The sequence below is a fragment of the Lissotriton helveticus genome, chromosome 6 (assembly GCF_964261635.1).
Source record: "Lissotriton helveticus chromosome 6, aLisHel1.1, whole genome shotgun sequence".
NCBI classification, from domain to species: Eukaryota; Metazoa; Chordata; class Amphibia; order Caudata; family Salamandridae; genus Lissotriton; species Lissotriton helveticus.
In genome coordinates, this window is record NC_136067.1 from 523600590 (window position 1) to 523744768 (window position 144179).

Genomic DNA, 144179 nt, shown 5'->3' on the forward strand with positions numbered 1-144179 from the left:
TAAAAAACAGAGGTGATGATACGGGGGATTGAGAAGGTCGAATGAAGCCGTTGGCTAAATTTTGTTCAATGTAGTCCTTAAGATGGATGTTCTCTGGTTCCGATAAAGCATAAATTCGACTGCACGGTAAAGAGGCTCCCGGCTCCAATTCGATCCTGCAATCGTATTCTCGATGAGGTGGCAATTTTCGAGCTTCTTTCTCATTGAAAACTTCCTTCAGATTTTGATATTCCTCTGGAATTACGGGAACTTCCAAGGCACAAATCATCTGAATTTGGTTGGCCAAATTTAATGACATGGTAGAACTTGTGGTCTCAGGAATTGATTGAAAACAGTGTTCACAGCAAAAATCTGAGTTCATCTCCACAGTGCGTCTAGACCAATCAATCTGTGGATTGTGCTCAGTGAGCCAGGGCAAACCAAGTATGAGCTGGAACTGGGGGGCATCAATGAGATTAAATCGGATGTAACTTCGATGTTCTCCCGGACCCAATACCATTATCAATTCTGTATCATAGGCTATAGGCCCAGAAGACAAATTTGTGCCATCCACAGCTCGAACGGGTTCTGGTCTTACCTTCTTTTCAAATTGAATTCCTAAAGATTTAGCAAATTGGATGTCACAAAAGTTCCCAGTTGCTCCCGAATCCACCATCACCGAAACTTCTTCCCCATGAGATTTTCCCAAAAATATCTTACTAGACAAAATCAAATGCGGGGCTGCAGACTGCAAAGTATTCGCCAAAAACTGTGACTTTGGAGTTGTCTCATCACTCGCTCCCACCAGTGCAACTCCGTCTACTGGTGGAGCCGGTCTTTTACCCACGAACTGGTCTTGGGTCTCTTTGAACATTCCTTGACAAAATGGCCCGACTGGCCACAATACATGCACAGCTTGCCTTGACGCCTCTTTTCTCTCTCCTCCTTGGTAAGAGGACCTCGTATCGCACCCACCTGCATGGGTTCTTCAGAGAAGTGACTTTGACTCTCTTGGCTCTTGACCAACTCCGACCTGACTCGATCAAATCGTGGCGGAAGAGTACGAACATCTCTCCGCCGCTCATTTCGTCTTTCTGCCTGCCGCTGGTCAATCTGCAAAACCAGATCTATAAGTTCAGATACATCGGTTGGTCTCTTGGGGATCTGAGCCAGTCCATCCTTCAATTCATCCTTCAAACCTCTGTAAAAAATTGCCGCCCTCTTGGATTCTGGCCAACTAGTTTCTACGATCAATTTGTTAAATTGTGCCAAATACGCCACCAGATCTCGATTTCCTTGCTTTAACTCCAGCAATTCATTGTCGGTAGTTTGTGAAATGGTTCTTCGATCAAAGATACGCAAAAATTCAGCCTCGAAATCTTCAAATTTGTACAACACCGGGTCATTACAGGCCACCAAAGGCAATGAGCACGCCGCTGCATCGCCACTCAGGTAGGACACCACAAACGCCACTTTAGACTGGTCCTCCTTAAATAAAATGGGCTTGCACAGGAAATGCAAAGAGCACTGTGTAAGAAAAATCTGTGCCTTATGGGGATCTCCCTGAAATCTCTCGGGGGGGGGCCAATGGAATGGTAGGGGACATAGCATGCACAACCTGCGTAGTTAACTCTGAAGAAGAAGAGGAAGAGGGCGCAAAAGCAGATGACTTAATACTCCCAAAATTAGGACATGGACTTTCAGATAGCTCATCTATTCTCTGACGTAAATAACTGGCCTCCTGATTAGATTTCCTCACCTCCTCCCTGGTTTCACTCAGCTGCTTCTGTAGCCCCTCTAATACCGAAGCCAAGGCCTTGACATCTAGCCCTTCAGCCATCTCGCCCGGACGGAAGGTAATTTTGGCACTTCAATCTGTCAGAAGCAGTACCTGAATTATCTTGATTCCGTGGGAGCGAATGACCAATGCTTCACTGCTGATATTTTCCAAATTCCCAATCACCCCTACACCCGGATTTCTCCAAGTCTAGGAATGGAGGGGAAAGGGGAAGTGGATAACGAACAACAAAGAGAGACTTCCACACTGGTGTCTTCTTAACTACCTCTTGAAATTGGAGATGCGAAGGAACACCTGATACTAAGTGGAAATTGCTTCTCTCTTGAGAGTATTCTACAATTCAGTCTTGCTAGTAGGATTGTAGGACTCTAGTTGTCGTTAGTGTCTTTAGAAGGTTGCATCAAGTAAAGGTGGTAAATAACAGTATAACCATATGCATATAATTTATACTCCCATTTACTTGTAGTATCTGGTAGATTTCTCGACTTGTAGAATGACTCACACTGTTTACTGTACCAAAGGAACAGCTATTGTCTCAAGAAAGTCTCTTGCCTTCAATTCCTATAGAACTGCCTGATATCATTTACAGGTATGAAAGAACAAGTTGGCTGAGGCTATTCAGGACAAGCTGAACTTCTTAAGGAAACGAATAACTGCCACACGGTAAATATTGTTCTAGAATTGCTCTGGGTGAACAACGCTGTAATAAAGTCTTTATGAAGTATTGGAAACTTCTTACCGCTTAAGCCTGGAATCGAAGCGGAAGAATTACTTGCCCAAAGGAATTGTCTGCATACGAATTCTGCCTCAGAAATTCCCCCTCCGACTCCACTGGACACACGAAAATGAGGAGCTGCGGCGGGAATGGAACTGTGAGTCTATGACTGGAATATACGGGCTTCACATCAACGAATTCTGAAGAATGTGACAGGAGCCCACAACGGAACGTCTTACTGCCGGTAAATGACAGTTGAAGTGCGCCACATAGAACGCGCAGGGAAAAGAAATGGCGGACTGAGCGGCAAAGACTAGAACGCTAACCTAACACTCTGGTGGCGCAATCAGGAAGTGTTAACCAACCCTTCCCCAGACTGCGAACATGAACCTGCTTCTGAATGGAACCCCATATTGGAAACGGCGGCAAAGAGTTTCTTTGGACCTTGAAAGTGGGAACAGAAAGGAGCCTAGTGATAGAACCTGGCATGATCCTGACAGTCCCAGAGTGTTCTAAAGAACAACTAGAGCGCTAACAGTCTTACTTATGACAAAAGTATGGCACACCTGAAGTCATCTTGATTGGAATAAAGTGTTAACACTTAAAACATTTAATTTGCAAAGGAACAACATGAGGGGGTTCATTTTGCCATAGAAATTATGATTAGTGCTGAAGAAAGAAAAATTAGGGCACATTTTGAGTGACTTCTCAAATCCTCTTATATTTCATTAAAAAAATTCTGATATGCAGTCTCCCAAGATGGCCACCAGAGACAAAAGAGCCCAAATGTAGCCCAAATATCAGCCAGATGTAGCCCAACTATAGCCCAATGACAGTAGTTAGGACCTAGTTTCCATAGGAAATCCGCAACATTCTATTGAGAATAACTTTGGCGCCGGTGGACGAATCTTTGCGAATTTCTCAAAGAAGATGGCCTGCTCCGCTCCGCTCCTTCCCTGAAAGTTTGGGGGGGATTTGTCAAGTGGGGGATGAGATAAAAGGGGGGTCCCAAAACGTGTTTTCCCCATGTTATTTTCCATAGGACGTTTAGACACGGCTACAGCTCGAACGGCTGAATGGATTTATAAGAAATTTGGTAGAAAGGTAGAGTCCGGCTTGCAGATTACGCTTTTCTTTGAATGGTGTAAATCTGTTCAGTAGTTGCTGAGAAAATTAACTTTGAAAAAATATATATTGGGCTACATTGGGCTATATATATGTTAGAGCCCAAATGTAGCCAATGTAGCCCAAAGATGGCCACCAGAGACAAAAAAAAACAAATGTAGCCCAAATATCAGCCAGATGTAGCCCATCTATAGCCCAATGACAGAATGTCCCAGAGTGTTCTAAAGAACAACTAGAGCGCTAACAGTCTTACTTATGACAAAAGTATGGCACACCTGAAGTCATCTTGATTGGATTAAAGTGTTAACACTTAAAACATTTAATTTGCAAATGAACAAAATGAGGGGGTGCATTTTGCCATAGAAATTATGATTAGTGCTGAAGAAAGAAAAATTAGGGCACATTTTGAGTGACTTCTCAAATCCTCTTATATTTCATTAAAAAAATTCTGATATGCAGTCTCCCAAGATGGCCACCAGAGACAAAAGAGCCCAAATGTAGCCCAAATATCAGCCAGATGTAGCCCAACTATAGCCCAATGACAGAATGTCCCAGAGTGTTCTAAAGAACAACTAGAACGCTAACAGTCTTACTTATGACAAAAGTATGGCACACCTGAAGTCATCTTGATTGGAATAAAGTGGTAACACTTAATACATTTAATTTGAAAAGGAACAAAATGAGGGGTTTCATTTTGCCATAGAAATGTTATATATATATATATATATATATATATATATATATATATATATTACCTACTGGCGGTCGCCAGTAGGTATATATAGTTAGGATTTTTTCTCTATGGGATTTTTGAAAATTCTATGTCTAATAACTTTGCCGTTTGTGGACGGAATTGGCTGAAATTTTCAGGAAAATGGCACATTTTGTTTCTGAGCAGCCTTTGAAAATTTGGGGGGGGTTCGTGAAGGGGGGGCCGAGAAAAAAGGGGGGTCCCAAAACGCGTTTTTCCCATGTTAATTTCCATAGGGCGGTTGGCCTCACTTTTAGCCCGAACGGCTGAATGGATTTGCACGAAACTTGGCAAAATTGTAGGGACTGGTAGCCCGATGTGCCTTTTGTAGGTCTCAATATATGTGCTCCAGTGGATTTTGAGAAATTAACGTTTAAAAAAAGATATATATCTGTAACAGCGGACCGGGCAGCGGCCCAGGACGCGTACTTTTCGCGCAACGGAGCTTTGTGAAGCGAAGCTGATTGGTTCTCCGGCGTCTGTCAACATTCCAAACAGTCCGTAGCGGCCGCCATCTTGTCTCTCGGTAGGATCGAGAGACAAGAGGAGGCGAAAGCGAAGGGGCAAATGACCATAAGGGGGAATAGTAGATCCTCGCTGACCCCCTAGGTTTGATGTGGAGGTTTTAAAAGGGCCCCGCGGGGCAAAAAAAAAAATAATAATAATAATCGAACGGCTGAATGGATTTGCACGAAACTTGGCAAAATTGTAGGGACTGGTAGCCCGATGTGCCTTTGCTAGGTCTCAATATATGTGCTCCAGTGGATTTTGAGAAATTAACGTTCAAAAAAAGATATATATCTGTAACAGCGCTCCGCTTCGCGTACTTTTCGCGTTACGGAGGTTTGCGAAGCTGATTGGTTTTTCGGCGTCTGTAAACATTCCAAACAGTCCGTAGCGGCCGCCATCTTGTCTCTCGGTAGGATCGAGAGACAAGAGGAGGCCAAAGCGAAGGGGCAAATGACCATAAGGGGGCCTAGTAGATCGTCCCTGACCCCCTAGGTTTGATGTGGAGGCTTTGAAAGGTTCTCGCAGGGCAAAAAAATATATACCGTTTTTTTAGTTTTTTTGCGTGGAGTGCGCTCGGTTCGCGAACCGGGAAGCGTTCTGGGGAGCGTACTTTCTTGAAAATTAGTGAAAAAAGTTAGAGTACAATAATAATTGTGAGTGATCAGATGTAGGGTAGCTCTGAGAAGAGCTTTTGGGTTTATGGTACATTTAGGTACTTATAAGTAGGTACCAATGCACATTCTTAAATTCAGAGTGAAAACTCTGTTGCCCTCATCTGAGAAGTGAACTCCATCTCCTCTGTAGATATCTTGCATGTAGTAACGCAAGTTATTGTTGTAGAGGGAGCCCATTCCATGGTCTCTCAAGTAAGCTGAAACAGATTTGTTTACATGCTTCCTCGACTTCTCAATTTGTGGACAAAATTGGTTTGACCACCTCCATTTCTGTCTTTGGCATATATTTGAATATACCAAGGCAGTCTGAGGAAAAAGTGCCATCAATTGCTCAAAGGTGTCCTTTAAAAGCATTTCCAGACCTACCCCAGTCAAAGTGCCCAAATCATTACCTCCACAGTGCACAATTAACAGGTCAGGTTTGGGCAAATGCATAAAGGTTTTCACCAATGGTATCAATTGGTGACATTTTAATCCTCTGTGGCCAAACCACTTAATTTCCACATCTTGTAAATTGAGGTTAGGTAAATTCCTGTTTTCAGCGTACCTTTGAGCCCAATATATGTAACTATGTCCAACAATCCAGACGGAAAACATGGCGAGAGAAGGTTCTGCTGCAGTCAGATGAAGTGTGGCAATGAAATGGCAGTTGAAAAAATGAGAGTGTAAAATGAAAAAAACTGAGGAGTTTCTGTGTTAATGAAGCAGTAAGAGTGATTGGTGGATTTTGATTGCTGAAAACAGAAAGTTAGTGTGAATGGATGAGTTCGTTGAAAGATGTATTTTGAGTGGCGAAGAAAAAATCATTAAATGAAAGAATGCTCTGGATATGCAGGTGCACTGAGAGTTCAGAGTTCAATTGCAACATTGTTGTGTGAGAGGTCTTGCAAGAGGTGGTTGCTATGCAGAAAAAGCAGAGAGGGGGCAGAGGGGGGAAGGGTTTTGCTTTGAAAAAAAGTGAGGGAAGAGTTTTGATTGGGTGACATGAGAGATATGTGTGAGGAATTACAGCATTTCTGTGCTTTTGATAGCTGCAGACTCTGGAGTGAATACCTTTTGCTCTGCTGAAGACAAATTGGTGTGTTTCTGAGACTGTTTTGAAACTCAAAGTATTTGCTAAGGTGAGAAAAGATTTCTTTAATTTAGATAGAAAATAGTGTGCTTTAAGGAGAAAATTATGAAGAAAGTTGTGTTTTTCAAATGTTGCTTTGTCTCAAGTGTTTCACAAATAGATTTTGTTTCTTTGAGAAATTGTAATTGGAGAAAATGTGAAGTATTAGTACTGACAGGGCTTTTATGTGCATAGGAGCTGTGGAGTGTTTTCAAATTATGACTTGTAAATCGTTTTTGAGAAAAAGCAATGGTTTTAATATTGATGAGAAGGACATAATGGTGTCTGCTTCTTTATAAGGTAATTGAGAGTCTGTGATGTTATTTTTCCCATTTCAATGTAAGAAGTTTGTCTGTGGAGCAAATTGCTTGTAAATATGCTCCCACCTGTGCATGGCAAATTTAGATTTTGAATGTTTCCGTTACATAGGCATGTTAAAGGTGACGGAAAATGCTGCAAAGGCAATCAAAAAATGCTTTTATGTGTCTTAAGGACATTTTAAGTCATTTCCCCATGTGCAGTGTTTTCAAATTATGAGTTGAAAATCGTTTTTGAGGTAAAGGAATGTTTTCAAAATTTATGTGCGCCATATGACCCCAAATTTCTTTTTCAGGGGTGCAGCAGGGTGTTCTTAAGACACCCCTGCACCGTCGGAAAAATTCGTAATTTGCGATGAGGTAATTGCTAATCGCAAATTGTACCTTCATTCCTATGGGCCTCCTGCTGCATGGAAATGAATGGGTAATCTTGCTGAAATGCAAAGTCGAATCTGTATTTAAAAGGGTCTGCACCTCTGTACGGGTGTTCGCTGTGTGAAGGACGAAAGTTTCACGGGCCGAACTCAAGGCCACCTCTCTCTGAGACAAAATAGCTCTTATTCTTGCCATGCCGTTGAAATGTGCTGCCAAGGTTGGTATTTGTGGCCAGATTGAAAACTCCCTATGTTCATGTGTGGGAGGAAATAGAACATTTCTGCAGCAAATAACCAGTTCATTTACTGTTACGATAAAATGAATACTTTTAATTAACCCAGAACAATCTTCATTATTGAGCATCAAATAACTACCATTTTCCAAGAACTTGAACGTGGGGATGATAGCAGGAACTGGTGTGCCTTGCAACACGCAAGCCATATTTGGTCGGTGTTTGTTGCATGAACCGTGTAACTGTATGTGCCTACACATTAGTGAATGATCTGGCGTCTCAATGCATTCCTCTCCATTCAGATAAAGTTCTTGATCATCTTTGAAAATCTGTATGTGTATGGAAGCGACCAGACTTGATGAAGAAAACCACTACCTAAAGGTTCATAACGACCTATTGGTATATATTTCATACAATTTGAAAACTTATATAAAGCAAAAGGCAGCGTTATTAAACCGTGGATAAGGCACGTTGCCAAAGCAGTCAACCTTTTGGATTTATACTGGAAATGTTAAAGGAAGAATTACGGAGTAGGGCCTGTAAATCTTTAATAGACAACGAGTAAAATTACTCCAACCATCGTATTCCTCTAACTCCGGGATAGTAGGGGTGTATAATTTTTTAGAAGTAGCCAATCCAAAGCATTTGGTCTGGGAAATTGTTTCATTCACAAACAACATATGTTTTGGGATGAGACATGCACGGTGGAAAGCCTCAGTGCCTTGTACCTGCCAGGTTCGTGAACCCCAAACTGATGTAGATCCTGGATATTTTTACTCTGTATTACGTTAGCATGGTCTCATTACTGGTTTAAACGCCATTTTTCCTTTTTTGTAACTTCTGCACACGACACTTAGTTGTTGCTTTAGCTTTCAGCCTACCTGCGTCAAGATCTATGCCTGCTTCAAGCAGGCGCAGGGTTTTGATGTAGCTTTGTCCTATCTGATTGTAAATGCGGCACACCGTGGGTGGCAGAGCAGCGGTGCACGTTAACTGGTGCATCCCTGGGGATGTGCTAGTTAATATAAATCTGCCCCTTTACATTTAATTATGTGCAGGGGACACAGAGTAGGTGAGGTTTATCCAAGGTTAAGAAGAGATGAGTCCTGTTCAGTGAAAAATTGGAGATAGGCTTCAGTATATTATATACTTAAGTAGTGTGTTAAGTTTTTGATGACTGTTATTAATTTACTGTTGGGTAATAGTGGTTAATAACATTTTTTATTATATTTTACCACAGATTCAACTGCAGATTATTTCAAGATTTTAGGATGCCTAGCAAAGAAAGAGTAAGAAAGGCTGGAAAACGTCAAAGACAGCAGGAGCATGGAATATTGCAGCAGTCCTCTAACAAAAAGATTTGTCAAGTCACCAAGAAAGCACCGGGTAAGAGTCGAAAAACAGTCATAAGAAATATGTGTAGTAAAAAAAATATTACTACAGAAAATGTTTCACTCCAGAAAAGGAGAATGAATTCAAATGGTAAGGAAAGGCCAATGAGAAATGTTACTGCTAGAGTAAGAGATAACTCTATGCATGAAAGTAGAAGGAAACAACAGTTTAGGGATATTCGTAAACGAATGTTCCGCAACAGGATAATTGGGAATTTGTTAAAAAATATTAAGAAAGGTCAGCAGAAAGTGGTTTTTTATAAGAGAAAAAAAATAGTTGAGAAAGTTATTGATCAGGCATTTGAAATTAAACGTAAGTTATTTATTTTGACAATCAATAGAATTAGGAAGCTAAACAAGGTAATTTATGATTTCAAAAGAAATAGTAGATGGAAGAGAATAGTTAATCGTAGTAATTTTTGTGAAGTTTTTTCTGGAGAATGGATGCATAGTTCAAGCTCTGAGGCATTTTTTAATGAGGAGAGTTATTTCCAGGATAATGATTTGGTGCATGCAGTTGACACCAGTGGTCGAGCTTATGAAGTGAAAGATGGTTGTCCAGTTGAAAAAGAAAAACTTGTGAGAACAGAGATAGAAGAGGTGTTAGGTAATGAGGTTTTAGGGAGACGTCCTAAGGGTCCTGTGTACACCTGGAAGTGTAGTAGTATTTGCAGTGTACGACAGGATTCCATCAATTTGCTTTGTGATTTTATACGGTCATTTAGTAAGAAAAGTTTGAAGCAGAAAATGAAGTTGTTGCAAGAATTAGATCCTTGCAGAGTGAGAGAAGTGATAGGTTTGCATGGTCATTCACTGGCTTGTCTTTCCAGGAGAGTATGCCAGAGTGTTTTTCATCATTTCAGGATGCTAGCAGTGCATCATAATAAAGTGAGGAAATTAGTTAGAATGTTGTATTATGCTAAGAGTCCAGCAATTATGCTTAAACAATTATGCGCTGCTCTTTTGCATGGTTCTGAAATAGATGTGAAGAATATATGTGAAGAAATTGAGTTTTGTTACTTTGGAAGTAAAGAGGAGAATGTTGAAATTGACCAAGAAGAAGAGAGTAATGTGGAAGATAGTGTACAGGTTTCCAGTACAGATAATTTCCAGAGGGAAATTGCGACGTTTGAGGTGAAATCAAGTGAGAGGCCAAATTTCACTTGTGTGTGTTGTCGACGCACTTATTATAAGAATCAGACTAAGTTAGTGGATTTATATGGAAAAAGTGAAAGGGAAAATAATAGTGAATGGAAGGATTTTACAACATACTTGATGGTAGAAAATTGTTTTGATTTGGGATTGGATCAACGTGTGTGTACTTATTGTTGTAACAAATTAAATCAAAACCAGATGCCTGCTAGAGCAGTTCATAATAATCTGGAATTGGTTGAAATTCCTTCTGAATTGAAGGATTTAAATACTTATGAATCTATTTTGATTCAAAGTATCCATCCCTTTCAGGCTATTGTAAGAATGGAGCCAAAGACAGGGAAATTGCCTCCATCAGATTTACAGAGAGGATTAAAGGGAAGAGTTGTTTATTTGCCTCTAGATTTGAAGAAAAACATTAACACAATTGGAGTAGAAAAAGTGGAAGAGGAACCTCTGGTTATCTTAGTTAATGGGGTTCCGACAAAGAATAAGAAAATATGGCAAGATTTAGTAGATGTTAGGAAAGTCAAAAGGGCAACATTGTATTTGAAAAAATATAATAAATACTATAAAAATGTATATGTTGCAGAAGAGGAAGTAAGTGAGGAAGAGGATAGCGATTTGTGTGCTGGTCAAATTGAGAAAGTAGAACCCTCTACTAGTGAAGAAATATATGAACATTATAGTGTTCATCCTTTGCATTCCAAGGAAGTCATGGGGAATGCTATTGAGTTGTTTCAAATGAAACAAGCGAAAGGGAGTCCCATTAGTGTTTGGGAGGAAAGTTTGGAAGCTCGGTGTTTCCCACAGCTTTTTCCAACAGGTCAGGGAGGAAGATATGATGAGCGACCTCATCAAATTCCTGCTTCTGAATACCGGACTTTGCGATTGTATGCAGGAGATCCTAGGTTTCGACAATGCATTCCTTATTTGTTTCATCTCCTGTTTGAAAGCGATCTGTCTGGACTGTCATATGCAGTGAACCACATCTTGAAAAGTGGTATACACATGCAAAACATCTCGGCAAGTGACTTTATGGATAAAGTCAATGTCCAAGACAGTATTTTGGATTCTCACCTGATTAATCTCATGGCGTGTCAGCGTGGTACTAATGAGTACTGGTACCGTCGTCATGGTGATTTAAAATGTATGCTGAGGAACTTAGGAACTCCCACATGGTTCCTCACTTTGAGCTGTGCTGAGTATGGCTGGGAAGACTTACTTGAATTTCTACGAGAGGCAAATGCTAACGTAGAAAACATCGAATTCAAGACACCCGGAGAACTGTGCTCTTTGGATCCAGTCAATGTATGTAGGTACTTCAATCATAGATTTGAAGGTATGATGTCTTTCATCATGAATAAGAAGAATCCACCTCTTGGAGAGGTGTTGGATTTCTTCTGGAGGAAGGAGTACCAAGCAAGAGGTGCTCCTCATATACATATGTTGCTGTGGATCAAGGATGCACCTAAATTTGGAACGGATGCAGACGACTCAGTGATGAGTTTCATAGAACAGTATTCTACGTGTGCTGTTCCAAACGCAAAGGAGAAAAAAAGCCTAAGAGAAAAAGTTCTACGTTTCCAAAGCCATCGATGTGGAAAGTACTGACGTCGTAAATTCCGGAACAAAGACAAGTTCTACACCAAATGTCGTTTCGGCTTTCCACGATCGGTGATTTCTAAAGGAAGAGTGAACAGTTTGATGTCTTCGCTGCGACATAATGTGATGAAGAAATCACCTAAAAACACATACAATTTGAAGAGGAACGAAGAGTCTAAGTACATCAACGACTACAACCCGGTGATTTTGTCCATGTGGAATGCTAACATGGATATACAGTTTGTGGCTGATAACTGTATGGCTGTGGCTAGGTATGTGACATCTTACATCACCAAAAAAGAGAAGTCAGAATTGAAGGATATGTGGGAGGACATTTCCCATGAAAAGAGCCTCAGCAAGAAGTTGTACAGTTTCAGTCTGAAGATGTTGTCGCATCGAGAAATCGGAGCTTACGAATGTTCTGACCGGTTGTCTTCAGCAAGTCTCTATGCCAAGTCCAGGAGTATCGTTTGGGCGAGTGTTGGTCTTGCTGCAACGCGTAATCGAGTTCTGAAACCTGTGCGGGAAATTGAGTATTTGGCGGAAAAGGAGCCAAACAGTACCGACATTTTGAAGAGCAACATGTTGGATACATATTATCCAAATCGAAGCAGTCACCTCGAGAATGTTTGTCTGTATGAGGTTCTGCAAAATTACATATTCAAGAGGAACATCAAAGAAGATACTGAGAAAGGAGTGTATGCTGTAATAGGAAGTGAGGGATGTCTGGTCAAGCAAAGAAAATGCCACTTGATAAACCATCGAAAATTGAGTGGCGAATCTCCTGAAAAAAAGGAGTTTTTCTATTTAGCACTTTTGCAACTTTTTAAGCCTTGGCGTGCAGAAGAGGAACTGCTTGGAGATTTCCTCTGTTACGAAGACTCTTTCAATGCTGCCAAGGAGACCATAGAATGTCCTGCTTTTCCCAAATATGTAGAAATGTTGAATGTGGAAATTGAGCAGGAAGCAACGATTGCAGCCGAGATTGCCAGAGACAGTTCTCAGGACAGTCAGAGTTCTGCTTCATTGAGTCAGGATCCACTAGGAGGACCTCTTATCGAAAATGAAGCTGCCACTGCTATGAATGAAGTGGAAAGAGCCATGGCACATGCTCAGGAGGATGCGGTTAACTTAGAAGAGTTGGAAAGACAACTCAACGTTGAGCAGAGGAAAATATATGACGAACTTACCATGCAAATTGATCATGGATTAAGTCATGACAAGAAAGAGTGCTCATGTACGTCGTTGAAGCCTGTCCGACTGTACGTGAGTGGAGAAGCGGGAACTGGAAAAAGTTTCCTTATTAAAGCAATTTCATGTTATTTGCAGGAAAGGACAGAGTCATCGCTGTCTTGTGTTGTCACCGCTCCAACTGGACTGGCAGCACATAACATTAAAGGGATTACTTTACATCGTTTACTGATGCTGCCAGTGGAGCATGACAACAAATTAGAATATCACAAGCTATCTGGAGATGCTTGTTTTGAAGTTTCAAGAGTCTTGAGGAAAATGAAACTTCTTATCATTGACGAAGTAAGCATGGTTTCCAATGTCATGCTTGCCTTTGTGCATTTGAGAATGCAAGAAGTTCTCAAAACAGAGTATGATGTGTTATTTGGTGGCAAACACATCATTGTTTTTGGAGATCTTCTGCAGCTGACACCAGTGAAAGGGCAACCTGTGTTCAAAATGCTCACGCATGAAGATACCAGGAAGTGCTTAGGGAGTATTGGCAACGTCAATATATGGTTAAACTTCAATTATGCTGAACTGCATGAAAATATGCGTCAGGCAAAGGATGAAGTTTACAAGACTATTCTACAAGATGTTAGAATTGGAAAAGTGACCGAGCATGGGAAAGAAGCTTTACATGCACGATTACTGACAAATTTATATCCAGACGAAGATGTTGTGCCTGAGAATATTTTTCAGAAAGTTACTGAGAAAAAATCTGGAATATGTTTGATGCCAACTCTTGCAGAATGTGCCAAATTCAACTACAAAATGTTGCATTTAGAAAAGCAAGAGATTGTGAAATTGGAAGCTATTGACAGAGTAGAGCATATGGGATCAACAATTATTTTGTCTGAGAATCTGAAAACAAAATTGGATTCATTAGAGAAGAGTATATCTAAAACTGCGGGTTTTGAAAAGACTCTGAATGTGTGCTTGAACTGCCGTATAATTTTAAGAAGGAATTTACATGTTGAAAGAGGTCTGGTAAATGGATCAATGGGTAATGTTGTTGATTTTGTGAAATACAGAAATAGAGATGGAATTGAATTTTTAAAAATTAAATTTGATGGCATTGAGGAAGTACAGCTAATTGCTCGTTGTTCTGCTAGATTTTTGCTTGTAAAAGACTTATATGTTCGTCGTAAGCAGTTTCCTGTTTGCTTGGCATATGCGGTGACAATCCATAAATCGCAAGGTTTAAGTGTAGACTGTGCATTGGTGAATATTGGCAGTTCTGTGTTCAAGGAGGGTATGGCATATGTGGCATTGTCACGAGTTAGGACTTTATCGGGATTGTACTTGATTGAGTGTGATGTCACAAACATTTGTGCGGATCTAGATTGTGTTAAGGAATACAATAGGTTGAGAAGAGAGTATGCGCCACATTTGCCTCAGTATCCTTTGTTTGAGAAACGTGTGGTAGGCCGGAAACGAAGAAATGTGACCAATACTGGGGAGGTTGTAGCAAAAAGACGAAAAGTTGATGAACCTGAAATTATAAGCAGAAACAAAAAGGATTCTGTTGAAGATGTTGTTGGTTTTCAATTTGAAAACAGTTCTGGTGTCAACTGCTATGCTAATGTAGTGGTTAATGTTGTCTTTTCTCTAGAAACTTTAAAAGAACAGATTGTGGTCAATTCGGATCAAAGATTTTGCAGTTTGTTAAATTCTGTGTTAGAGAAATGTAGCACTGATAGAACAAACATAGAAAGTGTGTCTGAAATTCGAAATCTGTTAGACAGATGTTCAGGCCAAACACAATTCTCTCAAAATAGTCAGCAAGATTGTCAGGAGTTTTTAATGTATATGCTTGATGTATTGCATGATGAAGGTGTAGATGTAGATCACCTGTTTGGGCTTTCTTATCAATGGCAGCATGACTGCGAGAACTGTAGGGTATCAGCTACTACTAGTGTAGACTCAGAAAGATTTATATATTTAACTTTGCCAGACAGTAAATCAGTCTCTTTTAATAAGCTAGTAAAAGCAGCTGATCACAACATGGAGTGTAGCCAATGTAAATCTGAAATGATGTCCACATTATTTATACGAACATATGGCCAGTATGTCATTTTAATGTTCCAACGATGTAGGCCTGATGGAACAAAATTGACAACTTTAATTAAAAATTTTGTAGCTTCGCAGTTGTCAATATCAGGAAGGACTTTTGTAACTGTAGCAATTATATATCATGATGGTCCTTCAATAACATCAGGACATTATACAGCTTATTTAAAGTGTAGAAATGGCTGGTCATTCTGCAATGATTCTGTTTTAATTTTCAAAAAAAAATTGCCATATGACCTTAAAAACTCTTACCTGGTGTTTTTAAAACCAAAATTTTAGGGAAAGAATCTCGGGATGTGCTCTGAGGAATTTCAAGAAGTTCTCATGGCTCCTACACTATTTGGCCTTGACGATAAGTGTAGTACAGAGACATAACTTTTTACCATAACACTGGACGTTATTGAGAAATACGTGCACTTTGAATGAGTTCAGAAAAACTATTTCTTTTTATAAGCTAATTGAAGCAGCGAATCAAAACATGGAGTAGAGGGAATGTAAGTCTGCAATGCTGTCTACTGTTTTACATTGCTTTGTGATTAAAAGTGATGTAGAGAATTAAATAATTGTACTAGTCATAAAGGTAGTGTAAGTCTGCTTCATAGTAAGCAGTATCAGTGTGATAGGAAATGTAGAACATGATTGAGCAAGAAGGGGAAGATATTACTAGTCCAGGATTGTGTAAATGATCTTCAACATTTTAATTCTGAAAGTTGCGGAAATGCGAAAAGACGGGATTGGCTTACAAGAAATCCAAGAGTTATAAATGGCTTTGACAAGATTTGGCCTTGTGGAAACTTGTGGTAGAGAGCAAGAAGTCATTTATTGTATGTAACATGTTTTTGAAAACGATGGAGGTTTTCTTTCAGAAAGTGGCGGGTTGAAAGTAATAACAGCACAACAGAGTGTAAGCTGTTCATAGGACATCCTTGGCCGTCATGGAAAGTAAGTTAACTTTAAGGAGTTCTGAATTCTGATTTGTAATGTATGGGTTTTTTAAACACAATCATTTTGATTGTGTTTTTTTTTCCCCGCTGTTATATGATGAATACCTTCAAGTCACTGTTTTAGTGAAATTTGATACATTCTGAGAACAGCAAAAATAAACCATTTAACATGTATAATTAATTCTGTTCTGTTTGCATTTATGATGTACATGTAGAACTGTGTAGGAGGCATGGAGAAGGTGAGGCTTCTGTCAGTGTCAAAGTTGTTGCATACAGTGCTCATATTCTACGTAGTCTTTTATATTTCATTACTTTCACTGTTTCTGACAGATCTAAAAAATTTTTTTTTAAAAGAACAGTAAGTATAAGGGAAGGAAACAGACAGTTATGTTAAAAGAAACACAGCTATAGGGAATAAACTAGGGATACTGTTACCCGCAATCCTCTGCTGATGATGTCACTGAGCATGTCATGAATGATGTAATATGTGACATCATCAGCAGTGGATTACGGGTAATAGTATCTCTAGTTTACTCCCCTATAGCTGTCTCTTTTAACATAACTGTCTGTTTCCTTCCCTTATACTTACTGTTCTTTTTAAAAAAAAAAAATTTTTGGTTCGCTTCCGGTTCGCGTACCGGGGAGCGAACTGGGAAGCGAACTAAGAGAAATAGAGGTTGGCACAGTTGCAAATATTGTACCAATTTTTTTATAACGGGGAGGTAGTTCTGAAAAGAACTTTTTTTTAAATTGTTTTTGTTGTTTTATATTTTTTTTATTATTTTTCTGAACATTTTTTTACTTTTTTTGAATTTTTCTGAACAGTTTTATATTTTTTTTGGTTTTTTTTCGGAGGGGGCAACGAAAACGATTCATTGTAAAGGGCTCAACAGGAGGAAGAAAACAAAAAAAAGAATTTATTGTTTGGGGAGTTTCGGACAAACATGAGCATGATTGTTAATAGCTCTGTTGATCAGAGTGATGCTACTTTCTGCGTAGCAAATGATTCCACTGCAATGTACGCAGACTTGTTTTACTTCACGAAATCTCGTTTGTATATTTGGCACCATCTCCCTGCCCTCTGGTCCCGTTACTTCCGGTACAACAGATCTTCTGGCCATAATAGGGAGATTATCTAGGTCGTCCTGTTCCTCTTCTTCCTCTTCTTGCTGAATTATAACTTTAGCAGGTGGTCCACTCTTCCTTGGATGTGGTGGAGGTGGTGGGGAAGCACCAGCTGAAGCTAGTAAAGAAGCCATTGCTCACTGGTAACAAAGGGTCTTTCTCTCACAATGATGAAAGTCAGAGTGAGGAAAGAAGGAGGGATTTTCACCATTTGGGAAAAAAAATAGTTCTCAACCAATGAAAAGTGTTCATTTTAGATCATATGACCTAGTCTTACATCATTAGGAAACCGAAAGTGAAATGAACCAATGAAAAGTGTTATTACCAAGTCACATGACCTGCTGTGTTTACGTTACGCGCTTTGCAGGGCCTCCCGGTTTGCTTCCAGAAACCTGTGCTTTGCGACTCGGTAAGCGTACGAGTTCGCTAACGTAGCACGTCATATGACGTATCACGCGACAACGCGAAACGTCATGCGGACGGGAGGCGTCACGATGTTGTTTTCTAACGCGGCAGTTGCGGTAAAGAAACGTTTACCGGCTCGCGGTCTATTTCGCGGCATCAAGGTCAGCTAACGGGAAGCTTCCCGATTCGCGAAGCGGGAACGAAGAAAAAAAAATATTTTAAAAAAAAATTATTCATAAACATATAAAATATATTTTTGGATTTAAAGAAGAATACATTTTACAGCTACAGATATTAGCTGTTAAAAAAACAATGAAATTCACTGAAAAAACCATAGGTTATAGACCATATATAGTTAGGAATTAGCATTTACAAAACCTTGAAAATTCACTGAAAAAACCATAGGTTATAGACCATATATAGTTAGGAACTAGCATTTAAAAAACCTTATTTTACTCACACAAAACCATTGAAATTCCATATATAGTTAGTTGCACTAACTATATATCGCGCACCCGCAATCCACTGCTGATCATGTCACATATTACATCATTCATGACATGGTCAGTGACATCACTGATGACATCACTGATGACATCTCAAATGACATCACTGATGACATCACTGATGACATCTCATTTGACATCAATGACCACATCACTGATGATATCATTCATGTGACAATACAATGCATCTCCTCACACTTTAATATAACCTCTGTTACACCCAGTGTTAAATACAGAGTATAATTTTTGAAACCATTGACACACCAATACTAGTTACTACATACGCACTCAGTGATTCCTATGTTTACACACACATTCACTCATTTACCCATACAATCATTCATACATACAATCACTCATCTTTACAACACTATCATATGCACTCATACACCTATACAGACTCTCACACTCTGTCACTCATCCATGGAGTTACTCACACACCTAGTCAGTCCTGTAAAGAATCAATCACACTTCCATTTTCTAATCTATACAGTTAAACATAGAGCACCTTACATTTTGAAACATATACTAACACATAATTACTCTGTTATACAATCATTGATACAAGTACACATTGATCTGCACAGAGTCACACACCTCCCAGCCAGCCACACACACACTCAGTCTCCCATACAAATACTTGGGCAATCAATCAATAACCCATATAGTTACTCATATAGCTACTGATCAACACATGCAGCAGTTTACAGAACAACAGACATAATGATGCACAAATTAAGACAGTTTAGTCACTAACCCATGCACTCAGTGAGACACATTTAATCACTCACTCATACAGTCAGTCACGCACCTACTAAATCCTTCATCCAGACACTTCTACATCTACTCATTCTTCAATATGTAAAACATATTTAAACTTTACAGAAACACACAGTCACTGGATGATGTCATCAGTGATGTCATCAGTGATGTCATTTGAGATGTCATCAGTGATGTCATCAGTGATGTCACTGACCATGTCATGAATGATGTAATATGTGACATGATCAGCAGTGGATTGCGGGTGCGCGATATATAGTTAGTGCAACTAACTATATATGGAATTTCAATGGTTTTGTGTGAGTAAAATAAGGTTTTTTAAATGCTAGTTCCTAACTATATATGGTCTATAACCTATGGTTTTTTCAGTGAATTTTCAAGGTTTTGTAAATGCTAATTCCTAACTATATATGGTCTATAACCTATTGTTTTTTCAGTGAATATATATATATATATATTCACTGAAAAAAACCATAGGTTTTAAACACGTTATAGTTAGGAAGTAGCATTTAAAAAACCTATGAAATTCACTGAAAAAACCATAGGTTTTACACACGTTATAGTTAGGAAATAGCATTTACAAAACCTATGAAATTCACTGAAAAAAACCATAGGTTTGACACCAGTTATAGTTAGCTGGAAATTTTACTCGCATAAAACCAATGAAATTCCCACGTTATAGTTAGTTGGACTCACTATAACTTGCGCGTGCAATGCACTGCTGATGACGTCACATATTACATCACTCATGACATGGTCAGTGACATCAGTCATGACATCACTGATGACACCATCCTTGTGACAGAGTGACAGACCTCTTTTCACTGTAATGTAACCCTTGAAACACATATTCAAAAATAGAAACTAAAATTTTCAAAAAATGGAGATCCCCATACCAGTTACAACAACCAATTCAATAATTCCACCATCTATATACACATCCACTCATTGATCAACAGATCTATATAGTCACTCGTACATATACTCACTCATGATATGTAGTGATACACCTATACATCCTGTTACACACCGACAGTCATCCAAAAGATACTCTCACACATTCACACATGCAAATAAACTATTGAACATCCATTTATTTTCATATACAGCTATACACACACAACCACCTTACTTCTATGGAAACTTACACATACTTACTCTCTTAAACAATCACTTATAGAAACACATACTTATCTAAACAGGAACTCTTACAATCTCTTTCTCTCACATATACTCACTTATATACATCAATATTCACATATATTAGATTAAAACATATGTAGTTACTGATAAAGACACTAGTGAGACAGTCATTCACTCACTAAGACACACATATACACACTCTTCCACCCATACAGTCCTGCACATATGCTGTCTTCAAAACACATACAAAGAGAGAGTCAGTCATTCATGCATCTATGTGTTAAGTAATACCCCCACCAAACCATACAAACACTCATACTGATACTAACAAAAACATCGAATAACCCATATACATACACATGTAGCTACTCACCAACCCATGCAACCACTTATACACAAAGTGAAACACTAATACATATATTTAAATATTTAAACATTACTCTCTAATATATGTATTCACTAAGATACACTTAATAAACCAGTTAACCAACCAATTAAAAAAAAAAACCCATCCAAGTAATCACTTATTTAAACATTTATTCTTCCATCAACTTTTACATATACATATATAACACATATTTATTTTTTAAAAAGACACACATTCACTGGATAGTGTCATCAGTGATGTCATGACTGATGTCACTGACCATGTCATGAGTGATGTAATATGTGACGTCATCAGCAGTGCATTGCACGCGCAAGTTATAGTGAGTCCAACTAACTATAACGTGGGAATTTCATTGGTTTTATGCGAGTAAAATTTCCAGCTAACTATAACTGGTGTCAAACCTATGGTTTTTTCAGTGAATATTTATATTACCTACTGGCGGTCGCCAGTAGGTATATATAGTTAGGATTTTTTCTCTATGGGATTTTTGAAAATTCTATGTCTAATAACTTTGGCGTTTGTGGACGGAATTGGCTGAAATTTTCAGGAAAATGGAACATTTTGTTTCTGAGCAGCCCCTGACAATTTGGGGGGGTTTCATCAAGGGGGGGCCGAGAAAAAAGGGGGGTCCCAAAACGCATTTTTCCCATGTTAATTTCCATAGGGCGGTTGGCCTCACTTTTAGCTCGAACGGCTGAATGGATTTGCACGAAACTTGGCAGAATTGTAGGGACTGTTAGCCCGATGTGCCTTTGCTAGGTCTCAATATATGTGCTCCAGTGGATTTTGAGTAATTTAGGTTCAAAAAAAGATATATATCTGGGCGGAGCCTAACCACACATCTGATCTGATTGGCTGTCAGCACTTCATCCAAGAAGTGTTGGGAGCCATCTTGGGACCAATATACATGATAGCACCTCATTAAAAAGCATTGTAGTTAATAGAGGGTTTTAGGACTTTAGTTACATTATAAATCATTTGTTGATGGTACCATACTCGTTTTAGGAATTGTGGTGGGTTCTAAGGTGATTTTACCATGTGAAAAAACCTTCTGCTGTGATATCATGAATATTGTTTGAAAGAAAACTAATATCTCATGATTTTCCCACAGTGGTTTGGAAGGGGATCTATAAGCTAAACTGAAAGCATATTTTCTGTAAATTCACATTATCTTTCTCAGTCATGTGAAAATGAAGTCTGACATTCTCAGTAAAACATGTACATCCAACAAGGACAGAGACTGTCAGTTGATTCCTTTGTGTTCTACTGCAGCCTCCTAGAGTGTTCTGAAGAACAACTAGAGCGCTAACAGTCCTACTTATTACAAAGGTATGGCACACCTGAAGCCATCTTGATTGGAATAAAGTGGTAACTCTTAAAACATTTAATTTAAAAAGAAACAACATGAGGGGGTATATTTTGCCATAGAAAGTATGATTAGTGCTGCAGAATGAAAAATTAGGGCACATTTTGAGTGACTTCTCAAATCCTTTTCTATTTCATTAAAACATTCTGACATGCAGTCTCCCAAAATGGCCACCAGAGACAAAAGAGCCCAAATGTAGCCCAAATATCACCCAGATGTAGCCCAAGTATAGCCCAATGACAGAATGTCCCAGAGTGTTCTAAAGAACAACTAGAGCGCTAACAGTCCTACTTATTACAAAGGTATGGCACACCTGAAGCCATCTTGATTGGAATAAAGTGGTAACTCTTAAAACATTTAATTTAAAAAGAAACATGAGGGGGTACATTTTGCCATAGAAAGTATGATTAGTGCTGCAGAATGAAAAATTAGGGCACATTTTGAGTGACTTTTCAAATCCTCTTCTATTTCATTAAAAAATTCTGACATGCAGTCTCCCAAAATGGCCACCAGAGACAAAAGAGCCCAAATGTAGCCCAAATATCACCCAGATGTAGCCCAAGTGTAGCCCAATGACAGAATGTCCCAGAGTGTTCTAAAGAACAACTAGAGCGCTAACAGTCCTACTTATTACAAAGGTATGGCACACCTGAAGCCATCTTGATTGGAATAAAGTGGTAACTCTTAAAACATTTAATTTAAAAAGAAACAACATGAGGGGGTATATTTTGCCATAGAAAGTATGATTAGTGCTGCAGAATGAAAAATTAGGGCACATTTTGGGTGACTTCTCAAATCCTTTTCTATTTCATTAAAACATTCTGACATGCAGTCTCCCAAAATGGCCACCAGAGACAAAAGAGCCCAAATGTAGCCCAAATATCACCCAGATGTAGCCCAAGTATAGCCCAATGACAGAATGTCCCAGAGTGTTCTAAAGAACAACTAGAGCGCTAACAGTCCTACTTATTACAAAGGTATGGCATACCTGAAGCCATCTTGATTGGAATAAAGTGGTAACTCTTAAAACATTTAATTTAAAAAGAAACATGAGGGGGTATATTTTGCCATAGAAAGTATGATTAGTGCTGCAGAATGAAAAATTAGGGCACATTTTGAGTGACTTTTCAAATCCTCTTCTATTTCATTAAAAAATTCTGACATGCAGTCTCCCAAAATGGCCACCAGAGACAAAAGAGCCCAAATGTAGCCCAAATATCACCCAGATGTAGCCCAAGTATAGCCCAATGACAGAATGTCCCAGAGTGTTCTAAAGAGCAACTAGAGCGCTAACAGTCCTACTTATTACAAAGGTATGGCACACCTGAAGCCATCTTGATTGGAATAAAGTGGTAACTCTTAAAACATTTAATTTAAAAAGAAACAACATGAGGGGGTATATTTTGCCATAGAAAGTATGATTAGTGCTGCAGAATGAAAAATTAGGGCACATTTTGGGTGACTTCTCAAATCCTTTTCTATTTCATTAAAACATTCTGACATGCAGTCTCCCAAAATGGCCACCAGAGACAAAAGAGCCCAAATGTAGCCCAAATATCACCCAGATGTAGCCCAAGTATAGCCCAATGACAGAATGTCCCAGAGTGTTCTAAAGAACAACTAGAGCGCTAACAGTCCTACTTATTACAAAGGTATGGCATACCTGAAGCCATCTTGATTGGAATAAAGTGGTAACTCTTAAAACATTTAATTTAAAAAGAAACATGAGGGGGTATATTTTGCCATAGAAAGTATGATTAGTGCTGCAGAATGAAAAATTAGGGCACATTTTGAGTGACTTTTCAAATCCTCTTCTATTTCATTAAAAAATTCTGACATGCAGTCTCCCAAAATGGCCACCAGAGACAAAAGAGCCCAAATGTAGCCCAAATATCACCCAGATGTAGCCCAAGTATAGCCCAATGACAGAATGTCCCAGAGTGTTCTAAAGAACAACTAGAGCGCTAACAGTCCTACTTATTACAAAGGTATGGCACACCTGAAGCCATCTTGATTGCAATAAAGTGGTAACTCTTAAAACATTTAATTTAAAAAGGAACAAAATGAGGGGGTATATTTTGCCATATGAATTATGATTAGTGCTGCAGAATGAAAAATTAGGGCACATTTTGAGTGACTTCTCAAACCCTCTTCAATTTCATTAACAAATTCTGACATACAGTCTCCCAAGATGGCCACCAGAGACAAAAGAGCCTAAATGTAGCCCAAATATCACCCAGATGTACCCCAAGTATAGCCCAATGACAGAATGTCCCAGAGTGTTCTAAAGAACAACTAGAGCGCTAACAGTCTTACTTATGACAAAAGTATGGCACACCAGAAGCCATCTTGATTGGAATGAAGTGGTAAGTCTGAAAACACTCAATTTAAAAAGGAACAACATGAGGGGGTTAATTTTGCCATAGAAAGTATGATTAGTGCTTCAGAAAGAAAAATTACGGATCATTTTGAGTGATTTCTCAAATCCTCTTCTATTTCATTAAAAAAATTCTGACATGCAGACTGAAACATGCACTTTGAATACCAGCAGCAGACGTCCCTGGTGAGCAGTAGCTTTACTACAGTGATCTAATGTGCAACTAGAGTGCTAACATTCAGAATTTATGGCAAATGTGTGACACATCTGAATGCCTTCTTGATGGAACCAAAGTAAACAAGCATTGAAAATGCAATAGATTTCGCCCTCGTTTAAGTTAAAGCCATTCTGTTTGTAATGAGGTGGCTTTTTAGCTTTGCTTTTATTAGTGTTTTTTCAACTTTCATGTAAATAACATGCATCTGTATGCATATAAGTATATGTATGCATGGATTTATGTTTGTATTTATATAGATATACAGATGATATATGTTTATATATGTATGTATATATATATATTCACTGAAAAAACCATAGGTTATAGACCATATATAGTTAGGAATTAGCATTTACAAAACCTTGAAAATTCACTGAAAAAACCATAGGTTATAGACCATATATAGTTAGGAATTAGCATTTACAAAACCTTGAAAATTCACTGAAAAAACCATAGGTTATAGACCATATATAGTTAGGAATTCGCATTTACAAAACCTTATTTTCTCACACAAAACCATTGAAATTCCATATATAGTTAGTTGCACTAACTATATATCGCGCACCCGCAATCCACTGCTGATGATGTCACATATTACATCATTCATGACATGGTCAGTGACATCACTGATGACATCACTGATGACATCTCAAATGACATCACTGATGACATCACTGATGACAACATCCAGTGACTGTATGTTTCTGTAAAGTTAAAATATTTCTTACATATTGAAGAATGAGTGGATGTATAAGTGTCTGGATGAAGGATTTAGTAGGTGCATGACTGACTGTATGAGTGAGTGATTAAATGTGTCTCACTGAGTGCATGGGTTAGTGACTAAACTGTCTTAATTTGTGCATCATTATGTCTGTTGTTCTGTAAACTGTTGCATGTGTTGATAAGTAGCTATATGAGTAACTATATGGGTTATTGATTGGTTGCCCAAGTATTTGTATGGGAGACTGAGTGTGTGTGTGGGTGGCTGGGAGGTGTATGACTCTGTGCATAGATGTGTGAGCAGTTGATTCACTAGATGTATGGTTTCAAAAGTGCATGTGGAAACAGCTGTATGGGCGGTTGACTGTGTGCATGAGTGTATTGGTGAGTGAATGGATATCTCAGTGCTACATGTCAAAGTAAGTACATATGTAAAACACAGTGCATGTGAGAGTTGACATATATAAATAACTGTGCATAAGAGCCAGTGAATGTGTGAGTGGCTGTATGGATCATTGTGAACTTGTATCAGGGATTGTATAAGAGAGTAAATATGTGTTAGTATATGTTTGAATAAGTAAAGTTTGTATAACTGTATAGTTGAGGAAATGGAGGTTTGATTGATTCTTTGCATGACTGACTAGGTGTGTGAGTAACTCCATGGATGAGTGACAGTCTGTGAGTGTCTGTTTATACTGATTGTATCTAAGGTTATATTAGAGTCTGAAGAGGTTCATCGTATTATCACATGAATGATATCATCAGTGATGTGATCAGTAATGTCAAATGAGATGTCATCAGTGATGTCATCAGTGATGTCATTTGAGATGTCATCAGTGATGTCATCAGTGATGTCACTGACCATGTCATGAATGATGTAATATGTGACATCATCAGCAGTGGATTGCGGGTGCGCGATATATAGTTAGTGCAACTAACTATATATGGAATTTCAATGGTTTTGTGTGAGAAAATAAGGTTTTGTAAATGCGAATTCCTAACTATATATGGTCTATAACCTATGGTTTTTTCAGTGAATATATATATATATATATATATTCACTGAAAAAACCATAGGTTATAGACCATATATAGTTAGGAATTAGCATTTACAAAACCTTGAAAATTCACTGAAAAAACCATAGGTTATAGACCATATATAGTTAGGAATTAGCATTTAAAAAACCTTATTTTACTCACACAAAATCATTGAAATTCCATATATAGTTAGTTTTACTAACTATATATCATGCACCCGCAATCCACTGCTGATGATGTCACATATTACATCATTCATGACATGGTCAGTGACATCACTGATGACATCACTGATGACATCTCAAAAGACATCACTGATGACATCACTGATGACATCTCAAATGACATCACTGATGACATCACTGATGACATCTCAAATGACATCACTGATGACATCACTGATGACATCTCATTTGACATTACTGATCACATCACTGATGACATCATTCATGTGATAATACGATGAACCTCTTCAGACTCTAATATAACCTTAGATACACTCAGTGTAAACAGACACTCATAGACTGTCACTCATCCATGGAGTTACTCAGACACTTAGTCAGTCTTGCAAAGAATCAATCACACCTCCATTTCCTCAACTATACAGTTATACACACCTTACTTATTCAATCATATACTAAACCATATTTACTCACTTATACAATCCTGGATACAAGTTCACAATGATCCATACAGCCACTCACACATTCACTGGCTCTTATGCACAGTTATTTATATATGTCAACTCTCACATGTACTGTGTTTTACATATGTACTTACTTTGACATGTAGCACTGAGATATCCATTCACTCACCAATACACTCATGCACACAGTCAACCGCCCATACAGCTGTTTCCACATGCACTTTTGAACCCATACATCTAGTCAATCAACTGCTCACACATCTATGCAGAGAGTCATACACCTCCCAGCCACCCACACACACACTCAGTCTCCCATACAAATGCTTGGGCAACCAATCAATAAACCATACAGTTAATCATATAGCTACTGATCAACACATGCAGCAGTTTACAGAACAACAGACATAATGATGCACAAATTAAGACAGTTTAGTCACTAACCCATGCACTCAGTGAGACACATTTAATCAGTCACTCATACAGTCAGTCATGCCCCTACTAAATCCTTCACCAAGACACTTATACATCCACTCATTCTTCAATATGTAAGACATATTTTAACTTTACAGAATTATACAGTCACTGGATGTAGTCATCAGTGATGTCATCAGTGATGTCATTTGAGATGTCATCAGTGATGTCATCAGTGATGTCATTTGAGATGTCATCAGTGATGTCATCAGTGATGTCACTGACCATGTCATGAATGATGTAATATGTGACATTATCAGCAGTGGATTGCGGGTGCGCGATATATAGTTAGTACAACTAACTATATATGGAATTTCAATGGTTTTGTGTGAGTAAAATAAGGTTTTTTAAATGCTAATTCCTAACTATATATGGTCTATAACCTATGGTTTTTTCAGTGAATTTTCAAGGTTTTGTAAATGCTAATTCCTAACTATATATGGTCTATAACCTATGGTTTTTTCAGTGAATTTCATTGGTTTTTTAAAAGCTAATATATGTAGCTGTAAAATGTATTCTTCTTTAAATCCAAAAATATATTTCATATGTTTATTAATACATTTTTTTTTTAATACTTTTTTTTTGTTCGCTCCCGGTTCGCGAACCGGGAAGCTTCCCGTTAGCTCATCTTGATGCCGCGACCCAGTCCGCGAACCGGTAAACGTTCCGTTAGCGCAACTTCCGCGTTAGAAATCAACAGCGTGACGCGTCGCGGAAGCGCGACGTATCACGTTGTCGCGTAATGCGTCTTATGACGCGCCGCGTTAGCGCACCCGGAAGTGCTCCGGTACGCGAACTGAGACGCGAAGCGCAGCTACCCGGAAGCGATCCGCGTCGCGTCGCGAAAGCGCGACGTATCGCGTTGCCGCGTAATGCGTCTTATGACGCACCGCGTTAGCGCACCCGGAAGCGCTCCGGAGCGCGAACTGAGGCGCGAAGCGCAGCGACCCGGAAGCGATCCGGGGCACGCTCCGCAGCGCGTAACTTAAGCGTAAGAGGTCATGTGACTTGTTAATAAAACTTTTCATTGGTTCATTTCACTTTTGGTTTCATAATGATGTAAGGCTAGGTCAGGTGACCTAAAAATAACACTTTTCATTGGTTTAGAACTATTGTTTTTCCCAAATGATGAAAACCCCTCCTTCTTTCCTCACTCTGACTTTCATCTTTGTGAGAGGAAGACCATTTTTGATAGTTGAGCAATGGCTTCAGTAGTTGCTTCAGCTGGTGCACCCCCACCACCACCTCCACCTCCTCATGGGAAGAGAGGACCACCTCCCCAGTTCATCAGCAACACAGAGGAGGAAGAGGATGAACTAGAGGAAGAGGAGACAGAAGGACCACAGTTCTTACAAGAGGTGCCCCGGGTTTCCCGTCGGAAAGCCAGCTTTATTTGGCAGTTTTTTTCACTCCCTCGAGGGCAAAAGAAAGTAAATGCTAGGTATGTCACCTGCCTCATTTGTAAAGACCGGTTATCTAGAGGCACTGATAAAAAGTATAGCTTCGGTAACTATACGATGCATCGTCATATGAGCAGGTGGCATCCATTGAACTACAGCCAGGCGGAGATACGTGACATGCAAGATAACCCAACAACAACTCCTGTGGCCAGGTCAACATCACTGATATCGTTGACAGGAGCAGAGGCACGTGAAACCGTGCCAAACATTCAGGAGAACTTTGCTCATATCAAACATACCTGTATGTATTGCGGTGCATTGCTGTCATGTGGTAACATGAGCATTAATTTAATCAACCTAGCTTATAACAAATCACAATTGCCCTAACCGCCCCAGACAGTCATTTTTTTTTTTGCTCCTGTTGAGCCCTTTTCAATGCCTGTTTTTTGTTGTTTCCCCTCCATCAAAAACAAAAAAAAAACATAAAACTGTTCAAAAAATACAAAAAAAAACAAAAAATACAAAAAAAATACAAAAAAAATATAAAACAACAAAAACATTAAAAAAAAAGTTCTTTTCAGAACTACCTCCCCTTTCAAAAAAAAATTGCTAGAATGTTTAGCACTCTGACAAGCTCTATTTCTTTTAGTTCGCTTCCCCGTTCGCTTCCCGGTTCGCGAACCGGGAGCGAACCAAAAAAAAAAAAAAAAAAAAAAAAAGAAGAGTAAGTATAAGGGAAGTAAACAGAGAGTAATGTTAAAAGAAAGACAGCTATAGGGAGTAAACCAGAGATACTGTTTAATAGATCTATTTACCGAAGAAAAGATGGAAGAGGGTATAATTGTGAAAAACAAAATAGATAAGAAAGTGAAAGAAAAAAAAGAGAGTAGAACAATAACAAAGAAGAGTTTCTTGGAGAATGTGAGTGAATGTTCAAAATAAGATTAAAACATGTGGAATAACAGAGAGAAAAAACAGAAAACAGAAAAGAAAAAATAACAGAAAAGATTAATTGAAACAGCAAAGAAATGTAAATAACATAGAGCCATATCATCAACATAGGCAATAAAAGTTTTGCAGCTTTTATCGGCAGAAATGTGTCGCGAAAGCATCTTTTGCGGCGGAAAACTGCCGCTAAAACCACTTTTGCAACAGTTTTCTTCCAATAAAAACAGCAATAATTTTATTGGCTGTGTTGATAATATGCCCCTTAGTGTGCTTGAACTACAGAGAGAAAGCATAATGAACAAGTAGTGAAAGAGTGATCAGTCAAAGACACTAAGAGTAATAGGGACGGAGTGAGTGAACAAGAGTGAGGAACTATGAGAAGAGAGGGACTGAGAAAAGGAGTGGAAGGAGTAGAGTAAGTAGGTAATAGAGAAAGGAATGAGGGAAGTAGCAAAGGCAGGAAACTGAGGGTTAAAGAAATTAAGCTGTCGAACTACTAGTAGGTGAATGTGATAGAAATGTAACGAAAAGAGTACAAAACATTTACCTTATAATTGTCGTTAACTTACTCACTTTTTGTTTTTATACTTTCAATCTGTGAAAGAGAGAACAAACATTTGAAAAATATTAAAACATGTATTTAAAAATTAGAAAAGACAAGGGAAAAGATTGAAGGAGAAACAGAGTTTCTTTTCCTCATTTCACAATCACATCACCTGTGTTGCCTTTGGTTAGGTATCTCATAGTGCAGATGGAGTCTAGCATATCAAAGAGTACATAGAAGTTGAGCAAAATATACAACAATTTTGACATTTACAGAAGACTTAGCTTCTTATCTTGTTGGAGATGAAGTCAGGCCTGTCTTGCAACATGGTGCATCTTTTGCATCACTGCTGCATCGGTTTCATGTGGCACGGGTTTTTTACAGCATGACACATCTGCCTAGATGCATCAATTTGTAATTTTGTCGCCTCATAGCAAATCTTGTGCACCGCCGCTGCATCACAAAAGTGACGCACAGTGGCGCAAAAGAGGCATACACCTATCATAAATCTGTCCCTAACATTTGAAATGATTGATTCAGAATGACGATAAGGTGTGGCCTATCCAGAGGTTTGTTTAAGGTGATGCCTACTCAGGGTTTTAGATGAAATTTACGCTTGTTGAAGAGTACAGAGGAGATAATACATGTGAAGACCTACCAATGAAGTAAGTCATGTCCACTTCACTCTTGAACAAAGGCCAGACCTCTTCTGTGTCCATGGACAGACCTAAACTTCATCTGCATAATGTCATTCGTAAACTTAGGAAACACAGGTGATGTAATTGAAAAATGTGGAGTTTCTTTTCCTCATTTCACAATCACATCACCTGTGTTGCCTTTGCTTGGGTATCTCATAGTGCACATGTAGTGCAGCATATTAAACAGTACCCAGAAGTGCAGCACTGCATGGAACAACTTTGACACTTACAAAAGCTTCAGCTTCTGCATGCCTCCTACACAGTGCTAATTATATACATTTTAAACTGATGGTATCTTGCTGGAGATGAACTGAAACCTATCTTGCAACATGGTGCATCTTTTACACAAAAGTGACCCACAATGGAGCAAAAGAGGCGCACGGCCACCATAAATCTGACCCTAACATTTTAAATGATTGTTTTAAGATGCCAATAAGGTGTAACCTATCCACAGATTTGTTTCAGGTAAGTCCTACTCAGGGTTGCAGATGGAATTTAGGTTTGTTGAAGAATACAGAGGAGATAATACATGTGGAGGCCTACCAACGAAGTGAGTCATGTCCACTGCACTGTTGAACAAATGTCAGACCTCCTCTGTCTCCAGGAACAGGCCTAAATATCATCTACACAATGTGATGTGTAATGTTAGGAAACACAGGTAATATAATTGAAAAACGTGCAATTTTTTTTGCTCATTCCACAATCATATCACCTGTGTTTCCTTTGCTTAGGTATCTCATTGTGGAAATGTAGTCTATCATATGAAAGACTACGTAGAATATGAGCACTGTATGCAACAACTTTGACACTTACAGAAGCCTCTCCTTCTCCATGCCTCCTACACAGTTCTACATGTACATCATAAATGCAAACAGTACAGAATTAATTATACATGTTAAATGGTTTATTTTTGCTGTTCTCAGAATGTATCAAATTTCACTAAAAACAGTGACTTGAAGGTATTCATCATATAACAGCGGGGAAAAAAAACACAATCAAAATGATTGTGTTTAAAAAACCCATACAACATAACAAATCAGAATTCAGAACTCCTTAAAGTTAACTTACTTTCCATGACGTCGAAGGATGTCCTATGAACAGCTTACACTCTGTTGTGCTGTTATTACTTTCAGACCGCCACTTTCTGAAAGAAAACCTCCATCGTTTTGAAAAACATGTTACATACAATAAATGACTTCTTGCTCTCTACCACACGTTTCCACAAGGCCAAATCATGTCAGAGCCAATTATAACTCTTAGAATTCTTGTAAGCCAATCCCGTCATGTTGTATTTCCGCAACTTTCACAATTAAAATGTTGAAGATCATTTTCACAATCCTGGACTAGTAATATCTTCCCCTTCTTGCTCAGTCATGTTCTACATTTCCTATGACACTGATACTGCTTACTATGAAGCAGACTTACACTATCTCTATGACTACTACAATTATTTAATTCTCTACATCACTTTTAATCACAAAGCAATATAAAACAGTAGACAGCATTGCAGACTTACATTCCCTCTACTCCATGTTTTGATTGGCTGCTTCAATTAGCTTATAAAAAGAAACAGTTTTTCTGAACTCATTCAAAGTGCACTTATTTCTCCATGACGTCCAGTGTTATGGTAAGAAGTTATGTCTCTGTACTACACTTATCCTCAAGGCCAAATCGTGTAGGAGCCATTAGAACTTCTTGAAATTCCTCAGAGCACATCCCGAGATTCTTTCCCTAAAATTTTGGTTTTAAAAACACCAGGTAAGAGTTTTTAAGGTCATACGGCAATTTTTTTTTGAAAATTAAAACAGAATCATTGCAGAATGACCAGCCATTTCTAGACTTTAAATAAGCTGTGTAATGTCCTGATGATATTGAAGGACCGTCATGATATATAATTGCTGCAGTTACAAAAGTCCTTCCTGATATTGACAACTGTGAAGCCACAACATTTTTAATTAAAGTTGTCAATTTTGTTCCATCAGGCCTACATCGTTGGAACATTAAAATAACATACTGGCCATATGTTCGTATAAATAATGTGGACATCATTTCAGATTTACATTGGCTACACTCCATGTTGTGATCAGCTGCTTTTACTAGTTTATTATTTTTGACTGATTTACTGTCTGGCAAAGTTAAATATATAAATCTTTCTGAGTCTACACTAGTAGTACTTGATACCCTACAGTTCTCGCAGTCATGCTGCCATTGATAAGAAAGCCCAAACAGGTGATCTACATCTACACCTTCAGCATGCAATACATAAAGCATATACATTAAAAACTCCTGACAATCTTGCTGACTATTTTGAGAGAATTGTGTTTGGCCTGAACATCTGTCTAACAGATTTCGAATTTCAGACACACTTTCTATTTTTGTTCTATCAGTGCTACATTTCTCTAACACAGAATTTAACAAACTGCAAAATCTTTGATCAGAATTGACCACAATCTCTTCTTTTACATTTTCTAGAGAAAACAAAACATTAACCACTACATTAGCATAGCAGTTGACACCAGAACTGTTTTCAAATTGAAAACCAACAACATCTTCAACAGAATCCTTTTTGTTTCTGCTTATAATTTCAGGTTCATCGACTTTTCGTCTTTTTGCTACAACCTCCCCAGTATTGGTCACATTTCTTCGTTTCCGGCCTACCACACGTTTCTCAAACAAAGGATATTGAGGCAAATGTGGCGCATACTCTCTTCTTAACCTATTGTGGGGTATATTACCAACAACTAGCGATAATTTTTGTCTCTAACTTGTTTAGAGACAAAAATTATCGCCGCACATCGGCGATTTTTATCGCAGATAAACCTTGCTATTAGCAAGGTTTATCGCAAATGCGATAAAAAACGGCCGCAATGCATGAATATCGCTGAAAAGTCAGCGATATTCATGCATTATCGAGCAAATGCTCTTAGCCATGTTATCCACCTCCCATTGGATAACATGGTGAAGAACTGCTCAGGGCAGGTGTTAGCTTTTGGAGATATTCGCGCTTAGCGAGAATATCTCCAAAAGTTGGTAATAGGAGATAGCGATGTTAGCGACTGTTTCCAGTCGCTAACATCTTGGCACGCCCACTTTGCATGTCATTAGTGATAAATATCACTGACATGCAAAGCGGGGCCCAAGATGGTCGCTATCTCCTATTAGCTGTCACTAACTGGTGTTAGCGACAGCTTGGTAATAGGGAGATAATTTTATCTCCGCTTTCTTGGCTTTTAAAGCCAAAAAAGCGGAGATAAACCCCTTGATAATATACCCCTGTATTCCTTAACACAATCTAGATCCGCACAAATGTTTGTGACATCACAATCAATCAAGTACAATCCCGATAAAGTTCTAACTCGTGACAATGCCACATATGCCATACCCTCCTTGAACACAGAACTGCCAATATTCACCAATGCACTATCTACACTTAAACCTTGCGATTTATGGATTGTCACCGCATATGCTAAGCAAACAGGAAACTGCTTTCGGCGAACATATAAGTCTTTCACAAGCAAAAATCTAGCAGAACAACGACCAATTAGCTGTACTTCCTCAATGCCATCAAATTTAATTTTTAAAAATTCAATTCCATCTCTATTTCTGTATTTTACAAAATCAACAACATTACCCATTGATCCATTTACCAGACCTCTTTCAACATGTAAATTCCTTCTTAAAATTATACGGCAGTTCAAGCACACATTCATAGTCTTTTCAAAACCTGCAGTGTCAGATATAGTCTTCTCTAATGAATCCAATTTTGTTTTCAAATTCTCAGACAAAATAATTGTTGATCCCATATGCTCTACTCTGTCAATCGCTTCCAGTTTCACAATCTCTTGCTTTTCTAAATGCAACATTTTGTTGTTGAATTTGGCACATTCTGCAAGAGTTGGCATCAAACATATTCCAGATTTCTTCTCAGTAATTTTCTGAAAAATATTCTCAGGCACAACATCTTGTTCTGGATATAAATTTGACAGTAATCGTGCATGTAAAGCTTCTTTCCCATGCTCGGTCACTTTTCCAATTCTAACATCTTGTAGAATAGTCTTGTAAACTTCATCCTTCGCCTGACGCATATTTTCATGCAGTTCAGCATAATTGAAGTTTAACCATATATTGACGTTGCCAATGCTCCCTAGGCACTTCCTGGTATCTTCATGCGTGAGCATTTTGAACACAGGTTGCCCTTTCACTGGTGTCAGCTGCAGAAGATCTCCGAAAACAATGATGTGTTTGCCACCAAATAACACATCATACTTTTGAGAACTTCTTGCATTCTCAAATGCACAAAGGCAAGCATGACATTGGAAACCATGCTTACTTCATCAATGATAAGAAGTTTCATTTTCCTCAAGATTCTTGAAACTTCACAACAAGCATCTCCAGATAGCTTGTGATATTGTAATTTGTTGTCATGCTCCACTGGCAGCATCAGTAAACGATGTAAAGTAATCCCTTTAATGTTATGTGCTGCCAGTCCAGTTGGAGCGGTGACAACACAAGACAGCGATGACTCTGTCTTTTCCTGCAAATAACATGAAATTGCTTTAATAAGGAAACTTTTTCCAGTTCCCGCTTCTCCACTCACGTACAGTCGGACAGGCTTCAACGACGTACATGAGCACTCTTTCTTGTCATGACTTAATCCATGATCAATTGGCATGGTAACTTCGTCATATATTTTCCTCTGCTCAACGTTGAGTTGTCTTTCCAACTCTTCTAAGTTAACCGCATCCTCCTGAGCATGTGCCATGGCTCTTTCCACTTCATTCATAGCAGTGGCAGCTTCATTTTCGATAACAGGTCCTCCTAGTGGATCCTGACTCAATGAAGCAGAACTCTGACTGTCCTGAGAACTGTCTCTGGCAATCTCGGCTGCAATCGTTGCTTCCTGCTCAATTTCCACATTCAACATTTCTACATATTTGGGAAAAGCAGGACATTCTATGGTCTCCTTGGCAGCATTGAAAGAGTCTTCGTAACAGAGGAAATCTCCAAGCAGTTCCTCTTCTGCACGCCAAGGCTTGAAAAGTTGCAAAAGTGCTAAATAGAAAAACTCCTTTTTTTCAGGAGATTCGCCACTCAATTTTCGATGGTTTACCAAGTGGCATTTTCTTTGCTTGACCAGACATCCCTCACTTCCTATTACAGCATACACTCCTTTCTCAGTATCTTCTTTGATGTTCCTCTTGAATATGTAATTTTGAAGAACCTCATACAGACAAACATTCTCGAGGTGACTGCTTCGATTTGGATAATATGTATCCAACATGTTGGTCTTCAAAATGTCGGTACTTTTTGGCTCCTTTTCCGCCAAATACTCAATTTCCCGCACAGGTTTCAGAACTCGATTACGCGTTGCAGCAAGACCAAGACTCGCCCAAACGATACTCCTGGACTTGGCATAGAGACTTGCTGAAGACAACCGGTCTGAACATTCGTAAGCTCCGATTTCTCGATGCGACAACATCTTCAGACTGAAACTGTACAACTTCTTGCTGAGGCTCTTTTCATGGGAAATGTCCTCCCACATATCCTTCAATTCTGTCTTCTCTTTTTTGGTGATGTAAGATGTCACATACCGAGCCACAGCCATACAGTTATCAGCCACAAACTGTATATCCATGTTAGCATTCCACATGGACAAAATCACCGGGTTGTAGTCGTTGATGTACTTAGACTCTTCGTTCCTCTTCAAATTGTATGTGTTTTTAGGTGATTTCTTCATCACATTATATCGCAGCGAAGACATCAAACTGTTTACTCTTCCTTTAGAAATCACCGGTCGTGGAAAGCCGAAACGACATTTGGTGTAGAACTTGTCCTTGTTTCGGAATTTACGACGACAGTACTTTCCACATCGATGGCTTTGGAAACATAGAACTTTTTCTCTTAGGCTTTTCTTCTCCTTTGCGTTTGGAACAGCACACGTAGAATACTGTTGTATGAAACTCATCACTGAGTCTTCTGGATCCGTTCCAAATTTAGGTGCATCCTTGATCCACAGCAATATATGTATATGAGGAGCACCTCTTGCTTGGTACTCCTTTCTCCAGAAGAAATCCAACACCTCTCCAAGAGGTGGATTCTTCTTATTCATGATGAAAGACATCATAGCTTCAAATCTATGATTGAAGTACCTGCATACATTGACTGGATCCAAAGAGCACAGTTCTCCGGGTGTCTTGAATTCGATGTTTTCGATGTTTTCATTTGCCTCTCGTAGAAATTCAAGTAAGTCTTCCCAGCCATACTCGGCACAGCTCAGAGTGAGGAACCATGTGGGAGTTCCTAAGTTCCTCAGCATACATTTTAAATCACCATGACGACGGTACCAGTACTCATTAGTACCACGCTGACACGCCATGAGAATAATCAGGTGAGAATCCAAAATACTGTCCTGGACATTGACTTTATCCATAAAGTCACTTGCCGAGATGTTTTGCATGTGTATACCACTTTTCAAGATGTGGTTCACTGCATATGACAGTCCAGACAGATCGCTTTCAAACAGGAGATGAAACAAATAGGGAATGCATTGTCGAAACCTAGCATCTCCTGCATACAATCGCAAAGTCCGGTATTCAGAAGCAGGAATTTGATGAGGTCGCTCATCATATCTTCCTCCCTGACCTGTTGGAAAAAGCTGTGGGAAACACCGAGCTTCCAAACTTTCCTCCCAAACACTAATGGGACTCCCTTTGGCTTGTTTCATTTGAAACAACTCAATAGCATTCCCCATGACTTCCTTGGAATGCAAAGGATGAACACTATAATGTTCATATATTTCTTCACTAGTAGAGGGTTCTACTTTCTCAATTTGACCAGCACACAAATCGCTATCCTCTTCCTCACTTACTTCCTCTTCTGCAACATATACATTCTTATAGTATTTTTTTTTTTTTTCAAATACAATGTTGCCTTTTTAACTTTCCTAACATCCACTAAATCTTGCCATATTTTCTTATTCTTTGTCGGAACCCCATTAACTAAGATAACCAGAGGTTCCTCTTCCACTTTTTCTACTCCAATTGTGTTAATGTTTTTCTTCAAATCTAGAGGCAAATAAACAACTCTTCCCTTTAATCCTCTCTGTAAATCTGATGGAGGCAATTTCCCTGTCTTTGGCTCCATTCTTACAATAGCCTGAAAGGGATGGATACTTTGAATCAAAATAGATTCATAAGTATTTAAATCCTTCAATTCAGAAGGAATCTCAACCAATTCCAGATTATTATGAACTGCTCTAGCAGGCATCTGGTTTTGATTTAATTTGTTACAACAATAAGTACACACACGTTGATCCAATCCCAAATCAAAACAATTTTCTACCATCAAGTATGTTGTGAAATCCTTCCATTCACTATTATTTTCCCTTTCACTTTTTGCATATAAATCCACTAACTTAGTCTGATTCTTATAATAAGTGCGTCGACAACACACACAAGTGAAATTTGGCCTCTCACTTGATTTCACCTCAAACGTCGCAATTTCCCTCTGGAAATTATCTGTACTGGAAACCTGTACACTATCTTCCACATTACCCGCTTCTTCTTGGTCAATTTCAACATTCTCCTCTTTACTTCCAAAGTAACAAAACTCAATTTCTTCACATATATTCTTCACATCTATTTCAGAACCATGCAAAAGAGCAGCGCATAATTGTTTAAGCATAATTGCTGGACTCTTAGCATAATACAACATTCTAACTAATTTCCTCACTTTATTATGATGTACTGCTAGCATCCTGAAATGATGAAAAACACTCTGGCATACTCTCCTGGAAAGACAAGCCAGTGAATGACCATGCAAACCTGTCACTTCTCTCACTCTGCAAGGATCTAATTCTTGCAACAACTTCATTTTCTGCTTCAAACTTTTCTTATTAAATGACCGTACAAAATCACAAAGCAGATTGATGGAATCCTGTCGCACACTGCAAATACTACTACACTTCCAGGTGTACACAGGACCCTTAGGACGTCTTCCTAAAACCTCATTACCTAACACCTCTTCTATCTCTGTTGTCACAAGTTTTTCTTTTTCAACTGGACAACCATCTTTTACTTCATAAGCTCGACCACTGGTGTCAACTGCATGCACCAAATCATTATTTATCGTTTACGAATGTCCCTAAACTGTTGTTTCCTTCTACTATCATGCAGAGAGTTATCTCTTGCTCTAGCAGTAACATTTTTCATTGGCCTTTCCTTTCCGTTTGAATTGCTTCTCTTTTTCTGGACTGAAACATTTTCTGTAGTAATATTTTTTTTACTACAGATATTTCTTATGAATGTTTTTGTACTCTTACCCGGTGCTTTCTTGGTGACTTGACAAATCTTTTTGTTAGAGGACTGCTGCTTTTTTTCATTGACCTGCTGTCTTTGACGTTTTGCAGCCTTTCTCAGTCTTTCTTTGGTTGGCATGCTGAAATCTTGAAATGATCTGCAGTTGAATCTGTGGTAAAATATAATAAAAAATGTTATTAACCACTATTACCCAACAGTAAATCAATAACAGTAATCAAAAACTTAAAACACTACTTGACATTTTTACATAGAAGATTTTTTAGTGCTTGGCAAATTTAGAATACAGAAATAGCAGAAAAGAAATGGAATTTATATTCATTTTACCTGTGCTGTTTTATATGTGAATCTGATCTAATTTTATGAGCATATTTTAATACTTTATTGAAGACACTACACATAACCTGTTTTTGAAGGTGTCTTTATTTTTAAATTAAACGGTTTACATTTTTACTTTTTATTTATTATAAATTTTTAAAATAAATGTTTATAGTTCCATAGGCTCAAGCACGTCAGCTTCCCATCCTATGTCATACAATTCTGACAAATCTGCATCCTCATCACGTTCTTCTTCATCCTCAGGATTTAAATCATCCAAGGGATCAACATCCACTGATGTTTCAATTACGAGTTCAATGATGAGGTCGAAATCAACTGATTGCTGATTGTCGCTCATGTTGATGTTGTCTTTATCTTTAAAGAAAGATAACAACAATGAGATGTTGCAGAGTAAGAGACAAATCTCCGAGATTATATTAGTAAAATTGTTTAACAAGAGTAACATTTTGCAGCTATTATTTAGCCATGTCCAGCGATGCTGAGGAGGTGAAGCCTATGTCCAATTTTTCAGTGAACAGGACTCATCTCTTCTTAACCTTGGATAAGCCTCACCGACTCTGTGTCCCCTGCACATACTTAAATATAAAGGGGCAGATTTATGTTAACTGGCACATCCCCAGGGATGCACCAGTTAACGTGCACCGCTGCTCTGCCACCCATGGTGTGCCGCATTTACAATCAGATAGGACAAAGCTGCGTCAAAACCCTGCGCCTGCTTGAAGCAGGCATAGGTCTTGATGCAGCATTGTGGAGATGGGGCACCCCTGAGCCTTGCTGGAGCTGCATCGCACTTGCGATACAACTCCAGTAATGCGCCACCTTTACGGCACAGATGCGTCACGCATCTGTGCCGTTTTTGCCCCATGGTGCGCCGCATTGTAAATGCAGCACACCATGGGTGGCGGAACAGCGGCGCAGGATGACTGGCACATCCCTGGTGATGCGCCAGTCATCATAAATCTATCCCTAAGCTTTTTATCTTGTTAGAGATGAACCGCCATATGTATCATCAAACTATTTTGCATTTCCTAAATAGCGAATTTTAAGGAATAAATAGCGATTCTTTACCATTCCTAATTTGCGATGAGCAAATTGCTAATTGCAAATTACCCATTCATTTCCATGGGCCAGGAGGCCCATAGGAATGAAGGTGTAATTTGCGATTAGCAATTAGCTCATCGCAAATTAGGAATTTTTCCAAGGGTGCAGGGGTGTTTCAAGAACACCCTGCTGCACCCCTGAAAAAGAAATTTGGGGGCATATGGCGCACATACATGCCCTAAGGGCATGTATGGGCGTCATATGGCACCTTTTGTTTTTTTGGAAAAAAAGCTTTTTGAAAAGAATTTGCAAATTACCACCAACTAGAAGTTGGTGGTAATTTGCAAATCCTTAATGGCATTTTTTGCATATTTTTTGTTTGATACATTGCATTTAAGGAATCGCAAAATTTGCAAATGCTTGTGCAATCGCAAAATAAGGAATAGCAAATTTTGCTATTCCTTATTTTGCATCAAACTTGTTTGATACATACCATTTGTCTAATTAGCATTCGCAAAGGCCGAAATTCGCAGAATTTCGGCCTTTGCGAATGCTAATTAGCTTGATACATATGGCCCCAAGTGAGGCCTGTCTTGCAACATGGTGCATCTTTTGCATCACTGCTGCATCGGTTTCATGTGGCACGTTTTTTTTACAGCATGACACATCTGCCTAAATGCATCAATTTGTAATTTTGTCGCCTCATAGCAAATCTTTTGCACCGCCGCTGCATCACAAAAGTGACGCACAGTGGCGCAAAAGAGGCATACACCTATCATAAATCTGTCCCTAGCATTTTAAATGATTTATTCAGGATGACGATAAGGTGTGGCCTATCCAGAGGTTTGTTTAAGGTGAGGCCTACTCAGTGTTGCAGATCAAAGTTACGCTTGTTGAAGAATACAGAGGAGATAATACATGTAAAGGCCTACCAATGAAGTAAGTGATGTCCACCTCATTGCGCCAGTCATCATAAATCTATCCCTAAGCTTCTTATCTTGTTAGAGATGAACCGCCATATGTATCATCAAACTATTTTGCATTTCCTAAATAGCGAATTTTAAGGAATAAATAGCGATTCTTTACCATTCCTAATTTGCGATGAGCAAATTGCTAATTGCAAATTACCCATTCATTTCCATGGGCCAGGAGGCCCATAGCAATGAAGGTGCAATTTGCGATTAGCAATTAGCTCATCGCAAATTAGGAATTTTTCCAAGGGTGCAGGGGTGTCTCAAGAACACCCTGCTGCACCCCAGAAAAAGAAATTTGGGGGCATATGGCGCACATAAATTTTAAAAACATTCCTTTACCTCAAAAACGATTTTCAAGTCATAATTTGAAAACACTGCCCACGGGGAAATGACTTAAAATGTCCTTAAGACACATGAAAGTGTTTTTTTAAAGCCTTTGCAACTTTTTTGGGTCACTTTTAACATGGCTATGTAACTCAAACAGTCAAAATCTAAATTTACCATGCACAGGTGGGAGCATATTTACAAGGAATTTGCTCCACTGGGAAAGGTCTTTTAATTTAATATGGGAAAAATAACATCAGAGACACTGAAATGCCTTATAAAGAAGCATACACCATTATGTCCTTGTCATAAATTTTAAAACCATTCCTTTTCCCCAAAAACGATTTTCAAGTCATATTTTGAAAACACTCCACATGGGGAAATTACTTAAAATGTCCTTAAGACACATGAAAGCGTTTTTTGATTGCCTTTGCAGCATGTTTGGGTCACTTTTAACATGGCTATGTAACGCAAACATTCAAAATCTAAATTTGCCATGCACAGGTGGGAGCATATTTACAAGCAATTTGCTCCACAGGGAAAGGTCTTACATTAAAATGGGAAAAATAACATCAGAGACACTCAATTGCCTTATCAAGAAGCATACACCATTATGTCCTTGTCATAAATTTTAAAACCATTCCTTTTCCTCAAAAACGATTTTCAAGTCATAATTTGAAAACACTCCACAGCTCCTATGCACAAAAAAACCCTGTCAGTACTAATACTTCACATTTTCTCCAATTACAATTTCTCAAAGAAACAAAATCTATTTGTAAAACACTTGAGACAAAGCAACATTTGAAATACAGAACTTTCTTCATAATTTTCTCCTTAAAGCACACTATTCTCTATCTAAATTAAAGAAATCTTTTCTCACCTTAGCAAATACTTTATGAGTTTCAAAACAGTCTCAGAAACACACCAATTTGTCTTCAGCAGAGCAAAAGGTATGCACTCCAGAGTCTGCAGCTATCAAAAGCACAGAAATGCTGTAATTCTTCACACATATCTCTCATGTCACCCAATCAAAACTCTTCCCTCACTTTTTTCAAATCAAAACCCTTCCCCCCTCTGCCCTCTCTGCCTTTTTTGCATAGCAACCACCTCTTGGAAGACCTCTGGTGTTTGCAAGTTCACACAACAATGTTTCAATTGAACTCTCAGTGCACCTGCATATCCAGTGCATTCTTTCATTTAATGATTTTTTCTTGACCACTCAAAATACATCTTTCAAAGAACTCATCCATGCACCCTAACTTTCTGTTTTCAGCAATCAAAATCCACCAATCACTGTTACTGCTTCATTAACACAGAAACTCCACAGTTTTTTTCATTTTAAACTCTTATTTTTTCAACTGCCATTTCATTGCCACACTTCATCTGACTGCAGCAGAACTTTCTCTCACCATGTTTTCTGTCTGGATTGTTGGACATAGTTACATCTATTGGGCTCAGAGGTATGCTGAGAACAGAAATTTACCTAACCTCAATTTACAAGATGTGGAAATTAAGTGGTTTGGCCACAGAGGATTAAAATGTCACCAATTGATACCATTGGTGAAAACCTTTATGCATTTGCCTAAACCTGACCTGTTAATTGTGCACTGTGGAGGTAATGATTTGGGCACTTTGACTGGGGTAGGTCTGGAAATGCTTTTAAAGGACACCTTTGAGCAACTGATGGCACTTTTTCCTCAAACTGCCTTGGTATATTCAAATATATGCCAAAGACAGAAATGGAGGTGGTCAAACCAATTTTGTCCACAAATTGAGAAGTCGAGGAAGCATGTAAACAAATCTGTTTCAGCTTACATGAGAGACCATGGAATGGGCTGCATCTACAACAATAAATTGCGTTACTACATGCAAGATATCTACAGAGGAGATGGAGTTCACTTCTCAGATGAAGGGAACAGAGTTTTCATCCTGAATTTAAGACTATGCATTGGTACCTACTTATAAGTACCTAAATGTACCATAAAACCAAAAGCTCTTCTCAGAGCTACCCTACATCTGATCACTCACAATTATTATTTTACTCTAACTTTTTCACTAATTTTCAACAAAGTACGCTCCCCGGAGCGCTACCCGGTACGCGAACCGGAAGCTAACCGCGCGAAATTTTTAAAAAAAATGTTTTTTTTCCGCACATATGGGCCTCCTCAGCCACCCTCAGAAAACCTAGGGGGTCAAGATACGTCTACCGTGCCCCCTTCTACCCATTCTGAACATTATTTGCCCTCCATCTTGTATTTTAATTCGACCGAAACACAAAATGGTGGACTCCCGTAACGCTACCGGTTCGCGTACCGGGGCGCTCCCGGGAAGCGCTCCATTAAAAAAGGTGGGAAAGTAATTTACATAAGAAACCCTAGAGACACTTTCACCAAATATAGATTTGCTCATACTACATACCAATCCCTACCATTTTCACAAATTTGGTTGGAATTCCATTTAGCCATTTAGCCTGTAGACCTCTCTAAATACCTTTGTGACGCAGCGGCGGTGCAAAAGATTTGCTGTGTGGTGACATATTTACAACTTGATGCATCTAGGCAGATGTGTCATGCTGTAAAGTCCCGTGCCACATGAAACCGATGCAGCAGTGATGCAAACGATGCACCATGTTGCAAGACAGGCCTCATTTCATCTGCAACAAGATAAGAAGCTGAATCTTTTGTAAATGTCAAAATTGTTGTATACACTGCTCAACTTATGTGTACTCTTTGATATGCTAGAGTCCATCTGCACTATGAGATACCTAAGCAAAGGAAACACAGGTGATGTGATTGTGAAATGAGGAAAAGAAACTCCACATTTTTCAATTACATCACCTGTGTTTCCTAAGTTTACGAATGACATTGTGCAGATGAGGTTTAGGTCTGTCCACGGACACAGAAGAGGTCTGGCCTTTGTTCAAGAGTGAAGTGGACATGACTTACTTCATTGGTAGGTCTTCACATGTATTATCTCCTCTATACTCTTCAACAAGCGTAAATTTAATCTTCAACCCTGAGTAGGCCTTACCTTAAACAAACCTCTGGATAGGCCACACCTTAATGTCATCCTGAATCAATCATTTAACATGTTAGGGACAGATTTATGATAGGTGTATGACTCTTTTGCGTCACTGTGCGTCACTTTTGTGACGCAGCGGCGGTGCAAAAGATTTGCTATGTGGCGACATATTTAAAAATTGATGCATCTAGGCAGATGTGTCATGCTGTAAAGTCCCGTGCCACATGAAACCGATGCAGCAGTGATGGAAAAGATGCACCATGTTGCAAGACAGGCCTCATTTCATCTCCAACAAGATAAGAAGCTGAATCTTATGTAAATGTCAAAATTGTTGTATACACTGCTCAGCTTATGTGTACTCTTTGATATGCTAGAGTCCATCTGCACTATGAGATACCTAAGCAAAGGAAACACAGGTGATGTGATTGTGAAATGAGGAAAAGAAACTCCACATTTTTCAATTACATCACCTGTGTTTCCTAAGTTTACGAATGACATTGTGCAGATGAGGTTTAGGTCTGTCCACGGACACAGAAGAGGCATGGCCTTTGTTCAAGAGTGAAGTGGACATGACTTACTTCATTGGTAGGCCTTTATATATATTATCTCCTCTGTACTCTTCAACAAGTGTAAATCTCATCTGCAACCCTGAGTAGGCCTCACCTCAAACAAACCTCTGGATAGGCCACACCTTATCGTCATCCTGAATCAATCATTTAAAATGTTAGGGACAGATTTATGATGGGTGTGTGTCTCTTTTGAGCCGCTGTGCGTCACTTTTGTGACGCAGCGGCGGTGCAAAAGATTTGCTATGTGGCGACATATTTACAACTTGATGCATCTAGGCAGATGTGTCATGCTGTAAAGTCCCGTGCCACATGAAATCGATGCAGCAGTGATGGAAAAGATGCACCATGTTGCAAGACAGGCCTCATTTCATCTCCAACAAGATAAGAAGCTGAATCTTCTGTAAATGTCAAAATTGTTGTATACACTGCTCAACTTATGTGTACTCTTTCATATGCTAGAGTCCATCTGCACTATGAGATACCTAAGCAAAGGAAACACAGGTGATGTGATTGTGAAATGAGGAAAAGAAACTCCACATTTTTCAATTACATCACCTGTGTTTCCTAAGTTTACGAATGACATTGTGCAGATGAGGTTTAGGTCTGTCCACGGACACAGAAGAGGTCTGGCCTTTGTTCAAGAGTGAAGTTGACATGACTTACTTCATTGGTAGGCCTTTACATATATTATCTCCTCTGTACTCTTCAACAAGTGTAAATCTCATCTGCAACCCTGAGTAGGCCTCACCTCAAACAAACCTCTGGATAGGCCACACCTTATCGTCATCCTGAATCAATCATTTAAAATGTTAGGGACAGATTTATGATAGGTGTGTGTCTCTTTTGCGCCGCTGTGCGTCACTTTTGTGACGCAGCGGTGGTGCAAAAGATTTGCTATGTGGCGACATATTTACAACTTGATGCATCTAGGCAGATGTGTCATGCTGTAAAGTCCCGTGCCACATGAAACCGATGCAGCAGTGATGTAAAACATGCACCATGTTGCAAGACAGGCCTCATTTCATCTCCAACAAGATAAGAAGCTGAATCTTCTGTAAATGTCAAAATTGTTGTATACACTGCTCAACTTATGTGTACTCTTTCATATGCTAGAGTCCATCTGCACTATGAGATACCTAAGCAAAGGAAACACAGGTGATGTGATTGTGAAATGAGGAAAAGAAACTCCACATTTTTCAATTACATCACCTGTGTTTCCTAAGTTTACGAATGACATTGTGCAGATGAGGTTTAGGTCTGTCCACGGACACAGAAGAGGTCTGGCCTTTGTTCAAGAGTGAAGTGGACATGACTTACTTCATTGGTAGGTCTTCACATGTATTATCTCCTCTATACTCTTCAACAAGCGTAAATTTAATCTGCAACCCTGAGTAGGCCTTACCTTAAACAAACCTCTGGATAGGCCACACCTTAATGTCATCCTGAATCAATCATTTAACATGTTAGGGACAGATTTATGATAGGTGTATGACTCTTTTGCGTCACTGTGCGTCACTTTTGTGACGCAGCGGCAGTGCAAAAGATTTGCTATGTGGCGACATATTTAAAAATTGATGCATCTAGGCAGATGTGTCATGCTGTAAAGTCCCGTGCCACATGAAACCGATGCAGCAGTGATGGAAAAGATGCACCATGTTGCAAGACAGGCCTCATTTCATCTCCAACAAGATAAGAAGCTGAATCTTATGTAAATGTCAAAATTGTTGTATACACTGCTCAGCTTATGTGTACTCTTTGATATGCTAGAGTCCATCTGCACTATGAGATACCTAAGCAAAGGAAACACAGGTGATGTGATTGTGAAATGAGGAAAAGAAACTCCACATTTTTCAATTACATCACCTGTGTTTCCTAAGTTTACGAATGACATTGTGCAGATGAGGTTTAGGTCTGTCCACGGACACAGAAGAGGCATGGCCTTTGTTCAAGAGTGAAGTGGACATGACTTACTTCATTGGTAGGCCTTTATATATATTATCTCCTCTGTACTCTTCAACAAGTGTAAATCTCATCTGCAACCCTGAGTAGGCCTCACCTCAAACAAACCTCTGGATAGGCCACACCTTATCGTCATCCTGAATCAATCATTTAAAATGTTAGGGACAGATTTATGATAGGTGTGTGTCTCTTTTGAGCCGCTGTGCGTCACTTTTGTGACGCAGCGGCGGTGCAAAAGATTTGCTATGTGGCGACATATTTACAACTTGATGCATCTAGGCAGATGTGTCATGCTGTAAAGTCCCGTGCCACATGAAATCGATGCAGCAGTGATGGAAAAGATGCACCATGTTGCAAGACAGGCCTCATTTCATCTCCAACAAGATAAGAAGCTGAATCTTCTGTAAATGTCAAAATTGTTGTATACACTGCTCAACTTATGTGTACTCTTTCATATGCTAGAGTCCATCTGCACTATGAGATACCTAAGCAAAGGAAACACAGGTGATGTGATTGTGAAATGAGGAAAAGAAACTCCACATTTTTCAATTACATCACCTGTGTTTCCTAAGTTTACGAATGACATTGTGCAGATGAGGTTTAGGTCTGTCCACGGACACAGAAGAGGTCTGGCCTTTGTTCAAGAGTGAAGTTGACATGACTTACTTCATTGGTAGGCCTTTACATATATTATCTCCTCTGTACTCTTCAACAAGTGTAAATCTCATCTGCAACCCTGAGTAGGCCTCACCTCAAACAAACCTCTGGATAGGCCACACCTTATCGTCATCCTGAATCAATCATTTAAAATGTTAGGGACAGATTTATGATAGGTGTGTGTCTCTTTTGCGCCGCTGTGCGTCACTTTTGTGACGCAGCGGTGGTGCAAAAGATTTGCTATGTGGCGACATATTTACAACTTGATGCATCTAGGCAGATGTGTCATGCTGTAAAGTCCCGTGCCACATGAAACCGATGCAGCAGTGATGTAAAACATGCACCATGTTGCAAGACAGGCCTCATTTCATCTCCAACAAGATAAGAAGCTGAATCTTCTGTAAATGTCAAAATTGTTGTATACACTGCTCAACTTATGTGTACTCTTTCATATGCTAGAGTCCATCTGCACTATGAGATACCTAAGCAAAGGAAACACAGGTGATGTGATTGTGAAATGAGGAAAAGAAACTCCACATTTTTCAATTACATCACCTGTGTTTCCTAAGTTTACGAATGACATTGTGCAGATGAGGTTTAGGTCTGTCCACGGACACAGAAGAGGTCTGGCCTTTGTTCAAGAGTGAAGTGGACATGACTTACTTCATTGGTAGGTCTTCACATGTATTATCTCCTCTATACTCTTCAACAAGCGTAAATTTAATCTGCAACCCTGAGTAGGCCTTACCTTAAACAAACCTCTGGATAGGCCACACCTTAATGTCATCCTGAATCAATCATTTAACATGTTAGGGACAGATTTATGATAGGTGTATGACTCTTTTGCGTCACTGTGCGTCACTTTTGTGACGCAGCGGCGGTGCAAAAGATTTGCTATGTGGCGACATATTTAAAAATTGATGCATCTAGGCAGATGTGTCATGCTGTAAAGTCCCGTGCCACATGAAACCGATGCAGCAGTGATGGAAAAGATGCACCATGTTGCAAGACAGGCCTCATTTCATCTCCAACAAGATAAGAAGCTGAATCTTATGTAAATGTCAAAATTGTTGTATACACTGCTCAGCTTATGTGTACTCTTTGATATGCTAGAGTCCATCTGCACTATGAGATACCTAAGCAAAGGAAACACAGGTGATGTGATTGTGAAATGAGGAAAAGAAACTCCACATTTTTCAATTACATCACCTGTGTTTCCTAAGTTTACGAATGACATTGTGCAGATGAGGTTTAGGTCTGTCCACGGACACAGAAGAGGCATGGCCTTTGTTCAAGAGTGAAGTGGACATGACTTACTTCATTGGTAGGCCTTTATATATATTATCTCCTCTGTACTCTTCAACAAGTGTAAATCTCATCTGCAACCCTGAGTAGGCCTCACCTCAAACAAACCTCTGGATAGGCCACACCTTATCGTCATCCTGAATCAATCATTTAAAATGTTAGGGACAGATTTATGATAGGTGTGTGTCTCTTTTGAGCCGCTGTGCGTCACTTTTGTGACGCAGCGGCGGTGCAAAAGATTTGCTATGTGGCGACATATTTACAACTTGATGCATCTAGGCAGATGTGTCATGCTGTAAAGTCCCGTGCCACATGAAATCGATGCAGCAGTGATGGAAAAGATGCACCATGTTGCAAGACAGGCCTCATTTCATCTCCAACAAGATAAGAAGCTGAATCTTCTGTAAATGTCAAAATTGTTGTATACACTGCTCAACTTATGTGTACTCTTTCATATGCTAGAGTCCATCTGCACTATGAGATACCTAAGCAAAGGAAACACAGGTGATGTGATTGTGAAATGAGGAAAAGAAACTCCACATTTTTCAATTACATCACCTGTGTTTCCTAAGTTTACGAATGACATTGTGCAGATGAGGTTTAGGTCTGTCCACGGACACAGAAGAGGTCTGGCCTTTGTTCAAGAGTGAAGTTGACATGACTTACTTCATTGGTAGGCCTTTACATATATTATCTCCTCTGTACTCTTCAACAAGTGTAAATCTCATCTGCAACCCTGAGTAGGCCTCACCTCAAACAAACCTCTGGATAGGCCACACCTTATCGTCATCCTGAATCAATCATTTAAAATGTTAGGGACAGATTTATGATAGGTGTGTGTCTCTTTTGCGCCGCTGTGCGTCACTTTTGTGACGCAGCGGTGGTGCAAAAGATTTGCTATGTGGCGACATATTTACAACTTGATGCATCTAGGCAGATGTGTCATGCTGTAAAGTCCCGTGCCACATGAAACCGATGCAGCAGTGATGTAAAACATGCACCATGTTGCAAGACAGGCCTCATTTCATCTCCAACAAGATAAGAAGCTGAATCTTCTGTAAATGTCAAAATTGTTGTATACACTGCTCAACTTATGTGTACTCTTTCATATGCTAGAGTCCATCTGCACTATGAGATACCTAAGCAAAGGAAACACAGGTGATGTGATTGTGAAATGAGGAAAAGAAACTCCACATTTTTCAATTACATCACCTGTGTTTCCTAAGTTTACGAATGACATTGTGCAGATGAGGTTTAGGTCTGTCCGCGGACACAGAAGAGGTCTGGCCTTTGTTCAAGAGTGAAATGGACATGACTTACTTCATTGGTAGGTCTTCACATGTATTATCTCCTCTATACTCTTCAACAAGCGTAAATTTAATCTGCAACCCTGAGTAGGCCTTACCTTACACAAACCTCTGGATAGGCCACACCTTAATGTCATCCTGAATCAATCATTTAAGATGTTAGGGACAGATTTATGATAGGCGTATGACTCTTTTGCGTCACTGTGCGTCACTTTTGTGACGCAGCGGCGGTGCAAAAGATTTGCTATGTGGTGACATATTTAAAAATTGATGCATCTAGGCAGATGTGTCATGCTGTAAAGTCCCGTGCCACATGAAACCGATGCAGCAGTGATGGAAAAGATGCACCATGTTGCAAGACAGGCCTCATTTCATCTCCAACAAGATAAGAAGCTGAATCTTATGTAAATGTCAAAATTGTTGTATACACTGCTCAGCTTATGTGTACTCTTTGGTATGCTAGAGTCCATCTGCACTATGAGATACCTAAGCAAAGGAAACACAGGTGATGTGATTGTGAAATGAGAAAAAGAAACTCCACATTTTTCAATTACATCACCTGTGTTTCCTAAGTTTACGAATGACATTGTGCAGATGAGGTTTAGGTCTGTCCACGGACACAGAAGAGGTCTGGCCTTTGTTCAAGAGTGAAGTGCACATGACTTACTTCATTGGTAGGCTTTCACATGTATTATCTCCTCTGTACTCTTCAACAAGCGTAAATTTCATCTGCAACCCTGAGTAGGCCTCACCTTAAACAAACCTCTGGATAGGTCACACCTTATCGTCATCCTGAATCAATCATTTAAAATGTTAGGGACAGATTTATGATAGGTGTATGTCTCTTTTGCGTCACTGTGCGTCACTTTTGTGACGCAGCGGCGGTGCAAAAGATTTGCTATGTGGTGACATATTTACAACTTGATGCATCTAGGCAGATGTGTCATGCTGTAAAGTCCCGTGCCACATGAAACCGATGCAGCAGTGATGCAAAAGATGCACCACGTTGCAAGACAGGCCTCATTTAATCTCCAACAAGATAAGAAGCTGAATCTTCTGTAAATGTCAAATTTGTTGTATACACTGCTCAACTTATGTGTACTCTTTCATATGCTAGAGTCCATCTGCACTATGAGATACCTAAGCAAAGGAAACACAGGTGATGTGATTGTGAAATGAGGAAAAGAAACTCCACATTTTTCAATTACATCACATGTGTTTCCTAAGTTTACGAATGACATTGTGCAGATGAGGTTTAGGTCTGTCCACGGACACAGAAGAGGTCTGGCCTTTGTTCAAGAGTGAAGTGGACATGACTTACTTCATTGGTAGGTCTTCACATGTATTATCTCCTCTATACTCTTCAACAAGCGTAAATTTAATCTGCAACCCTGAGTAGGCCTTACCTTAAACAAACCTCTGGATAGGCCACACCTTATCGTCATCCTGAATGAATCATTTAAAATGTTAGGGACAGATTTATGATAGGTGTGTGTCTCTTTTGCGCCACTGTGCGTCACTTTTGTGAAGCAGCGGCGGTGCAAAAGATTTGCTATGTGGCGACATATTTAAAAATGGATGCATCTAGGCAGATGTGTCATGCTGTAAAGTCCCGTGCCACATGAAACCGATGCAGCAGTGATGGAAAAGATGCACCATGTTGCAAGACAGGCCTCATTTCATCTCCAACAAGATAAGAAGCTGAATCTTCTGTAAATGTCAAATTTGTTGTATACACTGCTCAACTTATGTGTACTCTTTCATATGCTAGAGTCCATCTGCACTATGAGATACCTAAGCAAAGGAAACACAGGTGATGTGATTGTGAAATGAGGAAAAGAAACTCCACATTTTTCAATTACATCACCTGTGTTTCCTAAGTTTACGAATGACATTGTGCAGATGAGGTTTAGGTCTGTCCACGGACACAGAAGAGGTCTGGCCTTTGTTCAAGAGTGAAGTGGACATGACTTACTTCATTGGTAGGTCTTCACATGTATTATCTCCTCTATACTCTTCAACAAGCGTAAATTTAATCTGCAACCCTGAATAGGCCTTACCTTAAACAAACCTCTGGATAGGCCACACCTTATCGTCATCCTGAATGAATCATTTAAAATGTTAGGGACAGATTTATGATAGGTGTGTGTCTCTTTTGCGCCGCTGTGCGTCACTTTTGTGACGCAGCGGCGGTGCAAAAGATTTGCTATGTGGCAACATATTTACAACTTGATGCATCTAGGCAGATGTGTCATGCTGTAAAGTCCCGTGCCACATGAAACCGATGCAGCAGTGATGGAAAAGATGCACCATGTTGCAAGACAGGCCTCATTTAATCTCCAACAAGATAAGAAGCTGAATCTTCTGTAAATGTCAAAATTGTTGTATACACTGCTCAACTTATGTGTACTCTTTCATATGCTAAAGTCCATCTGCACTATGAGATACCTAAGCAAAGGAAACACAGGTGATGTGATTGTGAAATGAGGAAAAGAAACTCCACATTTTTCAATTACATCACCTGTGTTTCCTAAGTTTACGAATGACATTGTGCAGATGAGGTTTAGGTCTGTCCACGGACACAGAAGAGGTCTGGCCTTTGTTCAAGAGTGAAGTGGACATGACTTACTTCATTGGTAGGCCTTTACATATATTATCTCCTCTGTACTCTTCAACAAGTGTAAATCTCATCTGCAACCCTGAGTAGGCCTCACCTCAAACAAACCTCTGGATAGGCCACACCTTATCGTCATCCTGAATCAATCATTTAAAATGTTAGGGACAGATTTATGATAGGTGTGTGTCTCTTTTGCGCCGCTGTGCGTCACTTTTGTGACGCAGCGGTGGTGCAAAAGATTTGCTATGTGGCGACATATTTACAACTTGATGCATCTAGGCAGATGTGTCATGCTGTAAAGTCCCGTGCCACATGAAACCGATGCAGCAGTGATGTAAAACATGCACCATGTTGCAAGACAGGCCTCATTTCATCTCCAACAAGATAAGAAGCTGAATCTTCTGTAAATGTCAAAATTGTTGTATACACTGCTCAACTTATGTGTACTCTTTCATATGCTAGAGTCCATCTGCACTATGAGATACCTAAGCAAAGGAAACACAGGTGATGTGATTGTGAAATGAGGAAAAGAAACTCCACATTTTTCAATTACATCACCTGTGTTTCCTAAGTTTACGAATGACATTGTGCAGATGAGGTTTAGGTCTGTCCACGGACACAGAAGAGGTCTGGCCTTTGTTCAAGAGTGAAGTGGACATGACTTACTTCATTGGTAGGTCTTCACATGTATTATCTCCTCTATACTCTTCAACAAGCGTAAATTTAATCTGCAACCCTGAGTAGGCCTTACCTTAAACAAACCTCTGGATAGGCCACACCTTAATGTCATCCTGAATCAATCATTTAACATGTTAGGGACAGATTTATGATAGGTGTATGACTCTTTTGCGTCACTGTGCGTCACTTTTGTGACGCAGCGGCGGTGCAAAAGATTTGCTATGTGGCGACATATTTAAAAATTGATGCATCTAGGCAGATGTGTCATGCTGTAAAGTCCCGTGCCACATGAAACCGATGCAGCAGTGATGGAAAAGATGCACCATGTTGCAAGACAGGCCTCATTTCATCTCCAACAAGATAAGAAGCTGAATCTTAAGTAAATGTCAAAATTGTTGTATACACTGCTCAGCTTATGTGTACTCTTTGGTATGCTAGAGTCCATCTGCACTATGAGATACCTAAGCAAAGGAAACACAGGTGATGTGATTGTGAAATGAGGAAAAGAAACTCCACATTTTTAAATTACATCACCTGTGTTTCCTAAGTTTACAAATGACATTGTGCAGATGAGGTTTAGGTCTGTCCACGGACACAGAAGAGGTCTGGCCTTTGTTCAAGAGTGAAGTGGACATCACTTACTTTATTGGTAGGCCTTCACATATATTATCTCCTCTGTACTCTTCAACAAGCGTAAATCTCATCTGCAACCCTGAGTAGGCCTCACCTCAAACAAACCTCTGGATAGGCCACACTTTATCGTAATCTTGAATCAATCATTTAAAATGTTAGGGTCAGATTTATGATAGGTGTATGTCTCTTTTGCGTCACTGTGCGTCACTTTTGTGACGCAGCGGCGGTGCAAAAGATTTGCTATGTGGCGACATATTTACAACTTGATGCATCTAGGCAGATGTGTCATGCTGTAAAGTCCCGTGCCACATGAAACCGATGCAGCAGTGATGTAAAACATGCACCATGTTGCAAGACAGGCCTCATTTCATCTCCAACAAGATAAGAAGCTGAATCTTCTGTAAATGTCAAAATTGTTGTATACACTGCTCAGCTTATGTGTACTCTTTCATATGCTAGAGTCCATCTGCACTATGAGATACCTAAGCAAAGGAAACACAGGTGATGTGATTGTGAAATGAGAAAAAGAAACTCCACATTTTTCAATTACATCACCTGTGTTTCCTAAGTTTACGAATGACATTGTGCAGATGAGGTTTAGGTCTGTCCACGGACACAGAAGAGGTCTGGCCTTTGTTCAAGAGTGAAGTGAACATGACTTACTTCATTGGTAGGCTTTCACATGTATTATCTCCTCTGTACTCTTCAACAAGCGTAAATTTCATCTGCAACCCTGAGTAGGCCTCACCTTAAACAAACCTCTGGATAGGTCACACCTTATCGTCATCCTGAATCAATCATTTAAAATGTTAGGGACAGATTTATGATAGGTGTATGTCTCTTTTGCGTCACTGTGCGTCACTTTTGTGACGCAGCGGCGGTGCAAAAGATTTGCTATGTGGTGACATATTTACAACTTGATGCATCTAGGCAGATGTGTCATGCTGTAAAGTCCCGTGCCACATGAAACCGATGCAGCAGTGATGCAAAAGATGCACCATGTTGCAAGACAGGCCTCATTTCATCTCCAACAAGATAAGAAGCTGAATCTTCTGTAAATGTCAAATTTGTTGTATACACTGCTCAACTTATGTGTACTCTTTTATATGCTAGAGTCCATCTGCACTATGAGATACCTAAGCAAAGGAAACACAGGTGATGTGATTGTGAAATGAGGAAAAGAAACTCCACATTTTTCAATTACATCACCTGTGTTTCCTAAGTTTACGAATGACATTGTGCAGATGAAGTTTAGGTCTGTCCATGGACACAGAAAAGGTCTGGCCTTTGTTGAAGAGTGAAGTGGATATGACTTACTTCATTGGTAGGCCTTCACATGTATTATCTCCTCTGTACTCTTCAACAAGCGTAAATTTCATCTGCAACTCTGAATAGGCCTCACCTCAAACAAACCTCTAGATAGGCCACACTTTATCGTAATCTTGAATTAATCATTTAAAATGTTAGGGACAGATTTATGATAGGTGTATGTCTCTTTTGCGTCACTGTGCGTCACTTTTGTGACGCAGCGGCGGTGCAAAAGATTTGCTATGTGGCGACATATTTACAACTTGATGCATCTAGGCAGATGTGTCATGCTGTAAAGTCCTGTGCCACATGAAACCTGCGTCAGTTTTCATATAGGTGTTTTGTTGCAAGGTATGCATTAATTTGCATGAAAGCCCTGTAAAACTAACACAGTGAAATTTAGAAGATTTCACTGAGTCAGCTTTATAGCATTGCTGAATCAAATCCTTACGCCTGTTTGAAACAGGCATAAGAAGTGATGCACCATGCAATGTGAGGCTTCCTCCTGTGCATTGCAGTAGACATGTCGCGCTTATGACGTGATTCCTGCAATGTGCTGCTTTTGCGGCACAGATTCGTGACGCATCTGTGCTGTTTTTGCTCAATGGTGCTCCACATTGTAAATGCGGCACACTATGGGTGGCAGAGCAGCGGTGCACATTAACTGGTGTAACCGTGGGGATGCGCCACTTAGCATAAATCTGCCCCTGTACATTTAAGTATGAGCAGGGGACACAGAGTCGGTGAGGCTTATCCAAGGTTAAGAAGAGATGAGTCCTGTTCACTGAAAACTTGGACATAGGCCTCACCTCCTCAGCATCGCTGGACATGGCTAAATAATAGCTGCAAAATGTTACTCTTGTTAAACAAATTTACTATTATAATCTCTGAGATTTGTCTCTTACTCTGCAACATCTCATTGTTGTTCTCTTTCTTTAAAGATAACGACAACATCAACATGAGTGACAATCAGCAATCAGTTGATCTCGACCTCATCATTGAACTTGTAATTGAAACGTCAGTGGAAGTAGATCCCTTGGATGATTTAAATCCTGAGGATGATGAAGAACATGATGAGGATGCTGATTTGTCAGAATTGTATGACATAGGGTGGGAAGCTGACCTGCTTGAGCCTATGGAACTATAAACATTTATTTTGAAAATTTACAATAAATGAAAAGTAAAAATGTAAACTGTTTAATTTTAAATTAAACACACCTTCAAAAACAGGTTATGTGTAGTGTCTTCAATGAAATATTAAAATATGCTCATAAAATTAGATCAGATTCACATATAAAACAGGACAGGTAAAATGAAGAAGAATTCCATTTCTTTTCTGCTATTTCTGTATTCTAAATTTGCCAAAGCACTAAAAAATATTATATGTAAAAATGTCAAGTAGTGTGTTAAGTTTTTGATGACTGTTATTGATTTACTGTTTGGTAATAGTGGTTAATAACATTTTTTATTATATTTTACCACAGATTCAACTGCAGATCATTTCAAATTTTGAGAATGCCAACTAAGGATAGAATGAGAAAGGCTACAAAACGTCAAAGACAGCAGGTCAATCACTTACTGCAGCAGTCCTCTACAATAAAAAATCGTCAAGTCACCAAGAAAGCACCGGGTAAGACCACGAAAACATTCATAAGAAACATTTCTAGAAAAAAAAGTAGTACTACAGAAAATGTTTTTGTCCAAAAAAAGAGAAGCAATTTAAACGGAAAGGAAAGGCCAATCAAAAATGTTACTGCTAGAGCAAGAGATAACTCTGTGCATGATAGTAGAAGGAAACAACAGTTTAGGGACATTCGTAAACGAATGTTCCGCAACAGGATAATTGGCAATTTGTTAAAAAATATTAAGAAAGGTCAACAGAAAGTGGTTTTTTATAAGAGAAAAAAAAAAGTTGAGAAAGTTATTGATCAGGCATTTGAAATTAAACGAAAGTTATTTATTTTGATAATCAATAGAATTAGGAAGCTAAACAAGGCAATTTATGATTTCAAAAGAAATAGTAGATGGAAGAGAATAGTTAATCGTAGTAATTTTTGTGAAGTTTTTTCCGGAGAATGGATGCATAGTTCAAGCTGTGAGGCATTTTTCAATGAGGAGAGTTATTTCCAGGATAATGATTTGGTGCATGCAGTTGACACCAGCGGCCGAGCTTATGAGGTGAAAGATGGTTGTCCAGTTGAAAAAGAAAAACTTGTGACAACAGAGGCAGAAGAGATGTTAGGTAATGAGGTTTTAGGACGACGTCCTAAGGGACCTGTGTACACCTGGAAGTGTAGTAGTATTTGCAGTGTGCGACAGGATTCCATCAATTTGCTTTGTGATTTTGTACGGACATTTAATAAGAAAAGTTTGAAGCAGAAAATGAAGTTGTTGCAAGAATTAGATCCTTGCAGAGTGAGAGAAGTGACAGGTTTGCATGGTCATTCACTGGCTTGTCTTTCCAGGAGAGTATGCCAGAGTGTTTTTCATCATTTCAGGATGCTAGCAGTGCATCATAATAAAGTGAGGAAATTAGTTAGAATGTTGTATTATGCTAAGAGTCCAGCAGTTATGCTTAAACAATTATGCGCTGCTCTTTTGCATGGTTCTGAAATAGATGTGAAGAATATGTGTGAAGAAATTGAGTTTTGTTACTTTGGAAGTAAAGAGGAGAATGTTGAAATTGACCCAGAAGAAGAGGGTAATGTGGAAGATAGTGTACAGGTTTCCAGTACAGATAATTTTCAGAAGGAAATTGCCACGTTTCGGGTGAAATCAAGTGAGAGGCCTAATTTCACTTGTGTGTTGTCGACGCACTTATTATAAGAATCAGACTAAGTTAGTGGATTTATATGCAAAAAGTGAAAGGGAAAATAATAGTGAATTGAAGGATTTTGCTACATACTTGATGGTAGAAAATTGTTTTGATTTGGGATCGGATCAACGTGTGTGTACTTATTGTTGTAATAAATTAAATCAAAACCAGATGCCTGCTAGAGCGGTTCATAATAATCTGGAATTGGTTGAGATTCCTTCTGAATTGAAGGATTTAAATACTTATGAATCTATTTTGATTCAAAGTATCCATCCCTTTCAGGCTATTGTAAGAATGGAGCCAAAGACAGGGAAATTGCCTCCATCAGATTTACAGAGAGGATTAAAGGGAAGAGTTGTTTATTTGCCTCTAGATTTGAAGAAAAACATTAACACAATTGGAGTAGAAAAAGTGGAAGAGGAACCTCTGGTTATCTTAGTTAATGGGGTTCCGACAAAGAATAAAAAAAATATGGCAAGATTTAGTGGATGTTAGGAAACTCAAAAAGGCAACATTGTATTTGAAAAAAAATAATAAGTACTATAAGAATGTATATGTTGCAGAAGAGGAAGTAAGTGAGGAAGAGGATAGCGATTTGTGTGCTGGTCAAATTGAGAAAGTAGAACCCTCTAAAAGTGAACAAATATATGAACATTATAGTATTCATCCTTTGCATTCCAAGGAAGTCATGGGGAATGCTATTGAGTTGTTTCAAATGAAACAAGCCAAAGGGAGTCCCATTAGTGTCTGGGAGGAAAGTTTGGAAGCTCGGTGTTTCCCACAGCTATTTCCAACAGGTCAAGGAGGAAGATATGATGAGCGACCTCATCAAATTCCTGCTTCTGAATACCGGACTTTACGATTGTATGCAGAAGATGCTAGGTTTCGACAATGCATTCCCTATTTGTTTCATCTCCTGTTTGAAAGCGATCTGTCTGGACTGTCATATGCAGTGAACCACATCTTGAAAAGTGGTATACAGATGCAAAACATCTCGGCAAGTGACTTTATGGATAAAGTCAATGTCCAAGACAGTATTTTGGATTGTCACCTGATTAATCTCATGGCGTGTCAGGGTGGTACTAATGAGTACTGGTACCGTCGTCATGGTGATTTAAAATGTATGCTGAGGAACTTAGGAACTCCCACATGGTTCCTCACTCTGAGCTGTGCCGAGTATGGCTGGGAAGACTTACTTGAATTTCTACGAGAGGCAAATGGAAACATCGAAAACATCGAATTCAAGACACCCGGAGAACTGTGCTCTTTGGATCCAGTCAATGTATGCAGGTACTTCAATCATAGATTTGAAGCTATGATGTCTTTCATCATGAATAAGAAGAATCCACCTCTTGGAGAGGTGTTGGATTTCTTCTGGAGAAAGGAGTACCAAGCAAGAGGTGCTCCTCATATACATATGCTGCTGTGGATCAAGGATGCACCTAAATTTGGAACAGATCCAGAAGACTTAGTGATGAGTTTCATAGAACAGTATTCTACATGTGCTGTTCCAAACGCAAAGGAGGACAAAAACCTAAGAGAACAAGTTCTACGCTTCCAAAGCCATCGTTGCGGAAAGTACTGTCGTCGTAAATTCAGAAACAAGGACAAGTTCTACACCAAATGTCGTTTCGCCTTTCCACGACCGGTGATTTCTAAAGGAAGAGTGAACAGTTTGATGTCTTCGCTGCGACATAATGTGATGAAGAAATCACCTAAAAACACATACAATTTGAAGAGGAACGAAGAATCCAAGTACATCAACGACTACAACCCAGTGATTTTGTCCATGTGGAATGCTAACATGGATATACAGTTTGTGGCTGATAACTGTATGGCTGTGGCTCGGTATGTGACATCTTACATCACCAAAACAGAAAAGACAGAATTGAAGGATATGTGGGAGGACATTTCCCATGAAAAGAGCCTCAGTAAGAAGTTGTACAGTTTCAGTCTGAAGATGTTGTCGCATCGAGAAATCGGAGCTTACGAATGTTCTGACCGGTTGTCTTCAGCAAGTCTCTATGCCAAATCTAGGAGTATTGTTTGGGCGAGTCTTGGTCTTGCTGCAACGCGTAATCGAGTTCTGAAACCTGTGCGGGAAATTGAGTATTTGGCGGAAAAGGAGCCAAACAGTACCGACATTTTGAAGACCAACATGTTGGATACATATTATCCAAATCGAAGCAGTCACCTCGAGAATGTTTGTCTGTATGAGGTTCTACAAAATTACATATTCAAGAGGAACATCAAAGAAGATATTGATAAAGGAGTGTATGCTGTAATTGGAAGTGAGGGATGTCTGGTCAAGCAAAGAAAATGCCACTTGGTAAACCATCGAAAATTGAGTGGCGAATCTCCTGAAAAAAAGGAGTTTTTCTATTTAGCACTTTTGCAACTTTTCAAGCCTTGGCATGCAGAAGAGGAACTGCTTGGAGATTTCCTCTGTTATGAAGACTCTTTCACTGCCGCCAAGGAGACCATAGAATGTCCTGCTTTTCCCAAATATGTAGAAATGTTGAATGCGGAAATCGAGCAGGAAGCAACGATTGCAGCCGAGATTGCCAGAGACAGTTCTCAGGACAGTCAGAGTTCTGTTTCATTGAGTCAGGATCCACTAGGAGGACCTGTTATCGAAAATGAAGCTGCCACTGCCATGAATGAAGTGGAAAGAGGCATGGCACATGCTCAGGAGGATGCGGTTAACTTAGAAGATTTGGAAAGACAACTCAACGTTGAGCAGAGGAAAATATATGACGAAGTTACCAAGCAAATTGATCACGGATTAAGTCATGAGAAGAAAGAGTGCTCATGTACGTCGTTGAAGCCTGTCCGACTGTACGTGAGTGGAGAAGCGGGAACTGGAAAGAGTTTCCTCATTAAAGCAATTTCATGTTATTTGAAGGAAAGGACTGAGTCATCGCTGTCTTGTGTTGTCACCGCTCCAACTGGACTGGCAGCACATAACATTAAAGGTATTACTTTGCATCGTCTACTGATGCTGCCAGTGGAGCATGATAACAAATTACAATACCACAAGTTATCTGGAGATGCTTGTTGTGAAGTTTCAAGAGTCTTGAGGAAAATGAAACTTCTTATCATTGACGAAGTAAGCATGGTTTCCAATGTCATGCTTGCCTTTGTGCATTTGAGAATGCAAGAAGTTCTTAAAACAGAGTATGATGTGTTATTTGGTGGCAAACACATCATTGTTTTCGGAGATCTTCTGCAGCTGACACCAGTGAAAGGACAACCTGTGTTCAAAATGCTCACGCATGAAGATACCAGGAAGTGCCTAGGGAGCATTGGCAACGTCAATATATGGTTAAACTTCAATTATGCTGAGCTGCATGAAAATATGCGTCAGGCGAAGGATGAAGTTTACAAGAATATTCTACAAGATGTTAGAATTGGAAAAGTGACCGAGCATGGGAAACAAGCTTTACATGCACGATTACTGTCAAATTTATATCCAGAACAAGACATTGTGCCTGAGAATATTTTTCAGAAAATTACTGAGAAGAAATCTGGAATATGTTTGATGCCAACTCTTGCAGAATGTGCCATCTTCAACAACAAAATTTTGCATTTAGAAAACCAAGAGATTGTGAAACTGGAAGCTATTGACAGAGTAGAGCATATGGGATCAACAATTATTTTGTCTGAGAATTTGAAAACAAAATTGGATTCATTAGAGAAGACTATATCTAAAACTGCAGGTTTTGAAAAGACTCTGAATGTGTGCTTAAATTGCCGTATAATTTTAAGAAGGAATTTACATGTTGAAAGAGGTCTGGTAAATGGATCAATGGGTAATGTTGTTGATTTTGTGAAATACAGAAATAGAGATGAAATTGAATTTTTAAAAATTACATTTGATGGCATTGAGGAAGTACAGCTAATTGGTCGTTGTTCTGCTAGATTTTTGCTTGTAAAAGACTTATATGTTCGCCGTAAGCAGTTTCCTGTTTGCTTGGCATATGCGGTGACAATCCATAAATCACAAGGTTTAAGTGTAGACAGTGCATTGGTGAATATTGGCAGTTCTGTGTTCAAGGAGGGTATGGCATATGTGGCATTGTCACGAGTTAGAACTTTATCGGGATTGTACTTGATTGAGTGTGATGTCACAAACATTTGTGCGGATCTAGATTGTGTTAAGGAATACAATTGGTTAAGAAGAGAGTATGCGCCACATTTGCCTCAATATCCTTTGTTTGAGAAACGTGTGGTAGGCCGGAAACGAAGAAATGTGACCAATACTAGGGAGGTTGTAGCAAAAAGACGAAAAGTTGATGAACCTGAAATTGTAAGCAGAAAGAAAAAGGATTCTGTTGAAGATGTTGTTGGTTTTCAATTTGAAAACAGTTCTGGTGTCAACTGCTATGCTAATGTAGTGGTTAATGTTTTGTTTTCTCTAGAAAATGTAAAAGAAGAGATTATGGTCAATTCGGATCACAGATTTTGCAGTTTGTTGAATTCTGTGTTAGAGAAATGTAGCACTGATAGAACAAAAATAGAAAGTGTGTCTGAAATTCGAAATCTGTTAGACAGATGTTCAGGTCAAACACAATTCTCTCAAAATATTCAGCAAGATTGTCAGGAGTTTTTAATGTATATGCTTGATGTATTGCATGCTGAAGGTGTAGATGTAGATCACCTGTTTGGGCTTTCTTATCAATGGCAGCATGACTGCGAGAACTGTAGGGTATCAAGTACTACTAGTGTAGACTCAGAAAGATTTATATATTTAACTTTGCCAGACAGTAAATCAGTGTCTTTTAATAAGCTAGTAAAAGCAGCTGATCACAACATGGAGTGTAGCCAATGTAAATCTGAAATGATGTCAACATTATTTATACGAACATATGGCCAGTATGTCATTTTAATGTTCCAACGATGTAGGCCTGATGGAACAAAATTGACAACTTTAATAAAAAAATGTGTAGCTTCGCAGTTGTCAATATCAGGAAGGACTTTTGTAACTGCAGCAATTATATATCATGATGGTCCTTCAATAACATCAGGACATTACACAGCTTATTTAAAGTCTAGAAACGGCTGGTCATTCTGCAACGATTCTGTTTTAACTTTCCCCAAAAAATTGCCGTATGACCTTAAAAATTCTTACCTGGTGTTTTTAAACCCAAAATTTTAGGGAAAGAATCTCGGGATGTGCTCTGAGGAATTTCAAGAGGTTCTAATGGCTCCTACACTATTTGGCCTTGAGGATAAGTGTAGTACAGAGACAATAGTTCCTGGAAAAAAAGAAGATTTTCTTACAGAAAGTGGTGGGCACAGATTAGTTGAAGGACAACAGAGTATTTCCCAAAGCAAACGGTCTTCTTACCATAACACTTGACGTCATGGAAAAATAACTGTACTTTGAATGAGTTCAGAAAAACTGTTTCATTTTATAAGCTAATTCAAGCAGCCAATCAAAACATGGAGTAGAGGGAATGTAAGTCTGCAATGCTGTCTAGATTATTGGTCCAACATTTTGATTATAATGTCATTTTAAAAATCCAATGATATAAACCTGATGAAAGTAAGTCTTCAACTTTAATTACAAATGTTGTGGCTACACAGTCGTTGATTTTAGGAAGAACATTTGTAACTGCAGCTATTATATTGCATGATGGTCATTTGACAAGATCCGCTTATTACACAGCTTATTGAAATTGTAAAAAAATTTGCTGTTTCGTAAATTATTGCCATTTGACTACGATACAATGTTGCCTTTTTACTTACAAATATTCTTACTTTCTGTTTTCAGAAAAGAGAATTTAGGGTAGGTAACTGGCGTATAATGATTCTAGGGGTTGATATAATTTTATCTACTGTTTTATATTGCTTTGTGATTAAAAGTGATGTAGAGAATTAAATAATTGTAGTAGTCATAGAGGTAGTGTAAATCTGCTTCATAGTAAGCAGTATCAGTGTCATAGGAAATGTAGAACATGAGTGAGCAAGAAGGGTAAGATATTACTAGTCTAGGATTGTGAAAGTTATCTTGAACGTTTTCTTTCTGAAAGTTCCGGAAATAGAAAATGACGGGATTTGCTTACAAGAAATCCAAGAGTTATAAATGGCTCTTACATGATTTGGCCTTGTGGAAGCGTGTGGTAGAGAGCGAGAAGTCATTTATTGTATGTAACATATTTCTCAAAACGATGGAGGTTTTCTTACAGAAAGTGGCGGGCTGAAAATAAAAACAGCACAACCGAGTGTAAGCTGTTCATAGGACATCCTTCAACGTCATGGAAATGAAGTTACTTTTGAGGAGTTCTGATTTCTGATTGGTTATGTTATATGGGTTTTTTAAACACAATCATTTTGATTTTGTTTTTTTTTCCCCGCTGTTATATGATGAATACCTTCAAGTCACTGTTTTTAGTGAAATTTGATACATTCTGAGAACAGCAAAAATAAACCATTTAACATGTATAATTAATTCTGTACTGTTTGTATTTATGATGTACATTTAGAACTGTGTAGGAGGCATGGAGAAGTAGAGGCTTCTGTAAGTGTCAAAGTTGTTGCATGCAGTGCGTACTCTTTCATATGCTGGACTACATCTGCACAATGAGATACCTAACCAAAGGAAACACAAGTGATGTGATTGTGAAATGAGCAAAAGAAATGGCAAATTTTTCAAATATATTACCTGTGTTTCGTAACATTACGAATCAAATTGTGCAGATGAAGTTTAGGCCTCTCCAGGGAAACAGAGGAAGTCTGAACTTTATTGGTTGGCCTGCACATGTATTATCTCCTCTGTACTCTTTAACAAGGCTAAATTTGATCTGCAACCCTGAGTAGGCCTCACCTGAAACAAACGTCTGGATAGGACACACCTTATTGCCATCCTGAAACAATCATTTAAAATGTTAGGAACAGTTTTATGATGATTGTGCACCTCTTTTGCGCTGCCATTGCGTCACTTTTGTGAGACAACAGCAGTGCAAAAGATGCACCATGTTCCAAGATAGGCCTTAGTTCATCTGCATCAAGATACTGTTAGTTTAAAATGTATATCTTTAGGACTGTGTAGGGGGCCTGGAGAAGCAGAAGCTTCTGTAAGTGTCAAAGTTGTTGAAAAACTGTTTGTCCTTCAATCTTTTGCCTTGTCTTTTCTAATTTTTAAATACATGTTTTAATATTTTTCAAATGTTTGTTCTCTCTGTCACAGATTGAAAGTATAAAAATAACAAGTGACTAAGTTAACGACAATTATAAGGTAAATGTTTTGTACTCTTTTCGTTACATTTCTATCACATTTAACTACTATTAGTTCCACTGCTTCATTTCTTTAACTCTCATTTTCCTGCCTTTGCTACTTCCCTCATTCCTTTCTCTATTACTTACTTACTCTACTCCTTCCACTCCTTTTCTCAGTCCCTCTCTTCTCATAGTTCCTTACTCTTGTTCACTCACTCCATCTCTATTACTCTTAGTGTCTTTGACTGATCACTCTTTCACTATTTGTTCATTATGCTTTCTCTGTGTAGTTGAAGCACACTAAGGGGCATATTATGAACAGACCCAATAAAATTATTGCTGTTTTTATCGGCAGAAAACTGCTGCAAAAGCGGTTTTAGCTGCAGTTTTCTGCCGCAAAAGCGGCTTTAGCGACACATTTCTGCCGATAAAAGCTGCAAAATTTTTATTGCCTATGTTGATAATATGGCCCTATGCTATTTACATTTCTTTGCTGTTTCAATTATTCTTTTTCTGTTACTTCTTCTTTTCTGCTTTCTGTTTTTTCTCTCTGTTATTCCACATGTTTTAATCTTATTTTGAACATTCACTCACATTCTCTAAGAAACTCTTCTGTGTTATTCTTCTACTCTCCTTTTTTTCTTTCACTTCCTTATCTATTTTGTTTTTCACAATTATATCCTCTTCCATCTTTTCTTCGGTAAATAAATCTATTAAACAGTATATCTGGTTTAGTCCCTATAGCTGTCTTTCTTTTAACATTACTCTCTGTTTAATTCCCTTATACTTACTCTTCTTTTTTTTAAAAACTTTTTTTTGGTTAGCTCCCGGTTCGCGTACCGGCGAGCGAACCGGGAAGCGAACCAAAAGAAATAGAGCTTGCCAGAGTGCTAAACATTCTAGCAATTTTTTTATAAAGGGGAGGTAGTTCTGAAAAGAACTTTTTTTTAATGTTTTTGTTGTTTTATATTTTTTTTATTTTTCTGAATTTTTTTTGTTTTTTTTGTATTTTTTGAACAATTTTATGTTTTTTTTGGTTTTTTGGGGGGGGAAACAACAAAAAACAGGCATTGGAAAGGGCTCAACAGGAGCAAAAAATGTTTTATTTTTTGGGGCGTTTAGAGCACTTGTGGTTTTCAAATGCTCTGTTTATTAAGTTAATGCTCATATTGGCACATGAAAGTAAAGTACCGCAATATAAACAGACAATCTTCATGTGGACAAAGTTATCCTGAATGTTTGGCACTGTTTCCCGTGCCTCTGGCCCCGACAGAGATACCTCTGCTGATGTCCTGGCCACAGGAGTTGGTGGATTGTCCTGGAGGTCACGCATCTGTGCCCGGCTGTAAGTTAGTGGATGCCACCTCAGCATGTGACGGTGCATAGTATAGTTGCCGTAACTATACTTCTTATCTGTGCCTCTAGATAAGTCCTCTTTGCATATGAGGCACGTCACATACCGAGCATTAACTTTTTTCTGTCCTTCAGGAAAAGAAAAAAACTGCCAAATTAAACTATTTTTATGATGAGATACCCGGGGCTCTTCTTGTAAAAACTGTATTTCCTCTTCCTCTTCTTGATCCTCTTCCTCCTCTGTGTTTGGAATGAACTGTGGAGGTGGTCCTCTCTTCCTATGAGGAGGTGGTGGGGGTGCACCAGCTGCAGCTACTACTGCAGCCATTTCTGAGTAAGCAAAATAGGTCTTCCTTTCACAAAGTTGAAAGTCAGAGTGAGAAAAAAGGTGGGGGCTTTCATCATTTGGGAAAAAAATAGTTCTAAACCAATGAAAAGTGTTATTTTTAGGTCACCTGACCTAGCCTTACATCATTAGGAAACCAAAAGTGAAATGAACCAATGAAAAGTTGTATTAACAAGTCACATGACCTGTTACGCTTATGTTACGCGCTGCGGAACGCGCCCCGGATCGCTTCCGGGGAGCTGCGCCTCGCGCCTCGGTCCGCGCTCCGGAGCACTTCCGGGTGCGCTAACGCGGTGCGTCATAAGACGCATTACGCGGCAACGCGATACGTCGCGCTTTCGCGACGCGCCCCGGATCGCTTCCGGGGAGCTGCGCTTCGCGTCTCAGTTCGCGTACCGGAGCACTTCCGGGTGCGCTAACGCGGCGCGTCATAAGACGCATTACGCGACAACGTGATACGTCGCGCTTCCGCGACGCGTCATGATGTTGATTTCTAACGCGGCAGTTGCGCAAACGGAACGTTTACCGGTTCGCGGACCGTGTCGCGGCACCAAATTGAGCTAACGGGAAGCTTCCCGGTGCGCGAACCGGGAGCGAACAAAAAAAAATAATAATAAAAAAATTATTAATAAACATATAAAATATATTTTTTGATTTAAAGAAGAATACATTTTACAGCTATAGATATTAGCTTTTAAAAAACCAATGAAATTCACTGAAAAAACCATAGGTTATAGACCATATATAGTTAGGAATTAGCATTTACAAAACCTTGAAAATTCACTGAAAAAACCATAGGTTATAGACCATATATAGTTAGGAATTAGCATTTAAAAAACCTTTTTTTACTCACACAAAACCATTGAAATTCCATATATAGTTAGTTGCACTAACTATATATCGCGCACCCGCAATCCACTGCTGATCATGTCACATATTACATCATTCATGACATGGTCAGTGACATCACTGATGACATCACTGATGACATCTCAAATGACATCACTGATGACATCACTGATGACAACATCCAATGACTGTATGTTTCTGTAAAGTTAAAATATGTCTTACATATTGAAGAATGAGTGGATGTATAAGTGTCTGGATGAAGGATTTAGTAGGTGCATGACCGACTGTATGAGTGAGTGATTAAATGTGTCTCACTGAGTGCATGGGTTAGTGACTAAACTGTCTTAATTTGTGCATCATTATGTCTGTTGTTCTGTAAACTGCTGCATGTGTTGATCAGTAGCTATATGAGTAACTGTATGGGTTATTGATTGATTGTCCAAGTATTTGTATGGGAGACTGAGTGTGTGTGTGGCTGGCTGGGAAGTGTATGACTCTGTGCATAGATGTGTGAGCAGATGATTCACTAGATGTATGGGTTCAAAAGTGCATGTGGAAACAGCTGTATGGGCGGTTGACTGTGTGCATGAGTGTATTGGTGAGTGAATGGATATCTCAGTGCTACATGTCAAAGTAAATACATATGTAAAACACAGTACATGTGAGAGTTGACATATATAAATAACTGTGCATAAGAGCCAGTGAATGTGTGAGTGGCTGTATGGATCATTGTGAACTTGTATCAGGGATTGTATAAGAGAGTAAATATGTGTTAGTATATGATTGAATAAGTAAGGTGTGTATAACTGTATAGTTGAGGAAATGGAGGTGTGATTGATTCTTTGCATGACTGACTAGGTGTGTAAGTAACTCCATGGATGAGTGACAGTCTGTGAGTGTCTGTTTACACTGAGTGTATCTAAGGTTATATTAGAGTCTGAAGAGGTTCATCGTATTATCACATGAATAATGTCATCAGTGATCTCATCAGTGATGTATTTTGAGATGTGATCAGTGATGTCATCAGTGATGTCATCGGTGATGTCATTTGAGATGTCATCAATGATGTCATCAGTGATGTCAATAGTGATATCATCAATGATGTTATCAGTGATGTCAATAGTGATATCATCAATGATGTCATTTGAGATGTCATCAGTGATGTCATCATTGATGTCATTTGAGATGTCATCAGTGATGTCATCAGTGATGTCATTTGAGATGTCATCAGTGATGTCATCAGTGATGTCACTGACCATGTCATGAATGATGTAATATGTGACATGATCAGCAGTGGATTGCGGGTGCGCGATATATAGTTAGTGCAACTAACTATATATGGAATTTCAATGGTTTTGTGTGAGTAAAAAAAGGTTTTTTAAATGCTAATTCCTAACTATATATGGTCTATAACCTATGGTTTTTTCAGTGAATTTTCAAGGTTTTGTAAATGCTAATTCCTAACTATATATGGTCTATAACCTATGGTTTTTTCAGTGAATTTCATTGGTTTTTTAAAAGCTAATATCTATAGCTGTAAAATGTATTCTTCTTTAAATCAAAAAATATATTTTATATGTTTATTAATATTTTTTTTTATTATTATTATTTTTTGTTCGCTCCCGGTTCGCGAACCGGGAAGCTTCCCGTTAGCTCAATGTGGTGCCGCGACCCGGTCCGCGAACCGGTAAACGTTCCGTTTGCACAACTGCCGCGTTAGAAATCAACATCGTGACGCGTCGCGGAAGCGCGACGTATCAAGTTGTCGCGTAATGCGTCTTATGACGCGCCGCGTTAGCGCACCCAGAAGTGCTCCGGTACGCGAACTGAGACGCGAAGCGCAGCTCCCCGGAAGCGATCCGGGGCGCGTCGCGAAAGCGCGATGTATCGCGTTGCCGCGTAATGCGTCTTATGACGCGCCGCGTTAGCGCACCCGGAAGTGCTCCGGAGCGCGAACCGAGGCGCGAAGCGCAGCGACCCAGAAGCGATCCGGGGCGGGTTCCGCAGCGCGTAACATAAGCGTAACAGGTCATGTGACTTGTTAATAAAACTTTTCATTGGTTCATTTCACTTTTGGTTTCATAATGATGTAAGGCTAGGTCAGGTGACCTAAAAATAACACTTTTCATTGGTTTAGAACTATTGTTTTTCCCAAATGATGAAAACCCCTCCTTCTTTCCTCACTCTGACTTTCATCTTTGTGAGAGGAAGACCTTTTTTGATATTTGAGCAATGGCTTCATTGGTAGCTTCAGCTGGTGGACCCCCACCACCACCACCACCTCCTCATGGGAAGAGAGGACCACCTCCACAGTTCATAAGCAACACAGAGGAGGAAGAGGATGAACAAGAGGAAGAGGAGACAGAAGGACCACAGTTTTTACAAGAGGAGCCCTGGGTTTCTCATCGTAAAACCAGTTTTATTTGGCAGTTTTTTTCAATACCTGAAGGGCAGAAGAAAGTTAATGCTAGATATGTGACGTGCCTCATATGTAAAGAGGCCTTATCTAGAGGCACCTTAAAAAAGTATAGCTTCGGCAACTACACCATGCATCGTCACATGAGCAGGTGGCATCCATTAAACTACAGCCGGGCAGAGATGCGTGACCTGCAGGACAACCCATCAACTCCTGTGGCCACGACATCAACACAGGTATATTTGACAGGACCAGAGGCACGGGAAACCGTGCCAAACATTCAGGACAACTTTGTCCATATGAAGTTTACCTGTTTGTATTGCGGTGCATTACTCTCATGTGGCAATATGAGCATTACCTTAATCAACCGAGCTTATGAAAATCACAAGTGCTCTAAACGCCCCAGAAAGTAAATTTTTTTTTGCTCCTGTTGAGCCCTTTCCAATGCCTGTTTTTTGTTGTTTCCCCTCCCAAAAAAACAAAAAAAACATAAAACTGTTCAAAAAATACAAAAAAAACAAAAAATGTTCAGAAAAATGAAAAAAAAATATAAAACAACAAAAACATTTAAAAAAAATTCTTTTCAGAACTACCTCCCCTTTCAAAAAAAATTGCTAGAATGTTTAGCACTCTGGCAAGCTGTATTTCTTTTGGTTCGTTTCCTGGTTCGCTCACTGGTACGCGAACCGGGAGCGAACCAACATTTTTTTTTTTTAAAAAGAAGAGTAAGTATAAGGGAAGTAAACAGAGAGTAATGTTAAAACAAAGACAGCTATAGGGTCTAAACCAGAGATACTGTTTAATAGATTTATTTACCTAAGAAAAGAGGGAAGAGGATATAATTGTGAAAAACAAAATAGATAAGGAAGTGAAAGAAAAAAAAGAGAGTACAACAATAACAAAGAAGAGTTTCTTAGAGAATATGAGTGAATGTTCAAAATAAGATTAAAACATGTGGAATAACAGAGAGAAAAAACAGAAAGCAGAAAAGAAGAAGTAACAGAAAAAGAATAATTGAAACAGCAAAGAAATGTAAATAACATAGGGCCATATTATCAACATAGGCAATAAAAGTTTTGCAGCTTTTATCGGCAGACATGTGTTGCTTAAGCAGCTTTTGCGGCAGAAAACTGCCGCTAAAACCACTTTTGCAGCAGTTTTCTGCCGATAAAAACAGCAATAATTTTATTGGCTGTGTTCATAATATGCCCCTTAGTGTGCTTCAACTACACAGAAAAAGCATAATGAACAAGTAGTGAAAGAGTGATCAGTCAAAGACACTAAGGGCCCGATGTAGGTAGGCCGTTACCGATCGGTAACGGCCGAAAATACCGATTCTGGGCCCTTACCGATCGGTATACTGGCATCGAGATGTAGGGCACCAAAAAAAGTACAAATCGGAGCGAAAACCGAATCGGAATGATTACCGAATGTAAAAGAATGCGATACGTACATACCGAAAATCGGATACAGTACGAATCGGTAACACACCGATTCGGATGCAAACACCGAATCGGTGCATGTACCGATTCGGTAGTGACACCGAATCGGACATAAGCCGATTCGGTGCATGTACCGATTCGGTAGAGACACCGAATCGGACAGAAGGCAAATCGGAGAACCTACCAATTCGGTAGATTCACCGATCGGGAAAATCCCCGCTTCGGACAGATGGGGAGATGTAGGGAGACACAGAAACACCGATTTTGGCTCAAAATCGGTAGAATCCACTCGGCAATTACCATGGATTACGATCAGGTGGTAACCAACTCCAACCCATAAAAACAGCCCCAAAATGCATTGCAACTTGCAGGATGGCAGCTTTTTATGTCATAGCGAGGCGGCTACGGCTACAGCAGCAAGGAGAGAGGGAATGGCAAAGAGAGGAGCAGGTATACAGACAACGTATCACCGTGGTCATGCTGACAGATGCAGAGATCCTACAGCGGTACAGGCTGGACTCAGAGACCATCACAGACCTCATTAGGGACCTCCAACCCCTGTTGCAGCACCCCACCCCAAGGGCACACGCAATCCCTGTGCAGGTGCAGGTGCTATGCTGCCTACACCTGCTGGCGTCTGGCAGCTACCAAAGTGTAGTCGCTGTGGCAGGAGGGGTGACCCAGAGCAGCCTGTCAAGGTTCTTCCACAAGTTCCTTGATGCCATGATCCAGAGGATGGCCCACTACATTTCCTTCCCTGCAACCCAGGCAGAACTTGTACAGACCAAAGCAGACTTCTACCAGATGGCAAGATTCCCCCACATCATTGGCTGCATAGACGGCACACACATTCCGATTTGCCCACCATCTGACACAGAATACATCTACCGCAATCGGAAGTCCACTCACACCATCAACGTACAGGTGATCTGCAATGCGAAATGCACCATCACAGACCTGGTAGCAAAATTTCCGGGTAGTACCCACGACTCCTACATTTTCCAACAGAGCGGCATCTATGCACGGCTGATGGCTGGGGAATTTGGAGAAGGATACCTCCTAGGTGAGACACATCATCAGCCCCCCATAACCAAAAACAACAAAGTGAAATACATGTATGCATGTAAGTAATTTTACCCCTTTTCCTTCTAGGCGACAGTGCATATGCCCTCCGTTCATTCATTCTCACCCCCTACCTCAACCCCTCTACACCCAGCCAAAGGAGGTATAACCGTGCCCACAAAAGCACCAGGAATGTTGTGGAAAGGACATTCGGCATCTGGAAAAGCAGGTTTAGATGCCTGCACAAGAGTGGAGGTGCAAGGCAGTACACCCCCATCACCTGTTGCAAAATCATAGCTGTCTGTGCAATGTTACACAACCTTGCGGTGAAGAAGGGCACTGAGGTGGAGTTGAGTGACTACGAGGACCATGATGACGATGAAGCTGTGCCACTAACACAGCCAGCTGGGGTGTGTACGCCAAGTGATGGCAGATATAGACGTGAGGAGATAACAGCAAACTATTTCTGAGTGAGTACAAATGCACAGACAGGTGAATGGTTGTGTTGAATAAGCAATTTTTAATACTGTTGCTACACAGTTACTGCACTGATGTGCAACAAAAAAAAGGTGTAATGTCAATGAAAACAAAAGTCTAGGGTCCAGGTTGCCTCACCCGCCCTTGCTAGGCTATTTCTTTGAGCGCTTTGCAGCCCCACTGTGGTGTCCCTCACCCCCTTCAGAATGACCAGCGGCATCTGCGGAGCGCCTGGTGCTCCTGCGTGGCTCTGACGCAGCGCTGGCCGGGCTGCTGCGGCTGCTGCTGTCCCCAGCATCCCCCAGGTCCAGGGCAGGATTTGCGGCAGTGTTAGAGATGATCAAGGCCTCCATTGCTGTTGTGATGCGGGCCATTCCCCTTGTCAACTCTGCGGTATTTTGAGCTAGACTAGACTCCATGTTGGCACCACGCTGACAGAGTTGTGCCGTTGCTGCAGCAAGGCGGCTCAAGGAGCGGTTCTGCACCCGGGCATCCCGCCTGCGCACCACCTCTTGCTCCTCCATTCTGCCACATAACTGTGTGATGGCAGTGGTTAGCCTGGCTAAACCTGCTACTGCCTCCTTGTTGGAATCCACAAAGGCCTGAAATCCTTTCACCATTTCCCCCATCTGCAGGTTGTGCTGCAGGAGCTGGCGTTGGCATGCCATGATGGATTTCGCCTGCTGCCTTTGGATCTTCACCATATTGCCTTCGAGGCCCCGGAACACACTGGCCTCCCGTGCTGGGTCTGCAGTGGTGGGAATGGCACGGCGCCGGGTACTGCTGCTGCCCGCCTGCTGCGTGGGCTGGGGTGCCACTGGTGGGGGTGTGGTGCTGGCCGGGGCCTGAGCCCCTGCTCCCAGGACAGGGTGTACTGGAGCCACAGTGGCAGGAGCTGGTGTAGGTGGAAAGAGCTCCCTTGTCGGGGAGTTCTCTGGGGAGAATTGCAAGGAGGGTGTGCTTTGCATTTGTGGGGAGTGAGGTGCATCAAAGTCAATTTCCAGGTCTCCCTCAATATCCAGGCCTATGGTGTTTTCCTCCTCCTCCTCGGCAGCCTGACTCGTGCTCGGCCCTGCGAGTGCAGTGGTAGATGGTGCTGCTGCCTCCTTTGGCAGTGTTTGTCCGCCTGATGGTGCCCCTAGGTACAAAGAAGCATTTGTAAATAGAGTGCCGATGTATTACAGTCAGTACAATTAAAGCATTCCACATGTCCTAGCATCTCCGTAGAATGTGTTCCACTGTTTCATGTCTTGTGATTCTGCACTGCCATATTTTGATACCTACTGCTGACTGGATGTACCATGATGCTTGTCTCTTGTATGTTGGTTACAGTACTGTGCTGGGGTTTGGCTATGCATTGTGTCTAATGGGGAGGTGTCTGGTAGGGTGTGTCCTGATGCGCATGCCTCTTACCTGTAGCTGTAGCTCTGGCTGAGCTGTCCAGGGTCCCAATTCCGGTCACGCTCTCCCTCTCAATGGTGCTGGAGACCAGTTCCTCCAGCTCGGTGAGGGGTGGCGCCGGGTTCCTGCCACCACCAGTGACTCCAGCCTGCTTCTGGATCTCTGCCATCTTCCGTTTGGTCAGGCTGCGGATGTCGTAGAAGCGCTTCTTCAGCTCACCCAGGGACCTGGGGGTGACACCCACAGCGTTGACCTTCTGACCGATATCGCTCCAGAGCCTCCTCTTGGTGCTTTCTGGCACATTGAGGGACAGCTTTCCGAATAGCTGCCGGTGCACCCTCACCACCTCCTCAACCAACACCTGCAGCTCGGTGCTGCTGAACTTAGGCTTCCTCTTCTGGCTGGACTTCTGGCTCTCACTCTGGTTTGCCATCTTGCTCTGAACAGTTCACTACCTCCTACTCCCACTGCTGCTAACTGTGACTGCTCAGCTCAGGCTGGCTCTCCAGAAAGTTCTTAATTGGCTGCACCTGCCAGGGTTGCCACTCCCTGTTTGGGAGGGGGAGGGGGAGCCACCTCATTGGCTGAAGCGGCTTTTACCGAATCGGCTATCTCCGAATCGGATATTACCGATTCGGTAAAATCCGAATCGGTATCATCCGATTCGGAGATAGCCGATTCGGTTTCTTCAATGCATTCCTATGGGCTTTTTGGCCATGGGTGTGTTTTCATACCTCCGATTCGGTAATTGCCGAATCTGATTTTTCCGACTCGGCTAATTCCGATTCGGTGGTAGCCGATTCGGCTAGTTCCGAATCGGTGGTAGGCGATTCGGTACTTTCCGATTCGGTCCATGCAGATTCGGTACGTACCGATTCACATTACCGATGCCGACCGATTCCCTATTATTTCGCTGTTTGTTTCCTACATCTCGTTTTCCGATTTCAGAATACCGATTCGGCCCGCCTCGGTATTTTGGAATCGGAAATTCCCTTTTACCTACATCGGGCCCTAAGAGTAATAGAGACGGAGTGAGTGAACAAGAGTGAGGAACTATGAGAAGAGAGGGACTGAGAAAAGGAGTGGAAGGAGTAGAGTAAGTAGGTAATAGAGAAAGGAATGAGGGAAGTAGCAAAGGCAGCAAACTGAGGGTTAAAGAAATGAAGCTGTGGAACTAATAGTAGGTGAATGTGATAGAAATGTAACGAAAAGAGTACAAAACATTTACCTTATATTTGTCGTTAACTTACTCACTTGTAATTTTTATACTTTCAATCTGTGAAAGAGATAACAAACATTTGAAAAATATTAAAACATGTATTTAAAAATTAGAAAAGACAAGGGAAAAGATTGAAGGACAAACAGTTTTTCAACAACTTTGACACTTACAGAAGCTTCTGCTTCTCCAGGCCCCCTACACAGTCCCAAAGATATACATTTTAAACTAACAGTATCTTGATGCAGATGAAGTGAGGCCTATCTTGGAACATGGTGCATCTTTTGCACTGCTGTTGTCTCACAAAAGTGACGCAATGGCAGCGCAAAAGAGGTGCACAATCTTCATAAAACTGTTCCTAACATTTTAAATGATTGTTTCAGGATGGCAATAAGGTGTGTCCTATCCAGACGTTTGTTTCAGGTGAGGCCTACTCAGGGTTGCAGATCAAATTTAGACTTGTTCAAGAGTACAGAGGAGATAATACATGTGCAGGCCAACCAATAAAGTTCAGACTTCCTCTGTTTCCCTGGACAGGCCTAAACTTCATCTGCACAATGTGATTCGTAATGTTACTTAACACAGGTAATGTATTTGAAAAACGTGCAATTTCTTTTGCTCATTTCACAATCACATCACTTGTGTTTCCTTTGGTTAGGTATCTCATTGTACAGATGTAGTCCAGCATATGAAAGAGTACGCACTGCATGCAACAACTTTGACACTTACTGAAGCCTCAGCTTCTCCATACCCCCTACACAGTCCTAATTATATACATTTTAAACTGACGGTGCCTTGCTGGAAATGAACTGAGGCCTATTTTGCAACATGGTGCATCTTTTACACAAAAGTGACAAAAGAGGCACACAGCCTTCATAAAACTGCCCTTAACATTTTAAATAATTGTTTCTAGATGCTGATAAGGTGTAACCTATCCACAGATTTGTTTCAGGTAAGTCCTACTCAGGGTTGCAGATGAAATTTAGGATTGTTGAAGAGTATAGAGGAGATAATACATTTGAAGGCCTACCAATGAAGTAAGTCATGTCCACTTCACTCTTGAACAAAGGCCAGACCTCTTCTGTGTCCGTGGACAGACCTAAACTTCATCTGCACAATGTCATTCGTAAACTTAGGAAACACAGGTGATGTAATTGAAAAATGTGGAGTTTCTTTTCCTCATTTCACAATCACATCACCTGTGTTGCCTTTGCTTAGGTATCTCATAGTGCAGATGTAGTCCAGCATATGAAACAGTACCCAGAAATGCACACTGCATGCAACAACTTTGACACTTACAAAAGCTTCAGCTTCTGCATGCCCCCTACACAGTGCTAATTATATAAATTTCAAACTGATGGTATCTTGCTGGAGATGAACTGAAACCTATCTTGCAACATGGTGCATCTTTTACACAAAACTGACCCACAGCGGCGCAAAAGAGGCGCATGGCCATCATAAATCTGATCCTAACATTTTAAATGATTGTTTCAAGATGCCGATAAGGTGTAACCTATCCACAGATTTGTTTCAGGTAAGTCCTACTCAGGGTTGCAGATGAAATTTAGGTTTGTTGAAGAATACAGAGGAGATAATACATGTGTAGACCTACCAACGAAGTGAGTCATGTCCACTGCACTGTTGAACAAATGTCAGACCTCCTCTGTCTCCTGGAACAGGCCTAAACCTCATCTACACAATGTGATGTGTAATGTTAGGAAACACAGGTAATATAATTGAAAAACGTGCAATTTTTTTTGCTCATTCCACAATCATATCACCTGTGTTTCCTTTGCTTAAGTATCTCATTGTGGGAATGTAGTCTATCATATGAAAGACTACGTAGAATGTGAGCACTGTATGCAACAACTTTGACACTTACAGAAGCCTCTCCTTGTCCATGCCTCCTACACAGTTCTAAATGTACATCATAAATGCAAACAGTACAGAATTAATTATACATGTTAAATGGTTTATTTTTGCTGTTCTCAGAATGTATCAAATTTCACTAAAAACAGTGACTTGAAGGTATTCATCATATAACAGCGGGGAAAAAAAAACACAATCAAAATGATTGTGTTTAAAAAACCCATACAACATAACAAATCAGAATTCAGAACTCCTTAAAGTTAACTTACTTTCCATGACGTCGAAGGATGTCCTATGAACAGCTTACACTCTGTTGTGCTGTTATTACTTTCAGCCCGCCACTTTCTGAAAGAAAACCTCCATCGTTTTGAAAAATATGTTACATACAATAAATGACTTCTCGCTCTCTACCACACGTTTCCACAAGGCCAAATCATGTAACAGCCATTTATAACTCTTGGAATTCTTGTAAGCCAATCCCGTCATTTTATATTTCCGCAACTTTCAGAATTAAAATGTTGAAGATCATTTTCACAATCCTGGACTACTAATATCTTACCCTTCTTGCTCACTCATGTTCTACATTTCCTATGACACTGATACTGCTTACTATGAAGCAGACTTACACTACCTCTATGACTACTACAATTATTTAATTCTCTACATCACTTTGGTTTGCAGACTTACATTCCCTCTACTCCATGTTTTGATTGGCTGCTTGAATTAGCTTATAAAAAGAAATAGTTTTTCTGAACTCATTCAAAGTGCTGTTATTTTTCCATGACGTCCAGTGTTATGGTAAGAAGTTATGTCTCTGTACTACACTTATCCTCAAGGCCAAATCGTGTAGGAGCCATTAGTACTACTTGAAATTCCTCAGAGCACATCCCGAGATTCTTTCCCTAAAATTTTGGTTTTAAAAACACCAGGTAAGAATTTTTAAGGTCATACAGCTATTTTTAAAAAAAAATTAAAACAGAATCGTTGCAGAATGACCAGCCATTTCTAGACTTTAAATAAGCTGTGTAATGTCCTGATGTTATTGAAGGACCATCATGATATATAATTGCTGCAGTTACAAAAGTCCTTCCTGATATTGACAACTGTGAAGCCACAACATTTTTAATTAAAGTTGTCAATTTTGTTCCATCAGGCCTACATCGTTGGAACATTAAAATGACATACTGGCCATATGTTCGTATAAATAATGTTGACATAATTTCAGGTTTACATTTGCTACACTCCATGTTGTGATCAGCTGCTTTTACTAGCTTATTAAAAGAGACTGATTTACTGTCTGGCAAAGTTAAATATATAAATCTTTCTGAGTCTACACTAGTAGTACTTGATACCCTACAGTTCTCGCAGTCATGCTGCCATTGACAAGAAAGCCCAAACAGGTGATCTACATCTACACCTTCAGCATGCAATACATCAAGTATATACATTAAAAACTCCTGACAATCTTGCTGAATATTTTGAGAGAATTGTGTTTGACCTGAACGTCTGTCTAACAGATTTCGAATTTCAGACACACTTTCTATTTTTGTTCTATCAGTGCTACATTTCTCTAACACAGAATTTAACAAACTGCAAAATCTTTGATCAGAATTGACCACAATCTCTTCTTTTACATTTTCTAGAGAAAACAAAACATTAACCACTACATTAGCATAGCAGTTGACACCAGAACTGTTTTCAAATTGAAAACCAACAACATCTTCAACAGAATCCTTTTTGTTTCTGCTTATAATTTCAGGTTCATCGACTTTTCGTCTTTTTGCTACAACCTCCCTAGTATTGGTCACATTTCTTCGTTTCCGGCCTACCACACGTTTCTCAAACAAAGGATATTGAGGCAAATGTGGCGCATACTCTCTTCTTAACCTATTGTATTCCTTAACACAATCTAGATCGCACAAATGTTTGTGACATTACACTCAATCAAGTACAATCCCGATAAAGTTCTAACTCGTGACAATGCCACATATGCCATACCCTCCTTGAACACAGAACTGCCAATATTCACCAATGCACTGTCTACACTTAAACCTTGCGATTTATGGATTGTCACCGCATATGCCAAGCAAACAGCAAACTGCTTACGGCGAACATATAAGTCTTTTACAAGCAAAAATCTAGCAGAACAACGACCAATTAGCTGTACTTCCTCAATGCCATCAAATTTAATTTTTAAAAATTCAATTCCATCTCTATTTCTGTATTTCACAAAATCAACAACATTACCCATTGATCCATTTACCAGACCTATTTCAACATGTAAATTCCTTCTTAAAATTATACGGCATTTTAAGCACACATTCAGAGTCTTTTCAAAACCTGCAGTTTTAGATATAGTCTTCTCTAATGAATCCAATTTTGTTTTCAAATTCTCAGACAAAATAATTGTTGATCCCATATGCTCTACTCTGTCAATAGCTTCCAGTTTCACAATCTCTTGCTTTTCTAAATGCAACATTTTGTTGTTGAAGATGGCACATTCTGCAAGAGTTGGCATCAAACATATTCCAGATTTCTTCTCAGTAATTTTCGGAAAAATATTCTCAGGCACAACATCTTGTTCTGGATATCAATTTGACAGTAATCGTGCATGTAAAGCTTCTTTCCCATGCTCGGTCACTTTTCCAATTCTAACATCTTGTAGAATATTCTTGTAAACTTCATCCTTCAGCTGACGCATATTTTCATGCAGTTCAGCATAATTGAAGTTTAACCATATATTGACGTTGCCAATGCTCCCTAGGCACTTCCTGGTATCTTCATGCGTGAGCATTTTGAACACAGGTTGTCCTTTCACTGGTGTCAGCTGCAGAAGATCTCCGAAAACAATGATGTGTTTGCCACCAAATAACACATCATACTCTGTTTTGAGAACTTCTTGCATTCTCAAATGTACAAAGGCAAGCATGACATTGGAAACCATGCTTACTTCGTCAATGATAAGAAGTTTCATTTTCCTCAAGATTCTTGAAACTTCACAACAAGCATCTCCAGATAGCTTGTGATATTGTAATTTGTTGTCATGCTCCTCTGGCAGCATCAGTAAACGATGTAAAGTAATCCCTTTAATGTTATGTGCTGCCAGTCCAGTTGGAGCGGTGACAACACAAGACAGCGATGACTCAGTCCTTTCCTGCAAATAACATGAAATTGCTTTAATGAGGAAACTTTTTCCAGTTCCCGCTTCTCCACTCACGTACAGTCGGACAGGCTTCAACGACGTACATGAGCACTCTTTCTTCTCATGACTTAATCCATGATCAATTTGCTTGGTAACTTCGTCATATATTTTCCTCTGCTCAACGTTGAGTTGTCTTTCCAAGTCTTCTAAGTTAACTGCATCCTCCTGAGCATGTGCCATGGCTCTTTCCACTTCATTCATGGCAGTGGCAGCTTCATTTTCGATAACAGGTTCTCCTAGTGGATCCTGACTCAATGAAGCAGAACTCTGACTGTCCTGAGAACTGTCTCTGGCAATCTCGGCTGCAATCGTTGCTTCCTGCTCGATTTCCGCATTCAACATTTCTACATATTTAGGAAAAGCAGGACATTCTATGGTCTCCTTGGCGGCAGTGAAAGAGTCTTCGTAACAGAGGAAATCTCCAAGCAGTTCCTCTTCTGCACGCCAAGGCTTGAAAAGTTGCAAAAGTGCTAAATAGAAAAACTCCTTTTTTTCAGGAGATGCGCCACTCAATTTTCGATGGTTTACCAAGTGGCATTTTCTTTGCTTGACCAGACATCCCTCACTTCCAATTACAGCATACACTCCTTTCTCAGTATCTTCTTTGATGTTCCTCTTGAATATGTAATTTTGTAGAACCTCATACAGACAAACATTCTCGAGGTGACTGCTTCGATTTGGATAATATGTATCCAACATGTTGGTCTTCAAAATGTCGGTACTGTTTGGCTCCTTTTCTGCCAAATACTCAATTTCCCGCACAGGTTTCAGAACTCGATTACGTGTTGCAGCAAGACCAAGACTCGCCCAAACGATACTCCTAGATTTGGCATAGAGACTTGCTGAAGACAACCGGTCAGAACATTCGTAAGCTCCGATTTCTCGATGCGACAACATCTTCAGACTGAAACTGTACAACTTCTTACTGAGGCTCTTTTCATGGGAAATGTCCTCCCACATATCCTTCAATTCTGTCTTTTCTTTTTTGGTGATGTAAGATGTCACATACCGAGCCATAGCCATACAGTTATCAGCCACAAACTGTATATCCATGTTAGCATTCCACATGGACAAAATCACTGGGTTGTAGTCGTTGATGTACTTGGACTCTTCGTTTCTCTTCAAATTGTATGTGTTTTTAGGTGATTTCTTCATCACATTATGTCGCAGCGAAGACATCAAACTGTTTACTCTTCCTTTAGAAATCACCGGTCGTGGAAAGCCGAAACGACATTTGGTGTAGAACTTGTCCTTGTTTCGGAATTTACGACGACAGTACTTTCCACAACGATGGCTTTGGAAACGTAGAACTTTTTCTCTTAGGCTTTTCTTCTCCTTTGCGTTTGGAACAGCACACGTAGAATACTGTTGTATGAAACTCATCACTGAGTCTTCTGGATCTGTTCCAAATTTAGGTGCATCCTTGATCCACAGCAGCATATGTATATGAGGAGCACCTTTTGCTTGGTGGCGACCGTCCGTTGATGCTCTCCTTACCTTCCTGATCAAGACCCCAACATGAGGCTTGAACGAACCCTTTAGCGTAATCAGGGGTCGAAACGTTGAACTACGCCGTTTTTCCACACACCATAGGATCCAAATATGAGATTGACTCTTCTTTTCTATGTGTGATGTAATTTGGGAACCTTTGCCCATTAATTTGACTGTAAAGGTTTTTTCAATTTTAACATGATGTTATGAACATGTCACAACACCTTTACACTGTCCCTCTCACTTCTCACTTACCCCTCCCCTCTTCACTGAGAGCACTTGATTCGAATATTGAATGTAATGATTTCACAATTACATGGTAGTACTTTTGTTTTACATGATGAACTATTGGCTGCAATTTGATCAAACAATGACCTTGCATGAATAAATGCTAATGAAAGTAAATTGAACAATTTATTTTTGCGCAAAAATTTTCTTCCCTTCAATCATTTCGAAGTTGATGGTGATTGTGTGTTGAATTAAATTCTCAGAACTGTATGATATTAATATACTTGTAACTCGGACCAACTCTATTTTGTACTGCTCCTTGATCCACAACAGCATATGTATGTGAGGAGCACCTCTTGCTTGGTACTCCTTTTTCCAGAAGAAATCCAACACCTCTCCAAGAGGTGGATTCTTCTTATTCATGATGAAAGACATCATAGCTTCAAATCTATGATTGAAGTACCGGCATACATTGACTGGATCCAAAGAGCACAGTACTCCGGGTGTCTTGAATTCGATGTTTTCCATGTTTCCATTTGCCTCTCGTAGAAATTCAAGTAAGTCTTCCCAGCCATACTCGGCACAGCTCAGAGTGAGGAACCATGTGGGAGTTCCTAAGTTCCTCAGCATACATTTTAAATCACCATGACGACGGTACCAGTACTCATTAGTACCACGCTGACACGCCATGAGATTAATCAGGTGAGAATCCAAAATACTGTCTTGGACATTGACTTTATCCATAAAGTCACTTGCCGAGATGTTTTGCATGTGTATACCACTTTTCAAGATGTGGTTCACTGCATATGACAGTCCAGACAGATCGCTTTCAAACAGGAGATGAAACAAATAGGGAATACATTGTCGAAACCTAGCATCTCCTGCATACAATCGCAAAGTCCGGTATTCAGAAGCAGGAATTTGATGAGGTCGCTCATCATATCTTCCTCCCTGACCTGTTGGAAAAAGCTGTGGGAAACACCGAGCTTCCAAACTTTCCTCCCAAACACTAATGGGACTCCCTTTGGCTTGTTTCATTTGAAACAACTCAATAGCATTCCCCATGACTTCCTTGGAATGCAAAGGATGAACACTATAATGTTCATATATTTCTTCACTAGTAGAGGGTTCTACTTTCTCAATTTGAACAGCACACAAATCGCTATCCTCTTCCTCACTTACTTCCTCTTCTGCAACATATATATTCTTATAGTACTTATTATTTTTTTTCAAATACAATGTTGCCTTTTTGACTTTCCTAACATCCACTAAATCTTGCCATATTTTCTTATTCTTTGTCGGAACCCCATTAACTAAGATAACCAGAGGGTCCTCTTCCACTTTTTCTACTCCAATTGTGTTAATGTTTTTCTTCAAATCTAGAGGCAAATAAACAACTCTTCCCTTTAATCCTCTCTGTAAATCTGATGGAGGCAATTTCCCTGTCTTTGGCTCCATTCTTACAATAGCCTGAAAGGGATGGATACTTTGAATCAAAATAGATTCATAAGTATTTAAATCCTTCAATTCAGAAGGAATCTCAACCAATTCCAGATTATTATGAACTGCTCTAGCAGGCATCTGGTTTTGATTTAATTTGCTACAACAATAAGTACACACACGTTGATCCGATCCCAAATCAAAACAATTTTCTACCATCAAGTATGTTGTGAAATCCTTCCATTCACTATTATTTTCCCTTTCACTTTTTGCATATAAATCCACTAACTTAGTCTGATTCTTATAATAAGTGCGTCGACAACACACACAAGTGAAATTAGGCCTCTCACTTGATTTCACCTGAAACGTCGCAATTTCCCTCTGAAAAATATCTGTACTGGAAACCTGTACACTATCTTCCACATTACCCTCTTCTTCTTGGTCAATTTCAACATTCTCCTCTTTACTTCCAAAGTAACAAAACTCAATTTCTTCACAAATATTCTTCACATCTATTTCAGAACCATGCAAAAGAGCAGCGCATACTTGTTTAAGCATAATTGCTGGACTCTTAGCATAATACAACATTCTAACTAATTTCCTCACTTTATTATGATGCACTGCTAGCATCCTGAAATGATGAAAAACACTCTGGCATACTCTCCTGGAAAGACAAGCCAGTGAATGACCATGCAAACCTGTCACTTCTCTCACTCTGCAAGGATCTAATTCTTGCAACAACTTCATTTTCTGCTTCAAACTTTTCTTATTAAATGTCCGTACAAAATCACAAAGCAAATTGATGGAATCCTGTCGCACACTGCAAATGCTACTACACTTCCAGGTGTACACAGGACCCTTAGGATGTCTTCCTAAAACCTCATTACCTAACACCTCTTCTGTCTCTGTTGTCACAAGTTTTTCTTTTTCAACTGGACAACCATCTTTCACTTCATAAGCTCGACCACTGGTGTCAACTGCATGCTCCAAATCATTATCCTGGAAATAACTCTCCTCATTAAAAAATGCCTCACAACTTGAACTATGCATCCATTCTCCGGAAAAAACTTCACAAAAATTACTACGATTAACTATTCTCTTCCATCTACTATTTCTTTTGAAATCATAAATTGCCTTGTTTAGCTTCCTAATTCTATTGATTATCAAAATAAATAACTTACGTTTAATTTCAAATGCCTGATCAATAACTTTCTCAACTTTTTTTTTTCTCTTATAAAAAACCACTTTCTGTTGACCTTTCTTAATATTTTTTAACAAATTGCCAATTATCCTGTTGCGGAACATTCGTTTACGAATGTCCCTAAACTGTTGTTTCCTTCTACTATCATGCACAGAGTTATCTCTTGCTCTAGCAGTAACATTTTTGATTGGCCTTTCCTTTCCGTTTAAATTGCTTCTCTTTTTCTGGACTGAAACATTTTCTGTAGTAATACTTTTTTTACTACAAATATTTCTTATGAATGTTTTTGTGGTCTTACCCGGTGCTTTCTTGGTGACTTGACAAGTTTTTTTGGTAGAGGACTGCTGCATTATTTCATGGACCTGCTGTCTTTGACGTTTTGCAGCCTTTCTAAGTCTATCCTTGGTTGGCATGCTGAAATCTTGAAATGATCTGTAGTTGAATCTGTGGTAAAATATAATAAAAAATGTTATTAACCACTATTACCAAACAGTAAATCAATAACAGTCATCAAAAACTTAACACACTACTTCACATTTTTACATAGAATATTTTTTAGTGCTTGGCAAATTTAGAATACAGAAATAGCAGAAAAGAAATGGAATTCATATTCATTTTACCTGTGCTGTTTTATATGTGAATCTGATCTAATTTTATGAGCATATTTTAATATTTTATTGAAGACACTACACATAACCTGTTTTTGAAGGTGTCTTTATTTTTAAATGAAACGGTTTACATTTTTACTTTTCATTTATTATAAATTTTTATATGTTTATAGTTCCATAGGCTCAAGCACGTCAGCTTCCCACCCTATATCATACAATTCTGACAAATCGGCATCCTCATCATTTTCTTCATCATCCTCAGAATTTAAATCATCCAAGGGATCTACTTCCACTGACGTTTCAATTACAAGTTCAATGATAATGTCATAATCAACTGATTGCTGATTGTCACTCATGGTTGATGTTGTCGTTATCTTTAAAGAAAGAGAACAACGATGAGATGTTGCAGAGTAAGAGACAAATCTCAGAGATTATAATAGTAAAATTGTTCAACAAGAGTAACATTTTGCAGCTATTATTTAGCCATGTCCAGCGATGCTGAGGAAGTGAAGCCTATGTCCAAGTTTTCAGTGAACATGACTCATCTCTTCTTAACCTTGGATAAGCCTCACCGACTCTGTGTGCCCTGCTCATACTTAAATGTACAGGGGCAGATTTATGCTAAATGGCACATCCCCACGGATGCACCAGTTAATGTGCACCGCTGCTCTGCCAGCCATAGTGTGCCGAATTTACAATGTGGAGCACCATTGAGCAAAAACAGCACAGATGCGTCACACATCTGTGCCACAAAAGCAGCACATTGCAGGAATCACGTCATAAGCGCGACATGTCTACTGCAATGCACAGGAGGAACCCTCACATTGCATGGTGCATCACTTCTTATGCCTGTTTCAAACAGGCATAAGCATTTGATTCAGCAATGCTATAAACTGACTCAGTGAAATCTTCTAAATTTCACTGTGTTAGTTTTACAGGGCTTTCTTGCAAATTAATGCATACCTTGCAACAAAACACCTATATGAAAACTGACGCAGGTTTCATGTGGCACAGGACTTTACAGCATGACACATCTGCCTAGATGCATCAATTTTTAAATATGTCGCCACATAGCAAATCTTTTGCACCACCGCTGCATCACAAAAGTGGTACGGCACAGGCTTGTCTCATGCCACCTCTGTAGGAATATAATGTATATCTGACATTGTTCTACAAATAAATTCCTTGTCCGGCTGGGCAAGGACTCTTACGTATAGTATTCTATTGTGTTCTATATTGTATTATGATGATTCTAAATGAGCTAGGAACCCCTGTCTCCATAACATAGTTATACCCATGGTTCTTAGCTATCCGTTGGGTCCCCCTTGTCCTCTAAAAATTACAAAAGTGACGCACAGCAGCGCAAAAGAGGCACATGGCTATCATAAATCTGTCCCTAACATGTTAAATCATTGATTCAGGATGACGATAAGGTGTGGCCTATCCAGAGGTTTGTTTAAGGTGAGTCCTACTCAGGGTTGCAGATCAAATTTACGCTTGTTGAAGAATACAGAGGAGATAATACATGTGAAGGCCTACCAATGAAGTAAGTCATGTGCACTTCACTCTTGAACAAAGGCCAGACCTCTTTTGTGTCCGTGGACAGACCTTAACTTCATCTGCACAATGTCATTCGTAAACTTAAGAAACACAGGTGATGTAATTGAAAAATGTGGAGTTTCTTTTCCTCATTTTACAATTACATCACCTGTGTTTCCTTTGCTTAGGTACCTCATAGTGCAGATGGAGTCTAGCATATCAAAGAGTACACAGAAGTTGAGCAGTGTATACAACAATTTTCACATTTACAGAAGACTCAGCTTCTTATCTTCTTGGAGATGAAGTGAGGCCTGTCTTGCAACATGGTGCATCTTTTGCATCACTGCTGCATCGGTTTCATGTGGCACAGGTTTTTTACAGCATGACACATCTGCCTAGATGCATCAATTTGTAATTTTGTCGCCACATAGCAAATCTTTTGCACCGCCACTGCGTCACAAAAGTGACGCACAGTGGCGCAAAAGAGGCATACACCTATCATAAATCTGTCCCTAGCATTTTAAATGATTAATTCAGGATGACGATAAGGTGTAGCCTATCCAGAGGTTTGTTTAAGGTGCATGAAGCTCTAGCAGTACATATCCAGAAATGTAATTGATTTCAAAAAATGTTTTTAAACACAACATATAAATCAATTGTATACCTACATTCATGGGGAAATGACTTAAAATGAAATTAAAATCGTTTGTGAGGAAAAGGAATGCTTTTAAAATTTATGACTAGGAAATAATGGTGTCTGCTTCTTCATTTCATTTCTCTTCAGCATTTTTGGGTCACTGTTAACATGGCTATGTAACTCAAAGACTCAAAATCTAAATTTGCCAAGCACAGGTGCGAGCATATTTACAAGGAATTTGCACCAAGGGGAAAGGTCTTAAATTAAAATGGGAAAAATAACATCAGAGACACTCAAATGCCTTATAAAGAAGCAGACACCATTATTTCCTTGTCATAAATTTTAAAAGCATTCCTTTTCCTCAAAAACGATTTTCAAGTCATAATTTGAAAACACTGCACATGGGGAAATGACTGAAAATGTCCTTAAGACACATGAAAGCGTTTTTTGATTGCCTTTGCAGCATTTTTGGGTCACTTTTAACATGGCTATGTAACTCAAAGACTCAAAATCTAAATTTGCCAAGCACAGGTGCGAGCATATTTACAAGGAATTTGCCCCACGGAGAAAGGTCTTAAATTAAAATGGGAAAAATAACATCAGAGACACTCAAATGCCTTATAAAGAAGCAGACACCATTATTTCCTTGTCATAATTTTTAAAAGCATTCCTTTTCCTCAAAAACGATTTTCAAGTCATAATTTGAAAACACTGCACATGGGGAAATGACTTAAAATGTCCTTAAGACACATGAAAGCGTTTTTTGATTGCCTTTGCAGCATTTTTGGGTCACTTTTAACATGGCTATGTAACTCAAAGACTCAAAATCTAAATTTGCCAAGCACAGGTGCGAGCATATTTACAAGGAATTTGCACCACGGGGAAAGGTCTTAAATTAAAATGGGAAAAATAACATCAGAGACACTCAAATGCCTTATAAAGAAGCAGACACCATTATTTCCTTGTCATAAATTTTAAAAGCATTCCTTTTCCTCAAAAACGATTTTCAAATCATAATTTGAAAACACTGCACATGGGGAAATGACTGAAAATGTCCTTAAGACACATGAAAGCGTTTTTTGATTGCCTTTGCAGCATTTTTGGGTCACTTTTAACATGGCTATGTAACTCAAAGACTCAAAATCTAAATTTGCCAAGCACAGGTGCGAGCATATTTACAAGGAATTTGCACCGCGGGGAATGGTCTTAAATTAAAATGGGAAAAATAACATCAGAGACACTCAAATGCCTTATAAAGAAGCAGACACCATTATTTCCTTGTCATAAATTTTAAAAGCATTCCTTTTCCTCAAAAACGATTTTCAAATCATAATTTGAAAACACTGCACCTTGGGAAATGACTGAAAATGTCCTTAAGACACATGAAAGCGTTTTTTGATTGCCTTTGCAGCATTTTTGGGTCACTTTTAACATGGCTATGTAACTCAAAGACTCAAAATCTAAATTTGCCAAGCACAGGTGCGAGCATATTTACAAGGAATTTGCACCACGGGGAAAGGTCTTAAATTAAAATGGGAAAAATAACATCAGAGACACTCAAATGCCTTATAAAGAAGCAGACACCATTATTTCCTTGTCATAAATTTTAAAAGCATTCCTTTTCCTCAAAAACGATTTTCAAGTCATAATTTGAAAACACTGCACATGGGGAAATGAATGAAAATGTCCTTAAGACACATGAAAGCGTTTTTTGATTGCCTTTGCAGCATTTTTGGGTCACTTTTAACATGGCTATGTTTCTCAAAGACTCAAAATCTAAATTTGCCAAGCACAGGTGCGAGCATATTTACAAGGAATTTGCACCACGGGGAAAGGTCTTAAATTAAAATGGGAAAAATAACATCAGAGACACTCAAATGCCTTATAAAGAAGCAGAAACCATTATTTCCTTGTCATAAATTTTAAAAGCATTCCTTTTCCTCAAAAACGATTTTCAAGTCATAATTTGAAAACACTGCACAGCTCCTATGCACAAAAACACCCTGTCAGTACTAATACTTCACATTTTCTCCAATTACAATTTCTCAAAGAAACATAATCTATTTGTAAAACACTTGAGACAAAGCAACATTTTAAAAACTCAACTTTCTTCATAATTTTCTCTTTAAAACACACTATTCTCTATCTAAATTAAATAAATCTTTTCTCACCTTAGCAAATACTTTATGAGTTTCAAAACAGTCTCAGAAATACACCAATTTGTCTTCAGCAGAACAAAGGGTATGCACTCCAGAGGCTGCAGCTATAGAAAGCACAGAAATGCTGTAATTCATCACACATATCTCTCATGTCACCCAATCAAAACTCTTCCCTCACTTTTTTCAAATCAAAACCCTTCCCCCCTCAGCCCTCTCTGCCTTTTTTGCATAGCAACCACCTCCTGGAAGACCTCTGGTGTTTGCAAGTTCACACAACAATGTTTCAATTGAACTCTGAACTCTCAGTGCACCTGCATATCCAGTGCAATCTTTCATTTAATGATTTTTTATTGACCATTCAAAATACATCTTTCAAAGAACTCATCCATGCACCCTAACTTTCTGTTTTCAGCAATCAAAATCCACCAATCACTGTTACTGCTTCATTAACACAGAAACTCCACAGTTTTTTTCATTTTAAACTCTTATTTTTTCAACTGACATTTCATTGCCACACTTCATCTGACTGCAGCAGAACCTTCTCTCACCATGTTTTCTGTCTGGATTGTTGGACATAGTTACATCTATTGGGCTCAGAGGTATGCTGAGAACAGAAATTTACCTAACCTCAATTTACAAGATGTGGAAATTAAGTGGTTTGGCCACAGAGGATTAAAATGTCACCAATTGATACCATTGGTGAAAACCTTTATGCATTTGCCAAAACCTGACCTGTTAATTGTGCACTGTGGAGGTAATGATTTGGGCACTTTGACTGGGGTAGGTCTGGAAATGCTTTTAAAGGACACCTTTGAACAATTAATGGCACTTTTTCCTCAAACTGCCTTGGTATATTCAAATATATGCCAAAGACAGAATTGGAGGTGGTCGAACCAATTTTGTCCACAAATTGAGAAGTCGAGGAAGCATGTAAACAAATCTGTTTCAGCTTACATGAGAGACCATGGAATGGGCTCCATGTACAACAATAACTTGCGTTACTGCATGCAAGATATCTACAGAGGAGATGGAGTTCACTTCTCAGATGAAGGGAACAGAGTTTTCATTCTGAATTTAAGACTGTGCATTGGTACCTACTTATAAGTACCTAAATGTACCATAAACCCAAAAGCTCTTCTCAGAGCTACCCTACATCTGATCACTCACAATTATTATTTTACTCTAACTTTTTTCACTAATTTTCAACAAAGTACGCTCCCCGGTACGCGAACCGGAAGCTAACCTCGCGAATTTATTTTTAAAAAAGTGTTTTTTTTCGCACATATGGGCCTCCTCAGCCATCCTCAGAAAACCTAGGGGGTCAAAATACGTCTACCGTGTCCCCTTCTACCCATTCTGAACATTATGTGCCCTCCATCTTGTATCTTAATTCGACCGAAACACAAAATGGTGGACTCCCGTAACGCTTCAGGTTCGCGTACCGGGGCGCTCGCCAGTTCGCGTACTGGGGCGCTCCCCGGGAAGCGCTCCATCAAAAAAGGTGGGAAAGTAATTCACAGAAAAACGACTGGAGACACTTTCACCAAATATAGATTAGCTCATACTACATACCAATCCCTACCATTTTCACAAATTTGATTGAAATTCCATTTAGCCATTTAGCCTGTAGACCTTTCTAAATACCGTGAGGTAAATTACTTCACAGAACACATCTGAAGTGTTGGAATTGACAACCAATGAAAATGTTACTTTCATTTTCTACTTTTTTTACCTGACATTTGATTCATTATATACCTGAATATATTTAAAAGAAGAGAAGGGAACACAGCCATTTTGACTACTACTTCCTGGTGTACATTTCAATTGGATTTTCACTAATCACTTCAACTTCTTTGTAAAGGTAAGTTGTTATTTTAAAAACTGAAGTATATTGTGCACTATAAGTTAATATGGTAAACTTTTTCTGATAGTTATATACTATCCCTCTGTAGTAGTTATAGATTTAGATAGACTTCTCTGTTATAGTTATGGATGGAGTTAGGTTTCTCTTGTATAATTATGAATTTACTTACGTTAAATCACATACACTTTTTTATATTCCTACTTCCACTCTGATACTATACACTGCCCAAAGATAAATTCACTGATAAAAACTGCCTATCTAAAATTAATCCCAACAGTGCCCTATCTGTACTAATATATTTTTTTTTATCCAAATTTCAGGCAAAATGGAAGGCGAACAGAAAGTTTCATTTCAAATTGTCCTGCAAGAGAGCAACCAAGAAATAATTGATCCAAATTATATAGAATTTATGGATGAAACTTGGGACCAAGAACTACTGCAATGTGTGCAAGCAGTAGATGTCCTCCTTCAAAATGAGGACATTTTTCACACTCAAACATTACAAGCTATGTTCAATGAAAATAACGACATTTCAGACAGTGAAATGTTAGACATTTTATTAAATTTTAAAACACAATCACAATAATAAATATTTGCTTAAAAAATAAAGAAATTAAAAAATAATCAACAAAACAAACAATCAATTAACATACAATATTAGAAAAGTCTGTCATTCTTTTTTCCTTTTAGTACGCTTCCCAGAACGCTTCCCGGTTCGCGGACCGGGCGCTCCCCACGCAAAAAAACATTTTTTTTTTTTTTTGTTTTTGCCCTGCGGGGCCCTTTTAAAGCCTCTACATCAAACCTAGGGGGTCAGGGAGGACCCCCTTATGGTCATTTGCCCCTTCGCTTTGGCCTCCTCTTGTCTCTCGATCCTACCGAGAGACAAGATGGCGGCCGCTACGGACTGTTTGGAATGTTTACAGACACCGGAGAGCCAATCAGCTTCGCTACGCGAAGTTCCGTTACGCGTCAAGTACGCGAACCGGAGCGCTGCCCAGAGCGCGCTTACAGATATATATCTTTTTTTGAACGTTAATTTCTCAAAATCCACTGGAGCACATATATTGAGACCTAGCAAAGGCACATCGGGCTACCAGTCCCTACAATTTTGCCAAGTTTCGTGCAAATCCATTCAGCCGTTCGGGCTAAAAATGAGGCCAACCGCCCTATGGAAATTAACATGGGAAAAACGCGTTTTGGGACCCCCCTTTTTTCTCGGCCCCCTCTTGACGAACCCCCCCCAAATTTTCAGGGGCTGCTCCGAAACAAAATGTTCCATTTTCCTGAAAATTTCAGCCAATTCCGTCCACAAACGCCAAAGTTATTAGACATAGAATTTTCAAAAATCCCATAGAGAAAAAATCCTAACTATATATACCTACTGGTGACCGCCAGTAGGTAATATATATGTATATATATATATATATATTATACACAAAGAAGGAAAACCAGCACTCCGCTCGTTGTATGCAATTGACTTTATTCACCACACTGTTGTAGCCTACGTGTTTCAAACCAGATGGTTCCTTCTCACGGCAGGGTTACAAAGCTGTCCTATCTCACTTTCAATTATTTAAATACTAGTGATTTTAATGGTGCATTATGGGACATGCAGTCTGGTGCTTGTTATTTAGTTCATAACTTTACATTTTGGCTGTCTCTTTTATTTGACATTCATTATTGGCTAAGTGCCCATTAGATAAATGTCCAGCTCGCACATAAAGTGGGTGTATTGGCAGTGTAAGCTGTGCACAAATAGGGAAAATGTTCATCCATTTCAGACTCTGCTATTGGTCTATCATATATTCTACTGTGCCAACAGTTTGTGTTTCTAGGGCTGAGTTATGAACTAAATAACAAGCACAAGACTGCATGTCCCATAATGCACAATTAAAATCACTAGTATTTAAATAATTGAAAGTGAGATAGGACAGCTTTGTAACCCTGCCGTGAGAAGGAACCATCTGGTTCGAAACGCGTAGGCTACAACAGTGTGGTGAATAAAGTCAATTGCATACAACGAGCGGAGTGCTGGTTTTCCTTCTTTGTGTATAATTCAAACGGGACCCGGCCCTGGCCCCGAATCCAGCACCGACTCACAAAGCTGTTCCCTCTGTGACAGGACCGAGTGTGAGAAATATATATATATATATATATATTACCTACTGGCGGTCGCCAGTAGGTATATATAGTTAGGATTTTTTCTCTATGGGATTTTTGAAAATTCTATGTCTAATAACTTTGGCGTTTGTGGACGGAATTGGCTGAAATTTTCAGGAAAATGGAACATTTTGTTTCTGAGCAGCCCCTGACAATTTGGGGGGGTTTCATCAAGGGGGGGCCGAGAAAAAAGGGGGGTCCCAAAACGCATTTTTCCCATGTTAATTTCCATAGGGCGGTTGGCCTCACTTTTAGCTCGAACGGCTGAATGGATTTGCACGAAACTTGGCAGAATTGTAGGGACTGTTAGCCCGATGTGCCTTTGCTAGGTCTCAATATATGTGCTCCAGTGGATTTTGAGTAATTTAGGTTCAAAAAAAGATATATATCTGGGCGGAGCCTAACCACACATCTGATCTGATTGGCTGTCAGCACTTCATCCAAGAAGTGTTGGCAGCCATCTTGGGACCAATATACATGATAGCACCTCATTAAAAAGCATTGTAGTTAATAGAGGGTTTTAGGACTTTAGTTACATTATAAATCATTTGTTGATGGTACCATACTCGTTTTAGGAATTGTGGTGGGTTCTAAGGTGATTTTACCATGTGAAAAAACCTTCTGCTGTGATATCATGAATATTGTTTGAAAGAAAACTAATATCTCATGATTTTCCCACAGTGGTTTGGAAGGGGATCTATAAGCTAAACTGAAAGCATATTTTCTGTAAATTCACATTATCTTTCTCAGTCATGTGAAAATGAAGTCTGACATTCTCAGTAAAACATGTACATCCAACAAGGACAGAGACTGTCAGATGATTCCTTTTTGTTCTACTGCAGCCTCCTAGAGTGTTCTGAAGAACAACTAGAGCGCTAACAGTCCTACTTATTACAAAGGTATGGCACACCTGAAGCCATCTTGATTGGAATAAAGTGGTAACTCTTAAAACATTTAATTTAAAAAGAAACAACATGAGGGGGTATATTTTGCCATAGAAAGTATGATTAGTGCTGCAGAATGAAAAATTAGGGCACATTTTGAGTGACTTCTCAAATCCTTTTCTATTTCATTAAAACATTCTGACATGCAGTCTCCCAAAATGGCCACCAGAGACAAAAGAGCCCAAATGTAGCCCAAATATCACCCAGATGTAGCCCAAGTATAGCCCAATGACAGAATGTCCCAGAGTGTTCTAAAGAACAACTAGAGCGCTAACAGTCCTACTTATTACAAAGGTATGGCACACCTGAAGCCATCTTGATTGGAATAAAGTGGTAACTCTTAAAACATTTAATTTAAAAAGAAACATGAGGGGGTACATTTTGCCATAGAAAGTATGATTAGTGCTGCAGAATGAAAAATTAGGGCACATTTTGAGTGACTTTTCAAATCCTCTTCTATTTCATTAAAAAATTCTGACATGCAGTCTCCCAAAATGGCCACCAGAGACAAAATAGCCCAAATGTAGCCCAAATATCACCCAGATGTAGCCCAAGTGTAGCCCAATGACAGAATGTCCCAGAGTGTTCTAAAGAACAACTAGAGCGCTAACAGTCCTACTTATTACAAAGGTATGGCACACCTGAAGCCATCTTGATTGGAATAAAGTGGTAACTCTTAAAACATTTAATTTAAAAAGAAACAACATGAGGGGGTATATTTTGCCATAGAAAGTATGATTAGTGCTGCAGAATGAAAAATTAGGGCACATTTTGGGTGACTTCTCAAATCCTTTTCTATTTCATTAAAACATTCTGACATGCAGTCTCCCAAAATGGCCACCAGAGACAAAAGAGCCCAAATGTAGCCCAAATATCACCCAGATGTAGCCCAAGTATAGCCCAATGACAGAATGTCCCAGAGTGTTCTAAAGAACAACTAGAGCGCTAACAGTCCTACTTATTACAAAGGTATGGCATACCTGAAGCCATCTTGATTGGAATAAAGTGGTAACTCTTAAAACATTTAATTTAAAAAGAAACATGAGGGGGTATATTTTGCCATAGAAAGTATGATTAGTGCTGCAGAATGAAAAATTAGGGCACATTTTGAGTGACTTTTCAAATCCTCTTCTATTTCATTAAAAAATTCTGACATGCAGTCTCCCAAAATGGCCACCAGAGACAAAAGAGCCCAAATGTAGCCCAAATATCACCCAGATGTAGCCCAAGTATAGCCCAATGACAGAATGTCCCAGAGTGTTCTAAAGAGCAACTAGAGCGCTAACAGTCCTACTTATTACAAAGGTATGGCACACCTGAAGCCATCTTGATTGGAATAAAGTGGTAACTCTTAAAACATTTAATTTAAAAAGAAACAACATGAGGGGGTATATTTTGCCATAGAAAGTATGATTAGTGCTGCAGAATGAAAAATTAGGGCACATTTTGGGTGACTTCTCAAATCCTTTTCTATTTCATTAAAACATTCTGACATGCAGTCTCCCAAAATGACCACCAGAGACAAAAGAGCCCAAATGTAGCCCAAATATCACCCAGATGTAGCCCAAGTATAGCCCAATGACAGAATGTCCCAGAGTGTTCTAAAGAACAACTAGAGCGCTAACAGTCCTACTTATTACAAAGGTATGGCATACCTGAAGCCATCTTGATTGGAATAAAGTGGTAACTCTTAAAACATTTAATTTAAAAAGAAACATGAGGGGGTATATTTTGCCATAGAAAGTATGATTAGTGCTGCAGAATGAAAAATTAGGGCACATTTTGAGTGACTTTTCAAATCCTCTTCTATTTCATTAAAAAATTCTGACATGCAGTCTCCCAAAATGGCCACCAGAGACAAAAGAGCCCAAATGTAGCCCAAATATCACCCAGATGTAGCCCAAGTATAGCCCAATGACAGAATGTCCCAGAGTGTTCTAAAGAACAACTAGAGCGCTAACAGTCCTACTTATTACAAAGGTATGGCACACCTGAAGCCATCTTGATTGCAATAAAGTGGTAACTCTTAAAACATTTATTTAAAAAGGAACAAAATGAGGGGGTATATTTTGCCATATGAATTATGATTAGTGCTGCAGAATGAAAAATTAGGGCACATTTTGAGTGACTTCTCAAACCCTCTTCAATTTCATTAACAAATTCTGACATACAGTCTCCCAAGATGGCCACCAGAGACAAAAGAGCCTAAATGTAGCCCAAATATCACCCAGATGTACCCCAAGTATAGCCCAATGACAGAATGTCCCAGAGTGTTCTAAAGAACAACTAGAGCGCTAACAGTCTTACTTATGACAAAAGTATGGCACACCAGAAGCCATCTTGATTGGAATGAAGTGGTAAGTCTGAAAACACTCAATTTAAAAAGGAACAACATGAGGGGGTTAATTTTGCCATAGAAAGTATGATTAGTGCTTCAGAAAGAAAAATTAGGGATCATTTTGAGTGACTTCTCAAATCCTCTTCTATTTCATTAAAAAAATTCTGACATGCAGACTGAAACATGCACTTTGAATACCAGCAGCAGACGTCTCTGGTGAGCAGTAGCTTTACTACAGTGATCTAATGTGCAACTAGAGTGCTAACATTCAGAATTTATGGCAAATGTGTGACACATCTGAATGCCTTCTTGATGGAACCAAAGTAAACAAGCATTGAAAATGCAATAGATTTCGCCCTCGTTTAAGTTAAAGCCATTCTGTTTGTAATGAGGTGGCTTTTTAGCTTTGCTTTTATTAGTGTTTTTTCAACTTTCATGTAAATAACATGCATCTGTATGCATATAAGTATATGTATGCATGCATTTATGTTTGTATTTATATAGATATACAGATGATATATGTTTATATATGTATGTATATATATATATTCACTGAAAAAACCATAGGTTATAGACCATATATAGTTAGGAATTAGCATTTACAAAACCTTGAAAATTCACTGAAAAAACCATAGGTTATAGACCATATATAGTTAGGAATTAGCATTTACAAAACCTTGAAAATTCACTGAAAAAACCATAGGTTATAGACCATATATAGTTAGGAATTCGCATTTACAAAACCTTATTTTCTCACACAAAACCATTGAAATTCCATATATAGTTAGTTGCACTAACTATATATCGTGCACCCGCAATCCACTGCTGATGATGTCACATATTACATCATTCATGACATGGTCAGTGACATCACTGATGACATCACTGATGACATCTCAAATGACATCACTGATGACATCACTGATGACAACATCCAGTGACTGTATGTTTCTGTAAAGTTAAAATATGTCTTACATATTGAAGAATGAGTGGATGTATAAGTGTCTGGATGAAGGATTTAGTAGGTGCATGACTGACTGTATGAGTGAGTGATTAAATGTGTCTCACTGAGTGCATGGGTTAGTGACTAAACTGTCTTAATTTGTGCATCATTATGTCTGTTGTTCTGTAAACTGTTGCATGTGTTGATAAGTAGCTATATGAGTAACTATATGGGTTATTGATTGGTTGCCCAAGTATTTGTATGGGAGACTGAGTGTGTGTGTGGGTGGCTGGGAGGTGTATGACTCTGTGCATAGATGTGTGAGCAGTTGATTCACTAGATGTATGGTTTCAAAAGTGCATGTGGAAACAGCTGTATGGGCGGTTGACTGTGTGCATGAGTGTATTGGTGAGTGAATGGATATCTCAGTGCTACATGTCAAAGTAAGTACATATGTAAAACACAGTGCATGTGAGAGTTGACATATATAAATAACTGTGCATAAGAGCCAGTGAATGTGTGAGTGGCTGTATGGATCATTGTGAACTTGTATCAGGGATTGTATAAGAGAGTAAATATGTGTTAGTATATGTTTGAATAAGTAAAGTTTGTATAACTGTATAGTTGAGGAAATGGAGGTTTGATTGATTCTTTGCATGACTGACTAGGTGTGTGAGTAACTCCATGGATGAGTGACAGTCTGTGAGTGTCTGTTTATACTGATTGTATCTAAGGTTATATTAGAGTCTGAAGAGGTTCATCGTATTATCACATGAATGATATCATCAGTGATGTGATCAGTAATGTCAAATGAGATGTCATCAGTGATGTCATCAGTGATGTCATCAGTGATGTCATTTGAGATGTCATCAGTGATGTCATCAGTGATGTCACTGACCATGTCATGAATGATGTAATATGTGACATCATCAGCAGTGGATTGCGGGTGCGCGATATATAGTTAGTGCAACTAACTATATATGGAATTTCAATGGTTTTGTGTGAGAAAATAAGGTTTTGTAAATGCGAATTCCTAACTATATATGGTCTATAACCTATGGTTTTTTCAGTGAATATATATATATATATATATATATATATATATTCACTGAAAAAACCATAGGTTATAGACCATATATAGTTAGGAATTAGCATTTAAAAAACCTTATTTTACTCACACAAAACCATTGAAATTCCATATATAGTTAGTTGCACTAACTATATATCGCGCACCCACAATCCACTGCTGATGATGTCACATATTACATATATATATATATATATATATATATATATATATATATATATATATTCACTGAAAAAACCATAGGTTATAGACCATATATAGTTAGGAATTAGCATTTAAAAAACCTTATTTTACTCACACAAAACCATTGAAATTCCATATATAGTTAGTTGCACTAACTATATATCGCGCACCCACAATCCACTGCTGATGATGTCACATATTACATCATTCATGACATGGTCAGTGACATCACTGATGACATCACTGATGACATCTCAAATGACATCACTGATGACATCACTGATGACATCTCATTTGACATCAATGACCACATCACTGATGATATAATTCATGTGACAATACAATGCATCTCCTCACATTTTAATATAACCTCTGTTACACTCAGTGTTAAATACAGAGTATAATTTTTGAAACCATTGACACACCAATACTAGTTACTACATACGCACTCACTGATTCCTACGTCTACACACACATTCACTCATTCACCCATACAATCATTCATACATACAATCAATCATCTTTACAACACTATCATATGCACTCATACACCTATACAGACACTCACACTCTGCCACTCATCCATGGAGTTACTCACACACCTAGTCAGTCCTGTAAAGAATCAATCACACTTCCATTTTCTAATGTATACAGTTAAACATAGAGCACCTTACGTTTTCAACCATATACTAACACATACTTAGTCTCTTATACAATCATTGATACAAGTACACATTGATCTGCACAGAGTCACACACCTCCCAGCCAGCCACACACACACTCAGTCTCCCATGCAAATACTTGGGCAATCAATCAATAACCCATATAGTTACTCATATAGCTACTGATCAACACATGCTGCAGTTTACAGAACAACAGACATAATGATGCACAAATTAAGACAGTTTAGTCACTAACCCATGCACTCAGTGAGACACATTTAATCACTCACTCATACATTCAGTCATGCACCTACTAAATCCTTCGTCCAGACACTTATACTTCCACTCATTCTTCAATATGTAAGACATATTTTAACTTTACAGAAACACACAGTCACTGGATGTTGTCATCAGTGATGTCATCAGTGATGTCATTTGAGATGGCATCAGTGATGTCATCAGTGATGTCACTGACCATGTCATGAATGATGTAATATGTGACATCATCAGCAGTGGATTGCGGGTGCGCGATATATAGTTAGTGCAACTAACTATATATGGAATTTCAATGGTTTTGTGTGAGTAAAATAAGGTTTTTTAAATGCTAATTCCTAACTATATATGGTCTATAACCTATGGTTTTTTCTGTGAATTTTCAAGGTTTTGTAAATGCTAATTCCTAACTATATATGGTCTATAACCTATGGTTTTTTCAGTGAATTTCATTGGTTTTTTAATAGCAAATAACAAAAGCTTTAAAATATATTTTTCTTTAAATCAAAAAATATATTTTACATGTTTTTAATACTTTTTTTTTTTAATTATATTTTTTGTTTCGCTCCCGGTACGCGAACCGGTTAGCTTCCCGTTAGCGCAATTTGGTGCCGCGACCCGGTCCGCGAACCAGTAAACGTTCCGTTTCCGCAACTGCTGCGTTAGAAAACAACATCGTGACGCGTCGCGTCAGCGTGACGTATCGCGTTGTCGCGTAATACGTCATATGATGCACCAAGATAGCGTACCCGGAAGCGAACTGGTATGCGAACCGAGGCGCGAAGCGCTGCTTCCCGGAAGCGATCCGGGACGCGGCCCAAAGCGCGTAACGTAAACACAACAAGTCATGTGACTCGGTAATAACACTTTTCATTGGTTCATTTCACTTTTGGTTTCCTAATGATGTAAGACTAGGTCATGTGACCTAAAAGTAACACTTTTCATTGGTTTAGAACTATTGTTTTTCCCAAATGATGAAAACCCCTCCTTTTTTCCTCACTCTGACTTTCATCTTTGTGAGAGAAAGACCCTTTGTGATTAGTGAGCAATGGCTTCATTAGTAGCTTCAGCTGGTGCTTCCCCACCACCTCCACCACATCCAAAGAAGAGAGGACCACCTGCTGAAGTTATTATTCAGCAAGAGGAGGAAGAAGAGGAAGAGCAGCAAGAGAGGCAATTTTTGCGTGAGGAGCCCAGGAGGTCTCATGTGAAAGTAAATTATATTTGGCAATTTTTTAGTTATCCCAGGGCCAAAAAAAAGTCAATGCACGGTACGTAACTTGCCTTATATGTAAAGAAAGACTGTCCAGAGGCACCGAGAAGAAGTACAGTTACGGCAATTACACGATGCATCGCCATATGAGTAGGTGGCATCCTAACAACTACAGTGCTGCGCAGTTACGTGACCAGCAAGATAATCCTCCTTTTATGGCCAGAAGATCAGTTGTGCAGGAAGTGACGGGACCAGAGGCGAGGGAGTTGGTCCCAAATATTCAGATGAAATTCGGGGAAGTGAAACAAGTGTGCGTGCATTGCAATGGGTTCATTTGCTACAGAGAAAGTAGCATCACTCTGATCAACAGAGCTATCGACAATCATGATTGTCCGAAACGCCCCAGACAATAAATTCTTTTTTTTTTGTTGCTCCTGTTGCGCCCTTTACAATGAATCGTTTTCGTTTCCCCCCCCCAAAAAAAACCAAAAAAAATATAAAACTGTTCAGAAAATACAAAAAAAGTAAAAAAAAATTCAGAAAAATAATAAAAAAAATATAAAACAACAAAAACAATAAAAAAAAAAGTTATTTTCAGAACTACCTCCCCGTTATAAAAAAATTGGTAGAATATTTGGAACTCTGCCAACCTCTATTTCTTTTGGTTCCCTTCCCCGTTCGCTCTCCGGTACGCGAACCGGGAGCGAACCAAAAAAAAAAAAAAAAAAAAAAGAAGAGTAATTATAAGGGAAGGAAAAAAGACAGTTATGTTAAAAGAAAGACAGCTATAGGGAGTAAAGTAGAGATACTGTTTAATAGATCTATTTACTGAAGAAAAGATTTAAGAGAGTATAATTGTGAAAAACAAAATAGATAAGGAAGTGAGAAAAAAAAAAGAGAGTAGAAAAATAACAAACAAGAGTTTCTTAGAGAATGTGAATGAATAATCAAATTAAGATTAAAACATCGGAATAACAGAGAGAAAAAACACAATGCAGAAAAGAAGAAGTAACAGAAAAGGAATGATTGAAACAGCAAAGAAATGTAAATAACATAGGGGCATATTATCAACATAGGCGATAAAAATTTTGCTGCTTTTATCAGCAGAAATCTGACACTAAAGACGCTTTTGCGGCAGTTTTCTGCCAATAATTACTGCTTTTATCGGCAGAAAACTGCTGCTAAAGCCGCTTTTCCGGAAGAAAACTGCTGCTAAAGCCACTTTTGCGGCAGTTTTTTGCCGATAAAAACACTGATAAATGTATTGCCTGTGTTGATAATATGCCCCTTACTGTGCTTGAACTACAGAGAGAAAGCATAATGAACAAGTAGTGAAAGAGTGATCAGTCAGAAACAGTGAGAGTAATAGAGACAGAGTGAGTGAACAAGAGTGACGAAGTATGAGAAGAGAGGGACTGACAAAAATAGTGGAAGGAGTAGAGTAAGTAAGTAATAGAGAAAGGATTGAGGGAAGTAGCAAAGGCAGGAAAGTGAGGGTTAAAGAAATGAAGTAGTGAAACTAATAGAAGTTAAATGTGATAGAAATGTAACGAAAAGAGTACAAAACATTTACCTTATAATTGTCGTTAACTTAGTCACTTGTAATTTTTATACTTTCAATCTGTGAAAGAGAGAACAAACATTTGAAAAATATTAAAACATGTATTTAAAAATTAGAAAAGACAAGGGAAAAGATTGAAGGACAAACAGTTTTTCAATAACTTTGACACTTACAGAAGCCTCTGCTTCTCCATGCCCCTACACAGTCCTAAAAATATACATTTTAAACTAACAGTATCTTGATGCAGATGAAGTGAGGCCTATCTTGCAATATGGTGCATCTTTTGCACTGCTGCTGTCTCACAACAGTGATGCAATGGCAGCGCAAAAGAGGTGCAAAGCCATCATAAAATTGCCCTTAACATTTTAAATAATTGTTTCAGGATGCCAATAAGATGTGTCCTATCCAGAGGTTTGTTTCAGGTGAGGCCTACTCAGGGTTCCAAATGAAATTTCGAGTTGTTGAAGAGTACAGAGGAGATAATACATGTGAAGGCCTACCAATGAAGTAAGTCATGTACACTTTACTCTTGAACAAAGGCCAGACCTCTTTTGTGTCTGTGGACAGACCTAAACTTAATCTGCACAATGTCATTCGTAAACTTAGGAAACACAGGTGATGTAATTGAAAAATGTGGAGTTTCTTTTCCTCATTTCACAATCACATCACCTGTGTTTCCTTTGCTTAGGTATCTCATAGTGCAGATGGAGTCTAGCATATCAAAGAGTACACAGAAGTTGAGCAGTGTATACAACAATTTTGACATTTACAGAAGACTCAGCTTCTTATCTTGTTGGAGATGAAGTGAGGCCTGTCTTGCAACATGGTGCATCTTTTGCATCACTGCTGCATCGTTTCATGTGGCACGGGTTTTTTACAGCATGACACATCTGCCTAGATGCATCAATTTGTAATTTTGTCGCCTCATAGCAAATCTTTTCCACCGGCAATGCGTCACAAAAGTGACGCACAGTGTCGCAAAAGAGGCATACACCTATCATAAATCTGTCCCTAACATTTTAAATGATTACTTCAGGATGACGATAAGGTGTGGCCTCTCCAGAAGTTTGTTTAAGGTGAGGCCTACTCAGGGTTGCAGATCAAATTTACGCTTGTTGAAGAATACAAAGGACATAATACATGTGAAAGCCTACCAATGAAGTAAGTCATGTCCACTTCACTCTTGAACAAAGGCCAGACCTCTTCTGTGTCCGTGGACAGACCTAAACTTCATCTGCACAATGTCATTCGTAAACTTAGGAAACACAGGTGATGTAATTGAAAAATGTGGAGTTTCTTTTCCTCATTTCACAATCACATCACCTGTGTTGCCTTTGCTTAGGTATCTCATAGTGCAGATGTAGTCCAGCATATGAAACAGTACCCAGAAATGCACACTGCATGCAAGAACTTTGACACTTACAAAAGCTTCAGCTTCTGCATGCCCCCTACACAGTGCTAATTATATACATTTCAAACTGATGGTATCTTGCTGGAGATGAACTAAATCCTATCTTGCAACATGGTGCATCTTTTACACAAAACTGACCCACAGCGGCGCAAAAGAGGCGCACGGCCATCATAAATCTGATCCTAACATTTTAAATGATTGTTTCAAGATGCCGATAAGGTGTAACCTATCCACAGATTTGTTTCAGGTAAGTCCTACTCAGGGTTGCAGATGAAATTTAGGTTTGTTGAAGAATACAGAGAAGATAATATATGTGCAGACCTACCAACGAAGTGAGTCATGTCCACTGCACTCTTGAACAAATGTCAGACCTCCTCTGTCTCCTGGAACAGGCCTAAACCTCATCTACACAATGTGATGTGTAATGTTAGGAAACACAGGTAATATAATTGAAAAACGTGCAATTTTTTTTGCTCATTCCACAATCATATCACCTGTGTTTCCTTTGCTTAGGTATCTCATTGTGGAAATGTAGTCTAATGTAGTATGAAAGACTACGTAGAATGTGAGCACTGTATGCAACAACTTTGACATTTACAGAAGCCTCTCCTTCTCCATGCCTCCTACACAGTTCTAAATGTACATCATAAATACCAACAGTACAGAATTAATTATACATGTTAAATGGTTTATTTTTGCTGTTCTCAGAATGTATCAAATTTCACTAAAAACAGTGACTTGAAGGTATTCATCATATAACAGCGGGGAAAAAAAAACACAATCAAAATGATTGTGTTTAAAAAACCCATACAACATAACAAATCAGAATGCAGAACTCCTTAAAATTAACTTACTTTCCATGACGTCGAAGGATGTCCTATGAACAGCTTACACTCTGTTGTGCTGTTATTACTTTCAGCCCGCCATTTTCTGAAAGAAAACCTCCATCGTTTTGAAAAATATGTTACATACAATAAATGACTTCTCGCTCTCTACCACACGTTTCCACAAGGCCAAATCATGTAAGAGCCATTTATAACTCTTGGAATTCTTGTAAGCCAATCCAGTCATTTTATATTTCCGCAACTTTCAGAATTAAAATGTTGAAGATCATTTTCACAATCCTGGACTACTAATATCTTACCCTTCTTGCTCACTCATGTTCTACATTTCCTATGACACTGATACTGCTTACTATGAAGCAGACTTACACTACCTCTATGACTACTACAATTATTTAATTCTCTACATCACTTTTAATCACAAAGCAATATAAAACAGTAGACAGCATTGCAGACTTACATTCCCTCTACTCCATGTTTTGATTGGCTGCTTAAATTAGCTTATAAAAAGAAATAGTTTTTCTGAACTCATTCAAAGTGCAGTTATTTTTCCATGACGTCCAGTGTTATGGTAAGAAGTTATGTCTCTGTACTACACTTATCCTCAAGGCCAAATCGTGTAGGAGCCATTAGAACTTCTTGAAATTCCTCAGAGCACATCCCGAGATTCTTTCCCTAAAATTTTGGTTTTAAAAACACCAGGTAACAATTTTTAAGGTCATACGGCAATTTGTTTTTGAAAATTAAAACAGAATCATTGCAGAATGACCAGCCATTTCTAGACTTTAAATAAGCTGTGTAATGTCCTGATGTTATTGAAGGACCGTCATGATATATAATTGCTACAGTTACAAAAGTCCTTCTTGATATTGACAACTGTGAAGCTACAAATTTTTTTATTAAAGTTGTCAATTTTGTTCCATCAGGCCTACATCGTTGGAACATTAAAATGACATACTGGCCATATGTTCGTATAAATGATGTTGACATCAATTCAGATTTACATTGGCTACACTCCATGTTGTGATCAGCTGCTTTTACTAGCTTATTAAAGGAGACTGATTTACTGTCTGGCAAAGTTAAATATATAAATCGTTCTGAGTCTACACTAGTAGTACTTGATACCCTACAGTTCTCGCAGTCATGCTGCCATTGATAAGAAAGCCCAAACAGGTGATCTACATCTACACCTTCAGCATGCAATACATCAAGCATATACATTAAAAACTCCTGACAATCTTGCTGAATATTTTGAGAGAATTGTGTTTGGCCTGAACATCTGTCTAACAGATTTCGAATTTCAGACACACTTTCTATTTTTGTTCTATCAGTGCTACATTTCTCTAACACAGAATTTAACAAACTGCAAAATCTTTGATCAGAATTGACCACAATCTCTTCTTTTACATTTTCTAGAGAAAACAAAACATTAACCACTACATTAGCATAGCAGTTGACACCAGAACTGTTTTCAAATTGAAAACCAACAACATCTTCAACAGAATCCTTTTTGTTTCTGCTTATAATTTCAGGTTCATCGACTTTTCGTCTTTTTGCTACAACCTCCCTAGTATTGGTCACATTTCTTCGTTTCCGGCCTACCACACGTTTCTCAAACAAAGGATATTGAGGCAAATGTGGCGCATACTCTCTTCTCAACCTATTGTATTCCTTAACACAATCTAGATCCGCACAAATGTTTGTGACATCACACTCAATCAAGTACAATCCCGATAAAGTTCTAACTCTTGACAATGCCACATATGCCATACCCTCCTTGAACACAGAACTGCCAATATTCACCAATGCACTGTCTACACTTAAACCTTGCGATTTATGGATTGTCACCGCATATGCCAAGCAAACAGGAAACTGCTTACGGCGAACATATAAGTCTTTTACAAGCAAAAATCTAGCAGAACAACGACCAATTAGCTTTACTTCCTCAATGCCATCAAATTTAATTTTTAAAAATTCAATTCCATCTCTATTTCTGTATTTCACAAAATCAACAACATTACCCATTGATCCATTTACCAGACCTCTTTCAACATGTAAATTCCTTCTTAAAATTATACGGCAGTTTAAGCACACATTCAGAGTCTTTTCAAAACCTGCAGTTTTAGATATAGTCTTCTCTAATGAATCCAATTTGGATTTCAAATTCTCAGACAAAATAATTGTTCATCCCATATGCTCTACTCTGTCAATAGCTTCCAGTTTCACAATCTCTTGCTTTTCTAAATGCAACATTTTGTTGTTGAAGATGGCACATTCTGCAAGAGTTGGCATCAAACATATTCCAGATTTCTTCTCAGTAATTTTCTGAAAAATATTCTCAGGCACAACATCTTGTTCTGGATATAAATTTGACAGTAATCGTGCATGTAAAGCTTCTTTCCCATGCTCGGTCACTTTTCCAATTCTAACATCTTGTAGAATATTCTTGTAAACTTCATCCTTCGCCTGACGCATATTTTCATGCAGTTCAGCATAATTGAAGTTTAACCATATATTGACGTTGCCAATGCTCCCTAGGCACTTCCTGGTATCTTTATGCGTGATCATTTTGAACACAGGTTGCCCTTTCACTGCTGTCAGCTGCAGAAGATCTCCGAAAACAATGATGTGTTTGCCACCAAATAACACATCATACTCTGTTTTGAGAACTTCTTGCATTCTCAAATGCACGAAGGCAAGCATGACATTGGAAACCATGCTTACTTCGTCAATGATAAGAAGTTTCATTTTCCTCAAGATTCTTGAAACTTCACAACAAGCATCTCCAGATAGCTTGTGATATTGTAATTTGTTGTCATGCTCCACTGGCAGCATCAGTAAACGATGTAAAGTAATCCCTTTAATGTTATGTGCTGCCAGTCCAGTTGGAGCGGTGACAACACAAGACAGCGATGACTCAGTCCTTTCCTGCAAATAACATGAAATTGCTTTAATGAGGAAACTTTTTCCAGTTCCCGCTTCTCCACTCACGTACAGTCGGACAGGCTTCAACGACGTACATGAGCACTCTTTCTTCTCATGACTTAATCCATGATCAATTTGCATGGTAACTTCGTCATATATTTTCCTCTGCTCAACGTTGAGTTGTCTTTCCAAGTCTTCTAAGTTAACCGCATCCTCTTGAGCATGTGCCATGGCTCTTTCCACTTCATTCATGGCAGTGGCAGCTTCATTTTCGATAACAGGTCCTCCTAGTGGATCCTGACTCAATGAAGCAGAACTCTGACTGTCCTGAGAACTGTCTCTGGCAATCTCGGCTGCAATCGTTGCTTCCTGCTCGATTTCCGCATTCAACATTTCTACATATTTGGGAAAAGCAGGACATTCTATGGTCTGCTTGGCGGCAGTGAAAGAGTCTTCGTAACAGAGGAAATCTCCAAGCAGTTCCTCTTCTGCACGCCAAGGCTTGAAAAGTTGCAAAAGTGCTAAATAGAAAAACTCCTTTTTTTCAGGAGATTCGCCACTCAATTTTCGATGGTTTACCAAGTGGCATTTTCTTTGCTTGACCAGAGATCCCTCACTTCCAATTACAGCATACACTCCTTTCTCAGTATCTTCTTTGATGTTCCTCTTGAATATGTAATTTTGAAGAACCTCATACAGACAAACATTCTCGAGGTGACTGCTTCGATTTAGATAATATGTATCCAACATGTTGGTCTTCAAAATGTCGGTACTGTTTGGCTCCTTTTCCGCCAAATACTCAATTTCCCGCACAGGTTTCAGAACTCGATTACGCGTTGCAGCAAGACCAAGACTCGCCCAAACGATACTCCTAGATTTGGCATAGAGACTTGCTGAAGACAACCGGTCAGAACATTCGTAAGCTCCGATTTCTCGATGCTACAACATCTTCAGACTGAAACTGTACAACTTCTTACTGAGGCTCTTTTCATGGGAAATGTCCTCCCACATATCCTTCAATTCTGTCTTCTCTTTTTTGGTGATGTAAGATGTCACATACCGAGCCACAGCCATACAGTTATCAGCCACAAACTGTATATCCATGTTAGCATTCCACATGGACAAAATCACTGGGTTGTAGTCGTTGATGTACTTGGACTCTTCGTTCCTCTTCAAATTGTATGTGTTTTTCGGTGATTTCTTCATCACATTATGTCGCAGCGAAGACATCAAACTGTTTACTCTTCCTTTAGAAATCACCGGTCGTGGAAACCCGAAACGACATTTGGTGTAGAACTTGTCCTTGTTTCGGAATTTACGACGACAGTACTTTCCACAACGATGGCTTTGGAAACGTAGAACTTTTTCTCTTAGGCTTTTCTTCTCCTTTGCGTTTGGAACAGCACACGTAGAATACTGTTGTATGAAACTCATCACTGAGTCTTCTGGATCCGTTCCAAATTTAGGTGCATCCTTGATCCACAACAGCATATGTATGTGAGGAGCACCTCTTGCTTGGTACTCCTTTCTCGAGAAGAAATCCAACACCTCTCCAAGAGGTGGATTCTTCTTATTCATGATGAAAGACATCATAGCTTCAAATCTATGATTGAAGTACCGGCATACATTGACTGGATCCAAAGAGCACAGTTCTCCGGGTGTCTTGAATTCGATGTTTTCGATGTTTCCATTTGCCTCTCGTAGAAATTCAAGTAAGTCTTCCCAGCCATACTCGGCACAGCTCAGAGTGAGGAACCATGTGGGAGTTCCTAAGTTCCTCAGCATACATTTTAAATCACCATGACGACGGTACCAGTACTCATTAGTACCACGCTGACACGCCATGAGATTAATCAGGTGAGAATCCAAAATACTGTCTTGGACATTGACTTTATCCATAAAGTCACTTGCCGAGATGTTTTGCATGTGTATACCACTTTTCAAGATGTGGTTCACTGCATATGACAGTCCAGACAGATCGCTTTCAAACAGGAGATGAAACAAATAGGGAATACATTGTCGAAACCTAGCATCTCCTGCATACAATCGCAAAGTCCGGTATTCAGAAGCAGGAATTTGATGAGGTCGCTCATCATATCTTCCTCCCTGACCTGTTGGAAAAAGCTGTGGGAAACACCGAGCTTCCAAACTTTCCTCCCAAACACTAATGGGACTCCCTTTGGCTTGTTTCATTTGAAACAACTCAATAGCATTCCCCATGACTTCCTTGGAATGCAAAGGATTAACACTATAATGTTCATATATTTCTTCACTAGTAGAGGGTTCTAATTTCTCAATTTGACCAGCACACAAATCGCTATCCTCTTCCTCACTTACTTCCTCTTCTGCAACATATATATTCTTATAGTACTTATAATTGTTTTTCAAATACAATGTTGCCTTTTTGACTTTCCTAACATCCACTAAATCTTGCCATATTTTCTTATTCTTTGTCGGAACCCCATTAACTAAGATAACCAGAGGGTCCTCTTCCACTTTTTCTACTCCAATTGTGTTAATGTTTTTCTTCAAATCTAGAGGCAAATAAACAACTCTTCCCTTTAATCCTCTCTGTAAATCTGATGGAGGCAATTTCCCTGTCTTTGGCTCCATTCTTACAATAGCCTGAAAGGGATGGATACTTTGAATCAAAATAGATTCATAAGTATTTAAATCCTTCAATTCAGAAGGAATCTCAACCAATTCCAGATTATTATGAACTGCTCTAGCAGGCATCTGATTTTGATTTAATTTGTTATAACAATAAGTACACACACGTTGATCCGATCCCAAATCAAAACAATTTTCTACCATCAAGTATGTTGTGAAATCATTCCATTCACTATTATTTTCCCTTTCACTTTTTGCATATAAATCCACTAACTTAGTCTGATTCTTATAATAAGTGCGTCGACAACACACACAAGTGAAATTAGGCCTCTCACTTGATTTCACCTGAAACGTCGCAATTTCCCTCTGAAAATTATCTGTACTGGAAACCTGTACACTATCTTCCACATTACCTTCTTCTTCTTGGTCAATTTCAACATTCTCCTCTTTACTTCCAAAGTAACAAAACTCAATTTCTTCACAAATATTCTTCACATCTATTTCAGAACCATGCAAAAGAGCAGCGCATAATTGTTTAAGCATAATTGCTGGACTCTTAGCATAATACAACATTCTAACTAATTTCCTCACTTTATTATGATGCACTGCTAGCATCCTGAAATGATGAAAAACACTCTGGCATACTCTCCTGGAAAGACAAGCCAGTGAATGACCATGCAAACCTGTCACTTCTCTCACTCTGCAAGGATCTAATTCTTGCAACAACTTCATTTTCTGCTTCAAACTTTTCTTATTAAATGTCCGTACAAAATCACAAAGCAAATTGATGGAATCCTGTCGCACACTGCAAATACTACTACACTTCCAGGTGTACACAGGACCCTTAGGACGTCTTCCTAAAACCTCATTACCTAACACCTCTTCTGTCTCTGTTGTCACAAGTTTTTCTTTTTCAACTGGACAACCATCTTTCACTTCCTAAGCTCGACCACTGGTGTCAACTGCATGCACCAAATCATTATCCTGGAAATAACTCTCCTCATTAAAAAATGCCTCACAACTTGAACTATGCATCCATTCTCCGGAAAAAACTTCACAAAAATTACTACGATTAACTATTCTCTTCCATCTACTATTTCTTTTGAAATCATAAATTGCCTTGTTTAGCTTCCTAATTCTATTGATTATCAAAATAAATAACTTACGTTTAATTTCAAATGCCTGATCAATAACTTTCTCAACTTTTTTTTTCTCTTATAAAAAAACACTTTCTGTTGACCTTTCTTAATATTTTTTAACAAATTGCCAATTATCCTGTTGCGGAACATTCGTTTACGAATGTCCCTAAACTGTTGTTTCCTTCTACTATCATGCACAGAGTTATCTCTTGCTCTAGCAGTAACATTTTTGATTGGCCTTTCCTTTCCGTTTAAAATGCTTCTCTTTTTCTGGACTGAAACATTTTCTGTAGTAATATTTTTTTTACTACAAATATTTCTTATGAATGTTTTTGTGCTCTTACCCGGTGCTTTCTTGGTGACTTGACAAGTTTTTTTGGTAGAGGACTGCTGCATTATTTCATGTACCTGCTGTCTTTGACGTTTTGCAGCCTTTTTAAGTCTATCCTTGGTTGGCATTCTGAAATCTTGAAATGATATGCAGTTGAATCTGTGGTAAAATATAATAAAAAATGTTATTAACCACTATTACCAAACAGTAAATCAATAACAGTCATCAAAAACTTAACACACTACTTGACATTTTTACATAGAACATTTTTTAGTGCTTTGGCAAATATATAATACACAAATAGCAGAAAAGAAATAGAATTCTTCTTCATTTTACCTCTACTATTTTATATGTGATTCTGATCTAATTTTATGAGCATATTTTAATATTTTATTGAAGACACTAGACATAACCTGTTTTTAAAGGTGTTTTTAATTAAAAATCAAACGGTTTACATTTTTACTTTTCATTTATTATAAATTTTAAAAATAAATGTTTATAGTTCCATAGGCTAAAGCACGTCAGCTTCCCAACCTATGTCATACAATTCTGACAAATCGGCATCCTCATCATGTTCTTCATCATCCTGAGAATTTAAATCATCCAATGGATCTACTTCCACTGACGTTTCAATTACAAGTTCAATGATAATGTCATAATCAACTGATTGCTGATTGTCACTCATGGTTGATGTTGTCGTTATCTTTAAAGAAAGAGAACAACAATGAGATGTTGCAGAGTAAGAGACAAATCTCAGAGATTATAATAGTAAAATTGTTTAACAAGAGTAACATTTTGCAGCTATTATTTAGCCATGACCAACGATGCTGAGGAGGTAAGGCCTATGTCCAAGTTTTCAGTGAACAGGACTCATCTCTTCTTAACCTTGGATAAGCCTCACCAATTCTGTGTCCCCTGCTCATACTTAAATGTAAAGGGGCAGATTTATGTTAACTGACACATTCCCAGGGATGCACCAGTTAATGTGCACCGCTGCTCTGCCACCCATGGTGTGCCGCATTTACAATGTGGAGCACCATTGAGTGAAAAAAGCACAGATGCGTCACGCATCTGTGCCGCAAAAGCAGCACATTGCAGGAATCACGTCGTAAGCGCAACATGTCTACTGCAATGCACAGGAGCAAGCCACACATTGCATGGTGCATCACTCCTTATGCCTGTTTCAAACAGGCGTAATGATTTGATTCAGCAATGCTATAAAGCTGAGTCAGTGAAATCTTCTAAATTTCACTGTGTTAGTTTTTTCAGGGCTTTCTTGCAAATTAATGCATACCTTGCAACAAAACACCTATATGAAAACTGACGCAGGTTTCATGTGGCACAGGACTTTACAGCATGACACATCTGCCTAGATGCATCAATTTTTAAATATGTCGCCACATAGCCAATCTTTTGCACCGCCGCTGCGTCACAAAAGTGACGCACAGCGGCACAAAAGAGGCACACGGCTATCATAAATCTGTCCCTAACATGTTAAATGATTGATTCAGGTTGACGATAAGGTGTGGCCTATCCAGAGGTTTGTTTAAGGTGAGGCCTACTCAGGGTTGCAGATTAAATGGAGATGGGGCACCCCTGAGCCTTGCTGGAGCTGCATCGCACTTGCGATGCAGCTCCAGCAATGCGCCACCTTTACGGCACAGATGCGTCACGCATCTGTGCCGTTTTTGCCCCATGGTGCACCGCATTGTAAATGCAGCGCACCATGGGTGGCGGAACAGCGGCGCAGGATGACTGGCACATCCCTGGGGATGCACCAGTCATCATAAATCTATCCCTAAGCTTCTTATCTTGTTGGAGATGAAGTGAGGCCTGTCTTGCAACATGGTGCATCTTTTGCATCACTGCTGCATCGGTTTCATGTGGCACGGTTTTTTTACAGCATGACACATCTTCCTAGATGCATCAATTTGTAATTTTGTCGCCACATAGCAAATCTTTTGCACCGCCACTGCGTCACAAAAGTGACGCACAGTGGCGCAAAAGAGGCATACACCTATCATAAATCTGTCCCTAGCATTTTAAATGATTAATTCAGGATGACGATAAGGTGTGGCCTATCCAGAGGTTTGTTTAAGGTGAGGCCTACCTACATTCATGGGGAAATGACTTAAAATGTCCTTAAGACACATGAAAGCGTTTTTTTAAAGCCTTTGCAGCATTTTTGGGTCACTTTTAACATGGCTATGTAACTCAAACAATCAAAATCTAAATTTGCCAAGCACAGGTGGGAGCATATTTACAAGGAATTTGCACCACGGGGAAAGGTCTTTTAATTTAAAATGGGAAAAATAATATCAGAGACACTCAAATGCCTTATAAAGAAGCAGACACCATTATGTCCTTGTCATAAATTTTAAAAGCATTCCTTTACCTCAAAAACGATTTTCAAGTCATAATTTGAAAACACTGCACATGGGGAAATGACTGAAAATGTCCTTAAGACACATGAAAGCGTTTTTTGATTGCCTTTGCAGCATTTGTGGGTCACTTTTAACATGGCTATGTAACTCAAACAATCAAAATCTAAATTTTCCAAGCACAGGTGCGAGCATATTTACAAGGAATTTGCACCACGGGGAAAGGTCTTACATTAAAATGGGAAAAATAACACCAGAGACACTCAAATACCTTATAAAGAAGCATACACCATTATGTCCTTGTCATACATTTTAAAAGCATTCCTTTTTCTCAAAAACGATTTTCAAGTCTTAATTTGAAAACACTGCACATGGGGAAATGACTGAAAATGTCCTTAAGACACATGAAAGCGTTTTTTGATTGCCTTTGCAGCTTTTTTGGGTCACTTTTAACATGGCTATGTAACTCAAACAATCAAAATCTAAATTTTCCAAGCACAGGTGCGAGCATATTTACAAGGAATTTGCACCACGGGGAAAGGTCTTACATTAAGATGGGAAAAATAACATCAGAGACACTCAAATGCCTTATAAAGAAGCATACACCATTATGTCCTTGTCATAAATTTTAAAAGCATCCCTTTTCCTCAAAAACGATTTTCAAGTCTTAATTTGAAAACACTGCACATGGGGAATTGACTTAAAATGTCCTTAAGACACATGAAAGCGTTTTTTGATTGCCTTTGCAGCATTTTTGGGTCACTTTTAACATGGCTATGTAACTCAAACAATCAAAATCTAAATTTGCCAAGCACAGGTGGGAGCATATTTACAAGGAATTTGCACCACGGGGAAAGGTCTTACATTAAAATGGGAAAAAAAACATCAGAGACACTCAAATGCCTTATAAAGAAGCAGACACCATTATGTCCTTGTCATAAATTTTAAAAGCATTCCTTTACCTCAAAAACGATTTTCAAGTCATAATTTGAAAACACTGCACATTTGGAAATGACTTAAAATGTCCTTAAGACACATGAAAGCGTTTTTTGATTGCCTTTGCAGCATTTTTGGGTCACTTTTAACATGGCTATGTAACTCAAACAATCAAAATCTAAATTTTCCAAGCACAGGTGCGAGCATATTTACAAGGAATTTGCACCACGGGGAAAGGTCTTAAATTAAAATGGGAAAAATAACATCAGAGACACTCAAATGCCTTATAAAGAAGCAGACACCATTATGTACTTGTCATAAATTTTGAAAGCATTCCTTTTCCTCAAAAACGATTTTCAAGTCATAATTTGAATACACTGCACAGCTCCTATGCACAAAAACACTCTGTCAGTACTAATACTTCACATTTTCTCCAATTACAATTTCTCAAAGAAACAAAATCTATTTGTAAAACACTTGAGACAAAGCAACATTTTAAAAACACAACTTTCTTCATAATTTTCTCCTTAAAGCACACTATTCTCTATCTAAATTAAATAAATCTTTTCTCACCTTGGCAAATACTTTATGAGTTTCAAAACAGTCTCAGAAACACACCAATTTGTCTTTAGCAGAGCAAAAGGTATGCACACCAGAGGCTGGAACCAACAATGGCACAGAAATGCTGTAATTCATCACACATATCTCTCATGTCACCCAATCAAAACTCTTCCCTCACTTTTTTCAAATCAAAACCCTTCCCCCCTCTGCCCTCTCTGCCTTTTTTGCATAGCAACCACCTCTTGGAAGACCTCTGGTGTTTGCAAGTTCACACAACAATGTTTCAATTGAACTCTGAACTCTCAGTGCACCTGCGTATCCAGTGCAATCTTTCATTAAATGATTTTTGCTTGACCATTCAAATTACATCTTTTAAAGAACTCATCCATGCACCCTAACTTTCTGTTTTCAGCAATCAAAATCCACCAATCACTGTTACTGCTTCATTAACACAGAAACTCCACAGTTGTTTTCATTTTAAACTCTTATTTTTTCAACTGCCATTTCATTGCCACACTTCATCTGACTGCAGCAGAACCTTCTCTCACCATGTTTTCTGTCTGGATTGTTGGACATAGTTACATCTATTGGGCTCAGAGGTATGCTGAGAACAGAAATTTACCTAACCTCAATTTACAAGATGTGGAAATTAAGTGGTTTGGCCACAGAGGATTAAAATGTCACCAATTGATACCATTGGTGAAAACCTTTATGCATTTGCCAAAACCTGACCTGTTAATTGTGCACTGTGGAGGTAATGATTTGGGCACTTTGACTGGGGTAGGTCTGGAAATGCTTTTAAAGGACACCTTTGAGCAATTGATGGCACTTTTTCCTCAAACTGCCTTGGTATATTCAAATATATGCCAAAGACAGAAATGGAGGTGGTCGAACCAATTTTGTCCACAAATTGAGAAATCGAGGAAGCATGTAAACAAATCTGTTTCAGCTTACATGAGAGACCATGGAATGGGCTCCATGTACAACAATAACTTGCGTTACTACATGCAAGATATGTACAGAGGAGATGGAGTTCACTTCTCAGATGAGGGCAACAGAATTTTCATTCTGAATTTAAGACTGTGCATTGGTACCTACTTATAAGTACCTAAATGTACCATAAACCCAAAAGCTCTTCTCAGAGCTACCCTACATCTGATCACTCACAATTATTATTTTACTCTAACTTTTTTCACAAATTTTCAACAAAGTACACTCCCCGGGGCGCTACCCGGTACGCGAACCGGAAGCTAACCTCGCGAAATTTTTAAAAAAATGTTTTTTTTTCGCACATATGGGCCTCCTCAGCCACCCTCAGAAAACCTAGGGGGTCAAGATAAGTCTACCGTGCCCCCTTCTACCCATTCTGAACATTATTTGCCCTCCATCTTGTATCTTAATTCGACCGAAACACAAAATGGTGGACTCCCGTAACGCTTCAGGTTCGCGTACCGGGGCGCTCGCCAGTTCGCGTACCGGGGCGTGCCCCGGGAAGCGCTCCATCAAAAAAAGGTGGGAAAGTAATTTACAGAAAAACGACTGGAGACACTTTCACCAAATATAGATTAGCTCATACTACATACCAATCCCTACCATTTTCACAAATTTGATTGAAATTCCATTTAGCCATTTAGCCTGTAGACCTTTCTAAATACCGTGAGGTAAATTACTTCACAGAACACATCTGAAGTGTTGGAATTGACAACCAATGAAAATGTTACTTTCATTTTCTACTTTTTTTTACCTGACATTTGATTCGTTATATACCTGAATATATTTAAAGGAAGAGAAGGGAACACAGCCATTTTGACTACTACTTCCTGGTGTACATTTCAATTGGATTTTCACTAATCACTTCAACTTCTTTGTAAAGGTAAGTTGTTATTTTAAAAACTGAAGTATATTGTGCACTATAAGTTAATATGGTAAACTTTTTCTGATAGTTATATACTATCCCTCTGTAGTAGTTATAGATTTATATAGACTTCTCTGTTATAGTTATGGATGGAGTTAGGTTTCTCTTGTATAATTATGAATTTACTTACGTTAAATCACATACACTTTTTTATATTCCTACTTCCACTCTGATACTATACACTGCCCAAAGATAAATTCACTGATAAAAACTGCCTATCTAAAATTAATCCCAACAGTGCCCTATCTCTACTAATATATATTTTTTTATCCAAATTTCAGGCCAAATGGAAGGCGAACACAAAGTTTCATTTAAAATTGTCCTGCAAGAGAGCAGCCAAGAAATAATTGATCCAAATTATATAGAATTTATGGATGAAACTTGGGACCAAGAACTACTGCAATGTGTGCAAGCAGTAGATGACCTCCTTCAAAATGAGGACATTTTACACACTCAGAGATTACAAGCTATGTTCAATGAAAATAACGACATTTCAGACAGTGAAATTTTAGAAAGTTTATTAAATTTTGAAACACAATCACAATAATAAATAATTGCTCAAAAAATAAAGAAATTAAAAAATAATCAACAAAACCAACAATCAATTAACATACAGTATTTGAAAAGTCTATCATTCTTTTTTCCTTATAGTACGCTCCCCAGAGCGCTTCCCGGTGCGCGTACCGGGCGCTCCCCACGCAAAAAAAACATTTTTTTTTTTTTTGCCCCGTGGGGCCCTTTTAAAGCCTCCACATCAAACCTAGGGGGTCAGGGAGGATCTACTATGCCCCCTTATGGTCATTTCCCCCTTTGTTTTGGCCTCCTCTTGTCTCTCGATCCTACCGAGAGACAAGATGGCGGCCGCTCCGGACTGTTTAGAATGTTGACAGACACCGGAGAGCCAATCAGCTTCGCTACGCGAAGTTCCGTTGCGCGTCAAGTACGCGAACCGGAGCGCTGCCCGGAGCGCGCTTACAGATATATATCTTTTTTTGAACGTTAATTTCTCAAAATCCACTGGATCACATATATTGAGACCTAGCAAAGGCACATCGGGCTACCAGTCCCTACAATTTTGCCAAGTTTCGTGCAAATCCATTCAGCCGTTCGGGCTAAAAGTGAGGCCAACCGCCCTATGGAAATTAACATGGGAAAACACGTTTTGGGACCCCCCTTTTTTCTCTGCCCCCCCTTGATGAACCCCCCCACATTTTCAGGGGCTGCTCAGAAACAAAATGTTCCATTTTCCTGAAAATTTCAGCCAATTCCGTCCACAAACGCCAAAGTTATTAGACGTAGAATTTTCAAAAATCCCATAGAGAAAAAATCCTAACTATATATACCTACTGGCGACCGCCAGTAGGTAATATATATATATATATATATATATATATATATATATATATATATATATATATATATATATATATATATATATATATATATATATATATACTATGAGTTGATATATCATCTAGCAATGATTTGAATAACCGGGTGCATCTGAATTTAGGATGCTTCTTCTGTTTATCTAGCATTGGTCTTGCACATTGTTGAAACTGTTTTAGGAAAATGTAAATTATTTTTATTACAGTGTTATATTCTTATTGCTGATAAATTTTAAAACTCTATTTTACATTAGTATTTAGTGAGTTTTATTTATTTATTTTAAGCTAGAGTTTGCCTAAGTTGCACAGTCCCTGTTTCTAACTGTAATAGGAACCCTGCTTAGGCTTTTCATTATTGCTTTTCAACTCGTCAAATTCAGTTGTATTAACTTGTCTATGTCTATTATCACGTTGCACGTGAGGTTAGGTGATTACTGAGCACTGTCACTTTAAATATTGTTGCACTTTTTCAGCGCGTGCATGTGATCAAGGCCCCGTGATAGGCTGAAACTTGTCATGGCGGTGGTGTGGGGAAGAAAATAAACTAAAATCTGCACTGCAATTTGGGTCCGTTCTCATCTGTTCGTGCATAAACTTTGACGGTGCCTGTGGTATGTATATATATATATATATATATATATAATATATATATATATATTCACTGAAAAAACCATAGGTTATAGACCATATATAGTTAGGAATTAGCATTTACAAAGCCTTGAAAATTCCATTTAAAAAAACTTATTTTACTCACACAAAACCATTGAAATTCCATATATAGTTAGTTGTACTAACTATATATCGCGCACCCGCAATCCACTGCTGATCATGTCACATATTACATCATTCATGACATGGTCAGTGACATCACTGATGACATCACTGATGACATCTCAAATGACATCACTGATGACATCACTGATGACATCTCAAATGACATCACTGATGACATCACTGATGACATCATCCAGTGACTGTGTGTTTCTGTAAAGTTTAAATATGTTTTACATATTGAAGAATGAGTAGATGTAGAAGTGTCTGGATGAAGGATTTAGTAGGTGCGTGACTGTATGAGTGAGTGATTAAATGTGTCTCACTGAATGCATGGGTTAGTGACTAAACTGTCTTAATTTGTGCATCATTATGTCTGTTGTTCTGTAAACTGCTGCATGTGTGCTATGGGAACTATACCATGCATCGGCACATGAGCAGGTGGCATCCACTCAATTACAGCCGGGCGGAAATACGAGACATGGAACAAAACACAACAGCAACTCCTGTGGCCAGGTCAACATCGTTAATATCATTGACCGCAGCAGAGGCACGGGAAACCGTGCCAAACATCCAGGAGAATTTTGGGCATATGAAATATACTTGTCTGCACTGCGGTGCATTGATATCATGTGGTAACATGAGTATTAATTCCATCAACCTGGCTTATAACAATCATAATTGCCCTAACCGCCCCACACAGTAATTTTTTTTTTGCTCCTGTTGAGCCCTTTTCAATGGCTGTTTTTTGTTGTTTCCCCCCCCAAAAAAAACCCCAAAAAATATAAAATTGTTCAAAAAATACAAAAAAAAAAAAGGGAGCGAACCCAAAAAAAAAAAAAAAAAAAAAAAAGAAGAGTAAGTATAAGGAAAGTAAACAGAGAGTGATGTTAAAAGAAAGACAGCTATAGGGAGTAAACCAGAGATACTGTTTAATAGATCTATTTACCGAAGAAAAGACGGAAGAGGGTATAATTGTGGAAAACAAAATAGATAAGGAAGTGAAAGAAAAAAAAGAGAGTAGAACAATAACAAAGAAGAGTTTCTTGGAGAATGTGAGTGAATGTTCAAAATAAGATTAAAACATGGGGAATAACAGAGAGAAAAAATAGAAAACAGAAAACAAAAAATAACAGAAAAAGATTAATTGAAACAGCAAAGAAATGTAAATAACATAGAGCCATATCATCAACATAGGCAATAAAAGTTTTGCAGCTTTTATCGGCAGAAATATGTCACCAAAGCGGCTTTTGCGGCAGAAAACTGCCGCTAAAACCACTTTTGCACCAGTTTTCTGCCAATAAAAACAGCAATAATTTTATTGGCTGTGTTCATAATATGCCCCTTAGTGTGCTTCAACTACACAGAGAAAGCATTATGAACAAGTAGTGAAAAAGTGATCAGTCAAAGACACTAAGAGTAATAGAGACGGAGTGAGTGAACAAGAGTGAGGAACTATGAGAAGAGAGGGACTGAGAAAAAGAGTGGAAGGAGTTGAGTAAGTAGGTAATAGAGAAAGGAATGAGGAAAGTAGCAAAGGCAGGAAACTGAGGGTTAAAGAAATGAAGCTGTGGAACTAATAGTAGGTGAATGTGATAGAAATGTAACGAAAAGAATACAAAACATTTACCTTATAATTGTCGTTAAATTACTCACTTTTTGTTTTTATACTTTCAATCTGTGAAAGAGAGAACAAACATTTGAAAAATATTAAAACATGTATTTAAAAATTACAAAAGACAAGGGAAAAGATTGAAGGACAAACAGTTTTTCAACAACTTTGACACTGACAGAAGCTTCTGCTTCTCCAGGCCCCCTACACAGTCCTAAAGATATACATTTTAAACTAACAGTATCTTGATGCAGATGAAGTGAGGCCTATCTTAAAACATGGTGCATCTTTTGCGCTGCTGTTGTCTCAGAAAAGTGTCGCAAGACACTAACATTTTAAATGATTGCTTCAGGATGCCAATAAGATGTGTCCTATCCAGAGGTTTGTTTGAGGTGAGACCTACTCAGGGTTCCAAATTAAATTTCGAGTTGTTTGAAGAGAACAGAGGACATAATACATGTGAAGGCCTACCAATGAAGTAAGTCATGTCCACTTCACTCTTGAACAAAGGCCAGACCTCTTCTGTGTCCGTGGACAGACCTAAACTTCATCTGCACAATGTCATTCATAAACTTAGGAAACACAAGTGATGTAATTGAAAAATGTGGAGTTTCTTTTCCTCATTTCACAATCACATTACCTGTGTTGCCTTTGCTTAGGTATCTCATAGTGCAGATGTAGTCCAGCATATTAAACAGTACCTAGAAGTGCAGCACTGCATGCAACAACTTTGACACTTATAAAAGCTTTTGCTTCTGCATGCCCCCTACACAATGCTAATTATATACATTTTAAACTGATGGTATCTTGCTCGAGATGAACTGAAACCTATCTTGCAACATGGTGCATCTTTTACACAAAAGTGACCCACAATGGAGCAAAAGAGGCGCACGGCCACCATAAATCTGACCCTAACATTTTAAATGATTGTTTCAAGATGCCAATAAGGTGTAACCTATCCACAGATTTGTTTCAGGTAAGTCCTACTCAGGGTTGCAGATGGAATTTAGGTTTGTTGAAGAATACAGAGAAGATAATACATGTGGAGGCCTACCAACGAAGTGAGTAATGTCCACTGCACTCTTGAACAAATGTCAGACCTCCTCTGTCTCCAGGAACAGGCCTAAACCTCATCTACACAATGTGGTGTGTAATGTTAGGAAACACAGGTAATATAATTGAAACACATGCAAATTTTTTTGCTCATTCCACAATCATATGACCTGTGTTTCCTTTGCTTAGGTATCTCATTGTGGAAATGTAGTCTATCATATGAAAGACTACGTAGAATATGAGCACTGTATGCAAGACCTTTGACACTTACAGAAGCCTCTCCTTCTCCATGCCTCCTACACAGTTCTAAATGTACATCATAAATGGAAACAGTACAGAATTAATTATACATGTTAAATGGTTTATTTTTGCTGTTCTCAGAATGTATCAAATTTCACTAAAACAGTGACTTGAAGGTATTCATCATATAACAGCGGGGAAAAAAAAACACAATCAAAATGATTGTGTTTAAAAAACCCATACAACATAACAAATCAGAATTCAGAACTCCTTAAAGTTAACTTACTTTCCATGACGTCAAAGGATGTCCTATGAACAGCTTACACTCTGTTGTGCTGTTATTACTTTCAGCCCGCCACTTTCTGAAAGAAAACCTCCATCGTTTTGAAAAACATGTTACATACAATAAATGACTTCTTGCTCTCTACCACAAGTTTCCACAAGGCCAAATCTTGTCAGAGCCATTTATAACTCTTGGATTTCTTGTAAGCCAATCCCGTCATTTGGCATTTCCGCAACTTTCAGAATTAAAATGTTGAAGATCATTTTCACAATCCTGGACTAGTAATATCTTCCCCTTCTTCCTCAGTCATGTTCTACATTTCCTATGACACTGATACTGCTTACTATGAAGCAGACTTACACTACCTCTATGACTACTACAAATATTTAATTCTCTACATCACTTTTAATCACAAAGCAATGTAAAACAGTAGACAGCATTGCAGACTTACATTCCCTCTACTTTATGTTTTGATTGGCTGCTTCAATTAGCTTATAAAAAGAAATAGTTTTTCTGAACTCATTCAAAGTGCACTTATTTCTCCATGACGTCCAGTCTTATGGTTAGAAGTTATGTCTCTGAACTACACTTATCCTCAAGGCCAAATCGTGTAGGAGCCATTAGAACTTCTTGAAATTCCTCAGAGCACATCCCGAGATTCTTTCCCTAAAATTTTGGTTTTAAAAACACCAGGTAAGAGTTTTTAAGGTCATACGGCAATTTTTTTGTGAAAATTAAAACAGAATCATTGCAGAATGACCAGCCATTTCTAGACTTTAAATAAGCTGTGTAATGTCCTGATGTTGTTGAAGGACCGTCATGATATATAATTGCTGCAGTTACAAAAGTCCTTCCTGATATTGACAACTGCGAAGCCACAAAATTTTTAATTAAAGTTGTCAATTTTGTTCCATCAGGCCTACATCGTTGGAACATTAAAATGACATCCTGGCCATATGTTCGTATAAATAATGTGGACATCATTTCAGATTTACATTGGCTACACTCCATGTTGTGATCAGCTGCTTTTACTAGCTTATTAAAGGAGACTGATTTACTGTCTGGCAAAGTTAAATATATAAATCTTTCTGAGTCTACACTAGTAGTACTTGATACCCTACAGTTCTCGCAGTCATGCTGCCATTGATAAGAAAGCCCAAACAGCTGATCTACATCTACACCTTCAGCATGCAATACATCAAGCATATACATTAAAAACTCCTGACAATCTTACTGAATATTTTGAGCGAATTGTGTTTGGCCTGAACATCTGTCTAACAGATTTCGAATTTCAGACACACTTTCTATGTTTGTTCTATCAGTGCTACATTTTTCTAAGACAGAATTTAACAAACTGCAAAATCTTTGATCAGAATTGACCACAATCTCTTCTTTTACATTTTCTAGAGAAAACAAAACATTAACCACTACATTAGCATAGCAGTTGACACCAGAACTGTTTTCAAATTGAAAACCAACAACATCTTCAACAGAATCCTTTTTGTTTCTGCTTATAATTTCAGGTTCATCGACTTTTCGTCTTTTTGCTACAACCTCCCCAGTATTGGTCACATTTCTTCGTTTCCGGCCTACCACACGTTTCTCAAACAAAGGATATTGAGGCAAATGTGGCGCATACTCTCTTCTTAACCTATTGTATTCCTTAACACAATCTAGATCCGCACAAATGCTTGTGACATCACACTCAATCAAGTACAATCCCGATAAAGTTCTAACTCGTGACAATGCCACATATGCCATACCCTCCTTGAATACAGAACTGCCAATATTCACCAATGCACTGTCTACACTTAAACCTTGCGATTTATGGATTGTCACCGCATATGCCAAGCAAACAGGAAACTGCTTACGGCGAACATATAAGTCTTTTACAAGCAAAAATCTAGCAGAACAACGACCAATTAGCTGTACTTCCTCAATGCCATCAAATTTAATTTTTAAAAATTCAATTCCATCTCTATTTCTGTATTTTACAAAATCAACAACATTACCCATTGATCCATTTACCAGACCTCTTTCAACATGTAAATTCCTTCTTAAAATTATACGGCAGTTCAAGCACACATTCAGAGTCTTTTCAAAACCTGCAGTTTTAGATATACTCTTCGCTAATGAATCCAATTTTGTTTTCAGATTCTCAGACAAAATAATTGTTGATCCCATATGCTCTACTCTGTCAATAGCTTCCAGTTTCACAATCTCTTGCTTTTCTAAATGCAACATTTTGTTGTTGAATTTGGCACATTCTGCAAGAGTTGGCATCAAACATATTCCAGATTTCTTCTCAGTAATTTTCTGAAAAATATTCTCAGGCACAACATCTTGTTCTGGATATAAATTTGACAGTAATCGTGCATGTAAAGCTTCTTTCCCATGCTCGGTCACTTTTCCAATTCTAACATCTTGTAGAATAGTCTTGTAAACTTCATCCTTCGCCTGACGCATATTTTCATGCAGTTCAGCATAATTGAAGTTTAACCATATATTGACGTTGCCAATGCTGCCTAGGCACTTCCTGGTATCTTCATGCGTGAGCATTTTGAACACAGGTTGCCCTTTCACTGGTGTCAGCTGCAGAAGATCTCCGAAAACAATGATGTGTTTGCCACCAAATAACACATCATACTCTGTTTTGAGAACTTCTTGCATTCTCAAATGCACAAAGGCAAGCATGACATTGGAAACCATGCTTACTTCGTCAATGATAAGAAGTTTCATTTTCCTCAAGATTCTTGAAACTTCAAAACAAGCATCTCCAGATAGCTTGTGATATTGTAATTTGTTGTCATGCTCCACTGGCAGCATCAGTAAACGATGTAAAGTAATCCCTTTAATGTTATGTGCTGCCAGTCCAGTTGGAGCGGTGACAACACAAGACAGCGATGACTCTGTCCTTTCCTGCAAATAACATGAAATTGCTTTAATAAGGAAACTTTTTCCAGTTCCCGCTTCTCCACTCACGTACAGTCGGACAGGCTTCAACGACGTACATGAGCACTCTTTCTTGTCATGACTTAATCCATGATCAATTTGCATGGTAACTTCGTCATATATTTTCCTCTGCTCAACGTTGAGTTGTCTTTCCAACTCTTCTAAGTTAACCGCATCCTCCTGAGCATGTGCCATGGCTCTTTCCACTTCATTCATAGCAGTGGCAGCTTCATTTTCGATAACAGGTCCTCCTAGTGGATCCTGACTCAATGAAGCAGAACTCTGACTGTCCTGAGAACTGTCTCTGGCAATCTCGGCTGCAATCATTGCTTCCTGCTCAATTTCCGCATTCAACATTTCTACATATTTGGGAAAAGCAGGACATTCTATGGTCTCCTTGGCGGCATTGAAAGAGTCTTCGTAACAGAGAAAATCTCCAAGCAGTTCCTCTTCTGCACGCCAAGGCTTGAAAAGTTGCAAAAGTGCTAAATAGAAAAACTCCTTTTTTTCAGGAGATTCGCCACTCAATTTTCGATGGTTTACCAAGTGCCATTTTCTTTGCTTGACCAGACATCCCTCACTTCCTATTACAGCATACACTCCTTTCTCAGTATCTTCTTTGATGTTCCTCTTGAATATGTAATTTTGAAGAACCTCATACAGACAAACATTCTCGAGGTGAATGCTTCAATTTGGATAATATGTATCCAACATGTTGGTCTTCAAAATGTCGGTACTGTTTGGCTCCTTTTCCGCCAAATACTCAATTTCCCGCACAGGTTTGAGAACTCGATTACGCATTGCAGCAAGACCAAGACTCGCCCAAACGATACTCCTGGACTTGGCATAGAGACTTGCTGAAGACAACCGGTCAGAACATTCGTACGCTCCAATTTCTCGATGCGACAACATCTTCAGACTGAAACTGTACAACTTCTTGCTGAGGCTCTTTTCATGGGAAATGTCCTCCCACATATCCTTCAATTCTGTCTTCTCTTTTTTGGTGATGTAAGACGTCACATACCGAGCCACAGCCATACAGTTATCAGCCACAAACTGTATATCCATGTTAGCATTCCACATGGACAAAATCACCGGGTTGTAGTCGTTGATGTACTTGGACTCTTCGTTCCTCTTCAAATTGTATGTGTTTTTAGGTGATTTCTTCATCACATTATGTCGCAGCGAAGACATCAAACTGTTTACTCTTCCTTTAGAAATCACCGGTCGTGGAAAGCCGAAACGACATTTGGTGTAGAACTTGTCCTTGTTTCGGAATTTACGACGACAGTACTTTCCACATCGATGGCTTTGGAAACGCAGAACTTTTTCTCTTAGGCTTTTCTTCTCCTTTGCGTTTGGAACAGCACACGTAGAATACTGTTGTATAAAACTCATCACTGAGTCTTCTGGATCCGTTCCAAATTTAGGTGCATCCTTGATCCACAGCAACATATGTATATGAGGAGCACCTCTTGCTTGGTACTCCTTTCTCCAGAAGAAATCCAACACCTCTCCAAGAGGTGGATTCTTCTTATTCATGATGAAAGACATCATAGCTTCAAATCTATGATTGAAGCACCTACATACATTGACTGGATCCAAAGAGCACAGTTCTCCGGGTGTCTTGAATTCGATGTTTTCTATGTTAGCATTTGCCTCTCGTAGAAATTCAAGTAAGTCTTCCCAGCCATATTCGGCACAGCTCAGAGTGAGGAACCATGTGGGAGTTCCTAAGTTCCTCAGCATACATTTTAAATCACCATGACGACGGTACCAGTACTCATTAGTACCACGCTGACACGCCATGAGATTAATCAGGTGAGAATCCAAAATACTGTCTTGGACATTGACTTTATCCATAAAGTCACTTGCCGAGATGTTTTGCATGTGTATACCACTTTTCAAGATGTGGTTCACTGCATATGACAGTCCAGACAGATCGCTTTCAAACAGGAGATGAAACAAATAAGGAATGCATTGTCGAAACCTAGCATCTCCTGCATACAATCGCAAAGTCCGGTATTCAGAAGCAGGAATTTGATGAGGTCGCTCATCATATCTTCATCCCTGACCTGTTGGAAAAAGCTGTGGGAAACACCGAGCTTCCAAACTTTCCTCCCAAACACTAATGGGACTCCCTTTGGCTTGTTTCATTTGAAACAACTCAATAGCATTCCCCATGACTTCCTTGGAATGCAAAGGATGAACACTATAATGTTCATATATTTCTTCACTAGTAGAGGGTTCTACTTTCTCAATTTGACCAGCACACAAATCGCTATCCTCTTCCTCACTTACTTCCTCTTCTGCAACATATACATTCTTATAGTATTTATTATTTTTTTTCAAATACAATGTTGCCTTTTTAACTTTCCTAACATCCACTAAATCTTGCCATATTTTCTTATTCTTTGTCGGAACCCCATTAACCGCATCGATGCTATGCATTTTCCCGTTGTGTGCTGGAAAAAGCAAAAACACATGTTCCATGACGAGCTGGGCTCGTCATCAGCGTAGCAGGAGGCTACCTCATGACGAGCCCAGCTCGTCATGAGCGTGGAAGGGGTTAACTAAGATAACCAGAGGTTCCTCTTCCACTTTTTCTACTCCAATTGTGTTAATGTTTTTCTTCAAATCTAGAGGCAAATAAACAACTCTTCCCTTTAATCCTCTCTGTAAATCTGATGGAGGCAATTTCCCTGTCTTTGGCTCCATTCTTACAATAGCCTGAAAGGGATGGATACTTTGAATCAAAATAGATTCATAAGTATTTAAATCCTTCAATTCAGAAGGAATCTCAACCAATTCCAGATTATTATGAACTGCTCTAGCAGGCATCTGGTTTTGATTTAATTTGCAACAACAATAAGTACACACACGTTGATCCAATCCCAAATCAAAACAATTTTCTGCCATGAAGTATGTTGCGAAATCCTTCCATTCACTATTATCTTCCCTTTCACTTTTTGCATATAAATCCACTAACTTAGTCTGATTCTTATAATAAGTGCGTCGACAACACACACAAGTGAAATTTGGCCTCTCACTTGATTTGACCTGAAACATCGCAATTTCCCTCTGGAAATTATCTGTACTGGAAACCTGTACACTATCTTCCACATTACCCGCTTCTTCTTGGTCAATTTCAACATTCTCCTCTTTACTTCCAAAGTAACAAAACTCAATTTCTTCACATATATTCTTCACATCTATTTCAGAACCATGCAAATGAGCAGCGCATAATTGTTTAAGCATAATTGCTGTACTCTTAGCATAATACAACATTCTAACTAATTTCCTCACTTTATTATGATGCACTGCTAGCATCCTGAAATGATGAAAAACACTCTGGCATACTCTCCTGGAAAGACAAGCCAGTGAATGACCATGCAAACCTGTCACTTCTCTCACTCTGCAAGGATCTAATTCTTGCAACAACCTCATTTTCTGCTTCAAACTTTTCTTATTAAATGACCGTACAAAATCACAAAGCAAATTGATGGAATCCTGTCGCACACTGCAAATACTACTACACTTCCAGGTGTACACAGGACCCTTAGCACGTCTTCCTAAAACCTCATTACCTAACACCTCTTCTGCCTCTGTTGTCACAAGCTTTTCTTTTTCAACTGGACAACCATCTTTCACTTCATAAGCTCGACCACTGGTGTCAACTGCATGCACCAAATCATTATCCTGGAAATAACTCTCCTCATTAAAAAATGCCTCACAGCTTGAACTATGCATCCATTCTCCAGAAAAAACTTCACAAAAATTACTACGATTAACTATTCTCTTCCATCTACTATTTCTTTTGAAATCATAAATTGCCTTGTTTAGCTTCCTAATTCTATTGATTATCAAAATAAATAACTTACGTTTAATTTCAAATGCATGATCAATAACTTTCTCAACTTTTTTTTTTCTCTTATAAAAAACCACTTTCTGTTGACCTTTCTTAATATTTTTTAACAAATTGCCAATTATCCTGTTGCGGAACCTTCGTTTACGAATGTCCCTAAACTGTTGTTTCCTTCTACTATCATGCACAGAGTTATCTCTTGCTCTAGCAGTAACATTTTTCATTGGCCTTTCCTTTCCGTTTGAATTGCTTCTCTTTTTCTGGACTGAAACATTTTCTGTAGTAATATTTTTTTTACTACAAATATTTCTTATGAATGTTTTTGTACTCTTACCCGGTGCTTTCTTGGTGACTTGACAAATCTTTTTGTTAGAGGACTGCTGCTCTTTTTCATTAACCTGCTGTCTTTGACGTTTTGCAGCCTTTCTCACTCTTTCTTTGGTTGGCATGCTGAAATCTTGAAATGATCTGCAGTTGAATCTGTGGTAAAATATAATAAAAAATGTTATTAACCACTATTACCCAACAGTAAATCAATAACAGTAATCAAAAACTTAAAACACTACTTGACATTTTTACATAGAAGATTTTTTAGTGCTTGGCAAATTTAGAATACAGAAATAGCAGAAAAGAAATGGAATTTACATTCATGTTACCTGTGCTATTTTATATGTGAATCTGATCTAATTTTATGAGCATATTTTAATATTTTATTGAAGACACTACACATAACCTGTTTTTGAAGGTGTCTTTATTTTTAAATTAAACGGTTTACATTTTTACTTTTTATTTATTATAAATTTTTAAAATAAATGTTTATAGTTCCATAGGCTCAAGCACGTCAGCTTCCCATCCTATGTCATATAATTCGGACAAATCTGCATCCTCATCACGTTCTTCTTCATCCTCAGGATTTAAATCATCCAAGGGATCAACATCCACTGATGTTTCAATTACGAGTTCAATGATGAGGTCAAAATCAACTGATTGCTGATTGTCGCTCATGTTGATGTTGTCTTTATCTTTAAAGAAAGATAACAACAATGAGATGTTGCAGAGTAAGAGACAAATCTCAGATATTATAATAGTAAAAATGTTTAACAAGAGTAACATTTTGCAGCTATTATATAGCCATGTCCAACGATTTTGAGTAGGTGAAGCCTATGTCTAATTTTTCAGTGAACAGGACTCATCTCTTCTTAACCTTGGATAAGCCTCACCGACTCTGTGTCCCCGGCACATACTTAAATGTAAAGGGGCAGATTTATGTTAAATGGCACATCCCCAGGCATGCACCAGTTAACGTGCACCGCTGCTCTGCCACTCATGGTGTGCCGCATTTACAATCAGATAGGAGAAAGCTACGTCAAAACCCTGCGCCTGCTTGAAGCAGGCATAGGTCTTGACGCAACATTGTGAAGATGGGGCACCCCTGAGCCTTGCTGGAGCTGAATCACACTTGCGATACAACTCCAGCAATGCGCCACCTTTACGGCACAGATGCGTCACGCATCTGTGCCATTTTTGCCCCATGCTGCGCCGCACTGTAAATGCAGCACACCATGGGTGGCGGAACAGCAGCGCAGGATGACTGGCACATCCCTGGTGATGCGCCAGTCATCATAAATCTATCCCTAAGCTTCTTATCTTGTTAGAGATGAACCGCCATATGTATCATCAAACTATTTTGCATTTCCTAAATAGCGAATTTTAAGGGATAAATAGCAATTCTTTACCATTCCTAATTTGCGATGAGCAAATTGCTAATTGCAAATTACCCATTCATTTCCATGGGCCAGGAGGCCCATAGGAATGAAGGTGCAATTTGCGATTAGCAATTAGCTCATCGCAAATTAGGAATTTTTCCAAAGGTGCAGGGGTGTCTCAAGAACACCCTGCTGCACCCCTGAAAAAGAAATTTGGGGGCATATGGTGCACATACATGCCCTAAGGGCATGTATGGGCGTCATATGGCACCTTTTGTTTTTTGGAAAAAAAGCTTTTTGAAAAGAATTCGCAAATTACCACCAACTAGAAGTTGGTGGTAATTTGCAAATCCTTAATGGCATTTTTTGCATATTTTTTGTTTGATACATTGCATTTAAGGAATCGCAAAATTTGCAAATCCTTCAGTACAATCGCAAAATAAGGAATAGCAATTTTTGCTATTCCTTATTTTGCATCAAACTTGTTTGATACATACCATTTGTCTAATTAGCATTCGCAAAGGCCGAAATTCGCAGAATTTTTACCTTTGCGAATGCTAATTAGCTTGATACATATGGCCCCAAGTGAGGCCTGTCTTGCAACATGGTGCATCTTTTGCATCACTGCTGCATCGGTTTCATGTGGCACGTTTTTTTTACACCATGACACATCTGCCTAAATGCATCAATTTGTAATTTTGTCGCCTCATAGCAAATCTTTTGCACCGGCGCTGCATCAGAAAAGTGACGCACAGTGGCGCAAAAGAGGCATACACCTATCATAAATCTGTCCCTAGCATTTTAAATGATTAATTCAGGATGACGATAAGGTGTGGCCTATCCAGAGGTTTGTTTAAGGTGAGGCCTACTCAGGATTGCAGATTAAAGTTACGCTTGATGAAGAATACAGAGGAGATAATACATGTAAAGGCCTACCAATGAAGTAAGTAATGTCCACTTTATTGCGCCAGTCATCATAAATGTATCCCTAAGCTTCTTATCTTGTTACAGATGAACCGCCATATGTATCATCAAACTATTTTGCATTTCCTAAATAGCGAATTTTAAGGAATAAATAGCGATTCTTTACCATTCCTAATTTGCAATGAGCAAATTGCTAATTGCAAATTACCCATTCATTTCCATGGGCCAGGAGGCCCATAGGAATGAAGGTGCAATTTGCGATTAGCAATTAGCTCATCGCAAATTAGGAATTTTTCCAAGGGTGCAGGGGTGTCTCAAGAACACCCTGCTGCAGCCCCTGAAAAAGAAATTTGGGGGCATATGGTGCACATACATGCCCTAAGGGCATGTATGGGCGTCATATGGCACCTTTTGTTTTTTGGAAAAAAAGCTTTTTGAAAAGAATTCGCAAATTACCACCAACTAGAAGTTGGTGGTAATTTGCAAATCCTTAATGGCATTCTTTGCATATTTTTTGTTTGATACATTGCATTTAAGGAATCGCAAAATTTGCAAATCCTTCAGTGCAATAGCAAAATAAGGAATAGCAAATTTTGCTATTCCTTATTTTGCATCAAACTTGTTTGATACATACCATTTGTCTAATTAGCATTCGCAAAGGCTGAAATTCACAGAATTTTGGCCTTTGCGAATGCTAATTAGCTTGATACATATGGCCCCAAGTGAGGCCTGTCTTGCAACATGGTGCATCTTTTGCATCACTGCTGCATCGGTTTCATGTGGCACGGTTTTTTTACACCATGACACATCTGCCTAAATGCATCAATTTGTAATTTTGTCGCATCATAGCAAATCTTTTGCACCGCCGCTGCATCAGAAAAGTGACGCACAGTGGCGCAAAAGAGGCATACACCTATCATAAATCTGTCCCTAGCATTTTAAATGATTAATTCAGGATGACGATAAGGTGTGGCCTATCCAGAGGTTTGTTTAAGGTGAGGCCTACTCAGGATTGCAGATCAAAGTTACACTTGATGAACAATACAGAGGAGATAATACATGTAAAGGCCTACCAATGAAGTAAGTTATGTCCACTTCATTGTGCCAGTCATCATAAATCTATCCCTATGCTTCTTATCTTGTTAGAGATGAACTGCCATATGTATCATCAAACTATTTTGCATTTCCTAAATAGCGAATTTTAAGGAATAAATAGCGATTCTTTACCATTCCTAATTTGCAATGAACAAATTGCTAATTGCAAATTACTCATTCATTTCCATGGGCCAGGAGGCCCATAGGAATGAAGGTGCAATTTGCGATTAGCAATTAGCTCATCGCAAATTAGGAATTTTTCCAAGGGTGCATGGGTGTCTCAAGAACACCCTGCTGCACCCCCTGAAAAAGAAATTTGGGGGCATATGGCGCACATACATGCCCTAAGGGCATGTATGGGCGTCATATGTCACCTTTTGTTTTTTGGAAAAAAAGCTTTTTGAAAAGAATTCGCAAATTACCACCAACTAGAAGTTGGTGGTAATTTGCAAATCCTTAATGGCATTTTTTGCATATTTTTTGTTTGATACATTGCATTTAAGAAATCACAAAATGTGCAAATCCTTCAGTGCAATCGCAAAATAAAGAATAGCAAATTTTGCTATTCCTTATTTTGCATCAAACTTGTTTGATACATACCATTTGTCTAATTAGCATTCGCAAAGGCCGAAATTCACAGAACTTCGGCCTTTGCAAATGCTAATTAGCTTCATACATATGGCCCCAAGTGAGGCCTGTCTTGCAACATGGTGCATCTTTTGCATCACTGCTGCATCAGTTTCATGTGGCACGGTGTTTTTTACACCATGACACATCTGCCTAAATGCATCAATTTGTAATTTTGTCGCCTCATAGCAAATCTTTTGCACCGCCGCTGCATCACAAAAGTGACGCACAGTGGCGCAAAAGAGGCATACACCTATCATAAATCTGTCCCTAGCATTTTAAATGATTAATTCAGGATGACGATAAGGTGTGCCCTATCCAGAGGTTTGTTTAAGGTGAGGCCTACTCAGGATTGCAGATGAAAGTTACGCTTGATGAAGAATACAGAGGAGATAATACATGTAAAGCTCTACCAATGAAGTAAGTGATGTCCACTTCATTGCGCCAGTCATCATAAATGTATCCCTAAGCTTCTTATCTTGTTACAGATGAACCACCATATGTATCATCAAACTATTTTGCATTTCCTAAATAGCGAATTTTAAGGAATAAATAGCGATTCTTTACCATTCCTAATTTGCGATGAGCAAATTGCTAATTGCAAATTACCCATTCATTTCCATGGGCCAGGAGGCCCATAGGAATGAAGGTGCAATTTGCGATTAGCAATTAGCTCATCGCAAATTAGGAATTTTTCTCAAGAACACCCTGCTGCACCCCTGAAAAAGAAATTTGGGGGCATATGGCGCACATAAATTTTAACAACATTCCTTTACCTCAAAAACGATTTTCAAGTCATAATTTGAAAACACTGCCCACGGGGAAATGACTTAAAATGTCCTTAAGACACATGAAAGTGTTTTTTTAAAGCCTTTGCAAGTTTTTGGGTCACTTTTAACATGGCTATGTAACTCAAACAGTCAAAATCTAAATTTACCATGCACAGGTGGGACCATATTTACAAGGAATGTGCCCCACGGGGAAAGGTCTTTTAATGTAATATGGGAAAAATGACATCAGAGACACTGAAATGCCTTATAAAGAAGCATACACCATTATATCCTTGTCATAAATTTACAAACCATTCCTTTTCCCCAAAAACGATTTTCAAATCATAATTTGAAAACACTGCACATGGGGAAATGACTTAAAATGTCCTTAAGACACATGAAAGCGTTTTTTGATTGCCTTTCCAGCATGGTTGGGTCACTTTTAACATGGCTATGTAACACAAACATTCAAAATCTAAATTTGCCATGCACAGGTGGGAGCATATTTACAAGGAATGTGCCCCACGGAGAAAGGTCTTTTAATGTAATATGGGAAAAATGACATCAGAGACACTGAAATGCTTTATAAAGAAGCATACACCATTATGTCCTTGTCATAAATTTAAAAACCATTCCTTTTCCCCAAAAACGATTTTCAAATCATAATTTCAAAACACTGCACATGGAGAAATGACTTAAAATGTCCTTAAGACACATAAAAGCGTTTTTTGATTGCCTTTGCAGCATGTTTGTGTCACTTTTAACATGGCTATGTAACGCAAACATTCAAAATCTAAATTTGCCGTGCACAGATGGGAGCATATTTACAAGCAATTTGCTCCACAGAGAAAGGTCCTACATTAAAATGGGAAAAATAACATCAGAGACACTCAATTGCCTTATAATGAAGCATACACCATTATGTCCTTGTCATAAATATTATAACCATTCATTTTCCTCAAAAACGATTTTGAAGTCATAATTTGAAAAGACTCCACAGCTCCTATGCACAATAACACCCTGTCAGTACTAATACTTCACATTTTCTCCAATTACATTTTCTCAAAGAAACAAAATCTATTTGTAAAACACTTGAGACAAAGCAACATTTGAAGAACACAACTTTCTTCATAATGTTCTCCTTAAAGCACACTATTCTCTATCTAAATTAAAGAAATCTTTTCTCACCTTAGCAAATACTTTGAGTTTCCAAAACAGTCTCAGAAACACACCAATTTGTCTTCAGCAGAGCAAAAGGTATGCACTCCAGAGTCTGCAGCTATCAAAAGCACAGAAATGCTGTAATTCTTCACACATATCTCTCATGTCACCCAATCAAAACTCTTCCCTCACTTTTTTTCAAATGAAAACCCTTCCCCCCTCTGCCCTTTCTGCCTTTTCTGCATGGCAACCACGTCTTGGAAGACCTCTGGTGTTTGCAAGTTCACACAACAATGTTGCAATTGAACTCTGAACTCTCAGTGCATTCTTTCATTTAATGATTTTTTCTTGACCACTCAAAATACATCTTTCAAACAACTCATCCATGCACCCTAACTTTCTGTTTTCAGCAATCAAAATCCACCAATCACTGTTACTGCTTCATTAACACAGAAACTCCACAGTTTTTTTCATTTTAAACTCTTATTTTTTCAACTGCCATTTCATTGCCACACTTCATCTGACTGCAGGAGAACCTTCTCTCACCATGTTTTCTGTCTGGATTGTTGGACATAGTTACATCTATTGGGCTCAGAGGTATGCTGAGAACAGGAATTTACCTAACCTCAATTTACAAGATGTGGAAATTAAGTGGTTTGGCCACAGAGGATTAAAATGTCACCAATTGATACCATTGGTGAAAACCTTTATGCATTTGCCAAAACCTGACCTGTTAATTGTGCACTGTGGAGGTAATGATTTGGGCACTTTGACTGGGGTAGGTCTGGAAATGCTTTTAAAGGACACCTTTGAGCAATTGATGGCACTTTTTCCTCAGACTGCCTTGGTATATTCAAATATATGCCAAAGACAGAAATGGAGGTGGTCAAACCAATTTTGTCCACAAATTGAGAAGTCGAGGAAGCATGTAAACAAATCTGTTTCAGCTTACATGAGAGACCATGGAATGGGCTCCCTGTACAACAATAACTTGCGTTACTACATGCAAGATATCTACAGAGGAGATGGAGTTCACTTCTCAGATGAGGGCAACAGAATTTTCATTCTGAATTTAAGACTGTGCATTGGTACCTACTTATAAGTACCTAAATGTACCATAAAACCAAAAGCTCTTCTCAGAGCTACCCTACATCTGATCACTCACAATTATTATTTTACTCTAATATTTTTCACTAATTTTCAACAAAGTACGCTCCCTGGGGCGCTACCCGGTACGCAAACCGGGAGCTAACCTCGCTAAATTTTTTTAAAAATGTTTTTTTTTCGCACATATGGGCCTCCTCAGCCACCCTCAGAAAACCTAGGGGGTCAAGATAAGTCTACCGTGCCCCCTTCTACCCATTCTGAACATTATTTGCCCTCCATCTTGTATCTTAATTCGACCGAAACACAAAATGGTGGACTCCCGTAACGCTTAAGGTTCGCGAACCGGGGCGCTCGCCAGTTCGCGTACCGGGTCGCTCCCTGGGAAGCGCACCATCAAAAAAGGTGGGAAAGTAGTTTACAGAAAAGCGACTGGAGACAATTTCACCAAATATAGATTACCTCATACTACATACCAATGCCTACCATTTTCACAAATTTGATTGAAATTCCATTTAACCATTTAGCCTGTAGACGTCTCTAACTACCCTGAGGTAAATTACTTCACAAAACACATCTGAAGTGTTGGAATTGACAACCAATTAAAATGTTACTCTCATTTTCGACTTTTTTTACCTGACATTTGATTGGCTATGTACCTGAATATATATAAAGGAAGAGAGAGAAACACAGCCATTTTGACTACTACTTCCTAAACTACATTGTAAGATCATTTTCACTCACAACTTAAACTTCTTTTTAGAAGGTGAGATATTATTTTATAAAATTGAAAACATTTTCAGATAGTTATATACTGTCCCTCTGTAAGAGTTAGACATTGAGAAAGGCTTCTTTATTATAATTATGGATTGATTTAGGTTTCTGTGGTATAGTTATGAATTTACTTAGGCTTCTTCACAGGCACTTTTTAATAGTACTACTTCACGCCTGAAACCATACAGTGCCCATAGATTACTTCTCTGTTATAAACTCACAAGTACCTGTCTGAACTTAAACCCAACAGTGCCCTATCTCTACTGATATATTTATTTTTTATGCAAATTACAGCAATAAAATGGAAGGTGAGCAGAATGTTTCCTTCGAAATTGTTCTGGAGAACAACACAGAAAAAGATATTGAGGACAATGATGACTCAGATTTCATGGATGAATCACGGGACCATGAATTAGTTCAATGTGTAGAATCTGTGGATCATTTACTTCATTATGATGACGGTCAAATGTGGGAACTTATGTTCACTCAACAAGAGGACATATCGGACAGTCAAATGCTAGACGTTCTATTAAATTTTGAAAAACAATCCGAAAAATAAAATTGTATGTAATATTAAAAAATTGTTTGAGTCTTTAATCATTTTTTTCTCAGCCCCCCCTTGACGAAACCCCCCCAAATTTCCAGGGGCTGCTCAGAAACAAAATGTTCCATTTTTCAGAAAATTTCAGCCAATTCCGTCCACAAACGCCAAAGTTATTAGACATAGAATTTTCAAAAATCCCATAGGGAAAAAATCCTAACTATATATACCTACTGGCGACCGCCAGTAGGTAATATATATATATATATATATACATAATGACACAATTGAAGTTTTTGAAAAATGCATGGCAAACGAACTGAATAAAATCGAAACCAAGAAATACCATCAGAAATGGAGCAACATTACGAGTGAACAAAGCAAACTTATTGATAATCTACGAAGAGACCATACCATTGTTATTAAAACCAGTGACAAGGGTGGAAACATCGTGGTTCAGTCAAGAGAAAATTACATATCGGAAGGATTAAGACAATTAGCAGACACCAACAATTATTGTAGAAGCAATCGTATGGAATACGAAAATTCTATCAGACAATTTGAACCACAATTGTTAGAATGGAAAACCAAAGGGTTACTTGAGGAGGAGGAATACAGGTTTCTTTTATGTAAATCTCCCAAATTACCAGCATTATATCTCCTCCCTAAAGTTCACAAAAGTTTATCAAATCCCCCTGGCAGACCTATTGTTTCCTCTAACGGCAGTTGTTTTGAATGTACCTCCCAATATGTTGATCATTTTTTGCAGCCCCTTGTTCAAAAATTACCATCTTATGTCAGGGATTCAGGAGATTTCCTGAATAAAATCAGAACAGTGGTATGGGAAGAGGAATTTTCACTTCTTTCATTAGATGTGACTAGTTTGTACACTTCGATTCCCCATCAGTTGGGACTCGATGCCTGCATGCATTTTCTTTCAACAAGATCGGTGTCTTATCTTCATCACACCGAAATGCTCATCATGATGATGGAACTCTGTCTTAAGCAAAACTATTTTTTGTTTGATAACAAAATCTTTAGACAGACTCTTGGGACCTCTATGGGGACTTGCTTTGCTCCTAGCTTTGCGGGTCTCCATATGGGGTTCTGGGAGGAGAGTGTAGCCTACAGGTCACCGATGTACCACAGCCACGTTATTAAGTGGCTGCGGTATATAGATGACATTTTGATTGTGTGGAATGGGACCCAAGAGGAGGCGAATACTTTTGTGCATGAACTTAACCTTAACACCTTCAACCTCAAATTCACAAGTAATTGGTCTAGAGAAAGCCTTGAGTTCCTGGATTTGAATGTTAAAATTGAAAATGGCAATTTGCAAACAGTTCTCTTTAGAAAAGTGACAGCGGGCAACAGCATACTCCACGCACGCAGCTGTCACCCGAATTCACTGATCAGGAGTATCCCGGTAGGGGAACTGTTACGGGCCAAACGTAACTGCAGTACAGAAGAAGCATTTTCAGTGGAACAAAGCAATATGGTCAAAAGATTTTCAGAACGTGGTTATTCCACCAAAACCATTACTGATGCAGTAACAGCTGTAGAAAAACGAACTAGAGAATCACTTTTACAGCCAAAACTCAGGGAACAAGCAGACAAAGAGGAGACTAATACACGGTTTATAACTACCTACAGTAGCCAAGCAGGTATACTTAGGAAAAGTCTGAATACATTTTGGCCAGTATTACTTAATGACACAGATGTGGCCAAATTTGTACACAAAGTTCCACAGATCTCTTTCAGAAAAGTGAGGTCCTTAAAGGACCAATTGTGTACAGCAGTGATCCCCAAAAAAACCACGATTACAGGAGTGAGAGGCTTTTTTACCTGCAGAAATTGCAAAGCTTGCAAGAACAGTCGGAACTTGAAAAAAGTGAAACTGTCACCTGCATCCAAGGTTCTGATCATCCAGGAACACACTTCATGTACCAGCGATCATGCAGTCTATGCCTTATTCTGTCCCTGTAATAAAACCTATATAGGGAGCACGATTAAACCTGCCAAATGGAGAGTGCTAGAGCACATGCGTGCAATCAATAACATGGATAAATCTTATCCAATAGCGCGTCACTTTTTCACTCATCATAACCAAAATGCCAACTTATTGAGTTTCTGTGTTTTATGTACAGTGAAATTTGATGAGAGGGGTGGGAACCGTGTACAGAAATTAAGGAGACTTGAATCTCGCATGATTATTCAATATAAAACACTGGTTCCAAATGGCCATAACTGTGATGAAGAGATGGAAGTACATTTGGGGTAATTGTTTTCAATACTATGATTCTGTCTTCATTGAGCTTTCTGTAGTTTTGACTTGTGGTAGTCCTATCGGAGATTTAGTATGAAAATATGTCGTATATTTCATGATTTTAGGCCCTTGTTTGTTTTTAATCTCTTTTCCTTTGTAATATAGGTTAGTAGAACTTCACTGTGGCAATTTTATAGTTTTATTTGTTCTGATTCACTGGTCCCTTTTTTTCATCACTGATCGTTTTTTTATTTTTGTCTTTTTTCAGGGTTTGTTTGAATTTAAACTGTGTTGACCAACTTCTTGACCCTTTGAGGGATTTAAAATGAGGCGACATTGGAACTGAGAACTCGACATGCAAAAATATTTGGGGCCCACATGGGCATTTTGTTTGACATTCCATCTTCACTTAGTTGATTTCCGTTATAGTTGAATAGCCCACTAGGGCAAAATGCAATCTGCAACCTTCAGTATGCTTTATAAAATGGGAAGCGTTATGAAATATGGGTAGAGAAGGCAATGTTCCCTTTTCTGCATTGTTCATGTCAAACTAGCAGCAATGCTCACGTTTCATTTTGTCCAATAATTTCGTTGGGTCATCACATAAGGATTGTGTGAATATTCACCCTTAACCCTGATTTTAGAATTATAATGCACTTTATTATTTTCATCACAAGCGCTGACTTAAGCGCACAGTATTTTGTTTATGTTCATTTTCATTTTCATGTACCATGTGATTAAGAGTATATGTTTCAGTTTCCTACTACACTGTTTACTACTCGTGACCAAGGGGGAGGAGCCCCGAAACGCGTCGAGTTTGTTGTTACTTTTTGCTATCCTGGCTGATTAAAATCCTTTAAACACGCAATTCGTGTTCGTGCCTCATACTGTCCCTGGATGTAGTGGACTTGAGTGTGGTTGATGGAATTGTTGGGCTCGCTGCCCGGCGCGAACCACTGTTGCCAGCGGGAGGGTCCAAGCGGAGCGCGGCGTCTTGCGGTGCATTTCCTTGATATATATATATATATATATATATATATATATATATATATATATATATATATACATGAATCTCCAAGTGCTGTCACAAAATGCGGATAGCCTGCAATCCGGCAGGAAGGATAAGTCGGTACACCAATTCAGTGTCAGTAATTTTATTCCAAGTGAATAAAACAAACCGGACAACGCGCTTCAGCCGAAACGGCCTTCGTCAAGTTCAGAGGAGAGTGGGATAGATCTATCTCCAGATTCATCACATGCACATCAGATCATATGATCTATAGTCTTAAATGCCTGTGCGGGCTCCGCTATAAAGGGAGCACCAAATTGCCCGTCAAGAAACGTGTTCTGGAACATCAGAGGGCAAAAGTAAACCTAGATTTCAGTTACCCTGTTGCCAGACATTTTTACAACAAACACAACAGTGACTATACATTGTTGAAATATATGGGAATAGATTGTATCCTCAAACACATCAGAGTTGGTGACAGGTACAAACAGTTAAGGATTCTTAAATCAAGATTTATTATTGACCTTAACACCTGAATACCTTTGGGCCTCAATGCAGGTGAGGAGTTAGCCACTCATATAGGGGTATAGCTGTTCCTACCCTAATGTTGTGATTTATCATTCCTGTTTCTCTAGTCTCTATCATGATGAAATAATTGCACATTGATCTTAAAACAAACTGTACTTATTGAATAATTTCATAGATCACATTTACACCATGTTTGGTCTATTGGGGCATATGCCATTGCAATAGGGACTAGATGTCATACAATATGATACAACAGGATCCTTGTAAGGAAATTTGTCCCGTTTTGATTGAGATTGAAGAAGTCCTTATATTGAATGTTCCGTATGTGCATGGCTTATCTATTTACCATCCATGAAAATTGTGTGTATATATATATTCACTGAAAAAACCATAGGTTATACACCATATATAGTTAGGAATTAGCATTTAAAAAACCTTATTTTACTCACACAAAA

General features: G+C 38.8%; 1 protein-coding gene across 1 annotated transcript; it reads right to left on the minus strand.

The window, feature by feature from the left end:
* Window positions 1-1910: 1910 nt before the first annotated feature.
* LOC144762383 (uncharacterized) lies at window positions 1911-75361 on the minus strand. The gene is made up of 3 exons (XM_078647553.1): window positions 75196-75361; window positions 74351-74920; window positions 1911-1966 (listed from the first exon to the last, which is right to left on the minus strand). The coding sequence occupies exons 1-3, from the start codon at window positions 75350-75352 to the stop codon at window positions 1911-1913; spliced, it is 783 nt and encodes a 260-aa protein (XP_078503679.1). The 5' UTR covers window positions 75353-75361.
* Between the last annotated feature and the right edge of the window lie 68818 nt (window positions 75362-144179).

Bases quoted from the DNA above. Each gene is read 5' to 3' on its own strand.
- LOC144762383 (XM_078647553.1), bottom strand. From the start codon at position 75,352: ATGGCAGAGATCCAGAAGCAGGCTGGAGTCACTGGTGGTGGCAGGAAC. The intron at 74,921-75,195 runs GTAAGAGGCATG...CTTTGTACCTAG, and splicing joins AGCCAGAGCTACAGCTACAG to GGGCACCATCAGGCGGACAA. The intron at 1,967-74,350 runs GTTTAGCCAGGC...CTCCATTCCTAG, and splicing joins CAACAAGGAGGCAGTAGCAG to ACTTGGAGAAATCCGGGTGT.